Source organism: Pecten maximus, chromosome 18, assembly GCF_902652985.1.
Source record: "Pecten maximus chromosome 18, xPecMax1.1, whole genome shotgun sequence".
NCBI lineage: Eukaryota > Metazoa > Mollusca > Bivalvia > Pectinida > Pectinidae > Pecten > Pecten maximus.
The window spans coordinates 18,629,527-18,773,705 of record NC_047032.1 but is presented as its reverse complement, the minus strand read 5'-3'; the positions used below and the strand labels follow the sequence as shown (position 1 = coordinate 18,773,705).

General features: G+C 35.9%; 5 protein-coding genes across 10 annotated transcripts; 3 read left to right on the top strand and 2 right to left on the bottom strand.

Annotated features, from left to right (window-relative positions):
* The first annotated feature begins 20,295 nt into the window (after window positions 1-20,295).
* LOC117316604 (protein usf-like) lies at window positions 20,296-49,583 on the top strand. Of its 6 annotated transcripts, none has more exons than XM_033871266.1 (3): window positions 20,296-20,552; window positions 47,729-48,064; window positions 49,016-49,583. In XM_033871266.1, the coding sequence occupies exons 2-3, from the start codon at window positions 47,744-47,746 to the stop codon at window positions 49,376-49,378; spliced, it is 684 nt and encodes a 227-aa protein (XP_033727157.1). In that variant the 5' UTR covers window positions 20,296-20,552; window positions 47,729-47,743; the 3' UTR covers window positions 49,379-49,583. The 6 variants fall into 6 exon arrangements, with proteins under 6 accessions (XP_033727157.1, XP_033727160.1, XP_033727158.1 ...); XM_033871269.1 differs by having other exon boundaries at window positions 20,342-20,552; window positions 47,732-48,064; XM_033871267.1 differs by lacking the exon at window positions 20,296-20,552 and adding an exon at window positions 29,900-30,004.
* Window positions 49,584-62,031: 12,448 nt separating this feature from the next.
* On the top strand, window positions 62,032-65,408 carry LOC117316116. Its single transcript, XM_033870612.1, has 2 exons — window positions 62,032-62,692; window positions 64,430-65,408. Exons 1-2 carry the CDS (start codon window positions 62,147-62,149, stop codon window positions 64,457-64,459), a joined length of 576 nt encoding a protein of 191 aa, XP_033726503.1. The 5' UTR covers window positions 62,032-62,146; the 3' UTR covers window positions 64,460-65,408.
* A 4,322-nt stretch (window positions 65,409-69,730) lies between these two features.
* LOC117316115 (histone-lysine N-methyltransferase SETD1A-like) lies at window positions 69,731-114,554 on the top strand. Its single transcript, XM_033870610.1, has 5 exons — window positions 69,731-70,197; window positions 103,190-103,480; window positions 105,624-106,764; window positions 107,970-108,041; window positions 111,081-114,554. The coding sequence occupies exons 1-5, from the start codon at window positions 70,132-70,134 to the stop codon at window positions 111,275-111,277; spliced, it is 1,767 nt and encodes a 588-aa protein (XP_033726501.1). The 5' UTR covers window positions 69,731-70,131; the 3' UTR covers window positions 111,278-114,554.
* A 3,607-nt stretch (window positions 114,555-118,161) lies between these two features.
* LOC117316286 lies at window positions 118,162-122,610 on the bottom strand. The gene has a single exon (XM_033870823.1). It carries the CDS (start codon window positions 122,608-122,610, stop codon window positions 118,162-118,164), a length of 4,449 nt encoding a protein of 1,482 aa, XP_033726714.1.
* A 2,027-nt stretch (window positions 122,611-124,637) lies between these two features.
* On the bottom strand, window positions 124,638-128,685 carry LOC117316285. The gene has a single exon (XM_033870822.1). It carries the CDS (start codon window positions 128,523-128,525, stop codon window positions 124,638-124,640), a length of 3,888 nt encoding a protein of 1,295 aa, XP_033726713.1. The 5' UTR covers window positions 128,526-128,685.
* Between the last annotated feature and the right edge of the window lie 15,494 nt (window positions 128,686-144,179).

Here is a 144,179-nt window from a genome sequence, read left to right as displayed (position 1 = left end):
TATTTGGGTGATAGTATATGTCATGGTGAAGAGAACACTGATAAAAATGTTGATAATATACGTATATTAACGGTTGCTATGTAATATATCTACCTTACCTGGGAATGAGTCATCCTTGCTGCAAACCACCAGAGCGAAAGATTTCATTAGATTTAGATAATGTAAGTTCAAAGCTTTTGAAACTATCTGCTGTGCTGGATCTCATATTTGAAAAAGAGTCCAATGGCCTCGTAGGTCTCTGTCAACTTACTTTCTATCACTGGAGAAGACAAATCATATTTCTATAGCCTTTGTAATGTCAACATATAACTCACAAATGTTTGGTCAAATGTTATACCGTTCCACTAAATCCGAATCCTAAACATCAGAGATATATTGAGCACAACAATGCCACATGAATTTAAATCACATATTAATCAAATGAAAAATAAGAAATGAAATAAACAATATCCTTATTCATGTATGTTTTTTGTTTGTTTGTTTGCTTGTTTTTTTCTCTCGGCAATAAGCAATATCCTATAACTATACGGAGCATCGAACCTAGTATTGTGTGGAAACTTTCCCAGCAAAACTGTAACACATAGACTTATCTGTTTTGGCAAAATATAACAATGCGTGTGACTAAGTGCACGTTAACTTTTCGGGAATGCATTTCTAACCATAATAAGCTGATTAAAAATCTGTTACATACAGCTCGTATCATTTAAGTACTTTGTTGTACAGCCTGTTTTGTAGCTACATATACATTTGTAAATGTTTATCTATGACCGCTGAATTCAGATACCGAAACGTACACCATACAGTTCATTTACAGACACCTGTTAGTTGCCTGGTTGGAAAGTGAAAATTTAAGTATTTTTTGCCCCGGGTATACATAGGTTGGTTCTATAGCGATCCACCACAGAACATGGCTCTGTACATAGCACAGGGGCTTGGCACGATTTTCCAAATGATAGTCCATATATATATGTATATAGTATCAGGGGTAGTAACTACAAAGAGGGGGAAGACGAACGTATTTAAAAAAAAAAAATTTGTCGTATTCTGCGGGTCAAAAATCTTAGTGACACATACATTACATTAAAGAGAAATGTTTTATCTTTCCAATGAGTGTTCGATGAACAAAATTGGCCAAGTATTATCCAAGTTATGACCTGACGAATTCGGAAACAGATACTGAAATGGCTAGGTCGGAATCTCCCTGTCCGGTTGAATTAGTCGCCTCGCCTCTAATGGGTACCTCAATAACCATTCAGAAATCGAAAAATCGACGCTTGCAGCGGTATACAGTAACCATAACTATGTCAATATAGGATGTCGGTTGGTTATGTTATCCGTCATGTGCCGTAGCCAATTCCATATTACATCACCGAGCTTACCGTCAGCAAAAAGAACCACCATCTTTCCCTTCATTCGGAACGCTTCTTGGCTGTACGACCACTGTAACGACATAAACAAAGTCACGAAAGGTTAGGGAAAGATGGCGGTTCTTTTTGCTGACGGTAAGCTCGGTGATGTAATATGGAATTGGCTACGGCACATGACGGATAACATAACCAACCGACATCCTATATTGACATAGTTATGGTTACTGTATACCGCTGCAAGCGTCGATTTTTCGATTTCTGAATGGTTATTGAGGTACCAATTAGAGGCGAGGCGACTAATTCAACCGGACAGGGAGATTCCGACCTAGCCATTTCAGTATCTATTTCCGAATTCGTCAGGTCATAACTTGGATAATACTTGGCCAATTTTGTTCATCGAACACTCATTGGAAAGATAAAACATTTCTCTTTAATGTAATGTATGTGTCACTAAGATTTTTGACCCGCAGAATACGACAAATTATTTTTTTTTTTAAATACGTTCGTGTTCCCCCTCTTTGTAGTTAGTACCCTTGATACTATATACATATATATATGGACTATCATTTGGAAAATCGTGCCAAGCCCCTGTGGTACATAGTATGCTAGCCTCCGCCTTCAGCCCACGCCAGCCGTAGGGCTCGTGGTTGTTATTTACTGTCTAATACTGTTTATATATAATGTGATTATATTTGTATTCTCTGTATCTTGATAAAGAGGCGGATTGCCTCGAAAATTTGACATTTTTTATTGTCAAACTATTAGAATTACTTGTTTGTCCTATATATATTAACACTGACTGACAAATCGCCGAGATGCGACGAGAGCGCTAAAGACGTGATGTCGAGTTTTTACTTTTCTTTATGTATTACCTCGTCCGTAGGGTTCATACTTTAGAAAATAGAAATTTAAAAACACGACCGACCTTATTCATTTTAATATCGATACATAAAAGATCAAATGTCGTCAATCACATAAAGATGTATTTGTGACTGATCTAAGATAAAACTCATGTAGACAGAAAACGAAAACTGAAGCTTGACTCGTAATTCAGGTTTTCGGGGGTTGTATATTTTAAGAAAAATATGTTTTTTCTTATGAAAAAAGAATCAGAAATAAGAATAAATAAGAAATTATGGGAAGCCAGCTTTTTTTATTTATTCAAGAATCAATGCGGAATCTGAGACATTCACTTGGATTCGATACATGATACATGAATCTTAAACTTATTTCTTACATAGGATATCACGTCTGCTATACAAAATAATATAGTTTTCTATTTATTAAATATCGTATACAAGTCTCAGTTGACCTATAGCGATCACCTTTTCACCGGCCTCTTGCCTCGTGCCTCGTGCGTCGTGCGTCGTAAACAATTTACATTTTCAACTTACCAACATGCCCAAAGACCTGAATTTGGGTGTGTAGCTTGCTTGGATGGATGAAGGGCTACCAAGTTTGTTCAAATGGATGACCTTGCTATTCATTCAATGTCACAGGGGCCAAATATGCTAAAATATATCAATATTTCACACCCAATAGTATACAAGATAACTCATACATGAACTGTCTTATATATAGACTATTTATTGTTATTGTCAATCCCTGGTATTGTGAGATGTGATGCGCCGTGGCTGCCGTTTCTTGGATCTCGATGTTGTTGACAATCACGTGAAAAGGAAATTTTAAATTTTAGTCGTGCATTTAATGATACTTTACCCTAATAAGTCAGGAACGTTATGCTATCTTTTAGATTCAAATCCTTTTTCTCTTGTCTTTCACCTATCACCAAGTCACATTACACTCGCAACTCGCACTTTCCAACTCACAACTCGCACTTTTCAACTCACAATGAATGACGACATTTTCACGTGAGCGATGAACATCATCCCTAAATGTGCGGATCCAGTGTCAAAAGTTTCTGTAAACACTGTAATTGTGGAATATAAATGTTTTTAGTTTACTTTATATCAGTCGTATACACAGGATGTGACCTACATACACAATTTTGTAATAAAAAACCCAGTTCGTTCCATTCAATAAAGACGCAAGAAAAATATTAATGGGTTTTCTTATCAAGTTTATGAAAGTAGCATAATTTATGTTTGAAGATAAATGCATGCTTTTCATAAGGGTTTAAAAGGCAAGACGGATGCTTCGTTCACTTAAACTATATTGGTGAATTGTAATACCAAAATAATTTCATACACAACATATTTGACATTCTTTTCTTACTGCGACAGGGATCTTAGAAACGACCATGTCCCGCTGATTTGCTCGAGTTAATACAAAGCATACGCATACATGTATTTGTGAGGACGATTAATTATTCATTTATGCATATTGATAGTTCAACATCTCCATTAAATATATTACAGCATTATACTTTATTTCTATAAATAAAAATGGTTGGGATGAAATCTCAATTCAAATATCTAGGTCGCATATATAAGAGTTACTTTAATGTACCTCCATCAATAACTACGATACGCATAGATGATAACCATGGCTTGTCATAAACCCTGGCCGAAGTTACTTGTGAAACACAAAGACAAAATAGAAATACTCCCCAAATATAGTTCACATTATAATTAATAGCTACCTCTAAAATCTGTCAGTTGATGGAAATGTCTAGTATTCGGTATCAGCAACACGGAACGTATGTTGCTGGAAGTAACGTCATGACCCACCGGAAGTTGTGCAATAATTTTTAAAATTGCTACCAACGTAAAGACATAGGTACTTTGGTTGGTGCCAGTGAGTTTCATTGATACCAACGTAAAGGTAAAACGACTTTTGTTGGTATACATGAGCTTCATTGGTACACATCCCATAGAGTTTCATTGGTGCACAAACTTTCATTTGCACCAACGTAAAAAACATGCGAAATTTCGTTGATACCAGCGGCTTTCGTTAGTACCGATGTAAAACGACGTTCGTTAGTACAAATATAAAACGACTCTCGTGGGTACCAGCGAGTTCCATTGGTACACACACTTTCATCGGTTCATCTTAAAATGTTAATGTGTATAGTGTATAATTGTTTAGACATCGTTGCGTATACATAACGCGTCTCGCTCGAATGCATAGGGTAGTGCAGAGTAAACGTTTAAGCTGTATATAATAAAAAGTTGAAAACTTATAATATATATTTCGGAAGGTAGATTGTAAATCTTCACGCTACATAGTACATACATTTACATGTATATCGTGAACCATTCATGACAATTCATCGAGAAAGAGGGAAAAATTAGTTGACGTCAACTTCCGAGGATAAAACAAAAGGTGCAATAACTTGGCTGAAAATACATGACACATAATAAACAATTAACATAGTTTTCATTTACCTTTGTTCAAAATTATGTTTTAGACTGTTTAACACCATTAGTTCATATTTTAGCTTGAAATATTTTTAGTAATTTCCGGTCTTACACTACATGCAGTGATTTTTGTCAGGTGAAGGGATCCGCATCTAAATTCATCATTACTCCGCAGATGACCATGCTTAATTGATGGAGGTATTCTGCAATCACTGTTAATCAATAATACTGATAAACTGAAATCCCATGAACTTTATCAAATTCCTATTCGAACATTTTATTTGTCCACAACAGCACAAAATTAACGGAGCCATATTGAGTCGCCTGTTGCCGTTGCATATGTACGTAGCATACGTAAACATACACGTACGAGCGATAATATGTCAGACATGGCCCCTCCTGGGTTTATCATACACGTTAAGACAACTATAGACACACTAAGTGCAGTCTGTGATCAAAAGCAGGTAGACGAAAGTGTGTGACAACTTTTAAGTTATGACGCATACAAACCCTCTTTGCAGTATGCCCTAGGTGCTACGGATTTAAACAAATGAAGGGTAAAAGGCAAGAATACCGCATTGACAACATGGAGCAGTATTCCAGACGTACCTGTTTGGAGTTCAGGTGGTTACCATTTGTTTACCGGAGTGTAAGGGTAAAGACATTGATGGGCGTATACTTAATGCGTGTAATAATACCCTAGGTCTGATGGTTGACAGTGCTAACATTGGTCGTCCTCATTGGGTAGGAAAACCTATCTCCAATAATCCTCGATACATCATCATTCGGTTCATTTCCCTACAAAGTTCGTGCTCAAGTATATGAGGAACGGTTTGATCTTTTCAAACTTTGCAAAAAGCAAGATCATCACAATGAACAAGGTAACATTCCTTTCTTCTTAAACGAAGCACTTACAAAAATACAAAATCCGCATGGAAGTCTAAGGCGAGAAAACTTAAAAAAAAGAATATTATATCCGGCACTTGGACATAGGACGGAAGGATATTGATAAAAGTCAATGACAACCAAAAGACAGCAGGTACCTACAATGTACTTGCTGACCTCCGGGTTTATAAATCCGAATCCTCTTCCGAAACGAACTAGCATACCCGTACGCCTCAAGACTACCAGATCAATATGTAACCAGTGCAAACTCCAGGTAGCCAGCGAGAACATAAAAAACTCATATGTGTATGTGTGGAAAACATATTGATAAAATACATTTAAAGTAACATAGATTCCATGTAGGTTTATAATGAGGTGTTTTAATATGATGATGAAGCCAATCATTGATTCAATATTGATCAAGATATGTATATAAAAGAGGTATGGCGCATATTGGCCTGTTTCTACCTAACGGTGACCGTTTTCAAAATCAAAACAATAAATCGATATTTCATTAAATGACTTACACGAATGAGAAGTATAACATTCCTATTTAACATGTCAATTTAACTTTATTTCACATGGTATTGATTGACTACATAACCGTTCACGCGCCAATAGACCATGGCGATCTATTTTGGTACTGTAGGTATTGCTCGGGTTACATGATATGTTACCAGCCCAGACTATCTCTATACGTGGCCTAGGTCAGGATAAGCGGAAAACGACCATACTTCTTTCAGTAAAAGGCTATCAGCGTATTGAAATATAACTTTAATCAAATATAGTGACCTTCTATTGAAGGCGAGACTATGCATATATAATTACATATTTTGACTATTTTCATGTCTTGTTTTTTTCTCCGTATTGCATCCGTAATATATATTGTATTGGTTTTTTAAGTTTAACTATCAATGTAATACTGCATTTTAATAGGAAAATATAATGTTTGCAAAACCATCCCTTTTTACAGTTTCATTTTCTGAGGAATGTTTAAATTATATTCTGTGGGTTACACTAGTGCTCCGTTCTTTAGTGCTCAATTGCTGATTAGGTATAAAATTATCCAAATATAATTTATTGATAGATGACAAAAATAAAAATCATGTACATATGAATCGTATACCAATACAAAGGGAGGTGACTCCTATGGTCGTATAGGTATTCTGATTGCTACCTTGTCCTGAATTTGAAAAGTTTTCCCATGTCGTTCCAAATTGTCTAAATATATTATTTGTTAAAAATGATATGTAATTAATAGTTGCAATAATTGAAAATTCTTGAAAAACCGATGGTAATTTAGTTTATATCATTTAGCAATGATCTAGATCGCTGAAATGTTTAACACGTATTACGTATAACTTACTGTGTAATGAGCTCCTCAGCGACACTGAACAGTTTTTCCAAGAAATCGTCTCCACATGGCAAGTGAATCCCTGTCACAATCCACGTGTTATAATGGCATAGTATTTTGATCATGTTTAATAACGCACATTCCATTATCTGTCATGTCTCTACCCAAATGGTGGCCAGTGTTATATGAAGAGAATTGCATTGGATAGAGGAGAATGTGTCGATGCAACTTTTATGAAAGCATTCGATAAGTTCCTCATCCATGCCTTGCCCATGGACTTGCAAATCTATGGGACATTTTTTTTCAAAGTCTGAATGGAACCATGTAAAAATAACTTGCGAGTGTGAAATAAATTTCATATCCAAAAATCACAAGTCGTGTGATCTGTTTCTACCACAATAATATCGGGTTGCATCAAAGGGAAACATGGCCAATTCTTATTTCGCGTATACAAATAAGGTGTACAGGTGACGGCCGTGACCCTGTGATGTGATGTGATTCGATTATTGATGACGTCAATAACAATTGCAGCTCGGGTCAAAGTTCGAATTCTTGACCAATCAAAAGACCGGAAGGTCATATTCCACTAGTGGAATAGAACCTATATAACCGACAGTCGGCGCATTATACAATGGCTTGAGAGTGAAATAACACAGCTAGAAGCAGTACACCACAAGGATCGGTTTTAGGACAACTTTTATGTGTTATTAATATAAATGACATGCCGTAAGTCACAAGCCCCGGAACAGTATAAAACGTCACTAGCGGAGGTCACAAAGTACTTTACAGCGTAGTAGCGATGTAAAACAATGTCTGTACGTATATTTGACAGTAAACATGTTAGAATGGTTATGCTATGGCTAGGCGGATGATCATGTAATAAGACTGTACTAGTTATCTCCCTTCTGTAAATTTCCGGATTCTTAGGAAGCACGCTTTGTAAATTAGAGAGAAAAAAAGAAGAAGATGAATAAACAATACGGAAGCAGCAACGTGTTTTGTGGAACCTCCACAGCCACAGCGATATATAGCTATCATTTTATTCATTATAACAATACCAGCGTTATTTAGGGGATAGTACGTTGTTTTGAGTGGCTATAATCTCGATTAGAACATGAGATTTGGTTTGAATTCCCGAGTTTAAACCAAATTTCATGTTCTAATCGCCAATATAGTCTATGGAAAAAATTGGTTGGTTGGTCCTTAAAAACAACTGTAAATAAATAAGGTTTGGTTATAAATTATTTTCGTGATATTGGAGATATCCACATATCTTAAAACATTTGTTTCAATGATATACATAGAGTTTAGTCTATTTTTCATATTTGTTTGTGCGGCAAAAAACGAAATGTAAATACATATATGTATATTTATGAATATATATATATATCTATATACATGTATATGATATAATGTGATGTTAGGGGCCGCGGCGGCCGAGTGGTTAAGGTGTCCCGGCACTTTAACACTAGCCATCCACCTCTGGGTTGCGAGTTCGAAACCTACGTGGGGCAGTTGTCAGGTACTGACCATAGGCCGGTGGTTTTTCTCCGGGTACTCCGGCTTTCCTCCACCTCCGAAAACCTGGCACGTCCTTAAATGACCCTAGCTGTTAATAGGACGTTAAACAAAAACAAACAAACCAATAATGTGATGAAGTTAGAAAATAAAGCATAAATCATAAACCGATCAAACTTTAGGTATGGGTTGGAGACATGAACAATATCTTAATATATGTATATTATTTTAACCCGTATTCATTATTAATGGGTTTTTTTTTTCAAAATGATTAAATGTTTTTAGCTTCGAATCCGGCATCCTTGAAAGGATTCCCGCCACCCATTGGATACAGACTAAAAATGTCCATATTGACTTAACAGCCAGTAGTACCCAACTCATGAGTTTATGGACCAGTTATGGATACTGTGTTCCAATTATTCAGTAAGTTAACTAAGCAGAACTTATTTGGCAGGCTTGATTTCTTAGATGGGTTCAATTCAAAACGTTCATAAGTGTATTTGTATCAAGATTTCATATTCTTTTTAGAAAGTCAAATACTTTAAAGATTATTTGAACTAGAATAGATAAAAAATATTCAAACTGGGGTTCTGAATTGGTCAATCGTAATAATATGGACCATATTTATAAATCATTCTTATTAATTTTAGGTATTATCTTAACATTGTAATGCAATATCTGTTACGGACAACATAAAACGAACAAAACTTGTTCATCAGATCTGATGAGTAGCTATTTTTGGATAAGGGGTAATTTTGAGAATTGTCAATTCTTATATCAATTACGGACTTGTTAAGTTTGACGTGGAATGTCCTATTTGTTACAAGTGAGAAAATAATGGTCACTGTTCCATTGGCATTATCATCAAAGGCACAGACTGGTGATTCAAGATGGTCTCTATAAAGATCAAAATTAAGATTGCTTAAATCATTCCTAAGTTGACAAATCAAAATGTTGTATTTCTGTCATCTGCATAGATAAAAATCTTGTATCTGACGTAATGTCAATTACAGATTTTCTCAAAAAGTTCCTTAAATTAATATTATGATGTGATATTGGATTGATCAAACCTTGCTTCAAGTTAATGATGATCTTATAGTGTAGATGGCTTGGAACTTTCGGCAGATGTATTTGTTCTGCATACGGGAACCGTAAATATCCTTTCGTTTCTGAATAAGTATGGGTTCATCTTGATTTTGTTAAAAATAGTTCCACTAATTCAGTTAAATATGATGGGGGCATTTCCTATAAGTATTTATACAAAAGAATAAGTCTGGTTTTTTTGTTTTGTTTGTTTGTCTTGCAGCAAGAGTGGCCAAGTCAAGTTCACAATACAATTTGTAGTGTGAAGCTCCCCTGCTAATAGGACGTTAAACAAAACAAACCAAACCAAGGGAGGTTCCTTTACGCAGTCCAGTACTATTTCTAGCAGCCTCTTTTTGAATAGATTCAAGCATTGCTATATCCTTCTGTGTAGATTTATCAAAAATGATATCGTCATATTTTAGTATTGGCTTCTGTAATCAGTAAATATGGTGATTACTGTTTTACAACTAATTAGATATTTGATAGACTTTAATAAAAAAATCTTGCGTTTGATATGATGATGCCACTCACCATTTTCAGTGGAAAAAACGCCAAGATGCTAATGAGCTGAACATTTTCTAAAATTTCATTAATAATATTTTTTTTCAAATAAACATAGAGATTCAGTTTAAGCGGGCTTAAAATTTTCCCATTTCATAGACCAAACATTTGCATTATCAAGACCACTTGATAAACTAGAAGCTTCATCCATTTGATAATTTTTTTATAACTTTAAAAAAGAGATGTGTCATCAGCATATTCAGAAATAACATTTATACAGATCAGAAATAGAAATAGACCGAGGACTGATCCCTGGGGCACACCGGCACGTACAGTACCTGTGAATATGACGAGAGGACGCCTTCAGTAATCACTATATGTTTGCGAGTTAATGAGATTTCCTTTAATACCATATTTGCCAGGTGTGCATATAAATCCAAATTGCCAAACATCATCAAAATTCTTGAATTCAATATGACAAGTACGGTTTATAACAAAAGTTTAGGGTCTCATATAACACGTAATAAAAAAAAGTTTGGTCCTTCAGCTCAAATTCTTTCAAGTGTAGCCTCTTTGAAAAATAGTGAATTTCGCAGTAAACATTATTTATCATTACTTGAACTTTTGAAAAAGAATTCAATCGGACTTTATATCAATATTTCTTGTGGATATGTGTATACATCATGTATGTCGGACTATGTGTCGATCTGTCTTTCTGTTTGTGGTATGTATAAGTATTGTAAGAGTGTAAGCAAGTTTAAGGTAAGCAGATATGAAAATTCGCTGTATAATAAAGTTTGTCATTTTATAGTCTGCTAATGCAAAAAAGTCTTTGCTCTATGCTCTGAGTGCGAAAAAAAAAATTCTTGTGGATAGTTACCTATCAGGCTACATATCTATTTTGCAACTTCATAACATACTGGCCAATCAGCGGCGGCCAGACGTATACCATTGGGCTAAGACTAGTTTACTAGTACAAGTATCCAATATGTTGTCGACGTTGGCTATTTCTGCAATGACTTTTACTTCTATAAAGTTATGTCATTAATTAGGTGTGTTTCACTCCCGGTGTGATTTGATTTTAATATACGAAAAGATCACATGACATGATTCTGAACATGAGTGTGCCGAAATGTACAGGGACAAGGCGTTTGTTATACAAATAATGTATCTTTGCGGTAATTAGTGATACTTCGGGTCGAATTAAGAATTTTCAGGACTTAATACTCGAAGAACTTTGGTTTATCTTGAGAGTAAACCTACCGTATTAATGTAAAGATTATAACTTTCACTACTTGGAAAAAATACATATTTCCAGTAAGTTTAATTTCGACGACTTAAACTTTGCTCAAACGAAGGAATGCCCCTTATGTATTCTGAACTTGGTACTAAAAAAAAATCCCAGAAACCTAGTTATATAAGCTTGAACACTTCTGCAGTTATCCATCGTTTCATGTATAACCTTTAAATAATTCTGCGTTTTTATAACCATTCTACACAACTCCGATTTTAATTGCTACATTTTCACCAAGAGCACCGGCAGCAAATGCATAATACGCCCGCCTCCAATGTTCAGTGGATTTGAAGTTCATTGAACCACTGCCGTGCCTACTTATTAAAATTTCTTTTGTTAATATATGACATTACCTTTTAAAATTTAATAGTAAAGATGTTATTTTTTGCCTAGATAACGTTAACATGACTACCATAATTAATGAGTTGGGGAAAAAAAGATTGCATATTTCTAATGTTCTTTCAGTAATGTAAAAAAATAAAAATAAAAGTAAGTAATGAATGATCATATATAGAAGTAAAATCATCTCTCAACTGTTCATGTGTAATAAAAGTTATAAAAATGAGATGCCGTTTTTTTCAGTCATATGCAAAATAAATGAAAGTAAGTAGTAAATGACCATACATGTGTACAGAGGTGAAAACATACCTGGATATTACGTCACATAAGGCCATTGTGTGCAAACGGAGGTAGAAAACACATATGTAAGTCACATTCAGCATCCGCAACCATACCTCGCCTAGTACATTACTAACAGATCAGTCTGTTGTTTGTAAAAGTCTCGAACATGTTCAATAATAAGAGGCAATCAGATGTAACAGGGCAATATTCCTTCAAAAAAAGTCTATATAAAACGTAACACTTTAAATAAAAAAATCATCAATTAAGATTCTATTTGCAGTATAATTTCAACAGTTTTTTTTTCATTTCAGTTGTCCAACATGAAATGTCAAGAAGTTTTATAAAATTTCTTTGTTAAAAACCCAGAAGGCCAGTTGGTTTATGGTTTGTTGACTCCGTGTTTAATTCCAACCGACAAAATATTCATCGGTAAATATACAATTTGACATTAATCTTTTAGCAAAATGGCAGTGACCTTGAATTTTGACCTCGTTTGTACTTTTGTGATTTGAACATCTTCACAAAATTTCAAGTAAGTATGTCACTGAATATTAAATTGATAGCTAGGAACTAAATTTAGTTTAAGAGGAAAACTTCTTAATAGCAATATAGCAAACATCCCCTCTTTTGGCCAACTTCTTAAGCCCCCTGCGATGTCAGCCAAAGGACAATTCGTATAATTTTCAAAAATGTTAAATCCCCGCCACCTGGGGGTGCTTTTAATCATATATGAATGTTATCTGGTACATCGGTTTAGAGAAGAAAGTGTTTATCATACCGTAGCTGAATTGTCCCCTTCTGTCCACATCACCCAAACCTCATGGATAGTAAGTCAATACCATCAGTGTTTGACCTAAAAATAACATCAAAGATACTGATTTACATTCCTCAGCTTCATTATCCTGGAATATCTCTTCCTGTGTCTCCTTGGTGGTTTTGATGTTATTCTATGTGTATATCTACCAAAATATTTTGTAGGCCGTTGTCCAAAATGTATCTTATCAAGCCCGGCAATACTTTCCTCTGCTACGACCGACATATCTCTGTTTGTGATTGGTAAAAAAGTATCCCTGTTACTTTGTATATCCGAGGTTAACGACTTGCGATACTCACCTCCCGTGCAGGAATTGCCTGTCAGTCTTGAATTAATATTACATTTTGCCACGACCTGCCGGAGAGGTCACCACCAATCAGAAAACAGCAAAGACCCAGCATAACAGTAAGGATTTATTGAATATATATGTTTCTGTCGAAGGTTTTTTCTGTTATTGGTTATCCGTATGATTTAATTTACTAATCCCTGTGGAAATCCACGTTTTTGACGAACTTTTTCCAGTTAGAAGTTATTACGCCATTGTATCAGCCAGTCAAAAGCGATGTAACAAACGGTTGTGTCATCCTTTTTTTACTATTTAATGAAGTACTTATCGTGTTGTTTAAATTTGTCTATTGTGCATTGAACATACCTTCCAGTTTAAGTCGTTTCTTAAAATAAAAACTTTCTAGATCTTGTTATATGTATCTTGAAACAACATAACCCTTTTTAATATACAGTAGGAATACATACGCTCATGCCGATGCACCGATTTAGCCCGGAATCAACCAAACTGATCAACTTCAGCAGAGACCTATATAAATCAGTTTTTTAGTATATACGTCTCGGACTCCAGGGACAAGAAATTACGTGAAGCCTGGACAGCGTATTTAAATTGTTGGTTTATGTATATGCAAAGTATCCCAGACGTGATCACGAATGAACGGTTGAGGTTTTTGTCATGATAAATAAAATCAAAGACGTTAGGCCAAACAAGAATGTTTTGCTTCATGTTTGTTTCTCTATCTATTTGGGGGTTTTATAATTGTTTAGTTTTATCGCAATTATCAAAGAAGCACCATTAGAATTAGAACGTACCTTCTATTATACCTTTATAAGCTAAAACAAACAAAATTTTCATTTTGCCTAATGATATCCTCGGTAACAGAATACGGGATTGTGCAGGAAGGTTTATTGTCAAGATTTGATAATGCATATCTATTATATATATCTTATTTCACTTTGATACACCGAATATATTAGCATAGCAGGGTCTGAAAGGGAAAAAAACTATCAATGTAAAAACACTATATCAAATGTCATTGTAACTTTGCAAAATATGTGTACAATTTACAAACAATATTTGACAACTAATAAATTGCCAATATCCAGACAATGCTAAAACATTATTTGACAACGAATGCAATGTAATTTCAAGTTTTCAGTCATTAGTCAGTATTCCTGATCTCGCAACATTCCTGGTTGTAGTTTTCGGAGGATGGATAGGCAAATGTATGCCGTGCGTAGTAGGAGTAGAGTTCATATTTTACTCCTCTACGATCTAACTTTTCTTTTATAGTTCGGCCTGGGATTTCGGGGAGGAGAGCCCTTCTACAGCATCAGAAGCACCAAAATGACGCTAGAGGGTAATGGTGACTTTTGATATGTCTGCAAGTTCATCATCGGGGATTCCATAACTGGAGGGCCGCGGTGGTCGAGTGATTAGGGTGTCCCGACACGTTATCCCTAGTCCTCCACCTCTCAGCTGCGAGTTCGAAACCTACGTGGGGCAGTTGCCAGGTACTGACCGTAGGCCGGTGGTTTTTCTACGGGTACTCCGCCTTTCCTCCACCTCCAAACCTGGCACGTCCTTAAATGACCCTGGCTGTTAATAGGACGTTAAACAAAATAAACCAAAATCCATAAATGGAGCTGCCGTCTGTATTTCCGGTCAGAAAGGTTGCTGTTGACGACATAGATTCAGCTATGCAAAAGCCCGTCACATCAACATGCACACAATTAAAGAGTAGTAAATTGTTAAAACGTCATATAAATAAACAGTCTAGGATGGACAAACACTACTCTAGACAAAAATCTCACTATTCATGTCGGCAAGCGAAATGGCATAGTAGTATAGAAAGTAGAACACGGTTTTACTACATTCTTCCTACCTCTCATAATGGAAACGTGTAGGTAATCAATCTCTTGCTAACATACCCCACTGCACACATAACCACTTCCATGGCCGATCATGATTACTGGGAATTTCCTGCGATCTGTAGTAAAGGAGGAAATATATGTCTCTTTGCTACGAGGGTAATGTACATCATGAATATTGATGAGGGTAAACGAATTGCACGTGAAATGCATGGTGTGTGAGCAGGTAGTGTGGTGTACAGGTGAGATAACTCATTCTAGCCTGCGACCACAGAATGCAGATTGAATGCAAGCTGAATAAGTGGATGTATCTTTTCAAGTGACACATTAATGAAATTATATTCCTAATTCAAAAGGCGTCTTATTATCACCAAAAATGATTCAAACTTATAAAATTTTGTTATCCATGCTGAAACGCATTAGTTTGTTAATTTATTTCACCAGCAGTTTTACATTATAACCACCAGCATTAAAACTATGCCGTTTATCTTTTTTAAAGATATTTCTTGTTAATGTCTATTTTAGTAACAAAACACATGTATACCAATGTATGTACATGTATATATACACCGCAGCCAACACCATGTAAGCTATACCTCCGACAAGGCACCTGTACACATGTACACATGTCCTTACTATTTTTCCCTTATCAACCACAATTAGGAGTGTACGCAGTGCGCCAGATCAAATAGGGGTCGTTTTGACTGTTGTTCCATGCTATCTCAGCTTCTTCATTTTATAAACGTTATAAATATGAACGTATTTTGAATAATTTTAATTACCTCAAATGTAAGCATACAGATACTCAAAATATCCGTTATAACTATAGTTTATAACGTACAAACATTGACAACATTAACATCATTCGGACGACGACAGCTATAGAAATAAACAAGAAATATCTTTAAAAAAGATAAACGGCATAGTTTTAATGCTGGTGACTATAATGTAAACCTGCTGATGAAATAGATTAACGAACTAATGCGTTTCAGCACCGATAACAAAATTATATCAGTTTGAATATTTTTTGTAGATAATAAGACCGCATTTGAGTCAGGAATATAATTTAGTTAATGTGTCATTTGAAAAGATACATTCATGTAATCAGCTTTAATTGCATTCAATCTTAAATTTGTTTTGTTTTTAACTGCATATCTGCATTTTAAATTTACCGCTACATTGACCAATCACACACTTCATCTTGACCAGTAACGCCACCTGTCGCGTCATATCCGGGGCCAAAAGAATATTAGACGGCTATGCCGAACAAAAAATCATAAATGGTCATCGGAAACTAATTTTAGATTGTAATGTATGATACTGTGATACATCATAATTACCTTTTTAGTTATTGTTCAAAACAGATTATTCGTGGTGATCAATTATCGATTTTCTTCGATTTTTAATTGATGGTAATGTAAAATTTAATCGGTTACAGATTGATTGATGGTCGGTTGATTGCTGATTTACGGTTGCCGTAAATTGAAATTTTAACTGGAACAACTGAAAGAGCTGCACTGTAAAAGATCGTTTACAGTTCAGATGTTGGTTCTGACAAACAAATAACAATTACCAAATGCAAGAAAATTGACAACAGTAAATAGAATAATAATATCACACCCAGAGAACTACGTGGCACTTGGCCTCTTGTTTTTTAAGCTGTTAAGACAGTGCGCTTGTGGTCTTTTTATATTGTACCCATTCAGCCCATACGTATACGATTACGATTATAAGAACCGACCCTCCCTCAGGATACCTGTACTACTGGGAATCCTTCGCCCGTTGCTAATCAGCAGTCTGGGGGCGTGGAGGCGTTCGAGGCCTTTTCCTCGTTCAGACAACATTGGAAAATAAGTTAGATTCCTTTAGGGCGGATCTGGTAGAAGGAGAGACTAACCGAAACACATAAGTCGGACAAGTCCGTTAAATTCAAGTCCCAAGGGAACCGGATACAATTCCAGTTCAACGAGGAATTAGAGGCGGACGTTCCGAGGCTTATTTTAAAAAACTCGAGAAGCGTGACATTGGCAGTTGTGTTGATTTGGCTAATAATAACCTTAAACTTAAACTGTACAAGAAATTTGGCTTCAGACAGCGAGGACGGGAAACGCATTCGACAGGCGGAACAGAGGGCATTGAGGAGTATCAAACAAAGAAACTGACACACTGAAACGTACCTCTGCTGTTTTTAGTAACAGAAACAAACCCCCCGTTCCACGTAACACCCCTACTCCCGCAGCCGCAGTCTGCTTCGTTCGTTCTGGTGGCGCCAATGCCCCCCATAGCGCCGCCCCTTCCAACCAGTGTATCGGGTTTGGCGGGTTAGGTCACTGGAGGAGAAGCTGTGGTAAAATCAGGCAGGGAGGCTCCCGACAGCCCCAGCAGCAGACAAACGGACCAAAGTGAAGACATTCATGATAAATGTACATGTATTGCTCCGCATTGTTTGAATCTGACGAACTGTGCTCGCATAAACATGTTTTGAATATCAAGATAAGTGCCTGGAAATTCTATTAAAGGTAGATAAAGAAATCATGTCCAGTTCTGGAAGGCTATTGGTGCTTTAGAATTCATTGTAGACACGAGCAATGGTTGTCAAGTAACACCTTTCATTTTGACCCACCTAAAACATTTTCAATCAAATAACATGTCCACAGTAAGAAAGGCAGATTTTGTCACGCAAGCTATCGCTGATTTGGTTAATAACAAATGTGTTGTTCGAGTCCCATTTTCTTCCTCATAAAGTCAATCCTTTAAGTGGTACCGTATATGACCATAGAATTTAGGAAATATTTGATTTGTGTATTAGTTTATACCCGATTCCGGATAGTCCGGTCCGGAATCCGACTCTGTAATTGATCATGAGTGTAAGAATAAACGAATAGATGCTACAGAAGTTGAAGTATCGTTGTGAATATATTTACTTTCCCCACGAGCCAACACATCATACGATACAGAAGTTGAGAGAAAATATACACATATATTCATAACAAATAATCTTTAGTTTCTTCGCTGTCCCCACGATAAACAGAATCGTCCCAGGCCAGTCCAGATTGGTCATACCTTGACTTCTCATGTCCGTTGTCTATGATAACTTTCCATCGGTAAAGATCGGGATCAATTGCGACGAAGGTTCCTCTTGCTCCAATCACCGATGCCTCGTTCTGAATTTTATCGTTAAGTCCCATTTTAATTGCAAAGCAATAAGTCCTTTTTCTAGACGTCCCCTGCCGACAAATACTGACAATTTCCCAACTTGTTTTCTGATGGAAACGTTGGTCCCGTAAAAGTCATCATAACTAGCTTAAATGAAAGGGGAATGTTTCAGTTATGGTTATACAAACCAAATATATATTCTATCTCAAATCAAGAAGAGATCCAATGGACCAATAGCATTTGGCCCTCACCCATTTTTTTCAAATATTTACCTACAGAAATTATATTTCATGTTGATGAGGGGTTATATAACACTTAATATATAGAGGGTATCTAACAATGTCTTCAGTAATACAAAATATATTTCACGAGTGTGGCTAATATTTTGATATTCTTAACGAGTGCAAAATATAAAAATGTTAGCTTCACGATTGAAATATATCGGGTATTTCTTCCTTTATCAACTCAATGTAAGGGAGGAAACCAACATTTCCGTATGAGGCATATATTTGTTATATTCGTGTGATATCTTGTTGAACATTGTTATTAATAGTATATAAGTTATGCATACAGTTGATTATCCTAGGTAGAGTGAATAATAATGCAGAAACCGTCCTCGCTACTTGCTTAGCATATTTGGAGTGGAACGACTGGTTCGCCCGTTGTCAGTATAGTGTGACCGGGTGGGGTGTGCTGCTTGGTGTCTTTGGCAGTATGCTTCAGTGAGGTAGCACTATAAATCGGCAAAAGTTCCGGCCTATCACAAGGAGACTTAACACGAACATACCGCAGTCTCCCAAAACACACATACGCACTCACCACACGCTAGAACGAATATTCATACCCTGCCTACACTGCTCTCCGGCAGGGTATGAAGTCCCTCCCATTGCCGATAGTGTAGCAAGCCCCGATGTGATTCACATCGGGCAGTATTAGCAGTGGTAAAATTTTTCTCGGATAAAAAAAACCATGTAAATTGATGATTCTGGTATCTATGATGAATATTCAAGCAACAAACCTGCACATTACTTCAAATGTTTGACAATAAATAGTAAAATCCAAAACGAGCAAGACACACGGAGATATCAGTTCAAACATACCGCCATCTTTGATACAAGTGTAAAGGTCAATTTCCTTATAAGGAAATCAAAATAAATTGATGCTAATGAGGTTTCCCGCGAGATTTCAACAGAAAAACAGATTCGGAGTAATATATCTCGGTAAGGAAAGGTCAATTCATTCTGAAATTATTTAATTACGCAAAGTAAGATTCGCTTTCTTCACAAGAGTTACAAAAGAGTGGTTAAATATCTCTGATTATGTATTTATTTATCGTAGTAGCTTCATCCATATATGGATCACGGGTTCCATATTTGGGTTAGAATCCTCGCGAGAGTTCTTCGAGAAGTATCATGGCGGATCACGGAGACAACTCCGAGCAGTATGATATCAGAATATGCGAAGTAAAGATTTCTAGATTAGTCTAGACGGTAGGCTAATACATTGCAAAATTGTATTAGAAATGTTTAATTATACGAACTATTACTCCAAAGTTAAACGATATCCGCTATTTGTAGCATTTTCGAGGTTCACTGTTTTGCTACATTACGAGCAATGGGAGGGAATCGTAGCTCTGACGACGACCATCTGTCAAAAAGTATCCGTCCGTCGTCCAGAGCTACGTTATCGCAGCTAACCACACGCATGCATGTCGCACGCACGGGAGGCCGTCCTTAAATGACCTTAGCTGTTAGTAGGACGTTAAACCAGTAAAACAAAACAAAACCTCGCTACTTTATGTCTTACTGTAAATGGAGTGGATATCGTACTAAAAACCGTCCTCTCTACTTTATTTATTTATAGTGGAAGTGGAGTAAACATCCAACTAAAAATCAATCCTTCTCCTGTAAATCTGAAGACTTTTACGCTCGGCTAGGTAGTAACATGTATATATGAGTTCTCCATATCGATAAAAAGTAGAACGAACCTTACTTGTGTAGGAATTAATAGTATATCGTTATTTTATGTTAAAATGTATGGGTATCAAGTTATAATGACACAGTGTATTCCTTCTGGGATTTCATTATGATTTAACATGCATACATATTAAATATGTGACATTATGATATACATCAATAGTTATTGGAATCAGTTTGCGTTTGGTGTAATGCTATTACAAAAGTTGAGGGTATAAGGTCACCTTACTAGCTCCACCTAGCGGGAATTTTCTTTAAACTAATGGTACGATGATTTCCTTGTGACCGAAAGGTCGCTACATCTGTAGTTCGAGCCCCAGCGCGTGCAGGTTATCATTTCTCCTTCTTATTACACTATAACGTAACCAAACCAGTGACAACATACGTACCAACAACAAATTATATGCACTAACACTGCCGACGCATCTGGTGCACAGCATCGGCCCTGCAAGCTGAACGACACACTACACTCGAGCGCAGATACCCTGGCCGCGGCGATACTGGTGAGTACAATTTACGTTATTCAATAATTTGAATCAGTTCTAGAGATAATCATTACCGACACGGACATGAATTCTGAACTCTTTTTCTTCCTCTCTCTGTCTGTCTGTAATTTTGAAGAAAAAAAATTGAAACTAAATTTTAGTGTTTAAATGGCTCTGCGTGATAAATTCGATATCCTGTTCGATACACTGTATTACTTATTTAGATATTGTGTATATAAGCAGCCGTAGCTACATGTATATACATATACAATGTATATGTATGCAGATTTTTTTTATCTACTGTTATCCCTTTAACTGGGACGTCTTGTTATTTTGTAACATGCAGAAAACACTTCATCTTCCGGAAGTCACACTGTCCCGATCTCAATTACAAAACGCAATCGGAACACCTCGCCTCCATCTGACAATCGGAACCCCTCGTCATTTTCTCCGAAACTACGTTCGCAGACGGAGGCGAGGTGTTCCGATTGCTCCATCTGAGTCTACTTTCGGAGAAAATGACGAGAGGTTCCGATTGTTACAAAACGGATTTAAAAACAAAGTACATACTAAAAGTTTAAACGGACTGGATAACTTTCCGTAATGAATAATTATTTATTTCAGCATTCCCGACCAGTAATACAAATATATACAACACTTCTGCATCCTTAGCTAACGGCTATTGTTTTACAAAATTATATGTTAATAATTTACGTTGCACTGTTCATACATTGAAAAGTACACCAACTACTTTGGTTGAGTTCGGAACTGTTTAGGGGGCAATCTAAATGATCAAAATATTTTGCAAAATATATGTTTGCAATGGAAGTATGATGTGGAATTTTTTTAAAACTTGGCTGGTGCCACAGTAGTAGCCTGCTGTACCCACACTTGTTCTATTGTACCTTTTGCATGCATCCAACTGCCCCATCAAATTATTTCAGTTGTTTGGGTAATGCAATGATGATCGAGAACATACTTCAGAATCGACAGAAAAGGACATATTTTATTCTAAGCATTCTTTGAGCTTATAGCTATCGTGACCGCAGTTACTGTATTGGGTATAAGTGTAACAGAGCACATGATTAATTAAATTTAAATCACTGCCACCGCTAGGGATCGAACTCGGGACCTCTGGCTTACTAGTCTAACGCTCAACCGATCGAGCTAAGGAGAAGATCTCTCTAGCCGAGCGGTATATTGCGACTAGTATTTACCAGAGTTACATAAGTATTAATTACGTATCAATGAAACATTCGGGGTAAGCTCAGGTTTAGAGATAGATATGTACTTCGGTGAGCTCTCTGATAAATCAGTAAAGCAGTTTCATTATTAATGATAAATATCTTAAATATTCTATTTTGAAAAGCTCAAAAAAAAATACTTGTATAATGTGTTTAAATTATTATTTTACAAAAAAGAATTGCGTAATGTTTATGTGTTAATTGTAGTTAATTAAAAACAACTTGATCAAGATCTTTAGATATCATGAGTACACTTTTAATAAAATATATAATCTTAGATATACTATACTGTGAATTTTCCTTATCTTATAGAGAAGATCGGTTTACCTGTATCTACCTGAACTGTAAGTGTTGTAAGTACAAATGTAAATACCACCTATTCAACTCTAGCCAACGTTTTTCTTTGTACCCGTTTCTTGCTTAAAATCTTACAAGTTGGCTAAGCTTGAAGACACCTTTCCCTCACCCTGCTGCCTCGGGGAACATCACCTTTCTCGGGGTAACAATTCTCTGTATTAACCTAATCAAAGTCAATAATTAAATACATTGTATCATAAAACTGTTAAACTGTTATATCTGGTAGAAAAATACTGAGCTCGTGCTTTGTCCGTGATTCATATTTTCTACTAGGTTGATATATCACCATATTTACCTCATCAAAGGTCCATCATTGAGATGTGTCTTTAGGACCGTGAATTATATTCATTTTAAAAGTCCCTGTGTGAATCACATGTTGGTCGTAACAAGGAAACAAGCTATTCTTTGTTTGTACTGAGCGAAGTTAAATTTTTCTCACACAAATTGCACAAATGCGTTTTATAATCCGAAAAAAAGTAGAAAGGATGTACACATCCTCTTTTTAATCATCGGCGGCGGCGACGTCAACACGGGTAACAACGACAAAGTTTAAAAGTCATGCAAAATTCGATAGGACGAATGAGAAAACTAGACAATTACAGGTGTCATTTGGTTCTCTGGAGGACAAAAAGGAATTATTTAGAAAAATAAGGAATCTGAAAAAGGAGTATGAGGACTCTTATCATACATTCTTAGCCGCCCATCGGACGAACGATTGGGATGTAAAATTATTTGAGATATAACCAAAACAAAGCAACCATAAAACATGTGAAACACAGAAAGAAACTGATATCAAAATTTTGAACTGAAGAGATTGACAATATGAAGTATAGTTGACAAAGTTGCTATGATTAACCATATCATATAAAATATGACAGCTTTCAGGCAATAAATATTGTATTGGTCTTAACCTATATGTAATTGATATGAAAATTTTAAATTTTGTCGATTAAAAGTAATAATATGAAGAAATAAAGCGAAAAAATGTAACTTGTAGTGGCTGAAGTTCAACGTATTTCAATAATTAATATGTTGAATGTACGTCAATATATACAAATGATAATTCGGTATCAAATAAGAACTTCCTTATTCCACGCCTTTCCTCTATATAAAGGGCGCCAAATGTTATCTAAGGTTAAATTGGGTGTGACGGTTTTACCACTAGGAAGTAACCAATGCAAAAAAGTGAAATCAAGTTTTTGATAAGTTGGTCTTAATGATAAGGTTAGTTTGGCAGAAATAGCTTTTTCATCCTCTAAACTTCGACCCCAAAATTTCTACGAGCCCTCAAAAATCCTCTTTTTTATTATTTTTTTAAAAATAGCATACTATGATATGCAGCCAACTATAAAGTATCTCCCTGCAAAACATTATGTCAAAATTGACTCCCTTTAAAGAAGACCTGTTCAGTTTTTTTTCAGGGGATGGCCATCTTGTTCCTTAGTATTATGGATAAGAACAAATCTAAACATCATTTTTTTCAAAACGTAATTTGTATACCGGTACATATAACTACGCAAAATGTTGATATGCGTTAGTTTACTTGATGGGAACATTTTTATTCGGGTTCTCCAATCTGTTTTACAATTGCAGTATTTAGAAATCATTACATTGAGGTAACAGACCTTGTCCAAGGTTGTACTCCTAACTGTGCAGGACAGGTTTCGTTTTGTAATGTTTAACGTCCTATCAATAAGCTACGGTCTTTTTAGGACGGTATCTGTGTCCTGTGTGCGAGATGCATGCCTATTGTTTATGTGTGTGTGTGTTTTGGGAGGCTGCGGTATGTTCGTGTTTGTATAATTGTGATAGCGCGGAATTGATGTCGACTTTATATACAGTCACTAATTGTCCTGTTACCTGTAAGTTGCTGTAACAATGGGCAGTAATTACAAGAGAGTGACCGATCGCCATCGGCAGAGTGGCAGAGGTGTTTGTTTACTCAACCCCACCGGTGACAGCTAAGCTTAGTCATTCAACCATAGCCTAGACAACAAGAATAGTCAGGGGGTAATTAAATCATTAACAAGACCAACAAAAGAGGGACAAAGCAATAGTAATGCCTGTCATAATTGTTTTTACTTACAAAATCAACCGTATGCAAATCTGACAGGGCAGGCACATGGTTGTCAGCCGCCATTTTCTCACACTCGGAACTCCTCGGAATATGACTACGTAACATATCAAGAACAGCTGAAGAATTCCGAGTGTCTTTGTATACACTATACTAATTGACTGAACCAGAAAACGGTATTTTAATATTAAATTAAATCCCTACATGGATTTCAGAAAATATGTCTCAAAATAAATGCTTAGGGATTATAATTATCAGAGGAAAATGCACTTTCATTTATAAAGAGTTAATGTTGTAACAGAAAAGATATTTCAAACAAATTTATTTTCCAAAATATTGAGGATTAATGAAAATTGTTTTCATGATAAGAATTACCTTTACTTTTTTGACTATGTTGAGTATTTGTCTGAATAGATATTCAGTATAGTATGATATTGTGAAGATTTGTTTTGAAACTATAGGCTTATATAAATTATCAAAAATATCAACTTCAATTTTTGTGTCAGATGAATGATTGAAAATTAATTAATTAAGCATTTATCTTTAATTATTTGTCATTTATTCATGTGTTCAAATATAATAAATCAGGAGACATATAGTGTACTATAAACAGACTTTGGTTTGTTTCTTCATTTATAAGGGACATAACTCGTTGAACCTCTATATAAAGGACACCTCTCTATAAAGGACACTTTTGTCTTGTCCCTTAGGTGTCCTTTATAGACAGGTTCGACTGTATAGTGCCAACTCACTGAAACATTCTGCCGAAGACACCCAGCAGGACACCCCACCCGGTCACATTATACTGACGAGCTGACAAATCGTCCCTCTAGTACTTTGGTTTATTGTTTAAACAGCCATGGTCATTTAAGGACGCGGTAGGTTTTGAAGGTGAAGGAAAGCCGGAGTACCCGGAGAAAAACCACCGGCCTACGACCAGTACCAGGCAACTGCCCGACGTGAATTTCTAACTAGCAACCCACAAGTGGAGGGCTACATAAGTGATAAAGTGTCGGGACACCTTAACCACTCGACCACCGCGGCCTGCATCTGTCGTCGCACTCTCAAAACAGTAAAATAGACGACCAATCTATAGTAACTGCCATTTCGTCTTTTCGCTTTGTTGTCCGCGAAAAGACGCCTGGCGAAAACGCTCACCGAAGAATTAAGAGAACATACTAAACAAACTAACCGTAGCTTCATGGGTTTCTAAACTTTATATTCAGGATGTAACACTATAGTAACATAACAAACTAAATTGTTAATTATTGTATTGTGTAGAGAGTTTACTGTGAAGTTGTTAATATTCGCAAGGATTTATTTTCGCTATATTCCCTTTATAAAGCACGAAATAAATGCCCGACGCATACAATATTTATATATTAACGCATGTATAAAATTGTGTACGGCACAATGTTTGCAAGGAGGGGGTTGTGCGAAATTTAACATTTGTTAGCTAGGTCTAAGCGGGACAACTGCGAATCATTAGCCCCGCAAAACATAACTACAATGCAGTACGTATACCCTACTCTGGCCCCTGTAGTGTCCCTTACTTGTAAGTTGTTTCATATGTATTGACACATTTACGATGCCGTTGACCTACTTGTTGGGTACTCAAACTAAACACTTTATGTTTTATTTGCATAATTTACCTACCGTTCAGGAGTGTACATGTAAGTGTGTTATTCTGGGTGCTAAAGCTGCTGTAATTTATTGCCAATAGTTCTCGATCATTTCCAGCTGAACTTGGAGAGTCTACCTGAGAGTGACGTGTGGTTGTTAGTTGAGTTTATAGCCCCTGTGAACAGGTGTGGCCATTTTTTCGGCAAAGCCGTATAATATTCTTTTGGTCCCCGATATGACGCGACAGGTGGCGTTACTGGTCATGATGAAGTATGTGATTGGTCAATGTAGCAGTAAATGTAAAATGCAGATATACAGTTAAAAACGAAACAAAGTTAAGATTATATGCAAGCTGAATAAGTCGATGTATTTTTTTTTAAAATGACACATTAACAAAATTATATTCCTGATTCAATTGCAGTCTTTTTATCACCAAAAATGATTCAAACTGATATAATTTTGTTATCCGTGCTGAAACGCATAAGTACAATAATTCATTTAACCAGCAGCTTTACAGTATAACCACCCGCGTTAAAACTATGCCGTTTATCTTTTTTAAAGATTTTTCTTGTTAAGTGTTGCATTCGTAGATATAATAAGCAGCAAGTGGCTATCTCCCTGAGCAAAAATGCTGATACCGAAGTTTGTTCGTCACATACAAATGTACAGAGGGGTAGATACATACTTGAGTTAAAATGACGGGTGTGGAATGTTGTCAACAAGCGTCTACCCACAGGGGCTTGACACGAGCTCCTAACCCACGGTCCATATGTATCATATCTTGAATAATATTTCTTATTCGTGTTAAGTCCCTGTGTTTCCAACTATATACCTTAATAGAGGAGTATCATTTTTACGGAATATTAATCTAAACACATTCCCCAAAACGACTATGATAGTCAATGATATGTTGTTATAAACCAAGCAGTACCAAAGTCTCAGGTCCCTGTGGTACACACTATATAACATTCTCAGGTCCCTGTGGTACACACTATATAACATTCTCAGATCCCTGTGGTACACACTATATACCATTCTCAGGTCCCTGTGGTACACACTATATAACATTCTCAGGTCCCTGTGGTACACACTATATAACATTCTCAGGACCCTGTGGTACACACTATATAACATTCTCAGGTCCCTGTGGTACACACTATATAACATTCTCAGGTCCCTGTGGTACACACTATATAACATTCTCAGGTCCCTGTGGTACACACTATATTACATTCTCAGGTCCCTGTGGTACACACTATATACCATTCTCAGATCCCTGTGGTACACACTATATAACGTTCTCAGATCCCTGTGGTACACACTATATAACATTCTCAGGTCCCTGTGGTACACACTATATAACATTCTCAGGTCCCTGTGGTACACACTATATAACATTCTCAGATCCCTGTGGTACACACTATATAACATTCTCAGGTCCCTGTGGTACACACTATATAACATTCTCAGGTCCCTGTGGTACACACTATATAACATTCTCAGGTCCCTGTGGTACACACTATATAACATTCTCAGGTCCCTGTGGTACACACTATATAACATTCCCAGGTCCCTGTGTTACACACTATATACCATTCTCAGGTCCCTGTGGTACACACTATAAAACATTCTCAGATCCCTGTGGTACACACTATATAACATTCTCAGGTCCCTGTGGTACACACTATATACCATTCTCAGGTCCCTGTGGTACACACTATATAACATTCTCAGGTCCCTGTGGTACACACTATATAACATTCTCAGGTCCCTGTGGTACACACTATATAACATTCTCAGATCCCTGTGGTACACACTATATAACATTCTCAGGTCCCTGTGGTACACACTATATAACATTCTCAGGTCCCTGTGGTACACACTATATAACGTTCTCAGATCCCTGTGGTACACACTATATAACATTCTCAGGTCCCTGTGGTACACACTATATACCATTCTCAGGTCCGTGTGGTACACACTATATACCATTCTCAGGTCCCTGTGGTACACACTATATAACATTCTCAGGTCCCTGTGGTACACACTATATAACATTCTCAGGTCCCTGTGGTACACACTATAAAACATTCTCAGGTCCCTGTGGTACACACTATATAACATTCTCAGGTCCCTGTGGTACACACTATATAACATTCTCAGGTCCCTGTGGTACACACTATATTAGGTCCGAATAAACCAAGATTGTATAACATTCTCAGATCCCTGTGACTAAGATAGGTCGAAATAAACATGGACTGTAACAACTTATCAGGTCCCTGTGGCAGGGATATATCCAGACACACCTTGTGTATATAGAGAAAACATGGTCAGTGTCTAAAATATAAGCTGTATTTTGGCGAGAGTAATTTCAAGAAAGACAAAAGTGGCGAGTCTTTGCGAGCTACTTTTGTCTTTCTGTCCCGAGCCAAAAATACAGCTTATTTTTTAAGACACTGACCATGTATACTATTTATCCAACAACAGTCATCAAAAATAATCATTTTGAAGTGAAACGGTATCAACAATAGTCCAAATATGTTCGCCTTTTAAACGAGATTTCACTTGGAAGTAGCCTAGTCGAATTGACGCACATGCTAAGATTAAAAAACAGCTGTTTTCCGTCACTGTCGTATACAGCCAAAATACGGGTGTATTTCGACAATGCTTTGTTTGTTTGTTTATTTGTTTTTGTTTAACGTCCTTTAACAGCCAGGGTCATTTAAGGACGTGCCAGGTTTTGAAGGTGGAGGAAAGCCGGAGTACCCGGAGAAAACCCACCGGCCTACAGTCAGTACCTGGCAACTGCCCCACGTAGGTTTCGAACTCGCAACCCAGAGGTGGAGGGCTAGTGATAAAGTATCGGGACACCTTAACCACTCGGCCACCGCGGCCCCTTTTCGACAATGCAATGGCAGTTGCAGGATAAAACAAGGTATCAGGTCCCTGTGGCAGGGATATATCCAGACACACCTTGAGTATAACAAGTTATCAGGTCCCTGTGGCAGGGATATATCCAGACACACCTTGAGTATAACAAGGTATCAGGTCCCTGTGGCAGGGATATATCCAAACACACCTTGAGTATAACAAGTTACATGTATCATGTCCCTGTGGCAGGATTATATATCCAGACACACCTTGAGTATAACAACATATCAGGTCCCTGTGGCAGGAATCTATCCAGACACACCTTGAGTATAACAACATATCAGGTCCCTGTGATTAGTATAGGTTCGAATAAAAAGTAACAATTCCCTTGGCTCCTGTGATCGAGATTGGTCTTAATACATATACTAACACACCATCAGGTCCCTGTGAGCATTTATAATATTTCTTTGAAAGCAGTGCCCAGATATATTTTAGGGAACGTAAGATAGTTCACTTCGGACATACGAACAATGACTCAATAAGTTGAAGCCCCACGTGCAGGTGCAGACATGCTAAAGCAATCAGGAAGTTGTTACGGTTGTCTTGGACACAAATCAATATCCATATACCGACAGACACCTTACAGTAAACTAGAACCATTAGCACGATAATTTCTTCGTCGTGGATGGTGAACTTGGAATTCAGCATGAAAAACAAGAAACAAGCCCCTCCCCCCTACAAAACACCAAAAAACTGAACAAAAATCAATATCCATATACCGATAGATATCCTACAGAAACCTAAAACCATCAGTCCAATAATTTCTTCGTCGTCGGATTGTAAACGTGGAATTTAACATGAAAAAATAATTTTACTAAGCCAACAAACAAACCTAGATGATGTGTTATTTGATATAGTACGGCTTGAAATGTGTGTTGTTTTTCTCTTCAAAATGTAACACTGAAACAAGGACAGGAGATAAAAATCAGGGACAGTTTGAAAATATTTCCGTGCCAGGGACACCAGGGAAAGTGCCCCATATAATATGTATAAAATCGAAGTATACAGATTTTTTATCAAACATGCTAAAATCAATAACCTGTTTAAAATTTAGATGTTACATATTATTTATAATACATAATACTATCGAGCTTATCATGCCTCTAGAAATAGAACACCCGGAATTCCAATACAGATAAAGATTTGATCGGTGACGTCAGTGTTTGCTCACTAAGGGTCAGTCAGGGGTCAGACAGTTAGACAAACATAGAACTCGAGCTACATATACGACCAGTAAACAGGTATGTATAACATGTCAAACAATTCTGTATCTAAAACGGTTCACGTCAAATCTACTTCCTTTTTTATTAATGGTAGGGGCTTTCGTTTTCATAAACTGCCTGTCGGTACTCGCATAATCTGTGACATCTACACGTGTTTGTAAAGAACGATAACTCTGGGTGGAGATGAACGCCCACCATACAGGACATTTAATACGATTTATTGATCTGACCAATGCTCAGTGTAAAGAACGACTTGAAACTCCACGTAGACATTAGTCTGCTTAATAATCTAAGGGGTAGATAGCTTATATATATATATGTACAAGTACAGTATGTGTTACGGTATACTGATGTGAAATGCTTGGCAAATTGAATTATCTTTTTAGTGTTGTAAGTACCAACATAAAATAACCTTGTTTTTCTTGTGAAATATCATATTGTTTCATAGCCCGATGAAGTTTCCTCTGGCCTTGACACAAAACTCTCAGAAAATCCAAGTCTGGCGACAGGGCCAGAGGAAACTCGGTTATAATGTTATATCTACATATTTTCCTTTATCCGTGTTTGCCGTGAGAGATTAAAGTCGATGTGTAGAAGGACATTTATTAAATCAGTTCGATCACTTGATATTACACAAGCCTGTTTCATTGTTTGTTTGCTTGGTTTATTGTCCCGTGAACAGCCAGTGTCATTTTGAGGCAGGGTATCATTGTAGTAGTTGGTGGCTACCTCACTGAACAACATATTGGAGACCCGAATGTCGCATGTCATTCAAAGCAATAAGGATAAAGTTGCATGCCCATGACCACAATCACGACAGCACAGACGGGTCCGTTTCTCAGCTACGCGAGACACACAACCCGATACGGGTAGGCAGTGTCGAGCCACGCACCTCGGTTCTTCACCTGAGGTTACGTGACCAGCGCTTTAACCGAGCGGGAGTGATTGATTTAATTATCATATAACTCATATACATAATAAGTGAGATCTCAAATTAATTTGCTCAAAAGTCTACAAGAATACCTCCTCTCCTTAGGGTGACAAAGGGGAATCACACGAAGAAAAATATTCTAAACTTGACAACACGATCTAGAGGCTTGCCGAGTGTTTGGCAGCTAAAAAAGTTATCCCTAGACTTGAGATTGCCCTATCTCTGTCCCGATGTTCTTACTCTGGTTTTAACCATCTTCTGCATATACAAAATTAATTATCGACGTGATGTCATTTTGTAGTTTCAATGACGTCATTTCATTTATCGTATTCATAAGGCAGATATATTATAAATGACGTTAGAAATAAATGACGTCACATGGTTGTTTCGCTATTGTGTAACCTACTTCATGATTAGATGTTCATCAGTCTGATATAATTCAAACGCGCCGTGTAAAAGTGTAATGATATCATTGTATGCTACTGTATGTTATAAAGTGAAAATTACAATGTATTGTACTGTATGTGAACTATCGTTGCACACAACAAGGTGTCTTAGTTTAGAGCTAAACAATCTTGTGAAAAAGAAAACACATACATTATCAGTACAATAAGTACGTTTAAAACCTGACCTCGTAAGACGCTAACACAGACTATCGCAACCTGTAAATTTACCGATTTTAATGATACATTAACCCTCTTTGGAAACATTTTCCCTTTGAGCCATGACTTCATATTGGTTAAGTCTGTATACATTGTAGTATGCACTCTACAAAATAAACAAAATCTCAATGTGTAGAATCCAATCATCGGCTTTTTTACATGTTTAATTACATATATCCTGTCTGTTATCATCACAATATTTTTTTTTAAAGAGAAGGAATAAACAAAGTTGAAAGTCGACTGTACACATATATCCAAGTGTGAAGTTTTGTTAGAAAAAAAACAAGCTACAAATGGGTCTACCGCATCCTTCAATTAATAGCAAATATTTATATTTCCACTCAATTCAGACTCAATGAACCTACCACAGTTAACTCGAGTCATTTTTCAATGAACTATATCAAGTCCGGCGTAGGAATACATTTGTCGAGCTTGGACTATATTTTGTTTAATTCCTTTTCAAAAGTGATCATATTTATATGAAATAAATTCCTTTAAAACTAATATTTGTTTTAATTCGCTATTAAGTTTGTTCACGAAAGAAATCCTGAAAGTATTAACCATATGTAGACGAAGAGTGATGACGTACATTTTGGTAAGTTCTGTGGTAGACTTGCACAAGTCCCTATTTGTCAAAGACAAAATATTGTACAAAATATCAAAAAAATATAAATATAAGGATTGAATAAAGTTATGTTGAGGTGAATGGGGGTATAAACCTCAATAGGTCTTGAGACAAATAATAAATTTGTCTCAAGACCTATTGAGGTTTATACCCCCATACACCCTTCGCAGTTCATAATAAATTTGTCTCAAGACCTATTGAGGTTTATACCCCCATACACCTCAACATAACATTATTCAATCCTTAATTATCTAGTCTGACTCTGTCTGTGGCAGTGGTATAGAGTCCTAACAACCAGAATCTGGACAATATCTTTATACGATAAAAACTAATACTACTATCATGCATCACGTCGTAAAATTACATGTTCTGTTTGTTGGATTCCTGGACATTGGAAAGTACAATACCTCAGTGGTATGATACAGTCACATTGCACCGCAAGTGCAGCATTATCGGTTCCATGAATAGATTTTTAAGATTTTGTTGCGCTGATATTAAACTATTTATATTTACATTTGTCTGGCATTGTCACTATGTAGTCTGATTGAGAGCTCTGGCATTGATGTACGTTTAAATGCCATCCATCACGCGCTAAACATATCAGCGTATTAATGCAACACAAACCGGAACTACAATATCCAGGATAATTAAGTTTAACGACTTATTATTTGTCTACATTATTTGTTATAAAAATATGCCATTTGCGCATTACGTTGATAATAAAATGATAAACAAAATTGAGTTTTTTTGTTTTTTTTAATTTTCCATGTACTATTTTGTTTGCCAAAAAGCACGCGACCATGTTCCGGCTGTTCCAACGACTGACAAAAATCTTCTGACTGTCAGTAAGGCGGGAATTATACATTTTGAATATGAATTATAGCATTTAAAAAAAATAGAAAAGTAAAAGGAATGTAAATATAAGCGTTGAACTGTTTTTGTATGATATTTATATTCTGTTTGAATGCCAGAGCTTTGCAAGCAAACAACACAATGTGCTAACGTTGTTTGCTTGCAAAGCTCTGGCATTTAAATAGATTATAAATACCATACAAAAACAGTTCAATGCTTAAGTAAATATTTTTGATATCACAGTGGCAAAATGAATCGAGTCAATATGTAAACATTGAATTACACTTAATTAAAGGTGACAAGGTTTTCTCATGATCAGATGCCACCTATTGACGGGTAATCATTATTTTCAGTGCATGCAAAGCCTTGTCATATCAGCTGCTGTTTTGGATATTGTTGACATAGAACTGAATGTGGTTTTGTGTTGTTTCTCGCCATTTTTACCCAAAAACCTCGATAGGTTGACATAATACATAAGTACAGGTAAAGGTAAGAAAAGAATTTTTCTTTCATAAAACGAGAATATTGAAGCCCCGTGAACACCAACACGATATTCAATAACTTATAATGAAATATACAAATCACTTTTGCCAACATTTCCCCAATATTCCCAGATAACTGAAAATTTTAGTTGCACACATGTATTAACGGTAATCCAAGATGCTTATTCACGCTCTCCTAACATTAAAATGTCCATTGGACTGGACGCTTGACCGGGGGAATCCTTGCGACATCAGTGCTTAAAAATAACTCGCTGCATTTATTTTTTTATCGCGAGATTTGTCACGGAGCTTCCACGACGTTAACGTACACTACACATTAACTACACACATGGCCGTTGTTTATATACCGAGTATACGTGACCTTTGCCTAATAACGCTTTTGCACCTATTAGAAAAACATTCTCGTAATAACTGATCAATATAAATAAACATACAACTATAAATACTTGATTTTAAAATATAGCAACAATGAAAATTTAGATCGGTGAAGTTGAAAATGTCAGACAAAAGCTAACATGCAATCCTATAGACGTCGGGCAAAATCGGAATTCGAGCCTATTCCTATTTCTTCCCTTACTAAGTTTTAACAAATCAATTCTTTTCCTAAGGAAGTGCTAAGGTCTTGCCGGTTCCGGTCCCGTTAACGTTTCATTTTGCCAGAATCTGTCTGCGTTTTGGCAGCTCCACGCTTTCGGCATTCCTCCATTTTGTGTTGACTGATAACCCGCCCCGTTGCATTGTGAGAGTGGACCCAGTTATTATTTTGGGGAGTTTCCCTTATACTTTCATAAATACACATTTTCCTCCAGTTTTTGATTCGCGATAATTTGGTAGGTACAATGTATATATTAGGTATGAAAACTGTAAAGAGGTCAAAATATAAACATTTATATACATTTCTTTGGAAGTATGTGACTTCAACGTCAGTGAATAGCTTATGTTGTATGAAAACGTTTCTATGCATGTTTTCTGAATAACCTGTTTTCACCTGACGGTGTCGGCCATTGCACTCGGCAATACCCCTTTACTAATATGCCGAAGCTTTGAATACGCAAACCATTTCACAATGGCAAATTATTTTCGTCCGGGACTCTTTATGCTATTCTGTTTAGAAAAGCCTGAGGCGTTCCGAACGACACTGGATCGATTCGTTGAATTTCTTCCTGGTCTATTTTTGTTTTCGCCACTTCAGAAAACTATTATGGTACTCAAACACGACAAGCGAATTCGGGCCGTCGAGGATATCGTCATTATAGCCATTATATTAGAATAAAATAGATAGATAGTTAAAATAAAAATCAATAGGTAAAGAAATAAATGAAAAAATAAATAATTTAATTCAAATTTATATCATCATTATCTAAAATTTTGATACGTTAAGAAGTTAAATTTCGAATTAATTAACAAATAAATCAACAATAAAATGCTGGTTTCAAGATTACTATTGAAAGCTTAATCAGTATGCATTGACGAAAGTTTGATATGATAATAAAATGTATTTGGAAACTCGTGGCTTTTAAGCTCAAAATACTGTGAAAACGTATTATTTTTTTAGTTTCATCGTTGCACTCTGACAATCATATTGTACATGTATTTTGTGAAGAAAGTAGAGATATCTGGAACGGTAACTTCAGTGATGTTAGATGTAGGGTGCCGGAATCTGCCGAAATTTGCCGAATGGGATGCTACTTGAAAGATAATGGTGCTGTGATGATTTACGTGTTCTTTTTGTGCTCAACGTTACCAAATACCCAAGCCTAAATGATGTATACCAGATATTCAGTTTATCAAAACCAATATACATCCCATGTACTGACATGTATAACCGCTGGTTTTACCTGTTTGTTCTGGAACTTCGATTCTGGGAAAAGTCCTCAATTATTCATAATTGTAAGATACCCTTCCGGGATGTTATGTCAGTTTGATGTGATTGGTAAAACAAATATTCTCAGTGTAATCTGATTGGTCAACTGGCTAAGTAGTAAATTAAATATCCAGATATCACGCAAACCCCTTCACTTGTTCGACAGCAGTCACGTATAAAGTACGCACGGAGTACCCAGCCGGAGTTACCTTAGTTTACACCTGCACAGGTGAGTTGTATATACATGGATACTTATACGTTTAATTATTATTTTATTATTCCCTTTTTTGCCTCCAAAGATGAAGAGTACAAAGGAATGTAGAACATATATACAAAGCATTTGGTACAATTACATAATAGACATTACATATGCTTTATTTGCATGCATTTGAATATAAAGTGTAAAATCAATACAGGATATTTGTATACCAGATACATATTGCTGATACTTGACTTTGTACAAATATTCAATGTAGCTATGGATTTGTGAATACATTCAATAAAGGTAAGTCTATACGGTAAATGTACAAACTATAACACGAGGCTACATTTCTGGGTTGGATCACAGGTGCCTGACTCGTTTTATAAAATAATAACATATAGAGTACATATAAGTCTCATTTATATGTACTCTGTATGTTATTATATTATAAAACGAGTCATGCACCTGTGGTTGGATCACACACGGGTAGGGGAAATCTCCACTTGCGATGTTTTACCTGCCCACACAGGTATACTCCTATACATTAAATCTGTAATAGAGTTCACACTACAGGGACTTGTGAATTAGTTACAGTCTACATGTATTTGGACCTCCCCTAGTGTGTATAGCACAGGGACCTGAGAATTAGTTACAGTCTACATGTATTTGGACCTCCCCTAGTGTGTATAGCACAGGGACCTGATAATTAGTTACAGTCTACATGTATTTGGACCTCCCCTAGTGTGTATAGCACATGTACATTTTCAGATGAGGGTATGCGTGCTTGCTATCGTGACTACAAGGCTCGAATGGCGAGCCGGCCACGCGCACCTAAAAACACCTGTATAGGGCAACTAAAAGCACGTGTTCACGTGCGTCACTATGCATACAATTATTAACCCGTCGCTCACGCATATCCCCGTCCTCCCCTACACGTATACGTGTACACATGATACATACATGTATTAACACTACAACATGTTATAGAGACCAACCAACCAACTGTTTTCCCAGACTTTAGTGTTAACGTTTTGGAGTATTTCATTCAAATTCTTGAATTCAATATGACAATTATGGTTTATAACAAAAGTCTAGGGTCTTATATAACACCTAATCAAAACAAAAAAAGTTGGGTCCTTCAGCTCAAATTTTCTCCATGGTATCCATTTTGAAAATGGGTGAATTTTGCAGTAAAAATTCTCAAAAATCTTAAATGTTTACCTGTTAATTATTATTACCTGAAATTTTGGGGAAAAAATAAATCGGACTTACGAAATTTATATCAACATTTCTTATTGATAGTTACCTATCAGGCTACATATATATTTTCTAGCTTAATAACATACTGGCCAATCAGTGGCTGCCAGACATTTTATCATTGGCTCAACTTTCTATACACAGGGGCTGTTTGTTTCAAAAATCTATTTTTCAATTGGTTGGTTGGTCCCTATATCGCGATCGGTTTATACAGTACTGGGAGGGTGATTTGTTACCCTGCGGTAGCGACGAGCGGCGGTCGAGCGGAGGGGTACGCGTACCGATGTTTTTGACCACTAGAAGTCGAGACGATTGGTATATTTTGTAACATACATGAACTTTCTATCATAACTATTTTTTTACATTAAACAATGTACAGTTTACCAATCTTAGCCAATAAATGTTTGATTTTTGTTCTGAAATCATCCTTCTCGTCTTCAGTTATATGTGAAATTTTACACGAGAGGTTAGTATCATAGTATTGTTTGTATATATATGATGCATTATTGATGTTTATAAAAACATAGATTTTAGTCCAGAGAGCGAAATGATCGAATTTACCCATATTTGTTTTTACACTATAAAACTTACAATATGCAGTGGTATCTGTGAGATGTTCTACCATGCCTAGAGAAATGATCGAAGTTACATCTACATGTTCAGACACTCTCCTGATTACGTAGTTATTTACTTATGTTGGTGTGTGAAAGTGTGCAGTTAGACGTGAATAATTGTATTCTTTGTACATGTATTGGTGATGCGCCTATGAGCCGTAAGGCTCTCGGCAAAATAAAGAATCTGAATCTGAATCAGACATTTCGGCACGATTCGTTGACAGGTAATAATATATAATGGATTATTATAATGTAGATGTGACCCGGAGGTAAAAGAATGGGACAAGGTCCCCGGACTTTATTGACACCAACACAGGTCGAACAGATGACCTCATATTTTGTTTATGTCCGATCCGAAAATATAACCCAGGTGTATTTGGACGTACCCAACGGTGTATCACAGAAGCATTGAAGTTTAAGTTGTTAGTCTACTGTAAGTGTATTTAGAGTAGTGTGTATCACAGGGGTCTGATAATTTGTTACGGTCTATGTGTATCTGGAGCAACCCTAATGTGTATCACAGGGGCCCGAGAATTTGTCAGGTATATGTGAATTTAGACCTATCCTAGTGTGTATCACAGGGGCCCGAGAATTTGTCAGGTATATGTGAATTTAGACCTATCCTAGTGTGTATCACAGGGGCCTGAGCATTTGTTACAGATAGAAAGGTCTTAAGGTGCTTTACCAAGATTGTGAATTTCATGACCCTGGGGTTTCATGTTTGGCCTTGGGAGGGGGTAAACTTTACTATAGTTTTTATAGGAAAATCACATTTTTGACTATCATTTGTTTCATTTCTATTGGAATTCATTCTAACTTGGTTAACATTATCAGCATGGGATGACAGTTTGATGGTATCCAGGAGCTGATGGGTGAGGCCAAAAAAGGGTCAACTTAGCTGTTAATTCTGAAATCTTCTTCTCAAGACCCAAATAAGATAAAATCAAATATTTTTCATATGTGGAAGGGTCATAAGGTGCTTTACCAAGATTGTGAATATCATGGCCCTGGGGTCTCATGTTTGCCCCTTTGGAGGAGGTACCCTATTGTTGTTTATATAAGGAAATCACATTTTTGACTATCATTTGTGTCATTTCTATCGGAATTAGCAGTTTTGGAAGACAGTTTGCTAGTATGCAATTATTGGCTCCAGGGACTGGTGAGCAGGGTCAAAAAGGGTCAAATTTACAGAAATATTTCAAAACTCGGGTGACCGTTAAGGCCCAAGGGCCTCTTATTCTCAAATGTACTGGTTGTTTCCGTGAAGGTAAAGAAAAAGATTGGTTAAATTCAGAAAATCATCCACGACTTGCAGAATTACAACACGCACTTTTCTCTTTATCGTACCGGGATGTGTTCACCTTCTATTTTTTGATGATTATTATATATTTTACTTATTGTTAAAGAGGCTTACCCGCAGACGGACCGGTAAACGGCACATCTCCGATCACTAAATAAACTTCAGTACACGTTTCTATGTGACAAAATTAGAGGCTTTCCGACTTTATTTCTTGAAAACAATTACAGAATATGTATTTAAAAGAAGTTTTAAAACTCAACCTGAGAGGGAAATGTATGGAATATAACGGCAAATCTTCTTTGTAAATCGCCGCTGCCTTTGAAGTTATCACTGTGCGGCACTGTGCACGTGCTTGTTTCTTTGATGTGTCAATCAAATTAGACTCCACTTTATAGCGGGGACTTATTGCGGGTTGCGATTAAATAAATAATATTTAAAAAATGAGGTTTTAATATCACTTTTCAGCGTTTTATAAGGAACATAAAATGAAAAACTCAACAATTCCAACAATCTGTCATGTGTAAAAAAATCTTTTTCTATTAGCCAATTTTTCTGATCGCTCTGCGGGCAAGCCTCTTTAACGTAACGCAGCAGATTTGACAGAAATTTAATAAAGTAAAACCCATAGGAGACTATATGAAGTTTTATATTTATAAACAAAAATATTGACGTTTCAATGAATAGTAGGCCTTGACGACGGAAACGAACGAGAATCGGTAGAGGACTGTGTAGGTAAAATTGTGAAATTTGTCAGAGATTCCCTCGATGTTGAACTTAGTGATAAGGACATAGACATTGCTCATCGGCTTGGACGATTCAGCAGGGACAGACCAAGAACAGTTATCTGTAAGTTTACCCACCGGAGGAAAAAGGCAGAGATCATCAAAAATCGACGAAGACTCAGGGGAAAGAAACAGGTGATTTTCGAGGACCTCACGAAGAGAAACCAAGAAATTCTGAAGGAGGCTTACAGACTTAAAAGTGTCAAACATACCTACAGCATAGACGGAAAACTTTTTGTGATCTTAAACAACGACAAGAAACGCAGGCTACGGTATGACACAGAATTGACTGACCAGTATCTCGCTGACGATAACAATTTCAGGATGGGACTTTTTGATTAAGCCGTTTTACATGAACACATATAGATCTGTTTCTTCTCATATTTTTATCGTATACTTTTTTGTGCCGCATGATCGATAAGTAACTTTAGGTACACAAAGTACCACCAGGGATTGACTTCTCTGGTCTATCGATCGGACACCTGTCAACATTTAAGCGGGTCTAGTGTTTTCATAGTAAAGTTATTCTTATGTGTGTGTGTTTTCCCAGTACTGGATTAAAAGTGTGGATTGTGTATGGACAATTCGTGTGAACTGGTAAGTCATGATACATACAGTATACAATTGTATATATATATATTTTTATTATTATTATTATAATTATTTTTATACATATAATTTTCTCTACTACGAAAGTTATCCTCTCTTTCTAATGAATGTTCAAAAAATGTGAGTTGTTATCGTGCAACAGTTAAATTATATTTCAAATTGAACTCGTTTCTTTTCCTACGGCTGTAATTCCGGATAATTTACACTTTTGATCTCCCTTTCCAATACTAGTGTACTACTTCCGGTTTGTTTGTTGCTTCCGCTGATTCGCCTAGGTAAACTGTGCTCGACTGTGTGAATGCGTGAGTCTGCAGTGGTACCTAAATTTGACCATTCTTGGTATGTTTTATTTCTGTTATCTTCTACTCTCTCTTCTATATTCTATATCTGGGCTAGAGATCACCATATTGATAGTTAATTACGGTATAAGGTGATGGAGTGTTTATCGATCCTGTCGGCAAACTGCCAGGGGCTCGGGGATAAAATGAAAAGAAAAGACGTTTTTTCCTACTTGAAGACTAAAAATTGCAGTATATATTGTTTGCAAGACACCCATTTTACGGATGAATATCAAAGCATTATAAGAAGTGAATGGGGTCTTGACTGTTATTTTAGTTCATTTAAATCTAATTCGAGGGGGGTTGCAATTTTGCTTAACAATAATTTTGAAATTAAGGTTAAAAAAGAAAGAAAGGATCAGTCCGGAAATTTTTTAGCTCTTGACATTGTATTGGATGGCTCTGAAATGACATTAATTACACTGTATGGGCCAAACACTGACACGCCTTCTTTTTATGATATTATAACAAATACTTTAGAAGATTTTGGTAATAATAAGTACATTATATGTGGGGATTTTAATCTGGTCATTAACCCGGATCTAGACTACGATCATAACTATAAAAATGTTAATAACCCAAAGGCAAGAGATAAAGTGTTAGAAATAATTGAAAATTGTTCGCTAATTGATATTTATAGGGAGCTTCACCCAGATTCCAGACGCTACACTTGGAGAAAGAAAACCCCTTTAAAACAGGCTAGACTAGATTTTTATCTGATATCTGATAATTTGTTACCAAGTGTAGTTAATGCAACAATCGAATCAGGATATAGATCTGATCATTCTTTCCCTGTGCTTAATTTAAAGTTTAATGATTTCAAACGAGGAAAGGGGCTCTGGAAATTCAATTCTTCACTACTATATGATGAAGAGTACCTCAAGTTAATTAAAAAAGTCATTCTAGATATAAAATGTCAGTATTGTTTACCAATCTACAATAGGGATAATATTAGTAATATTCCAGATACAGATATTGAATTTGTCATTAATGACCAGCTTTTTCTTGAAACTGTGCTCATGGAAATTAGGGGTAAAACTATTTCTTATTCATCATTTAAAAAGAAACAACTAAATAAGAATGAGGATTATCTTATGAGGACCATTCAAAATTTGGAAGAACAAGAACAGGTAGACATTGAAAAATTAGAGGGTAAGAAAAAGGAATTAGAAAACATTAGAGTTAATAAAATTAAAGGCAGTGTTATTCGATCAAGGGCAAGATGGCTTTTAGAAGGCGAAAGGCCAACAAAATATTTTTTTAGTCTAGAGAATAGGAATTTTACATCTAAGATTATACCTAGGATTGAAAAAGACAATGACGTTACATTAACAGATCAGGGTGCTATTCTCAAGGAGGTTCACTCTTATTATGAAAAATTATATGATGATAACCATGATACAGAGGATATTGACTTAACAGATTATTTAGATATGTATGATGTTCCAAAATTAGATAACAATGAGGCTAGAAGTTTGGAAGGGATGATTTCTGTAGACGAGGCAGCTAAATCTTTGAAAAATATGAAAAATAATAAAAGTCCTGGCACAGATGGTTTCACAGCTGAATTTTTTAAATGTTTTTGGAAACAGTTAGGGGTTTTCATAGTCAGGTCTATAAATTTTGGATATATCAAGGGGATGTTGTCTGTAACCCAAAAACAAGGTGTAATAACATGTATTCCTAAGGGAGATAAGCCCAGACAATTTTTAAAAAATTGGCGACCCATTACCCTTCTAAATATAGTTTATAAAATAGCCTCAGGATGTATAGCAAGTAGGATTAAAAATGTTTTAGATAAATTAATATGTGAAGATCAGACAGGATTTCTTACTGGTCGCTATATTGGGGAGAATACAAGACTTGTTTATGATATTATGCAGTATGCTGAAGAAAAATATATTCCGGGTATGTTACTCATGTTAGATTTCGAAAAAGCCTTTGATTCTGTATCGTGGAAATTTGTAAATAAAGTTCTGAAATTTTTTAATTTTGGGCCAGGTATACAAAAATGGGTTAAATTGTTTAATAGTAATATTACTGCAACTGTGAACCAGGGGGGAAACTTGTCACCTTTTCTTCATATCAAAAGAGGCTGTCGTCAAGGGGACCCGATTTCCCCATATATTTTTATTCTGTGTGTTGAAATTCTAGGAATCAGGTTAAGAAATAACAAAAAGATTAAGGGCATAGATGTAGGCAATTTTCCCTATTCTAATTTCGCAGTATGCTGATGATACCACACTTATACTTAATGGCTCGGAATTATCTTTAAAGGAATCCATTACTGAGTTGAACACCTTTGCAAACATCTCTGGGTTAAAACTTAATGTTGATAAAACACAGGTTGTTTGGATAGGGAGCAAAAGTTACAGTGATGATACCTTCCTACCCGAATTAAATTTACAATGGGGAAGAACAAAATTCACATTGCTTGGAATTGAATTTGATGTGAACCTGCATGTAATTCCCAAACTAAATTTTGATAAAAAGTTAATTAAACTTAAAGCACTGATAAAGACATGGAGTAGAAGAATACTTACACCCATAGGGAGAATAGCCTTAATTAAGTCTCTTTTGTTATCTCAATTCAACCATCTATTTATTTCTCTACCTAATCCAAATGAACAATTTCTTCAAGAGCTCAACTCAATCCTTTTTAACTTTTTATGGAATAGTAAGGTAGATAAAGTAAAGAGAGATATTATAACACAAAATTATCATGAAGGGGGTCTGAAAATGGTAAATGTAAAACTATTTATTGATTCATTGAAACTTAGCTGGGTAAGGCGGTTGCTTAAAAAAACATGCAAATGGCAAATTATTTTTGAATCACACACTGATATACAAAAATTATCAACATGTGGTAGCGAGTTTATTGAGGAATGTCGAACAAATTGTAAGAATAAATTCTGGAAAGATGTTTTAAAAGCATGGAAACAATTTATTGATGCTGAGGGGGTGAAAGAAAAAATAAAAAGGCTGACAGGTACATTGACAATACCTCTTTGGTATAATAAAAGTATAACTATTGGAGGGAAGACAGTCTTTTACAAGTCCTGGCATAACAGAGGTGTAACAATAATTAATGATTTGGTAAAAGATCCTGGTACAAGTTCCTTCTATACATTTCAAGAATTTAAAGAGATATATCAGCTCAATACAAACTTTCTTCAATTTCAGGGTGTAATCTCAGCTGTCAAAGTACTTTTAACGAGGCTGAATGTTGAGAATCACACGAAAATAGTATATCCAGTTATTCCCAATAATATATTATTGTTCATGAAAAGTGTCAAAGGGACAAAGGATCTTTATAATATTATGGTAAAAAATGCTCTTATATCAACTGGTAGAAGAAAATGGGAAGAATCATTTGAAGATATTGAATTGAATTGGGTCAATATTTATAATAATCCTTTCAAGGTTACGAAAAGCACAAAATTACAATGGTTCCAGTATAGGATAGTTCAAAATATTTTAACGACAAATTCGTTTTTATTCAAAGTGGGATTAGTAAATAATCCAATATGTAATTTATGTAATCGTGAAAGAGAAACTATCGTTCATATTTTATGGGAATGTAGAGAAACTCAGAGATTTTTGCAAAGTATAGAGACACTTTTGGATGCGCTGTATATCCCATTTCAATACAATAAACAAAGTTTTCTTTTTGGTGTGTTTTTAAATAATAGATATTCTCCTTTAAATAGAATAGACAATGAAATTTTGATAATAATTAAGTTTTTTATATACAAAACAAGATGCTTGCATAAAGTCTTAAGTCCTCATGCCTTAATCAATTCAATTAAAGAACATTACATATTTCAAAAGTATATAGCCAATAGTAAAGGTGAAGGTGCACAGCTGAAATGTGAAAATGAATGGAAAAAATGGGAAAAACTTATTGAACTATCTGATAGTTAATTTTCTTTACAATTTTGATTTAGTGTGCCAATATATGATAATACATGTATTATTATGTATGTAAATATACATGCGTACCTTGTATATGCTTGTATGTAAACTACTTCTCCCTACTTGAGCTGCTGGATGCTGGAGTTTATATGTTTATGGTACCACTTGAATAAATAACAATTGAAATCAATGTTAATTATCAAAATGCTTTTGTGATCTCTTGTCTAGTCTCTCTATCTCTCTCTATCTCTATCTCTATCTCTCTCTCTCTCTGTCAGGTACATGTGGGTATGATATTGTTTTGAATGCGTATGTATGTTTTGTGTGTAAATGCTAGATGTAGTTGGTGTAATCAGTGTGGAGCCTGGTTAATCGTGCCGATGGCTCAGTTGACGTGGCAAGAGTTGATATGACCAACACAGAAGCTGAGCCCTCGACAGGATTGATCAGGCTACCAGGAAACTGAATATGTATGTGTGTGTGTGTGGGTGAATGTATGTTTATCAGAATATATATACAAGTATAGGAGTATGTATGGTTTTTTATGTATTTATCTCCTTGTTTAATTGATGATGATGATTAGTATGATGTTGAGTATGATGATAAGATTACAATGATGATGATTATGATGATGAGATTATGATGGTGATGAATATGATGATATGATGATGATGATGATGATGATTAGCATGATGATAAGAGTACAATGATGATGATTATGATGATGATGATGATGAAGATGATGAGATTTGGATGATTGCTATGATGATGATGAGATTATGATGATGAGTACTATGATGATGAGATTATGATGGTGATGAATATGATGAATATGATGATGCTATTTTGATGTTGATTACTATGATGATGATGATTACTATGATGATGATGAGGTTATGATGATGATTACTATGATGATGATGAGATTATGATGATGATTACTATGATGATGATGAGATTATGATGGTGATGAATATGATGAATATGATGATGATATGTTGATGTTGATAACTATGATGATGATGATTACTATGATGATGATGAGGTTATGATGGTGATGAATATGATGATGAATATGATGATGATGATGATGATGATAATGATATGTTGATGTTGATTTCTATGATGATGATGATTACTATGATGATGATGAGGTTATGATGGTGATGAATATGATGATTATGATGATGATGACAGGCAAACCATACCAATTGGAATTGATGTGTGTTTGTGTGTGTGTGGTTCTTATACATTTATGTATTGAAAATGTCTTAAAAAATAAAAAAAATATAAAAAAAAAAATAATGAAAACCAATTCAGAAATATGACATTGGCTTGGGCTAAATAGCTATCGATTGAAACTTACCACTTAAAGCTTATTTGGATATGAAGGTGATCTTTAAAGTAATTAAAAAGTAATGGATGAGATAAAAATATTCATATCTTATTTATTGGGTACAAAATCTGCATTGCTAATTTCAAAATCTGACTAGTTTTTGTCACGCGCGCGACGGAATCTCAGAGCAAAACGTACGTGATACTTTTCGGAAGTTGGCGTCGCCTATATTAGTGTTAAACTCAAAGTTGTTAAAAAATTACACATCTTATAATCTCCCCTGAAATTCACGGCCACGTGTGAGCAGATGTTGATCGTAGATGTTTTAAGGATGGGACAATTTATAAATTTATGATGATTATGTCCTCTATTCAGGTCAGGCTCTGACGAGCCGTAGAAACAAAGGTATTGGCATATTTCCAAAGTCGTCTTCTTCAGACACCGATATACTGATATAAATAAAAGCCCTCTAGACCTGAGGGTGATTTATCAGGAATTTGCATATCATGCCCCTCGGACTTTACGTTTCCTTTAGTTAAGGGGAGGGTGAAGTTTATAGTGGATATTGGCACTTTTGGGAGGTATATTATTGTATATATTTTAACGATTTTCAGTTCGAGATAAAGGTGAAGATTTGATGATATGACCATTTTGATACTTACCCGTTACTAGGGGCTGAAGGGCTGAAGGGGTTGAGGGGCATGTCGAAATAGAACAGATAGTAAAAAAGCCATTACAAATATTCGTCTACGATATTTGAAAGGGTGATTTGACTATATTCATTTTGTTTTTTGTTTTTGACATTTTACAATTAATATTGGCAAATTCGCAGTTTATGTATCAGCTTTACACGTACTAAAACATAGATAGTGGTTATATAGGTAACTGGTACGTATCAGAATTACGATTCCATTAAGAACTTTTCCTCTACAGGCCTCTTTAGACGGCGGCCTGTTCAAAACGCCTCTCGTCCGTGACCCTTCCTTCCGTTGTCTGTCTTTCGTCCGTAGAAAATTGTTATTTTTCTTTCATTAATTTTACTTATACAGGATAGGTTAGCTTTGGTGCCAACTTATGCACTTCTAATTTATTTTGAAAACAAAATGTCCGGCAGGCAACTGTTTTTAGTTTTAGTAAAGTTTGTTTTCGCTATTAATCACGTCTGTCGTTGATGTGAATTGCATTTCATGATAGATGTTTCCTTGGGCCCCTACTTTTGAATGATTAATTTTATGACTGATCAGAAAGGAAGGTAAGCCATCTTAGATGTTATTAGTTGAATCTTTGCATCGCTGTTTCTCAGAATATTATCCAATTTCATATTGATGAAGATGGCCATCTTGGATGTTATTTGTTGGTACTTTGCATCTCTATTTCTCAGAATATTATCCAATTTCATATTGATGAAGATGGCCATCTTGGATGTTATTTGTTGGTACTTTGCATCTCTATTTCTCAGAATATTATCCAATTTCATATTGATGAAGATGGCCATCTTGGATGTTATTTGTTGGTACTTTGCATCTCTATTTCTCAGAATATTATCCAATTTCATATTGATGAAGATGACCATCTTGGATGTTATTAGTTGGTACTTTGCATCGCTATTTCTCAGAATATTATCCAATTTCATATGAAGGTTACTATTTTATCAAAACATTTCTAGAAAGAAGAACAATTATAAAAGTAAATAAAAAAGGGTACCTCGATAGCTCATTCGGTTAGACGATTGCTCTGGATGGCATGCGAAAGGCCTCTCGTATGTTGTTCAGTGAGGTAGTCATCAACTACTACAAAGGTTCTCTGCCTCAAAATGACCCTGGCTGTTAACGGGGCGATAAACCCAACAAACAAACAAACAAACAAACAAACCACCTTCGATCGCTTTGTGTCTATTCATCATACCATTAGATTGTATAACCGTTATTAAAATATTTCCCTTTCATTTTTAGCAGATTTCAGTTACGATGGCTTCTACAAGACCAACGTTTCCGTCACAAAACAAGCTGGGAAGTTGTCCATATGTGATAACAGGGGACATTTCAAAAACCAAAAAAGGACTGATTGTTCTGCAAGAATGGTGGGGACTTAACGATCAAATCCAGAACGAGGCATCGATGATTGGAGGAAAAGGAAACTTCGTCACGATTGTTCCCGATCTTTACCGAGGGAAAGTTGCCATAGACAACGAACAAGCTGGTCATTATATGGGCGATCTGGACTGGCTTGGGGCGATTGATGACATTGCGGGAGCAGCAAGGGAACTAAAGACAATGGGCTGTGAAAAGGTGTGTACATTTTTCTTTTCAACTTAAGTTTGTTAGAAACAATACATTTATTAATAATTCTGGTAATTGTTTATGAAAAAGGCACTAACGTATGAAATAATGTGTATCCTCAACATCATGATCATCTAAAAAAGACATGATGTATTGGACCTTGTTTAATTCTTGGACTTGAATCTTTCAATATTTTGCGAATGGGAGTTTGCGCGAGTAGTAATCCTCAGTACAGTTTTCAACTCGGATAACCTTCATTTTGTATTTTGTATTTGTTTTTAATTCTATAGTTAATCACAAACTTTGTCGTTCAAATTTAATTGACTCCTTATTGATTATCTCCCCTTTCTTACAATATTTGCACAACTGCACAAACACAGCCTTTTCATGGCCATGTGAGGGGCCGAGGTGGCAGAGTGGTTAAGGTGTCCCAACACTTTATCACTAGCCCTCCACCTCTGGGTTGCGAGTTCAAAACCTACGTGGGGCAGTTGCCATGTACTGACTGTAGGCCGGTGGTTTTTCTCCGGGTACTCCGACTTTCCAACACCTCCAAAACATGCCACGTCCTTAAATGACCCTGGCTGTTAAGGTAATGTTTCACAAAATAAACAATTCATTGGCATCTAATCATTTTTTTCCATGAAAGGTGATTATGTGTGTATTGGGGTGTGGTAGTAAGTGATTTGTCACCTTTACTTTTTCATTGTGAGAGGTGTGACGTACATGTACACATGTATAAGTATGTAGTAAAACAGTGTTCTACTATATATACTCGAGTTCCACTTCGCTTGCCGATATACATGTACATGGTCAGATTCTAGTCTTGAGAAGTGTTGTTCAATCGCTGAACTACCTTGTCTTAGATACGGGCAAAGTTGTGTGATCGTCGTTTATACATTTCTTCTTTTTTTTTATATATGCCGCTGTAATAATCAACAACACTTAAATTATGTGCAGGTTGGTGTGACGGGCTTTTGCATGGGCGGAGCTTTGTCGTTGGCAGCGGCCGCTCTTGTACCAGAAATACAGGCGGCAGCTCCATTTTATGGAATCTCCGGTGATGGACTTGCAGACCTATCTAAAATCACCATTCCCCTCCAATGTCATTTCGGTGCTAATGATGCTGTGGAAGGTTTCTCCTGTCCGAAGTCCCAGGCCAAACTTAAAGAAAAGCTAGATCGTGGAGGAGTGAAATATGAATTCCATTCCTACCAAGCAGGGCACGCATTTACCAATCCAACCTCTGATAACTACAACAAGGAATGCTGCGATCTGGCCATAGGAAGGATGGTCGAATTTATGACGAAAAACTTGAAATGACATTGCAACAGTTGTCAAATACTGTGTTGGCATTGTCTGGTTACTGACATTGAATTAGTTGTCAAATATTGTTTGTAAAATGTAAATATATATCGCGAAGTTGTAACAGCATTTAACATTGTGTTTGACATTTAGAAGTATTTCCTTTCACTTACAGACCCTGTTATGCAAATTATGGGTATTAAAGTAAAATAATAAGAAAAAAGACTTTTCTTACTTTATTTTACTTAGCTATAAGGTTTGAAAAGGGACATTCTGATTATAATGGCGCTTCTTTGATAACTGCAATGACATATTTGAGTATGGTAGACAGGGGAAAACCTGAAACATAACAACATTTATTTGGCCTAATGTCTTTGATTTTATTTATGACGCTATATAATGTATGAAAACAACCTGACATGTTCATTCACGATCACGCCTTGGATACTTTGCATATAATTAACCAACAATTTTAATGCACTATCAAGGTTACACGTATTTTCTTGTCCCTGGCATCTATCAGTTTGATTAATCCCGGTAGGGAACTGATAAACTAAGGTGTGTGCTTCGATAAAACAGAGGCTGACGGGGAAGTAAATATTAACAAACAGAAGTCGTGAAACAACCTCCATTGATCAATAGGATTCCCCGAATTCAAATAAAAAAATCACTTACAAGTTACAGGTCCTGATGAAGTAATGTGGACATAAATCAATCTGTATGAACGTTGTTAAATTGTCCAAACACGTTTTAACTGTCGTAAGAAGTGGTGATGGTGGTGGTGTGGTGATGGTGGTGGTGTGGTGGTGTGGTGGTGATGGTGGTGGTAATGGTGGGGTGGTAGAGAGGGGTAATGGTGTGGTTGGCGGGGTGGGGTAAGAGTGGTGGGTGGGGAGGGGGGGAGGTGGTGGGAGGAGGGGGGGGTGGGGTGGGTGGGTGGGGTGGGTGGGGGGGGGGGGGGGGGTGGGGGGGGGGGGGGGGGGGGTGGGTGGTGGTAGTGGTGGGGGGGTAGGGGGGGTGGTGGTGAGTGAGTGGTGGGTGGTGGTTGGTGTGGTGGGGGGTAGTGTTGGTGGTATGTGGTGGGTGGTAGGGTAGTGGTGGGGTGGGGGGTAGTGGTGGTGGTGGTGGTGTGGTGGGTGTGGTAGTGGGGGGTAGATGGTGGGGTGGTGGTCGGGGTGGATGGGGGGGGGGGGGGGGTGGTGGTGGGTGCTGATGGTGGTAGTGGTGGTGGTTGTGGTGGTAGTAGTGGTGTGGTGGTAGTAGTGGTGTGTGGTATGGTGGTAATGGTGGTGGTGGTAGTAGCGGTATGGTAGTGGGGGGGGGGGGGTGGTAGTGATGTGGTGGTGGTAGTGGTGTTGTGGTGGTGGTGGTGGTGGTGGTGGTGGTAGTGGTGGTGGTAATGGTGGTGGTGGTGGTGATGGTGATGGTGGTGGTGGTGGTGGTGGTGGTAGTGGTGGTGGTGGTAATGGAGTGGTGGTGGTGGTGGTGGTGGAGAATGGGAGTTTTTGCCAACGATTTGAATTAAAAAAGTGTGAATTGCCAATAATTATTAAAAAGGACATTTTTGGGGGATTCTAATATATAGTATAGTTAATATGCTTAATTACTTCTGGTGAACAACAATCCGGTTATAAAATTATACAGAAAGGACAGCAAGAACCTATGAGGAAAAAAATAACCATCAAAAGAGAAAAGCAGTAATTAAGTAGTCAAAGAATTTACTTGCAATGCCCAAGATATATACGGGCCTAGAGGGCATATAGCGATAGTAGAAGAGCACCATAGACGATCAAAAAACCAAGAAACAAGTATAAAAAAAGAAACCTACTTTGAATGGTGGAGAGAGAGAGAGAGAGAGAGAGAGAGAGAGAGAGAGAGAGAGAGAGTACATGTCAGACAATTCGAAACAATGCGTTTACTTGCTACCAGGATGTCATTCGAGGGCAACAACTTAAAATATAACAACAAGAACTGACAGACATAATTTAGAAAGATAGGAAGATCTTAAAACAATATTCAAGTTCTAGAATCAAGCAGCCAGAATAACTACCTTTACAAAATAAGTTTCTAAGATGTCAGAACATTCCTCTAGAAATAGTGAATAAGCCAAAAGCCGTAAATCTCCTTTGATAGAAGTAATTTATCTGTAGATTGTAAAGTATTTCTCTGGAAACAGTATTATTATATAACTTTATAAGGGACTCTATAACAAATCAAATTGTTTTCATTAATACCTTTACATTGATTTTGTATGTTGGCTTTTCACATTTTTTTTTATCTTTGTTGTTTATACTCTCATTTTGATCTCATCACTGTGCATTCTACTTTATTTTATTTAGGTTTAATAAATATTTGATTAAAAGAATATAATTGTCTAGTGTAAGCATATAATTATTTTCTTGCCATAAGCAATGCGAACTTAAACACATTTGACATAATTTTGCGGTTACCTGATCAATTATACCAAAAGTCCAGTTTCCGTGTTGGTCATATCAACTCTTGCCACATCTACTGAACTATTGGTATAATTGACCAGGATCCGTGTCCCCTTTTTATATAATAAGATGCTCGTAGATTGTCATTTAGAGGTTAAATTTTAACGCAAAATGTTTAAGTTTCGTGGTGTTTTTAATGATAAGTAGCTCTTCTTTAAACAGCCTTTGCATATCAACAGTTTTACGCTTTTGTTCACTTATATGAAAGGCTCTATATATGGCGTAGCCTATTAATGTAAAGATAATATTAATTTCAATGTGATTTTCTTGACTGATTTTATATCCTATAATGATGTATTGTAAATTTTTCACATTTATTGTATATCCATATGTTTTGAATGTTTCTTCAATTCCCCTCCAAAATAAGTCTAGGAACTTACATTCTATAAAGTAGTGTACATAGTCTTCCTTAACATGACATACATTACAGAGGTTACTTTCTTCAATTTTCCATCGCTCTAAATGTTCTTTACTTGGTACGATATTATGAAACAATTTCCACCTAAATATTTTATGTTTATTATCTTTTAGTTGACTAAAGATAAAATACATTAAATCTGTGGCCGTTTGAGTATTCTCAATATTGAACTTCCGGTTCCAAATATCTTTACTATAAGACTGTTTAAATTTTCTGGTCACAGCTAGCCTGTACATTTGTTTATTATTCATGGTTTCGATATTAATATGAATATTGTATTTATGTTGATATAAGGAATAGTTTATCTGATGTTTTATTTCTGTCTTAATCGAATTTTCACTTCTTATTATTCGTTTCCATTCTGTTGGAATTGCTTTTTTAATTTGTGTTACTTCACTGATCCAGTTACGCTCATTTATTAATTTGTTGCGAATACTCATTTCGTCGATTATCCTTTCTTTGTTCGTGATGTCATCTATTGTGATCAGATTACTATCTGCCCAGTTCTTGTTTACTAATGTTTTGCCCTTTAGCTTGATATTTCTATTTCCCCATAGTATCTCTTTTCTAATATCAGCAAAGTTTGAACAGTGTGGTTTTAATCCTCCCCCCAATTTTAACCAAGAATCTAGAACTGATTTATAAAATTCTGGAATTTGGCTGATATTTTGTTTCGGAAGATTACTTAGTTTCTCAATATTCATCCTAAAAATGAGAAGGTTAGGCCCGAAAACATCAAAAATGTCCATAGGAATTACTTTCCAGTTTTCTTTGGAATCACTTATTAACATTTTAATCCAATTAATATTCAACATATCAATACAATGTATGTGATTCTATATCACGTATGTTTAATCCTCCTTGCTTGTAATAACCCATCATGGATGCACGTTTAATTTTTTCTGTTTTACCATCCCATATGAATTCAAATATTTGTTTTTCCACTTGTTTTACACATGCTTTGGTGGTGGTGGTTATAGTAGTGGTGGTGGTGGTGGGGATGGTGGTGGTGGTAATGGTGGTGGTGGTGGTGGTGGTTGTAGTAGCTGTGTGGTGGTGGTAGTGGTGGTGGTGGTGGGGGGGGGGGGGTAGTTGTGTGTGGTATGGTGGTAATGGTGGTGGTGGTGGTGGTTATAGTAATGGTGGTGGTGGTTGTAGTAGCTGGGTGGTGGTGGTTTGTTGGGGGGGGGGGGGGGTAGTTGTGGTGGTATGGTGGTAATGGTGGTGGTGGTGGGGGATGGTAGTGGTATGGTGGTAGTAGTGGTTGTGGTGGTTGTGGTGGTGGTGGTTATAGTAGTGGTGGGTGGGTGGTGGGGGGTGGGTGGTGGAATGGTGGGGGGTGGGTGTAGGAGAGATGTGTGGTGGGGGTGGGGGGGGGGGGGGGGGGGGGGGGGGGTGGGTGTGGTGTATGGTATGGTGGTAATGGTGGTGGGTGGTGGGGGATGGTAGTGGTATGGTGGTAGTAGTGGTGTAGTGGTAGTGGTGGTGGGGGGATGGTAGTGGTGTGGTGGTAATGTTGGTGGTGTTAGTGTTGGTAGTAGTGGTAGTTGGGTAGGTTGGTGGTAGTGGTGGGGTGAGATTGGGGGGGGGGGGGGGGTATTGTGGGTTGAGTGGGGGATAGGGGTGCGTTGTGCTGATGTCCAATGAAAGTTTATCTCGCCATATGTAAATTGAAAATAGCAAGACGTAGGATTCCAGGTATAAAAAATCGTTTGTTTAAGCTTCATTTGACCGGAGTCAATCTAAATACATTTGATAAGTAAAAATGTTTCCCCATTATATTCGGTAATCAAGCATCCTTTAGACAACAGTGAATCGTCATCACTGATTTTGTATGTCAAAGGAGTTAAGACATTCGGTGTGAGTCAATATGACAGATAGTTGGAGAAATATCCACATGAACACAAAGAACATTCAGCAATTTTCCATTTCATTTTAAATAATGAAACTAAAATAAAGACAAAGTATAGTCTGATATAGCTGCCATTTCCATTACAGGTTCATAAAAGAATCGATATTTATGTTTTTATAAATTCAAATCTGACAAAACAAACTCTCGCACTACCTGCTATAGACACAAGACAGACCTTTATCTATTTTATTAATCATTGGATATTCCGGTAAAACCGAATCATGAACACCACTTTTACAACATCCTTTCAGCTTATTATATTAAAATATATGAAATAGTCTCAGTATACTGGTGCTATGCTCATTATTGTACATTGTAGCTCATAACAAGTTCAAACAGTAAAAGTTAAATCAATTAATTTTATTGTCCGGTGGAATCTCTAGATAAGGCCATCTGGAAAGTATCGACATAGCAGAATGATACGATTCCTATTTCTTACTAAATGAAGTAACGCACGAATCATTCTGCCATTTCACATGTAAACTGTACCACAACAGATCACGTGTAAACTGTACCACAACAGATCACATGTAAACTGTACCACAACATATTACATGTAAACTGTACCACAACAGATCACGTGTAAACTGTACCACAACAGATCACGTGTAAACTGTACCACAACATAACATGTAAATTGTACCACAACAGATCACGTGTAAACTGTACCACAACGTAACAAGTAAACTGTACCACAACATATCACATGTAAACTGTACCACAACAGTAAACTGTACCACAGCATATCACATGTAAACTGTACCAACAGATCACATGTAAAATGTACCACAACAGATCACATGTAAACTGTACCACAACATAACATGTAAACTGTACCACAACAGATCACGTGTAAACTGTACCACAACAGATCACATGTAAACTGTACCACAACAGATCACGTGTAAACTGTACCACAACATAACACATGCAAAATGTACCACAACAGATCACATGTAAACTGTACCACAACATAACACATGCAAAATGTACCACAACAGATCACGTGTAAACTGTACCACAACATAACACATGCAAAATGTACCACAACAGATCACGTGTAAACTGTACCACAACATAACACATGCAAAATGTACCACAACAGATCACATGTAAAATGTACCACAACAGATCACATGTAAACTGTACCACAACATAACATGTAAACTGTACCACAACAGATCACATGTAAACTGTACCACAACAAAACATGTAAACTGTACCACAACAGATCACATGTAAACTGTACCACAACAGAACACATGTAAACTGTACCACAACAGATCACATGTAAACAGTACTACAGCAGATCACAGGTAAACTGTTCCACAACAGATCACATGTAAACTGTACCCCAACAGATCACGTGTAAACTGTACCACAACAGATCACATGTAAACTGTACCAACAGATCACATGTAAACTGTACCAACAGATCACGTGTTAACTGTACCAAAACAGATCACATGTAAACTGTACCACAACAGATCACATGTAAACGGTACCAACAGATCACATGTAAACTGTACCAACAGATCACGTGTAAACTGTACCAACAGATCACATGTAAACTGTACCAACAGATCACATGTAAACTGTACCACAACAGATCACATGTAAACTGTACCAAAACAGATCACGTGTTAACTGTACCAAAACAGATCACATGTAAACTGTACCACAACAGAACACATGTAAACTGTACCACAACAGATCACATGTAAACTGTACCAACACATCTCATATAAACTGTACCAACACATCTCATATAAACTGTACCACAACAGATCACATATAAACTGTACCAAAACAGATCACATGTAAACTGTACCACAACAGATCACATGTAAACTGTACCAACAGATCACATGTAAACTGTACCAACAGATCACATGTAAACTGTACCAAAACAGATCACATGTAAACTGTACCACAACAGATCACATGTAAACTGTACCAACAGATCACATGTAAACTGTACCCACAGATCAAATGTAAACTGTACCAACAGATCACATGTAAACTGTACCACAACAGATCACATGTAAACTGTACCAAAACAGATCACGTGTTAACTGTACCAAAACAGATCACATGTAAACTGTACCACAACAGAACACATGTAAACTGTACCACAACAGATCACATGTAAACTGTACCAACATATCACATGTAAACTGTACCAACAGATCACGTGTAAACTGTACCACAACAGATCACGTGTAAACTGTACCACAACAGTAAACTGTACCACAACAGTTCACATGTAAACTGTACCAACAGATCACATGTAAACTGTTCTAACAGATCACGTGTAAACTGTACCACAACAGATCACGTGTAAACTGTACCACAACAGTAAACTGTACCACAACAGATCACGTGTAAACTGTACCACAACAGTAAACTGTACCACAACAGATCACGTGTAAACTGTACCACAACAGTAAACTGTACCAACAGATCACATGTAAACTGTACCAACAGATCACGTGTAAACTGTACCACAACAGATCACGTGTAAACTGTACCACAACAGTAAACTGTACCACAACAGATCACGTGTAAACTGTACCACAACAGTAAATTGTACCACAACAGATCACATGTAAACTGTACCAACAGATCACGTGTAAACTGTACCACAACAGATCACGTGTAAACTGTACCACAACAGTAAACTGTACCACAACAGATCACGTGTAAACTGTACCACAACAGTAAACTGTACCACAACAGATCAAATGTAAACTGTACCAACAGATCACATGTAAACTGTACCAACAGATCACGTGTAAACTGTACCACAACAGATCACGTGTAAACTGTACCACAACAGATCACGTGTAAACTGTACCACAACATATTACATGTAACCTGTACCACAACAGTTACATTTTCTGCATTATCCTTGTTATCACATCCATTATGAAATATCTACTATGACCAGAGTGTCAACATGAACCAAGGAAAATCCTCTATGATATAAGTATCAAGTTGTCTAAAGGCATTACCATTACAAACTAGATAACATCTAACACGGATATATTGCGTGAAGCTAGATATAGGATATAAGATAATTAGTTATGGCTGTTAAATTCCTAGTCATGTGTGCAATGTGAAGACACCCCCGGAAATAAATTAGATTGGCCGACAAAAATATGCTCCGTGTGGTGTCAAGTACATGCGCCCCTTTATCATTTACCTGAGGGTTGAACTGGGTATCATATGGGCAGCTGGAATTATCTGTCTTTCAGAAACATCACTTCAGCACTTTGTAATATTGATTGTTTTTATGTTAGATACATTTTATCTTTACATCTTATGACTTTCAATAGATGAAGTCGATATCTGTGAGCAGACAGAAATGAAATAAAAATAAATCGAAAACAAACTGTCTGGTTAATTGTATCGTAATGCTAGTGAGGGTTGGATACATGCCTAGGAAATACGGGATAAAAGGGCAAAGAACAGGTTTCTGTATTAGGAAAGAAGGCAGTATTGTTGGATGTCCAATTTTATTTTTGAAAAAAAAGTTCCACTTTGGAACGGGGACCGAGAACAAAGATTTAAAAAATTCAGTGATGGGAGCCGTTTGGAATATTGGCTCTTTTCATTACACATGCATATTTGAGTATAAAGCTCATCCTGTGTTTTGTTTGAGTGTTCCTATCAACAGCTATGGCCAATGATCATCCAAAATCCAATATATTATATTTACAGAAAAGTTTCAATAAAACAAGAAGAGGGATTCAATCTCTAATATCATTATTAGAAATGACATGTCTATATACGCACTGTTTTGTTGAAATTAGGGAAAATACAAGATCGATAATATTTTCGTCGATTATCAGAGTCTAAAGTATGTTGTTTATCGATATATTTTGAAAAAAGTTAACATACATGTATATATATGATTCAGATTCAGAAAAAAACATTGCTTTGTTAAGTATACCTAGTATACCTAGGAATCTAAAATTGATTCTGAGAAACAAAAAGAGATGAAGCAATATATACAAAATATTAAGATCTACGGCTATTTCACGAGTGGGGCAAATATTTCATTTTTATATCTATTATTCATCACATGAGTAAAATATATTTGGTATTACTGACGATACTGTTATATATTCTGTTATTAGCAAAATATACAAGGCAAGATTTTAATTGTCCCTATTGTCGTTTGCAAGCTGTGTTTTGATTGGTGAAATCAATATAATAATAATATTTCACTAGTAAAAACTGTAAAGATGCATCTCCCTAATAGAAACTCAAAATATTAATGGTTAAATGTTACAATATTAATTATAACGTGTATTACTACCGTGTTAGTGGTGGTGGAGTCTCGTGTTTGTTACAATATTAATTATAACGTGTATTACTACCGTGTTAGTGGAGTCTCGTGTTTGTTACAATATTAATTATTACGTGTATTACTACCGTGTAAGTGGTGGTGTAGTCTCGTGTTTGTTACACTATTAATTATAACGTGTATTACTACCGTGTAAGTGGTGGAGTCTCGTGTTTGTTACAATATTAATTATAACGTGTATTACTACCGTGTTAGTGGTGGTGGAGTATCGTGTTTGTTACAATATTAATTATAACGTGTATTACTACCGTGTTAGTGGTGGAGTCTCGTGTTTGTTACAATATTAATTATAACGTGTATTACTACCGTGTTAATGGAGTCTCGTGTTTGTTACAATATTAATTATAACGTGTATTACTACCGTGTTGGTGGTGGAGTATCGTGTTTAATTTGTTACAATATTAATTATAACGTGTATTACTACCGTGTTGGTGGTGTAGTCTCGTGTTTGTTACAATATTAATTATAACGTGTATTACTACCGTGTAAGTGGTGGAGTCTCGTGTTTGTTACAATATTAATTATAACGTGTATTACTACCGTGTTAGTGGTGGTGGAGTATCGTGTTTGTTACAATATTAATTATAACGTGTATTACTACCGTGTTAGTGGAGTCTCGTGTTTGTTACAATATTAATTATTACGTGTATTACTACCGTGTAAGTGGTGGAGTCTCGTGTTTGTTACAATATTAATTGTAACGTGTATTACTACCGTGTTACTGGAGTCTCGTGCTTGTTACAATATTAATTATAACGTGTATTACTACCGTGTTAGTGGAGTCTCGTGTTTGTTACAATATTAATTATAACGTGTATTACTACCGTGTTAATGGAGTCTCGTGTTTGTTACAATATTAATTATAACGTGTATTACTACCGTGTTAGTGAAGTCTCGTGTTTGTTACAATATTAATTATAACGTGTATTACTACCGTGTTAGTGGTGGTGGAGTATCGTGTTTGTTACAATATTAATTATAACGTGTATTACTACCGTGTTAATGGAGTCTCGTGTTTGTTACAATATTAATTATAACGTGTATTACTACCGTGTTAGTGGTGGTGGAGTATCGTGTTTGTTGCAATATTAATTATAACGTGTATTACTACCGTGTTAGTGAAGTCTCGTGTTTGTTACAATATTAATTATAACGTGTATTACTACCGTGTTAGTGGTGGAGTCTCGTGTTTGTTACAATATTAATTATAACGTGTATTACTACCGTGTTAGTGGAGTCTCGTGTTTGTTACAATATTAATTATTACGTGTATTACTACCGTGTTAGTGGTGGAGTCTCGTGTTTGTTACAATATTAATTATAACGTGTATTACTACCGTGTTAGTGTAGTCTCGTGTTTGTTACAATATTAATTATAACGTGTATTACTACCGTGTTAGTGTAGTCTCGTGTTTGTTACAATATTAATTATAACGTGTATTACTACCGTGTTAGTGGTGGAGTCTCGTGTTTGTTACAATATTAATTATAACGTGTATTACTACCGTGTTAGTGATGGTGGAGTCTCGTGTTTGTTACAATATTAATTATAACGTGTATTACTACCGTGTTAGTGGTGGAGTCTCGTGTTTGTTACAATATTAATTATAACGTGTATTACTACCGTGTTAGTGGTGGAGTCTCGTGTTTGTTACAATATTAATTATAACGTGTATTACTACCGTGTTAGTGGAGTCTCGTGTTTGTTACAATATTAATTATAACGTGTATTACTACCGTGTTAGTGGAGTCTCGTGTTTGTTACAATATTAATTATAACGTGTATTACTACCGTGTTAGTGGTGGAGTCTCGTGTTTGTTACAATATTAATTATAACGTGTATTACTACCGTGTTAGTGAAGTCTCGTGTTTTGTTACAATATTAATTATAACGTGTATTACTACCGTGTTGGTGGTGGAGTCTCGTGTTTGTTACAATATTAATTATAACGTGTATTACTACCGTGTTAGGTGGTGGAGTCTCGTGTTTGTTACAATATTAATTATAACGTGTATTACTACCGTGTTAGTGGTGGAGTCTCGTGTTTGTTACAATATTAATTATAACGTGTATTACTACCGTGTTAGTGGTGGTGGAGTCTCGTGTTTGTTACAATATTAATTATAACGTGTATTACTACCGTGTTAGTGGAGTCTCGTGTTTGTTACAATATTAATTATAACGTGTATTACTACCGTGTTAGCGGTGGTGGAGTCTCGTGTTTGTTACAATATTAATTATAACGTGTATTACTACCGTGTTGGTGGTGGAGTCTCGTGTTTGTTACAATATTAATTATTATGTGTATTACTACCGTGTTAGTGGAGTCTCGTGTTTGTTTCAATATAAATTATTACGTGTATTACTTCCGTGTTAGTGGTGGTGGAGTCTCGTGTTTGTTACAATATTAATTCCACCTCGTCACGTGGTCAATCAGGGATCCAATGAGAAGACACTTCCGGTTCCAGCATCAGTGCGCTACGGTTCCTTTGTTTATAAAAGATCGATAGTAATTGATCAATCTTTGATGCAGTAATCTGCGAATATTTTAGTGTTTTCACTAAAATTAGTATTGACATAATTGTCAGTATTATCTTAGGAGTATTTTGATACTGTTTTTAGACGTTAGTGCATATTTTAAACACAGTAATCTGTGTGTTGTTGTTGGACTGACCACTGGTCAGCTCACGAGGCCACGATGGCTACAGGAGGCAATAAGGACGCCATCTTGAAAAAAGGGAAAGCCGATGACAAAAGAACACAATTGTACAGTAGCCTGCTTGATCTGATCGCGGATTCAGGTCCCAAAACGAGCGTTAATATGCCTACCAATAAGGTGCAACAGAAAGTTGACACGGAAGGCAAAAAACCCTCGGCTAAAGCTCAAAAACTTGCAAGCAGGTCCGCCGCCATCACAGCTGAGGAACGAGACACCTCGCTGGAGACTGTAGTAAATCTGGCACGACGCAATCGTCAGATAGCGGAAAGAAAGACGATCTTTCGTCAATTGAAAAATCATTGTGTTCACTGACTTTTCATTTGACACAAATGACACAGAATATGACGTGTTTCATGACGGAGTAGGTCAACAGGCAGCATTCTACGACTGCCTCGCTCAAAACAATGGTGAATACGAGGAAACGTATGATGAAAACGAAATAGAAATGATGGAAACAGATGTTCCGTGTGATCCTTGTGATAGCATTGGACCACAACAACAATTATCGATGTTGTTGGCGAATTCAGACAGTACTACTGGAGTAGGTCCGTCAACGACAACACGTGACCAAAATAACGTTACTGAAAGTGAAAGTGAACTGTTAATACAGCTACAGGACAAGTACAACAAAAATGAGAAGGTGTCGTCGGCTATAAATCAAGAGCTGGCTAAAATTGTGGCGACTATGGTTGATTAAGGACTTGATGAGAATCATATTACAGAACTTATGGGAAAATATAAACGCCAAAAAAATTGTGACAGTCTGACAGTCAGCAAAATTAACCAGGAGCTGTGGGACCAAATCCAACCTATGACGAGGTCACAAGACATAAAGCTTCAAAAGGTTTAGGCCACGCTGATCAAAAGCATGATCCCGGTGGTTAATATTGCAAACAATATTCTAGAAGCGAGGGCAGGACGAGCTCAAAAACTCAGTGACGATGAAATATTCAGACTGGTTACAGATAGCCTCAGTCTGGTTACATCAACAAACCAAAGCATAACGTCTCGTCGACGGGAGCTAATCAAGACAGATCTAAAAGATGAATACAAATCACTGTGTGCCAACAAGCTGGACGAGACTAAGTCTCTGCTTGGTGAAGATCTTCTGCAGAAGGTTCCAAATATAAACACAACAAATAAGGTCACAAACCAGCTGATCCAGCGTCCATATGGCAGGGGGCGATCATACTACTCCGGCTATGGCCGAGGCAACCGATGTAGATATACCCCTTACTACAACCATGGTGATGGATACTTTAAGAGGTGCTGGACCTGGACATATGGGTTTTTTAGGCCGAGGGGGGCGTGGCCGAGGGGGGCGTGGCCGAGGGGGGCGTGGCCGACGCCCTCCATATCAGCAATCCCGAGGCAAGACGACAGGGAAGAAAGCGCAACAATAAGTGTACAACAGGTGAGTGATCATAAGCATGTCACTAAATCTATTGATAGACCACAGGTTAGAGAAGACAGCCCACAGGCAAAACAGGACACTACAGGTGTAATTGCTGGCAGACTAAAACACTTGATTGAAAGTTGGAAAACTATCTCGCAAGATCCGTGGGTATTTAAACAAGTACAAGGTGCAGAAAAAGAGTTTGTTAGGCTACAATTGTACCTGTACAAGGGAAACCCTATAGTGAAATTTTCTTTAATGAAAAAGAACAAGCTATTTTTGATAATGAGGTTACAAAACTACTTAAAAAGGGTGTTATTGTGAAAACCCAGAGTGAGTCTGGGGATTTTGTGTCCCCTATTTTTGTAAGACCTAAAAAAAGATGGGACTTATAGAATGATTTTAAATCTTAAGGAGTTGAATGAAGTGGTTGAAAATCACCACTTTAAGATGGATAGTTTTCAGTCAGTAGTAGATCTCATTACTGATAATTGTTTTATGGGTTCAATAGATCTAAGGGATACTTATTATACTGTACCTATTGCATTCCATCATAGAAAATATCTAAAATTTTCATGGAAATGGCAGTTGTATCAATACACCTGCATACCTAATGGCTTGGCCTGTGCCCCTCGGTTTTTCACAAAGATTATGAAGCCAGTTTTTGCTGCCCTCCGCAGTAGGGGTTATATGTTTCAAGTAACTACATAGATGATGTGTTTTTGATAGGAGAGAGCTCTGAGATGTGCTTGAATAACATAACAGAAACATTAACACTTCTCAAATCACTAGGTTTCATTATTCATGATGAAAAATCGGTGATTCAGCCAACACAAAGACTTACACATTTAGGTTTTATCATTGATACCATTAACATGACAGTAGAATTGACCAGGGAAAAATTGAGCAGATTTATAGCTGAGGCAGAGATGGTGTTATCTGAAAAAAGTTAACTATTCATGGAGTGGCTCGGCTGCTAGGACTAATGATATCTGCCTTACCTGCTATAGACAGAGGAGCTCTTTATTACAGAGCCATTGAAAAAGAAAAAAAATAGAGGCACTGAAGTTATCCAAGGGAAACTTCTCTGCAAGTATTGAGTTATCTCCCCTAGCCCATCAGGAAATACAGTGATGGTCTCAGAATATAGCCACAAGTGTGCGCCCTATTTACAGAAATGTACCTGATCTTATTGTTCAAAGTGATGCTTCAAATCAAGGCTGGGGTGGTGTATTAGGAGAAAATGAAACTGGAGGTAGATGGAACAAAGATGAAGTAGAGCTACATATTGTCTTGAATTAAAAGCAGCATTTTTACCTTACAAGCATTTTGCAGCGAAATGGCTATAAGCATATAAAACTTGAAATGGATAACACTACCGCAGTAGCGTATGTGAACCATCAAGGGGGTAGTAGATCAGTGATGTGTACTGAAATAGCAAAAATGATGTGGGAATGGTGTTTTGTAAGAAACATCTGGTTAACGGCCACACATATATCTGGTGTGTCAAATGTAGACGCTGATAAAAAATCACGCTGTTTTGATGATCAAACTGAATGGATGTTGGATAAGAAAGTATTCCAAAAAATCATTGAGTTATTTGGTACACCAGATATTGACTTTGTTTGCCTCACGTTTAAATTATCAAGTAAAACCTTTTGTGTCATGGCAAGCAGATCCAGAAGCTTATACAGTAAATGCATTCTCCATTTCATGGAAACAATATGATTTATGTTACATGTTTCCTCCTTTCAGTCCTCATCAGCCAGTTCTTACAGAAGTTGAGTCAGGAGGAAGCAGAGGGGGTGATTGTAGTACCTGTGTGGACGACCCAATGCTGAAAAACTAAACCTCATGATAAGCCGTAAATCGGGCAAGACCTCCAAAGTAAAGGAATTTCAGAGGAGGCTGCCGGTGTCATCTTGGACTCCTGGAGAACTTGTGCAAAACAACCTTACAGAGATGGACTGTGTTTTGTGATAAAAGGAAGACTAATCCAATGTATCCATCGGTAGCTCTTGTGCTGGATTTCCTTATGTCATTATACAAAGATGGACTTACATGTAGCTATAGTGCCATAAATACGGCGAGATCTGCATTAGCAGCCGTACTCACTTTACCTGGAAATGTTATGTTGGGAACACACCTTCCTATTTGCCGTTTCCTCAAGGGTATATATCAACGAAAACCAGCAATACCAAGGTATGCAACTACCTGGGATGTAAATACAGTTATCCGGTATCTTAAGACATTATTTCCTGTGGAAACGCTAACCTTAAAACAGGTAACTTACAAATTAGTGACGCATCAAAGGCTACAATTTCCCGATGGGTGAAAGAAACATTACAATTAGCTGGGATTGACACCACAGTCTTCAAAGCTCATAGCACACGTGCAGCATCAACCAGTGCCGCAATGAAAGGAAATGTTCCATTAGACACTATTTTGAAAACAGCAGGTTGGAACAAGGATTGTGTGTTTAGAAAGTTTTATAACAAGCCTATCATGAGTGACAATTCGTTTGTTTTATCAGTGTTGGCTAGATCTGGAAAGGACATGGAATGATCAAACTTTTTTGGTGGTGCATTGGCAGAGAGACAGCAATAGCACTGTGATCAGGACTCTATGGACATGTATTTTATATATGACATTCGTGTACCGGTACATGGTTTTCTGTGCATTGTCAGTGTATATATGTTTTGAAGTTTAATAGAACATTTTTACTTGAGATTCTAGCTGGGTTATTTATTTATTGATAGTTATTATGCCCTGTTGGTACTAGTTTCTCATAGCTCATGCCACTTTAAAGTCTCATTGGATCCCTGATTGACCACGTGACGAGGTAGAATTTAAAAATTAAACGAGACTTACCTGTAAGTTTAAGTTTGATTGGAATTCTACCGAGTCACAGGGGTCAACCAAGGGATCAAATGCCCTCCCTTTATACTCCCTCCCAGTTAGGTAAGGGTTTATTTGAAACTTGATTTTGGGTCTATATATAAATTTATTTATATATATGAAAGTGTGCAAAGTTTGGCATGTCGCTATGCGTTGAATACTGATGCTGGAACCGGAAGTGTCTTCTCAATTGATCCCTTGATTGACCCCTGTGACTCGGTATAATTCCAATCAAACTTCAACTTACAGGTAAGTCTCGTTTAACTTTTAAATTATAACGTATATTACTACCGTGTTCGTGTAGTCTCGTGTTTGTTACAATATCAATTTTAACGTGTATTACTGCCGTAATAGTAGCTTGTTTAAACATTTTCGCCATAGTAGTTCATTATGCGTTCATTATTCGTATTTTCCCGGTACTCTTCATTACATAATAACATATGTTTGGACATTTTGGAGGTATTTGTTTGTGTTGGTACAAGTTAATTACATAAATGATTTATTGACAAACGATCTATATATAGTCATAATGATTAGGCTTTCTGTATCATACATGTACCTAGAGGCATCATGAAGAACCTAACACTGTGTATTTATCTACAGACTAATCTATATTCACATGTAGGCTTACACCTGTCTTTCTGGAACCTCCAGGCAAAATATGCATACTGTATACAATAGTCCTGTAAAAGAATAAAAATCAATAATATGTCTTCAGGCCAAATATTAACATATAGCTAAGGGAATATCTTATACTCTTCGTTGATACATCATTCTTGACGTTATAAATTAATTAAGAAGAATCAGACAACAATATATACTTTTAGATTGGAATTCGCCGTTATGAGTCACTTACATCTTGGATCTTAATGACTTTTCATTTCGTATGAAATTTTATGAAACGAGTCCTCTGAGCCTTGGTGAGATTTCTATTTCGCGAGACTTGGTGAGCAAAAATAAACATTTGAGACAAGTGTTCATAAATTCTCATATCATATGAAAACAAATTTAAGGTACGTGTTATCACATAAATCAGAAAGTCTATATTTTGACAAGCAATAAAACTTGGTTAACAAAACAAAGGGGATCTATGGTGGCATATTTATCTGTCATCGAGTTGCAGCGTTACGATTTAAATATGTCGACATATTTCTTAGATGTCGACATCATCAAAAGATATGCCGACATAAACCGAAATATGTGTCGACTTAATAGTTTACTTACCGAGATAATAAGGCTAAAGGTTTTTACATCACTATCAGCGAAAATCCTGTTTCTCATAAAAATGCTTAAAATGTACCTTTACAAGGGAAATATATATTTAAAAAAACACCAGGAAATCGAGAGAAAAAAAACAGTTTACTGAAACGGTCACTATCTAGACAAACAGTTACACATAACTAGCTAAATTGAGGCGGAGCATCATAGAATTTCTTCGAGATGAAAGTAATCAATAATTTTTTACTTGAAGTTTTAAAGATTAAAGAGAAGTACCTTTACAAGGGAAATATATATATAAAAAAAACACCAGGAAATCGAGAAAAAAAACAGTTCACTAAAACGGTCACTATCTAGACAAACAGTTACACATAACTAGCTAAATTGAGGCGGAGCATCATAGAATTTCTTCGAGATGAAAGTAATCAATAATTTTTTACTTGAAGTTTTAAAGATTAAAGAGAAGTACCTTTACAAGGGAAATATATATATAAAAAACACCAGGAAATCGAGAAAAAAAACCAGTTTACTAAAACGGTCACTATCTAGACAAACAGTTACACATAACTAGCTAAATTGAGGCGGAGCATCATAGAATTTCTTCGAGATGAAAGTAATCAATAATTTTTTACTTGAAGTTTTAAAGATTAAAGAGAAGTACCTTTACAAGGGAAATATATATATAAAAAAACACCAGGAAATCGAGAAAAAAAACAGTTTACTAAAACGGTCACTATCTAGACAAACAGTTACACATAACTAGCTAAATTGAGGCGGAGCATCATAGAATTTCTTCGAGATGAAAGTAATCAATATTTTTTTACTTGAAGTTTTAAAGATTAAAGAGAAGTACCTTTACAAGGGAAATATATATATAAAAAACACCAGGAAATCGAGAAAAAAAACAGTTTACTAAAACGGTCACTATCTAGACAAACAGTTACACATAACTAGCTAAATTGAGGCGGAGCATCATAGAATTTCTTCGAGATGAAAGTAATCAATAATTTTTTACTTAAAGTTTTAAAGATTAAAGAGAAGTACCTTTACAAGGGAAATATATATATAAAAAAAACACCAGGAAATCGAGAAAAATAAAACAGTTTACTAAAACGGTCACTATCTAGACAAACAGTTACACATAACTAGCTAAATTGAGGCGGAGCATCATAGAATTTCTTCGAGATGAAAGTAATCAATAATTTTTTACTTGAAGTTTTAAAGATTAAAGAGAAGTTCAAGTTTTTGGGAGAGTGGCTATAGCATACAGTATATCCCTGCTAAGTTTGGTCGGCGATATAGCACCAGGATTTTTTTTTCTGCTCCGCAGTGCATCGTAATTTTAACCGCGCTGTATAATGTTATGTTTGAACTGATTGATGTATGAAGTATCTAGTTGAGGGGGCCGCGGTGGTCGAGTGGTAAGGGTGTCCCGACACTTTATCACTAGCCCTCCACCTCTGGGTTGCGAAACCTACGTGGGACAGTTGCCAGGTACTGACTGTAGGCCGGTGGTTTTTCTCCGGGTACTCCGGCTTTCCTCCACCTCCAAAACCTGGCACGTCCTTGAATGACCCTGGCTGTTAATAGGACGTTAAACAAATAGACCTGAATAAACCAAACCAGTATCTAGTTGAAGTTCTACTTGATCAACATTATAACATATTTATTAGTATTGGTTTTAGTGTAAAACATATCGAAACACTGTATACACTATATCATCTCAGAATTTATCAATTTCACGTTAAAGATAAGGTTAAACTAGTTAAATATGATTCAAATGCCGTGAAAATATTTATATGATAACCTTTGGGCAACAGATCACTATCAACGGGAAGATATTCTAGACTTATACGAGACCTAATGAAGGAAATCGGATCAGTAACATTTTTACGTCTTCGAAATTTTTCTTTTGGCAAACTCGAAACTAACTGATTAATTTAAGTTTGCTACCCTAATATAACCAGGTTTGAGCTTTGATTTCTCATTTATGATCATGTATCCAGTGAAATAGCTACATGTACCTCACAATCGTACTAGCTGATTAAATGAAATTAATTGAGATGGAGGAATCGACACCTATCATGTTTGTTACTGACGTTTCGTTATTCTTATCGGGTCACGAAACCAGGGCGATTTAAGGACGTGTCAGGTGTTGGAGGTGGAGGAAAGCCGGAGTACCCAGCGGAGAACTGCCCCGTGTGGGTTTCCCAGAGGTGGAGGGCTAGTAATAAAGTGTCGGGACACCTTAACCACTCCTCAAGCGCGGCCCTTAATTCAAAAACGGAAGGTTATAAAATATTACTACAAATTAATTATATAGAAATAGTCGCGCATTGCTCTTTTATCTGGCAACTGATTTTGTAAATTCAAATGTTATTATATATGATATAGGTATGGGCAAATCATCCTTTACTCCTTTGAAATAGGGCTCCTAAGATGTCCCCATTCATTAACAAGTTCTTCCGGACAATTGTCATATACTTTGTCACCTGCATCATAATATTTTGCGCCATTGCTCTATTCTTTGCAGATAATTTAGAACATATCATTCTATTTATAGTTTATCACTAATATATTTACAAACAATGCATATGAAAGAGTTGTTATCTCAGATTTACTAAATGGAGGTCTTTTATGTTTTAGTTGCTTTAAAAAAAAAAATTATATGAACAACTTCATGCCGAAATGAAACATTTATGTATATGAATGATGTTTTCATTATCTTCTTAATGTAATTAACAACACTGCTTCCACCTCATTTACCATTCTTCGGTAACAAAAAATCAAAACATTACCCGAATGAAATCAAACATTGATAAACAGGTAAACAATTCACCAGTAGAAACACAGGTAAAACACACACACTCTAGTCTCCGCGACTTTGTACATATCACGGCCTCGCCAATACCACAATGGTCATAAACATACGTATGGTAATATGTGATTATGAATAGAATTGTTACACTTCCGGTTTATCGTGTTGTCCAGAAGTGTCCGAATTTAATCAAACACTTATAAAACGATATTGGTTATCTTATATCGTCCAAATATTCTGTGAGACTACTTTATAAGCTGACCAGCTGCTTATGACTTCACGCTACGTCGAACGTCCTATATACAAAGTTACTCAAGCAAAACGTATTATAGATGATGCATGACACACAGGAAACGACAGTTAAGATGCCTGCTACCTGAGATTTCAACGCTCAAATTAGCGTTTATACAGTGAGTTAAGGCGCTGGAATAACTTAATTGTTGAATTCAGGAAATCACAGGTGTAGAACAGACACCTGGACTGGAGAGGCGGATTACAAGTCGGAGGAAAACAATAGCCAAATATGGCTGTTAAGACTTTGATCTTCGGGATTCTGTTTCTAAGTCTGGTGTATGTTGTTTCTCCTCAGGTAAGTTAGATATTTTCTTATTAATTTAATCTTGATGTCATTTGTATTTATACATGTATATTCATGTAAAACATTCGCTTTCGCAAATTTAAAATTCCATTTTTGATAAATTTGCGTTGATAAGGTAACGAAACACGGTAATAATAATATTTAACATTTTGGAATATAACACATTATTTAAGGTATAAGAGAGTATTTGGTATAACACTTTTTGATATCATCACCCATGGTATATTTCTTTAGCATTACACCTGTTCCTATTATCGGTGCTGATTAATACATAAGATGCGCACAGATTCAAATCGTTTTATTGTGTGTATCTAAACTTCAACCATAGTAAATAGAACGGTGCTTACGTTATGAAGAAAAATGAAAACCAGAAATAGAAAAAATTACTACTCCAAAAGGATTATGCTTCTTACTTTTATGTCAAATGACCCACATTCTACAGTAAAATCATTGTTAATACAGATACAAATAAAAAGCAACAAATCGAAATCAAAAAGACAATCTTTCTTAGTAAAGACCATTAAAACGGTGTCACTGATTGGTATAAATCTTTTAATTATGACACTAACACGAATTAATTCCCTATCAAACCAGTATAATGTGAATTAGAGCGACACTAAGGCATGACTTTGAACTGAGGGCAATAAATCTTGCATAAATGTTAATGCCCATACGATACATGTCTGTATAAAATGTCAGAAATTATGAAATTAATTATTATTTTATTTGAGAATTTGCCATATTTCTAACTAAATAACAAGAATATTAATACAATGCTGTTAAGCCTTCCTACTACAACATGGAATTAGTCACATATTACCATTTTAGTGCACGAACGTGTTCAGACGATGCTAATAACCATGCATATGTAAAAGGCAATAAAAATGCCCTTGCCCTGTACAGAGATTGTCTATCGTAAACGTGCCACTGGTTCTAAGGTTTGTAGCTTATATAGGTACCATCGTTATATGAGGCGATGATATCTCCCTTTATATATAACGATAAAACGGTCATCCATTTGTTACCACAGACAGTCCTTGCGACCTATAGAGATGACAGGTAGGAATGCGATGGACATTAAAGAACCCACAGATCTGGTGTTTTACATCTAATTAACATCAAATGAAACAATGTTTATAAATAGCGCTATCAGTATTTGTGAAAAAACACTTTGCGTGCTATTATTTACATCTTCAACTTACTAGTAACTTTGATAAACAATATTATTTGCCCAAATTTCATCTAAATTGGGGATTATATCATAATATGCTAATACTCATCTAATCCCCGGTTTCTTAAACTTAAGAAATATCCTATTTTTCCGCAGTGTTGCAAAGGTCTATGTGTAAATGTAAGTTGGGTTCATATATTTCACGTTGTGTATCGAATTTGAGGTATAGTTACGTCTAAGTCTGCATGTCTGAATTCTGTTTGTTTATCAATATCTCAATATTTCCAATATTTCATAACATGCATCTAGCACGCAGGAGAGGGTATACTTAATGGTCATACATTAACTTAAACATAACCAAATTGTCTAAGAAATGTGTCCGTGTGGTAATTTCATATCTGAGGTTATAGTAACACCAACACTATATAAATACTGTATGATTGATTGCCGGGGCTAACCCTAACCCTAACGTCCTTGTTCAGGTTTTAACCACCGAGCCTTGATCACAAATGCTAGACATCAATTATCAGGAAATTGTATTCAATTGCAAATTGGAAAATGACAAGAAATACATGTAAGGGTTATCATTTTTGACATAGTATGATGCTATGATAAATGTTACCGTATACGATATGAAGGAAGATTTTCGTTCATATGCAACGTGACCTTTTCTCATTTCGATAATGTAACGTCGTCGTCGATGAAACAGAAGCACTTCCTCTTCCGTAAGAGGTTTCACTATTATATTGTTGAAATTTACTGATTTTTCTATAAATAAAACATTTCTTACTATTCTTTTATTCTTATTCAGTACTTTTCCATTAATCTGAAGTACATCTATAGGATTATTTCTCCTTTTTATTGTTGTCATTAAGCCACCGCCATTTTGTCATAAAAAACAGTTATTGTCGTAAAGGACATATGTCATCTGGCCTAGTTTATCATATGTTTTACCTACTCAAGGCAAATTTCATATCATATTGGACTCGGTGATGAGTTTACGTTGTAATTTGTCTATTTACAAGGACTTAGGTCCTATGAAGGCACATCTGCTTATCAGACTCTGGACGTTAGAGAGTAGACGTGCTTTCCTCATCATCTTTTTTAAATGCGGCATTTGATTTGCTGATTAAATTCACGTGAACGGCGACGTTTAACGTAAATTGAAACATATAGCATGAGGCTAAGGACTCATGTGGGAGGGATGTGAGTCAAGAGGAGGATAAAAGTAGTTAGTTAGGGATGGTAGGACGTTGCACGGAGCTGTATCTTATTGCCATATATGCACATATGTGTTAGACACATAGTATGACCCTGTTAATAGACTCTCTAATTAATTACTCAAGCCAATACAAGAGTATTTTGTATAATCATTGTTTGAAGGGGAAAAAAGGTCTCATAGCAGTTGAGATAATATATATAGTTTTTTTTAGGAATAATTACATTATTACATTAGCGAGACAAGCCATCAGTTTATGGTAGGTCGTCATTTGTATGTTCAGTGATTTTACATTAAAAACCGTTAAATATTCGTTTTTTGACATTTGACGTCATTGGAAATGCCTGAGACATGTAATGTCCTCAATCTAGGCTTGCCACATCAGCATTGCAGTGCTAATTATTTGCTATGCCATTTTTTTAAAATTTTTTTTTATATCCCGTCTGGAAAGCAACAAATCTCGCCTCCAGCATCATTGCTAATGACAATGCTTTTGTTAATCAAAATTGTCTTAAAATATCAGATGTTATAATTTCTGAATTAATGTATTAATCCTAAGGGCTGAATGGTAATCACTGAATGTATTGATGTAATACAACAGATATATATAAAGGTAACACTCGTATACATGTCAATTTGATATGATAACAACATAATACTACAATATTAAATCAACAACAATATTCATGAAATGTAGCAAAAAAGGGGGGTTAATTTTACATTTAAATGCGACATAACTAAACAATTGCAGATCACTTTGACATGGCATGATATAATGTAAAACATGTCAAGTTTATGATAGCTGTAAAACTATAAAAACAAAAATTGAGATTTGTTTCATCAAAATTCATGTGAAATGAAAGCTCATTTAGGATCTCTTTAATCACAATCATTCAGAGAAATACATTTGACAGGTTTTAAAGTCAAAATAAGAAAAAAAAAAAAAAACCAAATCGAAACAGACAGTTTGTTGCAACATGTTCGATTCACGCCATTGTCGTTTATAGTGACGTCACACTCGAAGTTTCACTTACGCCAACAATGAAAAATGATTCGGTGTCGATTACTATAGTGACGAACAATAGTGCATGGGCGATTTCACTGGGAAACAAGGCTGATTATGTGATAACATGTTATTTAAACATGTCAATGTGTAATGGTATCTCCATAGTGAATTGTTATCAGGACACGTTAATGTGATATAACTACATAATGAAATGTTATCAGTAACATTGTCAATGTGATATAACTAATTAATGAAATGTTATCAGTACATGTCAATGTGGTATAACTACATAATAAAATGTTATCAGTACATGTCAATGTGATATAACTACATATTGAAATGTTATCAGTACATGTCAATGTGATATAACTACATATTGAAATGTTATCAGTACATGTCAATGTTATATAACTTCATAATGAAATTTTATCAGTAAATGTCGATGTTATATAACTTCATAATGAAATGTTATCAGTACATGTCAATGTGATATAACTACATAATGAAATGTTATCAGTACATGTCAATGTGATATAACTAAATAATGAAATGTTATCAGTACATGTCAATGTGATATAACTACATAATGAAATGTTATCAGTACATGTCAATGTGATATAACTACATATTGAAATGTTATCAGTACATGTCAATGTGATATAACTACATATTGAAATGTTATCAGTACATGTCAATGTTATATAACTTCATAATGAAATGTTATCAGTAAATGTCGATGTTATATAACTTCACATAATGAAATGTTATCAGCACATGTCAATGTTATATAACTACATCATGAAATGTTATCAGTACATGTCAATGTGATATAACTAAATAATGAAATGTTATCAGTACATGTCAATGTGATATAACTACATAATGAAATGTTATCAGTACATGTCAATGTGATATAACTAAATAATGAAATGTTATCAGTACATGTCAATGTGATATAACTACATAATGAAATGTTATCAGTACATGTCAATGTGATATAACTACATATTGAAATGTTATCAGTACATGTCAATGTGATATAACTACATATTGAAATGTTATCAGTACATGTCAATGTTATATAACTTCATAATGAAATGTTATCAGTAAATGTCGATGTTATATAACTTCACATAATGAAATGTTATCAGCACATGTCAATGTTATATAACTACATCATGAAATGTTATCAGTACATGTCAATGTGATATAACTAAATAATGAAATGTTATCAGTACATGTCAATGTTATATAACTACATAATGAAATGTTATCAGTGCATGTCAATGTGATATAACTACATAATGAAATGTTATCAGTAAATGTCAATGTTATATAACTACATAATGAAATGTTATCAGTACATATCAATGTTATATAACTACATAATAAAATGTTATCAGTAACATTGTCAATGTGATATAACTACATAATGAAATGTTATCAGTACATGTCAATGTGGTATAACTAAATAATGAAATGTTATCAGTACATGTCAATGTGGTATAACGAAATAATGAAATGTTATCAGTAAATGTCAATGTGATATAACTACATAACGAAATGTTATCAGTAACATTGTCAATGTGATATAACTACATAATGAAATGTTATCAGTACATGTCAATGTGATATAACTACATAATGAAATGTTATCAGTACATGTCAATGTGATATAACTACATATTGAAATGTTATCAGTACATGTCAATGTGATATAAAAACATATTGAACGGTTATCAGTACATGTCAATGTTATATAACTTCATAATGAAATGTTATCAGTAAATGTCGATGTGATATAACTTCATAATGAAATGTTATTAGTACATGTCAATGTTATATAACTACATAATGAAATGTTATCAGTACATGTCAATGTGATATAACTACATAATGAAATGTTATCAGTACATGTCAATGTGGTATAACTACATAATAAAATGTTATCAGTACATGTCAATGTGATATAACTAAATAATGAAATGTTATCAGTACATGTCAATGTTATATAACTACATATTGAAATGTTATCAGTACATGTCAATGTGATATAACTAAATAATGAAATGTTATCAGTACATGTCAATGTGATATAACTACATAATGAAATGTTATCAGTACATGTCAATGTGATATAACTACATAATGAAATGTTATCAGTACATGTCAATGTGATATAACTACATAATGAAATGTTATCAGTACATGTCAATGTGATATAACTAAATAATGAAATGTTATCAGTACATTTTAATGTGGTATAACTAAATAATGAAATGTTATCAGTACATGTTAATGTAATATAACTAAATAATGAAATGTTATCAGTACATTTTAATGTGGTATAACTAAATAATGAAATGTTATCAGTACATGTCAATGTAATATAACTACATCATGAAATGTTATCAGTGCATGTCGATGTGATATAACTAAATAATGAAATGTTATCAGTTTTATGCGATATGATAACTACATAACTACTTGTCAATATGATATTCCGTCGATCATATATACTATATTTAGAATATGTAAATATGATATTACAAGGTCATATTACTACTTTAAAACATGCCAACTTTATGGTACCATAAAAAACGTTCTGTATAATAGTGTTAGATCATATAAATGTGATACATAACAGTATTATGTAATTATATAAATCTTACTTTGTAACTTCAAAATGTAATGTTATCAAAGGTTGGCAATATGATTAAGCGCCTTTAGGCAGTGTTATTTATACATACCTGTATTGATAAAAAAACACAATAAGTAATTATTCACAACACATGATCAACGATATTGCACCTTATTTTATTACGTTTTCAGAGATTGTGAAGACAGGTTCCTTTTTACTACATTAAAAATACCAACAATAAACACAATATATAACAATAAGGGCAATATAACAAAAATAGCGATACCGTAATGTAACAAGTTGATTATGAAACAGATTTGTCTTCTTTGAGTCGGACAGTCACGTCGTAATTTACATGTTTTGGTATGGAATTAGATTTTACTGCCATTAGATATGCAGTTTTACCATATGATTTTCATAACGAGTGAACATAATTACTATTAAGGCGACACAATGAACCATGATACTGGCGGAAGTATACATAATGACATTTATTACGATAAACTATTTATGGTATATTCCCCAAAGAAAGAGTATAGTGTGTGGATTTATATATTCATATATAATCCAACGTTCCGCAAGGCGCAACAAAATGAAATTCGAATTGCTAATTTGATTAAATTTATTATTGATTGGCTGGTGATTGAGTGGTATCATGTGTCGGCCAATGACAAGGAAACAAAATTCACATCCCTCCCCCCAACCGTCCCCCCCCCCCCCCACCCCAACCGCCCCCCCCCCCCCCCCCATCCCCCCTTCTCTCGCTAAAAAAAATCCAAAAAACAAAAACATTTGGCTGTATTACATTTCAAAATTAACTAATGGTATATTATACAGATATAACATTGTCTGTTTTACCTATATGAGCTGACATTTTGTTATCTATGTGAATCCTCACTGGCCATAGCAAAGGTCCTTACGACATACAAACCAGAACGTGAAAAAAAACAGAGAGTGTGCTGGTGTGCAATATAGAAATGATAACATTTATTTAAATCGTAGGTAAAGGTTAGAAGTCACTACAGCACACTATGCCGGAAAAAATGTCATTATCATTCCCATTTGCATATACAAATGGTGTACAAACGTAAATGAGTTACTGCTTAATTGAAACAATTATATAAGATTCTATATTAAAGGAAAATGGTTCATAAAATGTTCATATCATCCATTTGATAATATGAATTTCATAGTGTTGTCAACTTCTTGCTGAGTCCACAATTATCAAAAGAACGTAAATGTCGAATCTCGTTAACTCATAATTAGTCGGATCAGTGAAAAAAACGTTATTATCATCTATTTTATATATAATCTACAATGTATATTACATTCGAGTCAAAAATGCATGTCCTATATAGAATGTTAACTATCGAAATCGAATTTTTAACTTCGAGTAAAGCAGAGTCTTTGGTTATCAGAGTTCCAGCAAAAAATTCAAAGGCTACATCTTTCATAATTTTGTATTCTCTGAATTGATAAGTAAATATAACGGGTGATCGTATGGTTAATGATAAAGTTTCTGTGCAAAACATATTTTTGTTAAATTGCAAACAGCTATGACCATTTTAACCTCCGAAATATTGTTTACAGCACTTTCATAAGATTTTATGTTCTTTAAATGAATTTTGATAAAAAGCAATACAATATATCGAAACAATTATCCATGGACGAGGGAGAACGTATCACTTTAAAGTGATTTGACAGCGATGGTTTATAAGGACTTGAGATGTATATGAGGTCATAAATGTTCCCTAATTGAATATGGATAGTAAATTAAACATGAAGGTCACAGAGCTCAACTGTACAAAATATGTCATTAATCCCATCAGCATTGCTATGTGTATTACTAAAAATATGTTTTTGACATGATAGAAACCGTCATGACCCTAGCCTGTGAATGTATTAACAGGAACGAGTTTAAAACAGAAATTGTCTAATATGTTTGAATATTAATATGTTTATCTCCATCTCTTCATCAATAGTCAAACAAGGCCAACAGATGTTTCGGACTGTTAGCTGCTTAACATAATTTAAACAAAACACACACACAAATGTAAGATCGCGCAAAATGTAAATCCGCAAACTATGTCAGACGAGCAGACAACCGCGAAGTAATAGCCCCGTGAAATTTAACAACTATGCAGTAATAAACCTAAACAAAACCACATATTGATGTATAACATTAACATAAAGGTAAAACTCTTGATTTTTATTTCGTAGAAACGTCAACGCACCATCGGTTTGATATACATTAATATATTATTCATTAATATTCGTCCATTCTCAAACATTCTAATTTATTCACTGATTGATTGATTACTTCATTGTTTTTTACTTATTATATTACTCATTTATTTATTCTTTATTTATTGACTTGTTGATTGATACATTGGTTTATGTTTATATTTATTTATCAATCTATTTAATAATATTTTTCATTTAATGATATATATTCAACTAATAGGTGATGTTTCCGATGAAACAATCATCATCGATCTTGATCTTTACTGGATCAGTATGATGTGACGGTTATTAAGTACATTTCAATATGAATCAGTTAACGTTAAACACTAATTGTAATTTAAACAAGTAACCTGTCAAAGAAACAAGCGTCAAATTGACTAGGGCATGTTTATGTAAAAGCTTCCGGCTTGATACCAGTGTGATCTAATTAATAACGGATTTGACTTGTCCCAAGTGTAGGCTATATACAGAAACTATTTCAACAATGACATTTTCTTTATAAAAACAAAACCTTTTTTTATAAAACAAGAATTAATCATATATATATATCAGTTAAATAAACAAGGTATGACAATCTTGTTATGATAGGGGTCTTGGCTGTGGTTGTCACACAGTGCGATTTACAACTTTACATGATTCATTGATTTTGTACCACGTGACTTATGTGAACCTGTTGAAATATATAAGATGTGTGTCTGCTTTCTACAGTGAATAAATTATAAAGCCCAACTCAAATTAAAGTGTACCTATATAGGAGTGCGATTTTATAATGTATTCTTTGCTTATATATTCACATTCTGTTTTGCATTTGCCTATATGTCGTTAGTAAACCAAATTGTATTCATGAGACCGTATACTACAACTTACAGTGATTCGGTCAGTTTAGGAATACAGCTTCATGTGTTGTAGGTTAAAACAATGGTCCCCAGTTACATTCGACCTAGAGAGCTTTCGAATGCTAGCATTTATCTACATAAACCACCACAAAAAAATTAAGCAACGCAAGTTATCAGAGTAAAATTTAATAATAGAAAAAAATGAAAATTATTACAAGCTCTATTCCTCATCTTTAGGAAGTAATCAAATTGTCACTGTCGTCACACAGGGGCTCGTTGTCGAATTGTAGGAAAGGCTAGACACGACAACATTTAAAGTCCAGCATTTATTAAAAAAATCTTGCGACAAATCGGCAGTATCGACATTGTTTCTGGTTGTGTATGCATACTGAATTATGGTTATGTGGTTATTCACTGATGTCAAAGGCCTACCATACTCCAAAATCGAGCCCCTGTGAAGTTGAACATCGTCTGTTAGCGACACTGATGTGACGGGTTAGACTGGATTCTGTTTCGAACGAAATATCCTTGGAATCGTTTTCACCTACTGTCAAAACGACTTTCATTTAGAATTGAAGAAATGATATTCCTCTGAAAATAACGTAAATCCAGTCGATAGAAACATAAGTTTTTCCGAGGAATCGAGTCTGTCCTGTGCAGTACCCGTTGAACGCCGCATCACTTCTTAATGTTAACCGTATATCATTGCGCCGAAAAACGGCTTTATTTTTAAGCAATCAGAAATTATGCAATTTTGAACAATTGAGGATATCTACAAACGTTTTATAAATTATAATATAAAACCAAATGTGTGCAAAAACATTTCATGTGATTGCTATTAATAACGACATGATGGACTACAGTGTATATCATTCCTTCTGGAAATTTCGGCTGTTCCGATATTTGAACTTGATGACGTCAGTGATAGGGGAAGCGGCAAATTTAAATGTGTCTTAAGCTGCAGTAAATAAAATAAAATTATGAATGTAAATTTAAGCATTGAACTGTTACCAAATGGTAATATACAGTCGATATGAATACAATTTGGGTGACAGATAAATATTTCATGTAGCCGTAACGGGCGACATTCTATTTATCTGTCACCCAAATTGTGTTCATATTGACTGTATACTACCATTTGGTAACAGTTCAATGCTTAAATGAAAGCAGTGCAAATAAATGCGATATTATGAAGACCGTTCATTTATCATATCTGCATAACATTGGATATCTCTCTCTCTCTCTCTCTCTCTCTCTCTCTCTCTCTCTCTCTCTCTCTCTCTCTCTCTCTGTTGCGGGCTTTGCTAAGTGTCTCATTTTCCTCACAAAAATAGATAACAATTAAATACAAAATGTTGTTAACAATCCATGTTTTGGTACATAAATCTGCCATGCAATAGTAATTATTTTCCAATTTAACACAATTAGCGTAGCGATGAATACAAAATAGACACAGCCGATGCAAAGTACATGGAATACACAGATAAGGCAACCAGTACAATACGCATATTAAAGATAAAAGAAGAAAACTCGTGCTCAAACCACTGGGATTTCTAGATTATACCGAAATTTGTATAAAATGTATATTAATAAATGCTCAACTGGGTCATTAGAATGGAAAGGAAGCAGCAATCCAAACATAATTAAAGCCATATATCACAATTTTACGTCTGCACCAACAGTTTTAGTTGAAAATGTACAGGGAAAAAAAATAGAGAAGTACAATGATATATATTATTTAAATTATAATGTAATATTACAACAAGTGAAAGAGATGCTTAGGAATTGTTTAAATGACAATTAACTACTTACATATCATTTGACATATTTAGCATGACAATGGATGTCTAACAATGTTCTGTTAATCATTGTCGACTGTCTTGACATTCGTAAAACGACATTAACGACTTGTAGACTTATAAGAACCAACCATCGCTACGTCTGTATGGAGGCCACATACCGCAGCTGATTCGCCGTTTATGAGTAAAAATATACAGCAAATACCGAAATGTAAACGAAATTGTAATGTAACGTCAAGTTACTGTAAAACTGGTTTTATTAGCGGAGGATTTTTATTTCCTTGTATTCCCAGAACTAACAAATAAATGGACATGTTTTGTCTTCATTTTTATTACTTTTATGCTGTAAAGCTAGGGAAATGTATATTTTTTCGATCGCCCTGTTATCTCAATATCATATAGTTTTCCTCTCAAATAAATCTTGTATATGTTACTCTTCCACCCAAGACAAAATATGACCTTCGTCTTGACCTTGTTGTTAACAGTCTCCAGACATCAAATCGTATTCGAAGTCTTTAGAGTGACTGTCAAAAAAGTGTAATGATGTGTGTGGGGTGAACCTAATGAAGTGTTATGTTGTTTGTAATCACTCTATGGAGTTGCTCGTACTGATATATTTTGTGGAATCTCCAAACATATTTCTGTGCAATCAATGATGTGCCTTACATACCTATATTTCAAGTTCTGAAATGATGAAGGTAAATTTTGCCTCAGAAAATCTTTTGGTGGATCGAATACTAGAGTTCCAAGAAATTTGGCAAACAGTTTGGTCAAAAAAGTAAATCTATTTGACACAGTCTGCTTTGAAATCAAAAATGTCAATGCAAGTTCCTGATTCAGTGTACCCAATCGAACTTTCATCAGCGTCGTGAACATTTCATCCTTCGATGATAGACACCGTTTTAGGGCTTCGTTTTATACCTAAGATGATTACAGACAAACTTTACAATTGTGCCACTATGCAAGTATTTTATGTGAGTTATACTGGACTTTATGACATTAAAGATGGCATCTAAAGCTTTAACTGTTGGTATTCTTGTATGGAAGTTCATGTCTTTGTCATTTAAGACACTGTTGTATCCAAAAGGCTTCTTCACATTTTTATCATGAATACTGTTCATTTTTACCAGTTCTTGACCTAGCGTTTGGACTTACTTTTTCAGATCTTTTATCTGAGAATATTTGCCTAAAAATAATAAGCAGCCTTTCTTTACATCAACATATATATGATCCTGATGGACATTAATGCTGTCTTTAGATTCATTGTCAGGTTGAGGTATCATGTTGTTGACTGTAGTTTTGTAATTATTTTGTTTTTGTGTTTGTGGTGAATCTAAATCGTCCATTTTTGAAGGCTTACTGTGCGTTTTTAATGGTCTCAAACCCTAAATATTGGAAATTGATTTTCCTCTGATGGTAAACCATTCTCAAAATGAGAGGAACGGATCCTAGAGTCTGTATTGGGTTCCCATATTTTTGTTGGATTTCTTGGGTTTCTGGGGTTGGCAGCTTTTGTCCAAACCATGCAAAGGGAAGATTCACTGGGGAAAGGGAAAAGTTTAAAGGGAGGCTTGGATATACATGGGTCAGTACGATAGCTACTTGAATGAATAACGCACAAACTATTTTTCCAAAAGTTTAGTTTGTATCCACCATTGCAACACCTACTAATGCAACACAGACTTTTTTTACATTGTTAGATATGATAATGAAATACAGGAAAAGAAAAACAAAGACAAAATAAGCATACTGTACATTTACACGAACGGGATAATGTCACAAACTTTAATTTTCATAAACATTTACTCTATATATTGTATGCATGCATTTTGTCTGAAAAATATTGCAACAAAGGAATGTCAAAATGAACATTTCTATTTTTAGTAAAATATGTCAACATTTCAAGGCAATTCATAAACACAGTTTATCACACCAATAACCTGTATTTGTTCATTATCACGGCAAAGTTAAAGCAAACAATTTGTTTGCAAAGTTTGTGTTATCAAGGACTGTAGATATAACAGCGAGCAGTTAAAGAATGTTGAGCAAAATGCAGTGCAATGATGCAGGAAAGAAGGGGGTTAAAGCTGGCACGTTGACAAGATGAGACGTTTGAGCATGGTTCAAAGTTGAATAGCAAAACATTTAAGCAAACTGGCACAATAAGCATGTTTTAACACATGGATGACATGTTGCATAGGTTAGGTGAGCTGACCTGGTTAGTTGTTGACACAATAAGCATGTTTTAACACATGGATGACATGTTGCATAGGCTAGGTGATGCTGACATGGTTAGTAATTGACACAATAAGCATGTTTAACACATGGATGACATGTTGCATAGGTTAGGTGAGCTGACCTGGTTAGTTGTTGACACAATAAGCATGTTTTAACACATGGATGACATGTTGCATAGGCTAGGTGATGCTGACATGGTTAGTTATTGACAAAATAAGCATGTTTAACACATGAATGACATGGTGCATAAGTTAGGTGATGCTGATATAGTTACAGGTTTACTTGTAGGAAGAACAAGTCAATCAAGCATGCATGTTTGTATCTGTATCTGATACATTGCAGTATGCAGTCTAAAATCCATCACCACAAATATCTTCAAGTCAATATAATATATTGTCAATATGATACATTATATGATATTGTTAGTAGTTATAAGACATACCATGTATTGTAGATAATGACAAATGGTTTATTGAAGCAATCTTATATTCAAATAAAAAAACAAGAAAGTTTTAACAGTACAACTCACTTATTATAGGATAGATGAAATTATTATGAATAGTAAAAGTCTGTGCTTAAAGATTCCATTTAACTTGTGTACTAAACTTAGATTTATACCTAAAAGTGTATTAAACTTTGTTACAATTTTGAAAAGTTAAACATTTTCTTTTTATTCAACTGGTGACAATTCATTTCAATATTCCAATTAGTAAGGAGGAATGAATATGTTGTTTGTGCTTGATTAACTTGCGATATATTAGGTAAGACCCATAAACCAACGCACTTGTCAAAACATAAACAAAACCATACATAAGTGATGTGACCCTCTGCTTGAGATCGGCAGGCCGCCAAGCGGGTCAGGCCAACCGACGAGCGTAATTTGTCATGATCATTGTAATATATTTTTGGTGGCATAAACAAAACAGAAAACTCATTAAGTAAGTGTTATGAACAACGAACAATCTATACCTTTCGATTGTCAAAAAAAACTGCGTCTCTAATTGGTAAACTATCGATCATCATGTGTATGAATGGAATTCGGAAATGTCTTTACTCCGATTCAAGGCACGTAACACTAAAAGTCCAATATGGCGGCTTTGTGTGGATACGGTCTATTTACACTGGGTGTGCCTTAGTGTATGAATTAAAGAATAACTCCAACGGTTACTGTTATAAAGTTGCACTTGTTCTGATACATGTGCCTTAACCTTTTGATGCAGATATACTCATTGTGCATAGTTAAATTAAATAAATGAATCATTACGGTGAGTTGACAGTTTTGTACTTTGAAAATATAAAGCCAGACGCTGTACCCCTATTAGCTTAGGCGGGCCCCAAAGAAATCCAATTGGATTAAATGTGTTCGGCAACTTAAGAATCTGATCCCGAAGGTTAAGACCCCCCTGTCTCACTCCCAAGCGAGACTGATGTTTGTTTACCCTGTGTACCCTGGTATGTTTCTAATGTTGACAGTACTTCAATGTAACACAATATTGATGTGACGTGATTGAATTGTCGGCGTGATGTCATTGTACTGTCGTCGTGACGTCATGGTATTGTTAATGTGACGTATTTGAATTGCCAATATGACATCATGGAATTGTTCAGCAAAGACCAGATGTAGCTTGTCTCAACCCTAGGGTAGGATAAGACAACCTCGCACAGGTAAAATTGTGGATATATCTGTCATTGGTAAGATATAAAACATAATTGTCTAGGTTTACCTGACCTGTACTGTCGTCACGTACTATATCTGATCTGCCAACGCAGGTACGTAGAAATGTATTGGTCATGCGAGAAATCGAAGGTATATCCAAAATAAGTGAACAATTATTGTAAATGTCCATGTATGATTAATGTTTGTAAGCAAAATAATTTATGTGATATGAACATATATTTGTGTGCATGCTACTTTCAATTTAATATATTGATTAACGTAGTTAACAAGTTTCAAAGCCATGTTTCAGTATTAGAAGGGAATTATCGAGGTTAAATATAGCATGCATGTATGTTATTGTCAGATTTATTTTTTATTCAAAGAAACACTGTTTTAGCTGGCCATTTACCAGATAGAACTTGAGTTAGGACATGATGAATGTTAAAGGTCACTGGATGTGGCAAAACGGCTGTGTATGATTTTATTGACGGTATAAATGCGTATATTCTTATGCCATGTTTCCAGTGTAGACCACCAGGTTTCCTCAACAGGTCAACAACACTAGACATATTTCGGTCCCTGACATAACGAGCAAACCATTGTAGTGACACTTCTTACGGATGATGGATGCTGTTCTTGCTATAGAGGTCCTAAACCGAGCATGTACATTCCAGTTATTGTCTGAAGATTGTACAAAAACCACACAAGGTATTACCACTATTTAAAACAAATCGAGACTTGGACACCGTAGAGTCAAAATGACGTGCATCATACAGCTGGTTCGTCCATTAAGGGCCCGTGAGTGATGTGAAAGGTCTAACGTGATGGTAGGAACGAACAAGACTGACTAAGGCTTGGTATACACATATGTACACTGTACATTTTCTGTAGGAAATACGCGGCCTATTTTTAGGCTTCCTTAATGGTCTTTGACCTCATTCTCTAATTATATGAAAAACCGCATCAGATTAGACAGGATATTGAATCCGAAATATGCGACTGAATAAGCAAGATTGCCATCCTCAAAACCTTGATTATGATTTTCTTCTGCAGTAATAGTGTCGCAGATAAAGACCTACAGACGTATATTAGTGTATAGGGAATTTTAGCTGTTTCAGCTCTTGCATTTCATCTTCAACTACAGTACTTTTAAGTCATTTGAAGAATTTAAGAATCGGCTACTTTATTATTAGTTGTCAGCTGTACGTTTTCACTGAGGAAAATGAATGTTAAATGCTGGAGTCATCTGTGAAATCTCGCTGCCAACCGTTATTTCAGTTTTGCCTGTATTATTTCAGTATCAGCTGTAGTATTACAGTATGAACGGTGGTATTTCAGCACCAGCTTTGGCATTTAAGTATCAGTGGTATTATTTTAGTATGAGCTGTGTTATTTCAGTATCAGTTGTGTTATGCTACTATCAGCGGTTGTATTTCATTATCGGTTGTTGTGTTTCAGAATCAGTTGTGGTATTTCAGCATCATTTCTGGGATTCTACTGTCAGCGGTGGTATTTCAGTATCAGTTGTTGTATATCAATATTAGTGATGGTATTTCAGCATCAGTTGTGGTATTTTAGTATCAGTTGTGGTATTTTAGTATCAGTTGTGGTATTCCACTGCCAGCTTTTGGATATCATTGGATTCACTGTTTCCGAATAAGCCGATGAATTGAACAGCCAGCTTAAAGTATGATTGCACTGTTGATTGCTGGATAATTGTATTATTTCAGTGATTGCAGTAACTGCTTCGGGATTTTGATGCTAGCTGTTAGATTTATGAGATTCTCTCTACAATCACTGGTATCTCTGACAGTTATATGGTTTTACAGCAAATTTTCAGTGTCTACTGTATGAGTGTGATTTCGAAAAAGTTAACAGCAGATGTTGTCCACCGAGCGATTGTACAAAAGACGATGATATAGGTTAAAACAAGTTACACAATACATTGCATGTGCCGCATAACAAGTATGAAACTATACATCTATATTGTGATGCTTATATCAAATGGGATGCTATATTGCATTACTTATGTATACATGTATCCTCCATCCATGCTGTTGTCTATGGCATGTGTCGCTTTTTGATGAGTGAGGTGGGGAGTTGAGATTTGGGACCTTCATATCTCTACCACAAACGACAAATGTGGCTTTTTGATAAACCATAACAGTGGAAAGATAATGTATATGCGGTTTTTAGGCGTGGTTATATCTCATGACTTCAATGTTCATTTTTGTAATTTGTGTAGTACTTGTTGTAGCTGAAACATCATTCATCAATATCATACACCGTTCTTTATAAACAACATAAAACATTTTGTTCTGTGTTTACTCATCAGGATTCATCAACTTAATCATGAAAGACATCAATAGCATTCAATCATGATAATCAGTCTTAATTCCATTGAAATTAAATTTGTCGAAGTTGATTAACAAACAATTCCCTGTGGGGTCTCAGGGAGAGGAAATTATTGCTGTACCCGCCGAAATGTCGTTACAGACAATACTGCTTTGCCTCCCGACACCCGCTCTCATATAAACTTGGCTGTTGGTGTCTCCATGACATCCGCCGACGTCATCATTCTTGTCTCCATGTCTCCGTTTGATTGCCCGAACCAGCCGGAATAATGCTTTTATCAATCAAAGTCTGTAGGTAGCCCGCCCTGGTACACTGACCGCGAATTTTCTGCCACCTAATAGAGTACAAATTCTCACTATCAGGGAAATCCCCCTCTGTATGTTTTTAGTTCTCACTATTAGAAGAATCCCCCTTTGTATGTGTTTAGATCTTACTAGCAAACATTACGGCATGTCTCCCTTACCTACTGTACGGTCGATAATTAACAGTTGATATTTAACTCCTTGAATGGAGTTTTGCTTATGTAACGGTCACTAAGGTAATACATAATATTTGAAAAGTTAAAAGTTCAATTTAATTACTTGTTAAATTAAATATCTAATTATGGTATAACAATGTCCCGCTATGGTATCTAAAATAGTTATAACTGACATAGCTGTGTAGACACTATGTTACCCGATGAGCTTATATCCAATTCAATACACATTAAAGTAAATTATTCTATGATTAAAATATTTTTCCAAGAGCGTCTGATCCTTAAGAGCAAACATAGTTTGGAGATGAACTTTCGCAATCCCCATGTCTCCAATTATAACGCTGTAACGTAGCGAACACTCTATGAGTGTCATTCATAGTCATCTCAATCACACTTATGATAATAAGTTATATAGCAGCATTGCCATAAACATGTAAATAAACGGAAATAAGGCTGATATAAGTCAACAGGTGTCAGAGGTGGTGAACAATCTTCACCACACAAATGAAATATAGTATTTTGTATTAGCCTATAAACAGGGAATATACGTTCCATTACAATGTTTCTATATAAAGAGTTTTCGTAAACAAATGGTCCATCGCCTGTCAAAATGTCAAGGAAAAATGAATGGATGCTGTATTATTATATTATTATAAGAAATTGTCAAGACATATTCGACGTCACAATGCTTTTATTTTCTCTTGTTTTATGCTGGATTATACAAGAGTTGACCTAGAATTAGAATAAGAAAATGCACTATCCTTTGCAATAAAAATGTCAACATAAAGTCACTTTCTTTGTTAAACCTTATTTTCAATGGTATATGTGCACAAAAATATACTCATATGACCACAGGTTATACTTGAAAAAACATACTAAAGTCATACCTTTGTCTGCTGATCTTTCCTGGCAGAGTTTGCGATAAAATATTAAAGTTTTATAACAAAAGATATATAATGTATACCTCGACAAATTATTTTATCGGATCTAGCAAATCAACATATCTAGAAAATGAATATTTCACTGTTATTAAAGAAACAGAAAATATGAATATTTCATATTGAATCAGCTAAATGATTTATATCCTGGAGGATGACATGCACTCAAGACGTGCTATCGGTTTTTTACAGTAATATATCATAAAGGAATGAAATTAGAAAATGTCTAGTGATCCATAAATCCATTTGATAGTCATTCATATATTTAGATATATGCATGTTTGAATTTGAATTAAATAAATGTTACATGTTATCATTTTAAAAAAAAACATATAAAATGGATGAATTGGTTTGTAAGATTTCAATAATTTCAAAAAAAGGAGAAAGTATTTACAGAAATGAAATAAATATATGAAATAGCCTTAATTATAGTTTACCTTTTACTCACATAATCGGACTGTTTTCAACTAAATAAAATCCTGTTATATTTTTGTATTAGTCACTAGTATAATATATGTTTGAATTTTCATTGATTGTACATATCTGAGATCATTTATGACGTCATTATAAACCCGTTTATGTTACGTCATGAATGAAATGGCACACTGGTATGGCTGACTCAGTTTGATGGTGCTATCCACACTTTGACTTAAAATTTTAAATTATAGTCTCATTGGTAATGTGATAAAACATACATATCATATGAGGTTCTTAGAAAACAAGTCGGAGAAGTTTTTAATTCTGCTCGCAAAGCCTCTCTTTCTAGGCTATATATGTATCACGTTTAAATATAATATTATGTAAACTTAATCTTATATTCATTGTATGCATTTGTACTTAAATCCAAGAAACACGTTTAATTATGCATATATTTGCGTAAATAGATTAAAACAAATAACGTAACAATATATCATAGAGTACGTGTATATCCTTGACAGAACAGAAAGTAAAAACACATTTAATTTTACACATGTTTCATGCAGGAAATGTTAATTAACCATGGGCTACCTACATGGAGTGAAGCCAACGCCTGGAATCTAGGATAAAGCAAGGGAATCTATCCTTGTCAAGAGAAATATAATTTCTGCACTGACCTCTTCACTTGGTATAATATTCGGTATAAATAGACAGTGCTATTGTAAAGGGTGCAATAAATGTACTAAACGCTAGTGATCAAATAAGAATAACGCAAGTCAATAAATGGAAACAGCAGGGAAACAAATGTTAATTTCCCTCCTCGAATTGGATACTTTGAAGCACATATCTGAAGAGTTCTAAAAATGTTAGATACCTTTTTTTATTAAACAGTTATACTGTATGTCTGTTTACATTAATTCATGCATAGAAGTTTTTCTTCTTGTGAAAAGTTCATGTACAGTATTTTTGGACGATTACGTTTTATGGCCGATATCTTGATCTCATATTTATTTGGAAATATCATATTTACATATGCGATATCCAGATGATACGTTAGTGGTCTTAACTCTCAGTAGAGATTGTGACCTATATTTGACCTATATTTGACCTTTATATGTAAAGCGGGTGTCGTCGGTGAAACCGGAGACGCTTACTCTCCGGACCACTTGGTCTTAGTTTCCTTTTTCGCATTCCAAATCTATACTTGTTTAACCTTCGTGTTATCTCCTTTGACTTGGTGTGATGCTTTCGTTATTATGTCGGTATTCTTAGTTATCAATAGATGCACATATCACAAACAATTTAAATTTGGATTTATGGTCACAGCTTTATTGCCAAGATATGGCGGCCGGTCTGTCAATAGACCATAATGGCACGCCAACAATAAATTCAATTTCAATCAAACAAATTAATCGATTGATTCTGGGAAACAGTTCTCAACCAATTAAACAATACAATTCAAATCAATTAATCAGCTGATCCTGGGAAACAGTTCTCAACCAATTCAACAACAATTCAAATCAATAATCAGCTGATCCTGGGAAACAGATTTCAGCTGACTACAAATCAATCAGATGACAATACTGATTAGTAGATACTGGGAAACAGATATCACTGATTCGCATCAATATGCGCAATATACATCAATCAATATCAATCAATAACTCAATAATCACCAATAAATGCTTGTACCGCGAAATCTGCCGTTCCGCGAAATCTGAACAAGTCAAATTGACTTCTGAAAGTTTATAACGCGAAATCCGCCATTTGAAGCAGGTCACAATAATCGTCAATAAGGAATAGAAGTTCGTCACAATACTCGTCACTAAGGAATAGATTTCAATTGGGGCTGTGAATCCGTCGTCGAAAAGGGGTCAGGAGCTGTGACTATCCTGCCTTCTCACACCACCGCTATAACAAAAAGAAAAAACAACAGCAGAACACAGATCCTATCCTAAAGGGGAGGGATTATGGGAGGGTGAAGAAATAAAGTATTTAAGCAAGTAAATTTTTGATAAACTTAGCCTGATAACTCTCTGGCTGATCTTCACAAAGTTGTCTTCCTTTAACAAGGGAGATAACTCGATTATCACTTTCGCCAAATAGGCGTCAGGTTGCACAACACCAATAATTCATGTGCCCTCTGATAACGGCACTATATGGTTTATTGCCATAAGTGCTATTATCAATAGATGCACATATCACAAACAATTTAAATTTGGATTTATGGTCACAGCTTTATTGCCAAGATATGGCGGCCGGTCTGTCAATAGACCATAATGGCACGCCAACAATAAATTCAATTTCAATCAAACAAATTAATCGATTGATTCTGGGAAACAGTTCTCAACCAATTAAACAATACAATTCAAATCAATTAATCAGCTGATCCTGGGAAACAGTTCTCAACCAATTCAACAACAATTCAAATCAATTAATCAGCTGATCCTGGGAAACAGATTTCAGCTGACTACAAATCAATCAGATGACAATACTGATTAGTAGATACTGGGAAACAGATATCACTGATTCGCATCAATATGCGCAATATACATCAATCAATATCAATCAATAACTCAATAATCACCAATAAATGCTTGTACCGCGAAATCTGCCATATGAATGAGTTATCCACATGAAACTCATTCACAGCCAAACGAAGACAGAAGAGGAGGCGACACATTTCCCGGTACAAGGCTGTGACCAAAATCCTAACATGTCATTATTGTTCCATGTTACTTGTAACTGTGAACTAGTAACTGTTAGGGAAGAACCTGTTTTTTTTTTTTTTGTTTTTTTTTAAGGTGTTAAGAAAGAGGTCATTACCCAAAGGAGACACGTGGACCCCATCTTTCAGAAAAAAAATGGTTATCTAATTTCAAGTCTGTATAAAGTACAACAGCTCCACTATGCTATAAAACATGATCAGAAATTGTATTGTTCAATCTCTTTCAGACTTGTTTAAGTGCTTAATGACTTATGGCTTCGGGGTAATATTTACAAGCATATCAATAATGTCCCAGGGAACTCAGACATCAGGAAATACATGATCTTCTTTAATTATATTCAATGCACCCAACCCAAGTGTTACCTATGTCATTACCCCAACAGTGTATGACAAGCCTTGCTGGTTGATCAGTTTCAAATTTCCCAAGTGACAAATTTTACTTTTGATGTCCGAAATGACCATACATGTACCTCCTTTAAACTGCCACCACACTGTAATCCAATGCGAGACAGCCCAAGGTGTACCCCTCCTGGGCAAACCCGACTGTGAACAAAGTCATATTTAATGATTGATGACAAGAATCCAGACCTTCCCTCAGGTACCTACAAATCTTAAAATGCGTACTAACACTTTACAATTATTTTTGGGGTTGGAATTATGATGTATCTTTTGTAAACACTGGATTTCCACCTACCACATTCCATAATATCTTCAGTAGACATACCACATGGGGAGGTCGATGTAGTTACCCCAATTCTGAATGAATGGGACTTGTAAAGAAAATTAATGTTACAGCCAAAGCTAGTGCATGCTTTGGTGAGGACACTACTTTAGCAGCACTTCCCTGAAGTGATACTTGTGCAACAGTTACAACCCTGTAAGCCATGTCCCTACTACTACTGACAGTAATTTTTCCAACACGAAAACAATCCATAGAAAGCCAATGAACAGGCACAACTAAACAAAGCTAACCTCATATTGGGAACTGCATATTTTACATTTTTGTCAAGACTGATATAATGCCTGCTAACAGATCAACAGTAATAGGTAATCTGGCATGTCTAATCCCAACACTAAATCCACATTACTATTCCAAGACTTTTCCCTAAAAATAACAGCATTTGCCATTGAATTGACTTAACAATTGCAACCACATCTCTAGGTCAGCTCTAATATACCAATAGCTAGAGTATTTATTCAACTTTTTTTTTTTTTTTTTTTTTTTATGTCCTGTTAGGCATACAAAAACCTTACTACAGAGTAAGAATATTTCAAGAATTAGTACGAAATGACATTATCCCTGCTACAGACTGTAAATCCTGTAATCTAACCTTTACCCCCTACCTAAAACTTCCCAAATCTCTGCCCTTAATACCACAACTTTTTCCTGTGGGACCCTAATTGCCATGTCCACTGTGTCAATTTCAAGACCTAAGGATATCAGTTGTAGTTGGACCCTCAGATTTCTACTCAGCGATAGGTATACCAATGTCTCGACATGTTTCAAGCCTAGGAGGCTAGCACATGTATCCTTTTGTCCTTCCCAGCAATATGAAGTCATCTATATAATGATCTAAACTTTGTTCACCAGACTTCTCTCCAACAATCCACTCAATAAAAGATGAAAACTTTTCAATAAACTACCCCACACTGAGCAACCCATAGGTAAACATTTGTCCAAGTATTTGTCTTGAAACTTAAAACCTAACAATGGAAAATCAGCTGGATGGTCTCTATCTTCCCCAATAATGCACCTTCGCCCAACTCAGCTATCATCTCAACAACTTTATCCAATGATGAGCATTGGGCTGAAACCATATCAGGGTCAATATTGCTATCCATGCTATCCCCTAATTGCAACGAGAGATGTGTTATTAGGCACGACTTTCCATCCTGTTTGAGAACTATTCCACTGTGCGATGGGTTTGTTATCAAAATAACCTGCCACCCTACCTAATTCTACTTCCTGCATATTTTTTTTTTTTTTTTTTTTTCCCCTTGGGGCAAAAATAATGAAGTTTAGAAACTCTTTAAACCCTTGGAGAAGAAGCCTCCCTACAGACATGTTTGTATATTTAGTAACCCAGTGCTTATGAGCTGGACATTTTTAAAGCCATAACTGTTTGTGTTCCTTATCTTGCTTGTTTTGTTCTGGGACCGTAGACTGAGTGTATGAAGTTTGGTTTTGACTGAAAGGAATTGGAATTTCTATTGTTTGCCTTAAAGCAATAGAGAGTGGCATACCCTCCATTACACCGAATACATTTATGAGAGTAAGTACAATGTGACCGAGCACAACTGCCCTTGTAATTGAAATCAAAGCATTTTTGTAAGTTATGATTCAGTGTCTGTGGCAACGCCTGCTTCTGTGGCTGCATATATATCAAGTACATTTCATTGTCAATAATGTCCCATGTTCATGTGGTTTTTTTTTTGTTTTTTTTTTAACTTTCTAAGCCAGTACTGCTCATCATACTTCAACCATCCAGTACCACCACATCATTGTGCCCCAAGGCAAACAATCTGCATATATTTCAATAGCCCATGCAGTTGCCCTGAATGAACAGAGGTGTAGATACTTATATATATTATAAATGCATCCATCCATTTACTTATATCAGATATTTTGTGGGTTCACTACTTACTTCCCATCAATCAAAGAAATTTTGTGGGTATTTTCATATACCCCCATGGAGTGTGACAACAAGTGGGCAAGCTCAATATATTCCACATTGATTATTTTTTTGCTTAACATTAGCTGCTACATGCAAGCCTAAATTGAACAGGGGTGTAGATACTTATATATTATAAATGCATCAGTCCATTTACTTATATCAGATATTTTAGGGGTTTGTGTTTTGGGCTTCACTACTATAACTCCCCATCAATCAAAGAAATTTTGTGGGTACCGTCAGATATCCCCATGGAGTGTGACAACATATGGGCAAGCTCAATATATTCACCATTGATATTTTTTTGTTTTGTTTGTTTAACATTAGCTGCTATATGCAAGCCTAAATTATCATTTACACTTGTCATATATGTGTTAGTATTGTCATACCCATTGTATATGTACTCAGGTTCCCTTGATGTCTGTTAATTGCCAGCTGTGATCTGTTCCTGTTGAACCGACTGTGGCCTCACATTCTCAGCTGACACCAACGGTTGCTCTACTGTAGCCTCCTCCGGTTGACTAACAGCTGGCTCCATGGTACCCCCTGTCCTACATTTTCTGCTCCAATACATGATCACTGTTTTGATATATTATTAGCAGATGAATAGTAGAGTATACGGGTAATTTCATATATTATTAAAGTATCAACTTTTATGAATTGCTTCCAAGTTCCATAATCAATATACATTAACATACTTTGACCTAATTTCAATAAAAGACAACTCGACCCTATATACGTGATGCCATCGGTTAAGTCCGACAAAGACCCAATTTGAATAAAAGACAACTCGACCCAACGTGGTGCGATTGGGTCGAGTCGACCATTGGCGTTTGATTTAAACATAAGCACGGTGCGACAAAATATGCTACAATTGGACTGAATCTCAAAATTGTTGAGCCAGATATTTCAATCCGATGGCTTGAAGATTTGTTTGACTATCATCAGCGGTCTCAAATATATCATATACGAGATATGAAGAAATATGGACGACCACGCCATTTCATATATTGAACAACGATCCGGTGCCATCAACCGGTACACATTATTAATATAAGCAATTTTTACACTGACAATATATCATCAAATATCATTGAAATGTATTACATCTGAATATTGAAGAAATAAAGTATTTAAGCAAGTAAATTTTTGATAAACTTAGCCTGATAACTCTCTGGCTGATCTTCACAAAGTTGTCTTCCTTTAACAAGGGAGATAACTCGATTATCACTTTCGCCAAATAGGCGTCAGGTTGCACAACACCAATAATTCATGTGCCCTCTGATAACGGCACTATATGGTTTATTGCCATAAGTGCTATTATTTTTTCTGATATAGCTGCAATGCTCAAATCGAAAATTTAATGTTGTAACTTGTTGATAAAAGCCACAGAACAGCTCACGATATCATACCAGATATGTTGACCTCAAACAGTTTTTTAGTTATTGTTTAAATGTTGATAAACAAAAAGAACCATATTCTTTCAGTGTCCAAAGTCGTTCTCTTTATAACCATATAAATGCATGCTTAATTTATATGTCAACGTTATTTAAAATTCCGGTAAATAAACACACACTTGAATACAGCTTTTGGAAAAGAACAAAGGTACAAATGAAGTTAATGACGAAAAATGAATACATCGTATAAAGCTGCAAAATTCCGTCGTATCGTTCTGATGAAACACGTAAATGAAGCTAGGGACTAAAGCAACACGAATAACCGACATTATAACGAAATTCCAATCTAAAATTGATAAATGCCCCAAGATTTGAAAAAAAAAGAAGATTTTTAGAGAAAAACATTTGAATAAATCAGGAATAATAAGACAACGTCCTCTGCAAGAGTAAGCATCTTCTGCTTCATCAACGTCAGCCGGCACACAAATTTAGGACAATGAAGTATAAAAACGTTGGAAACTTAGGATAATAAAAATAATACCTGGTGAAACTTGATCTCTTAATGTGGCAATAATTTGTTCCATGTGTTTCCAAAATGTTTTTTCAACACACTGTGAATTCATGAGTTTTAAAGACAACAATAATTAGTATTGTCAAGGCGTTGGTATTGACAGGGCTTTCTCTAAATCTTGTCTAGCTGGTCAACAGTTGAAATAATTTTCCTGGTAAGGGGTTACAGAAATTCTGGTTAACCCGCTCAATAGAAGGACAATGATGATGACATATTTTTAAAAATGACGTGCACATTATGACTGCAAAAACATTCCGAAACATTCATCCCATCACTATGAATATTCCAGTTCATCACATCCATTTATTATTTTTGATATATTTTCCGTCGCAAAAATCACCTTTGTCGCCGCTATAAAAATTAAAGAGTTTTGTGCTGTCGAAACTACGCCTATCTACCATAAATTGAATGGTTGATGTATTTAGATATCTAGCAAACGTGTCAGCTCCATTTCACATAATGATTTGTGAGCCAAGGACCTATAAAAGTGCATATTATTCAATAGATAATTACATTATTCACGGGTTCATGGCGACAGGAACTCATGTAAGCAATTTATTACGACAATGCTACAACGGTAATATAATGTGATAGACTACTGTAGACATGAAACAGATGTTGTAATATGAATGTATGGGGATATGTATCATACGCATTATGTAAAAATATATATTTCATATACAATTAATGAGTATCAATATACATAAAGTTGTCGAAAATAAAGACATCATTAATTTTTGTTCACTCTAATTGAGATGATGTACTGCTGTATGAGTTTATGACTGACAACAGGTAAGGTTTCTTTTACAGATGTTTCATTATGACGCGACTAAACATTTTCCTTTCACAATGTGACATAATTATGAGGATTCAAATTGATCTGAGCCATTTATTAAAATCCTGATCAAATAGATGAATTTATATAAGCAAAACCGACTACGGATTCAGTATGAATGACAATTCTTAATTTATATACTTCAGAAATGAAAAAAGTACACAAAGGCACATGACCACAAAACAATTACTCAAAGTGGAAACAATGACAGTACCAATGAAAACAACAAAATATCACTATCTGCAATGACAAGGCTTTCATAAAAAGATGGAGAATCCTAACCGATTAAAAAGAATATATATATGATGTGAAGTCGAAACGTGATCAGTTAGTTCAAGGATACATCCTTTCTTTATCTATGTCTTTCTTATTTTAGAAGTTTGTTTTGTCATTTTCGTATCCGTATTCTTTATTAGGAAAAGTGAACAACATAACAAATAGCGTTTATCAGCATTCTCCATTACATGTTATGATATTATATAAATAGTCCAATCCTTAGAAGACCAAAACACTTTTTTTGACTTGGTGAAATAGTATAAATGAATCAGAAACTTTATTTTGCAATCTTTTGAAGATTATTCATTTGCAAATTTTCATGAAAATAACCCATCCGAAATATTCCAAAAATGCAGAAAATATCGTTGTTTAACGATGTATCATGACACTTCACTCTGTGAATTATCCCTTCAAAAGTTAATATGATTCTGTAAAAGTATGTGATTATTAAAATATTAAATTATATGGGGACTTTTTATGGCCGTGTATATAGTAAGATGCAGTAAAGGAGACGAAAATCAGAGAGCAAATCTTGACATGCGTAGAATGATGTGTGGATCGCACTGTCTCTCAAGCCTTACGAACTTATTAATGAATAGTGCATTTACTCTTTGTTTTGGGATCTATTATCGATCTATTGAATAAAAATGATTGAACAATAGAATTTGACATTCAAATACAATTTTCTTTAGAAAAGAACCCTGCGATCATCGCAAAGTAAGTGATAGTTATATCGATATGTCTAGGTCGAGAGAAACTCTCCATCGTCTCTGGTTATATATCTAGAGTGAGAGTTAGGGGTCTAGGTCGAGAGAAACTCTCCATCGTTTCTGGTTATATATCTAGAGTGAGAGTTAGGGTTAGGGTAGCCCGAGTCCTAACGCAACAGACTGTATGTAATTTACATTTCATTAATTTTCGGAGCATATCGTATTGGATTAATTTATAGTTTTTTCCTGGATGGGATGTCATTTCAGTTCGGTACAAGGCATTACATAACATGATATATGTAGCTATGTCACATGGAGTAGAATAAATCAATTTTCTATACGGATGTAGTTACGTTGGCAACTAAAGGGCCTGTTTCCAAAATGGCCCCTTCTCTGATTCAAATTTCTTGTTGGTGGTGCATGCCCATGCCGTTGTGGTCACAAATCTAAAAAGTATAAAGATTTAGGTCACTTGGTTTGTTTTTTATGGCTCCTCAAAGTTGTACCTTTCAGAAGCTGTCTAAGTGTTGATACAATGTGCATGTTATGTAAAATATTAATGAAAATATAATCAAATGATGGTCACCGTAAAGAATACATTCCTGGCATGATTGTGACAAAAAAATCATGTTTCCATCGCGCCATTGGGCTGTTTTATGGAAGAAACAATCTCAAAAATGCCATTTTCGATGATAACATTTTAGACACAAAAACTGTGTTTTTTAGAGAATACACCCTTTTATGGGCGTTGGATGCAAACCAATTTTTATCCTATTAAACAGTACGTAATATGCTATTGATGAGAGGAAAAATCATCAACATGTAAGTGGTTGAACTTTTTCAAATCTTGGGTTGAATTAGCCTATGGTTGAATTGCCGATTTTCGACTTTCTTTAGATAATTAACAAAAACACGAGAGTATTTGCTCGGTATGTTGAGAATATGTACACAGATATGAAAAAAAGTGAGAGAAACAATTTTTCATAAAAAAAATCCAAGATGGCTACTTCACAAGTCCCCGTGGTTGAAGACATTAGCTGACAAATAGACAGAACAACAAACAAAACGTGTTCCTTATGATTTTGGTTGGTTTTCGCATTTACGGGAGTGTTCATAGCTACGGGCGATTGTATAATACCTATATTTATAAGTTTGGTTAGTCACATGGTAACGGGGATCTTTCATGTCGAGCCCCAAACATACCTTCGACATATGCACTCCGTTGCCGCATGGAAAACTAGTTCAAGTTTTGTCGGAATTTCTTCACATGTGGTTGTAATGGTCGAGGGTTTTCCAGCGCCCTGTAATACCCAAGGTAGTACAAGATACTGGAGATGTGCGCACACATTCACATCGTTCTCTCTCCAACTGAGCACTGGCAGTAGTAGTCCTTTATTGGGGCCTCATCATCGGGTGAAACAGTGAACCGTATCGAAACGTTATATTTCGTTTGGCTTTTGTGTCGAGAATGTATTTGACATCGGAGAAGGTCTGGGGAGTGCTGGTAAAGCCACACCTCATAGTCTCATAGTGGGACACCACAGTTTGTGTGAATAGATCAGGTGATGTCTTACACGTTTTGGTAAGACTGATGATTTTGTTCTATTTATTGCAAAGGTAACAAGACAGAGACAGCATTTTTTGTGTGAAGATCATCCATTCAAAAGATCATGAAGGGTCAGCAACGGCAGGATATGGGACGGGGAGTCGTCTTCTTCCTCTATTTCCTGATTCTGCTTGGGTTCAGGTTCAGGCTGATTTTTGTTCCGAAGATACTTCATGTAGTACTTCTGGCAAATAAGTGCTTGTTCCTTTGCTGACATCAATCCTTGTTGCACCAGCGTATCTAGGAGCCATTTATATTGTGGACTATTTACATTGCGTGCACTTCTGTTCTTATTGCCACTACGTTTCTTGAAGTATAGTTGACAGCCTTTTCCAACACATTTACCCTCCATCTTGAAACAATAACGATTGGTTTATGAAGCGTCGATAAAGTAACAAAATAGCAAGCCATCGATGATTGCTGTAAACAGCTAATGCTTAGTAGTTTGGTACAATTATGCGAAAATGTGTGATAAATAACGGACAACTAACTACACAAAATAACAAGACAATATAATAAATCACATTCAATACCTCCAAGAAGCGCAGAATTGATTGATTACTTAGAACAAAATAAAGTATTTCATATGGATAATCTAACTATTCGATATGGCGTGGTCGGCAGGCACAAAGAAAGTGAGACAAGTTAGGGTCCCAACCCTGACAGAGCCACAACGCTTTGGAGATGGGAGAATAGCTAGCGTCGTGTCAATGATTCCGTAAACGTATAGACAAAGACAAGAAGATACGGATAAATGTACAAGGCCACACGATCAGAAAATTCAAAAGAGGACAACTTGAGATAGAACAGTATTCATGTATCAGGGTGTCCTCAGTGTAAATCTTTATATCGATACTGTTTATTTAGTCGTTAGATATCATAAAACTGTCATGAAAATATCCGCTCTGATATTCAATATAAAATTTTGTATATAATAAGCTATATAATAGGGTTTCAGACAAGGTTGTTACTCATTTCTCCTTTTCTTTCAATTTACAACCACATTCAGGCGGCGATATGAGAACGTTCCACCACATGGAATAAGCTGATTTTTGGTACGCATATGAAACAAGTAAAGCTCTATCCGATTTTGTGATGGAAATTTGCATCCAAAACTATATAACGGGAGAAAATTGCAATTTTATGGCATTTTTCTTCATAATTGTGTCTCTGCAAGTGCATTTTCATCCGAGAAAATTTTTGTTTTATGAATAAACACGATGTTTTGGAAATATTTATCAAAAGAAATGTATACTATGTTGCGAATTACAATTCGAGATAACCTTCTTTTATTTACAACCTTATGTCTTTGATGCTCAAAATGACAACTTTATAAAAATACATTTTCACTGACATTATGAAATCTGGGTGTCGGAAAGGTGTAAAATTATTCTTCGGAAAAGAAAAAAACTGTAGTTGAGCTAGATAAGAAATTATACGGGGGCAGGCTCCTATGGAGAATTAACATTACTGGAAACAGGCCTTTAAATTAATGTCCAAAAATCAGGTGTCTTCTGCTAAAATATTGATGTACTTTGATAGTTAGCTGTCCGTAACCCATATACCTAAGCACGATTGTTAAACATAAGATTTATAAAATGAATTGAGAATTAAGTTTGATATATTTACATGCTATGGAGCCATATCAGAAATAATGGAGTGATCTCGAGATAGACTTCGGGAAATTCATCAATTGTACCGGAAATTTGTACATTTCCCGTTAAGTCATATGTACGGTAATGTCCTTCTATAAATTAAAAGTGTAACTCGAATAAATCAATAGCGTGTAGCCTATTAGCGAAACGTTACACCTTGATTGATGTGTAAAATGTCACCAGGTTAATTAATTAAATATGTTGATGAGAGAAGTTCCTATAAGTAGACCTACGAATGTCATTATCATAACATATGCTAACGGTGAAATGATTTATATGTATTATCCAATTCATTTGAATTAGTGTTAACAAAGATATTAAACAACAATTACGATAAACAAAGAATGATATCGTGTTTTTTTAAACATGTAGACAGGTCTTAAGTAGTAAACATGGTTGTTGAAGTGTACACTTAATATGTGTATATTGCGAATATGTAGTGAAATATAGGAATCGTCTGGCAAGACATGCTAGCTTAAAACGGTTGATATAAGAAGCACATATCAAATACATTGTATATTGCATGTCATGCAATTAAATCTCCTACCATCCACGCTAAAAATAGTAACAGTGAGATTAATTTTGACCCTAAAGCGAACTTTCTATTCCATTAGACATAGCTTCTTGGGGTCGCGGTGGACGAGTGGTTAAGGTGTCCCGACACTTTATCACTAGCCATCCACCTCTGGTTTGCGAGTGTGAAACCAGCATCGGGAAGTTGCCTGGTACTGACCATACATGTAGGTCGGTGGTTTTTCTTCGGGTACTCCGGCTTTCCTCCGCCTCCCAAACCTGGCTTGTCCTTAAATGACCCTGGTTGTTAATAGAACGTTAAACTAAACAAACCAAACCAAATGTCCGAGACATGATGATCCTTAATCATTGTGTGAAGATTGATGAAGAAAAAATTCTGAAGAAATAAAGCCGCTGGATCGCTGACAAAATTTGGTATTACGTACACAAGTAACTAAATGATGGACTGGAAGCATATAGTTCCCCCCGTTTTCATCAGCAGGGAACTAATAAAATTATAAATATCAAAAATAGCTATTAATAAACGGTGGAAAACAATAGGAATATAATCCTCAAATATGATTCTATTATATAGCATAAACAATACCATGCAATCATTACATTAAAACTACATTAAATTATTTACATTTAAACAACGCTATACAATAAATTCCAAACTCAAATCATGATATAAGCAAGCCTTGGGTTTTATTACATATTTTGAACCCTCGGTTGAATATTCCTATCCCACACACACACACACACATATATAAACCTTCGTAGAAGCAAACTTTACATTTGCATGCATTGCATTGTACACAATACATAATTTATCATATTATTCAGTTTAATTACTCGCATACATGTACAATGTATATACCAGTTAACTTTTACATTGTTTAATGCAAATATGCATATACATATAATATATGTTCTTTGATTTCCATTGCAGATTGTAATTCTACATACATTTGTATATATAAACGATGAACAGTTTGATAATATGCACGTCTTTCATTTGCAGAACTTACGTGCAAGCTTCTCAAACAAAAACAATGGAAATGCAAATGCACGGTTTTCTGGGAAGCCAACCAGACAAGTATTTTCCGCAAAAAATTCAAAAAGATTTACCCGACCAGCCTCGTTCGGAACTTCCAGGCCTCAGATGGGACAAGGATTTCATAGAACTCAGGCGACGGTTACAAGTGCACCCTTTCGACGTCAGTTTCCGTCTAATGGTAGGAATCCGTTCTTTGGTCGTCGGCAACAAATGGTGACTGATGCCCCATTCACTAACCGTCAGCAACAACCAAAGGTATAGTGTTACATTATGATATTTAAATGTGTTTCTTTCTGATTGTCTCATAAGTTGGTTATTCATTTTTAAAGTCACGTGGGCATTGGTTTATAGTCATGTTTTTACTGTTTTACTGTTGAATTGGTTTATTTCGAGTAGCTGATTTTTTTCCTGGTCGGAACAGGTGCTCAATAATAATGTGCACACCACATGCCGTTTTCAAGAACTTGAAGTACACGTAAAAACACACAATGCATTGATATATGCAAACTAAAATGTAATGTTCATGTACAAGGATGTAATCAAGGATGCTACAAATACAACTAATATTAGTAAAATTTAGTGACAGATAATACATAAAAACAGATACCCCAAAATATTACTAAATATACAGTATGGTACTACTGTTGTCGCATAAGAGTTGATATAAAAAGTGTTTGATTATTTTAAAACTTAATTCAGTGTTATGTGGCATTGTCCGTGTGTTCCTTTATCGGGTTCGTACCACTTGTACCAAATAGATATGCTATCATATAATGGAACGCGATTGAATATCAAGCGAGTCCCCAAGATCCGCCATCCTGGTAAGTGGTACGTTTGAACAATCGATCAACAACAACCGGCTCGGTTCTACTGCTACAGTGCGTTCCATTAGAAGGTTCGTACCGGTACGAACACGATAAAGGAACGCACGGCTGACATTGTGTATGTAACCTTTTGTAATTAACGTAATATGAGAAATCTGAAATTCAGAGTACGTCAGTACATACATAATGATGAATGCGTAAATTTTAATTTGTTATTGTAATTTGTCAAACACCAAAGTAACCCATAACCCTGCATGTTAATAATTATCTGTTTACTACAATTCAAGATATCAAAAGAGATCAAGCATTTGAAGGGCTGTAGTAACGTAACGGTTTTAACATTTGGCATGACATTAATATACTACCTCTTTTATTGTCAATCGATCATTCTGTTTGTCGGATATGTGGTAATCGTAAAGTGTATATATTAAGATGCAGTAAAGTAATCGTAAGGTAAGTTTAAGGTAAGGTTAGTGGATTAAGGTAAATTCAAATAAAATGCAACCATTTTTAATGGAAATCTAAGAAGATCAGGACTATTGTATGGAAATCTAACATTTTAGGGTTTCTCTACATTAAAATCTAGCATTGATTAGGATTAATGGAAAATTAATGTAGATCATGGTTACTTTTGATAAAAATCTAACACCAAACGAAGATTTTAGGGTAATCTTAAATTGCAATCTTACATAGATTAGGATAAATCGAAATATAATGAAGATCAGGGTTACTTTTGATAAAAATCTAACACCCAACGAAGATTTTAGGGTAATCTTAAATTGCAATCTTACATAGATTAGGATAAATGGAAATCTAATGTAGATCAGGGTTAATCTTAATGGAAATCTAAAACCCGACGTAGATTTATGGTTACTTTAAATTGAAATCTAACATAGATTAAAATCAATGGTAATCTAACATATATTTCACTAATGGTAATCTAACATAGATTAAGATGTACGGTAATCTAACGTAGATTAGAATTTATGGTAATCTAACAGATTAGAGTAACTTTTATTTGACATCCTATGAAATTTTTAATTGATATATAATGTAGATCAGGGTTACATTTGATTGATATCTAACATAGGCCAGGATTACTTGCAATTGACATCTAACGTAAATTAAGGAAAAGTTTAATTGAAATCAAGCACAGATTGTTGTTACTTCTTACTCGAATCTAAAGTAGATAAGGCTTACTTTTCTTGAAAATAAAACGCAGATAAGGGTTACTTTTGATGAAATCTAAGGACGTCTAATATACCATTTTATCTCGGGATTAATGTAAATAAGGTAATTTTCAATGTTAATCTTGGATATAAATGAAAATATGATGAGGGATTAACAATCTTTCCGTGCAGGGCTGCAGCAAAATAAGGCATTTGTTAAAATGGAACATGAAATAAAATTTCAAAATACAATTCAATTTGAAAACGTATAGCCCGCGGGCAGTACTGAAATAGAATACATTTTACAATCTCGAGCTATAGGAGGCCGAAATAAGGTTTTTTTCTGAATGGTTTTAAAATTAACAAAAAGGTTGATAAATAAGGTTTTACATGTTTACATTACAGAATTCTTGGATCAGTCCGAACAACAACCAAAGATCGAACAATGGTCCTTTTCGTTCAAACATGAAACAGCAGTCGCATCCATTGGAGCAGAACTCTATACAACCCCACAAGAATACGAGGACGAATGGTTTTCCAACATACCGCCCTGAATTACGACAGTTTGCTCAACCTTTTCAATTTCAGAAAGAGGCAATAACTACACAAGCTCCATCTGTCGCGGGTATCCAGAGTTTTGTCCCTTCTGGGTTTAATTTCGGTAACGCAAACCCGTCGCCATCCTACAAGTTTGAACCATCGGTACAACCACAAAGGCCAAATCAAAATTCGCATCCAATGGCTGACAGTTTGATCAATATGAAACCCCCACTACCACCATCACAACATATTCGAAGGGCTCAGGGAGGAGGGATCGGAGGAGGAGGGGGAGGGAAAAGAAAGTCTGTGGAAAAAAATAAACCACTCATCAAAGTCAGCGTAAACAACAAGATAATGAACAACCCTCCGCCTCAATTGTTGGCAAACAAAATACCATTGTTTCAAAAACCTCCGAAACAGAACAGAAACTGGAGGAACAATCCAAACCCCAGGCGGCAAGGCGGCAACCGACGAATCAACAGGCAAGGCAAAAACTCAAACTGGATGAAAAGGAAACGGGGCAGGCAACCTGGAAAGCCACGTCAGAGGCCCATACATGAAAGGACAACCCAGCAACCCTTCCACCAGCAACCATTTGAGCCCCAAGCTCCTTTTCCGGGACAGCCACGGTTTCCCTTCCCGGGTCCTGCTCTGTTCAACAATCAAGGTCAAGGGCCTACACCACCAACTATACCGCCAACTATGCCACCAACCGCGCCTACCAATCCACCAATGTTTCCACCCACGGCACCATCCCCGTACGCCCCTACCTTCCCCCCTCCGACTGATCCCTTCTACATGCCTACATCGCTAAACCCAACTTCAAGACTTACGCCCTCGACGCCTGCGCCAACTAGGCTCCCTCCTCCACCCAAAACGACAATTGATGGTATAGGCCTTAAATGTCACCATACAGCGGAATGCAGCGCTGGGTGTTGTTTTGACCAATCAGGAACCATGTTGGATACTGATACTTACGGACCAAACGCGCTCAAAAATGGACTCGGTAGGTCGAAAATCAGCAATGTTGTTAAACTGAACGGCACCACGCTAAATTATATTTCACACAAATGATATTTAATTTCAGTATAGGTATTCATATATATTTACAAAATCTTCAAAATATTAAGGACAAGCAAATAAGCTATTTTCTATTATACACATCATATTGTTCCTTATACATTGTCAAAGCTATACAACTATTAATTGATAAATTATGTATCATTTCTCTATTAATTATCATCTGCAAAGTATTATACTTTAACAATCCATGCATGATTAAACATTGTTAAATGTGTGTGTTGTAAAGTGTGTATATAAGTATAGATCAGGTTTTTATTGAAATATTGTCAAATCGTCGTGTACAATGTACACTATTTACCACGTCTAGTGTATAGTTTTTTCCCTTGTTAGTGTTCTTATTGAATTGTAACCCTTAAGGTTCATAGAAATAATCTAAATAATTCAATGCAATTCAAACATACAATATAATTTGTCTATATCAAGTTTGGTCGCTGGTTTTCTGATCTATCAGAGTTACTTCCCTTTGTTTCACGATAAATCGGGGATGGAAAAGGACAAAGGATGCGCTGTATATTACTGCGCAAATGCACACTGACCCCTCACTGGCCTCTATCTTATAATTAGTAACATTGGGTTCCAAATGTCAGTCATTAACAATTATAATTAAAATAAGTTAATTTGGTTTTGATCAAACAACATTATTAATTGACTGAAATCCCCTTGAAGTGTTAGAGCCTGTTTGACGGTATCAGCGGAGATGTTTTCCCTAACTGTCCTCTTTAACTTGACGGCTACGTCACATACATAATACCACCGACGCCAAGACAATATATGTTTACTTCTTTATTTTCATGCAGTTTTAATGTTCATGTCATTAAACCTATTGTGCCATGTATAAAATTAATACCAATAACATGCTCTGTGTTTCATTAATCTTTACAGAGGGGTAAATACATCATTTCGATATTCGAGTTTTTTTGTTCGGGTATTAGCCAAAGACAAATATTAAGCCTGGTGGAAAAAGAACATGAGTAAAGAAAAACAAAATCCTCTTAAATTACAAGCTACATACTCTTAAAAATAAACACAGTCTTCTTATAAACCAAATATTTTTCAAACTTATAGCTTGAGAATGAACTTAAACAATTTATCTCTCAGTTAGAAAAGTACCTTTTCCTTTTACTTCAGCTTCCGGTACTTGCCAGATGAAACAACCTGGACTGGGGGAGACTTGTGATGATCTCTGTGCGTGCAAGACAGGTAATTTGATGTTAATTTCTACATTATCTGATAAGTAATTGAGAATTACGCCAAAGGACATACAAGTGAATGATCTTTCACTGTAAGTAATAGATATTTCCTTCATTCTCATTGGCTAAAACGTGGTCACGTGTAGGACAGTATTTTGAGACACTTTATTAATCTGACGTTTCTATATTGAGGAACGCAGGGTCTATATGGCGTTGATGACGTCATTATAATTGTAAGATGTAACGTCGCAGTGCCCCAATCAAATTTCTCCTGTTAACAAGATACATTTTATGCATTTACATCCTTTTGTAAATAAGTTTCATACACTACCTAACATAAAAAAATAAGAACCCTTGATTCGATATTACAGTTTTATACCGACCTGGTATATGTAATGTAAACTATTGATATCAGGCTTCACCTTCGGTTGATATTTGATTCTACCGGGTCTTTATAAAACTATATTTCTACCACAATACCATTTGTTATTCAACTCTCAGACCATCAGTTAATCGTTACAGCTGTTGATTAACAATCTGTTTATACCACCATGTTGGCTAATACCTCTGTACGCATTTGATTGGCTAACACGGTGACTTTGACCAAGCTGCAATTGTTATTGACGTCATCAATAATCTAATGATGTCACATCACCAGGTCCCGGCCGTTCACCGGTACACTTTATTTGCATACGCGAAATTATACTTGGCAACGTTTTCCTTTGATTCAAGCCGATATTATTGTGGTCGAAAACAGGTCCACACGACTCGAAATTGTTGGATATGGAACTTATTTTCACACTCGTAAGTTATTTTTTAAAAGGTTGCCAAACAAACACTCGCTAAAGCTCGTGTCTTTTGTAACTTTTAAAAAATAACTTACTCGTGTAAAATAAATTCCATATCCAACAACCACCCGTTGTGTAACCTCTATTTATCTCACCTTTAAGCAATACCTGATAAGCGACGGATGAACCGTTTCATATAGCTATATTCTTCTATAACTCGTCAATGATGCTTCGGATCAAAGAATGACAATCTAGAAAGGGAGTCATACAAAATGGAAAGGTCCTAATGAATTGTTCAGATATAGAAGAGGAGTCACAGTTGTGAATACATAAACTTTAAATCTGTATTGGACTTTGAAGAGATTAAAAACATGTTTGTGTATACCTCAGAATGTAAATCTAGCATATAGGATAAGGACGAATCTCAAAGTCTTAAAAAGGCACGAATACCTGCGAGATGATCATTATTTCATGTTTTCATTCGGACTCGGTAATATGTTAAATGACCTACATGTTTAATTGTACTTACTTTTACGGAGTTTAACGTTGTTGCTATAGACATTCCGATTTTAAGAAAAAAAGGAATCACTTTTATTTTGTGCCCTAGATCTATCCCGGTATCTGAAATGTCCCTTCAACTGCGCAACGATATTAGCTTTCTTTAATCTTAGGCTCTCTAATGTTTATGCTTAAGGATCTGCTCTTCTGAGGTTTCAGTCACGTTGAAGTCTCGTTTCGATCTTGCATAAAATGCATTTGTAATATATATATGAAAAAAAACAGACTTCTGAAGTTAGCAGATTTATTTGCTTTTAAACGAATTTTTTCTTGCATTTTGTTTATGGCTCAGGTTTCATATTTTTGGACTGTTTTTACTTAAAACATAATTGCTATGGCAGTTATGAATATTTCTAATTAATCTTTACTTTAAAAATGTACAATATTTAATACATGGAAAATAATCCACAACAAATAGCCTTTTGGCATTTCATTTTCTCTTTTATTTTAACTTCAGCACTTTAAAATTTATACCCAAAAAGCTGAAAAGTAAATATCAGTTCGGTACAAAAATTAAAGCACACCGACCCCCCGATCTGCAGAATATCTTAAAATGCTAGTCAGCAGAACTTTTTATATGAAGCGTTAAATGTAGGAAAAATGGTGAAAATTGGGTATTTTATACTTCAAAATTTAGGGGAATGGGTTACATAATTTGCTGTTCTGATTAGAGATAATTGATTTGGTCAATCTAGCTTCTAATCTAAAAAAGAATATAGACGGTTTATCAATTCTAAAAACATTCCATGTCCGATAACACATTGTAACAGCGATTCTTTTTTATATCTCGGTATTCTCCCCTTGGAAATGAGGTATAACATTTTAAAAGTTTGTCATCAGAAAATTTCGACTTTTCACAAGAGCAGATCCTTAACAGAAGACATTGGAGAAATATGCTCTTTTCTAAAGTGTATGGGCAAATGGTGTGCAAAAGAAACACAAGATAATAGCACCTTTCAAACCAAATTGATGGTTATATTTGAGCCAAAGTTAATTATACTGCATCCTGCGAATGTTTTGTCATTCTTTGACTTTTCGGTAGTACAATGACCTAGAGTGGTGATGATTAGAAGCGAACAAAAAACAAAACCCGATAAAAAAAACAGATAAAAGAAAAGTGAATAGGGAGTTGGAATAGACTATTAATTCGAATGATTTAAAGCGGTTATAACTGTAAAAGAAGTCAGTTGGAAACTATTATCTGGCGAAATATATTAAAATATTGTTTAAAAAACCTAGACTTTCCCTTAATTTCGATATTTCAATTGTCCGCATTCCTAGTTAATATTAAATACAGAAATCAGTGCAAAAGAATAGTATTTCAATTCGGTAGATCCTACAAGAATGCAATTTTACCGTTCGTAAGCAGAATACTGCATAGACTCATTACTCGCACCCGACTTCATTCGGCCTATTTCCAGTAGCATGGTTTACAAATATCGATCGATATAAAACGTGTTTTGAACAAAATATGTATTTACAGAACATGTTTTACGATAAAAGCTGGTGCATTGCTTTATCTTAAACCCATTTCCCTATTTAAAAGAATTAATCATCTTCCAATGAGTATGGAAACCAAAGTTACATTCGCTTTAAACAAAACAAGTCGTTGTATATTCCACATTAAAAGGTAATTGCTCCTTTTTTTCCTGTACAGGTTGAGAATATGCGTAAATCAAAATTTGTGTTTGCCTATTTTGCAGGCTTCGAATGTTACCGCCGATATAAGCCTAACTACAAGCAAGGAAAGGTTATGGCAAAGAATCCCCTGTATGAACCACCGACCCCACCTTCTAAGCCAAAGCGGACTTGTATGCGTAAGGCCGTCACTTTGGCTGAGCGCTGGGCGTTCTGGAAATGTTACTTTGACACAGCATGTTCTGGACCACTGTTAAAATAACTCCGTAATTGAACTAGTATTTTTACAAGTGCCAATATCCAAGGAGAGTCAGCTTGTAATGTTTTTTTTACATGTGACTAGCATACAACTTAAACATCCTTTTTTTTATCTAGTATAAAAAATTCTATATGATATTTAATGTGATTGTTGTAACTTCATGATATATTCCCTTAAACTAAATATTCAGAAAACCATTATCATATTCTGAAATGCTTTAAAGATATGTTTTCCATGAATTGTTTATCAAAATTTTCAATCTCACGTTGTTACTGTTGATTAATTTCGCGGCGATAATACTACGCAGTTGTCCCCGAGGGAAATGGATAGCAGGTACGACATTCAATAATCTACAATAAAAGATAAACTCATCCTGCTATTTATGTGTATGTAGACAGGCATATAATATAAATCCGCAGATGATATGACTCACGGTAAAAAGGGTCTTTATCTTCGCTCTTTTAACATGGTCCGTGATTATATCAGAATGAATTCTTCGCGTTTCATGTATTAACCGTGATTATATCAAAACTTAATCTTCGCGTTTCATGCATTAACCGTGATTATATCAAAACTTAATCTTCGCGTTTCATGCATTAACCGTGATTATATCAAAACTTAATCTTCGCGTTTCATGTATTAACTGTGATTATATCAAAACTTAATCTTCGCGTTTCATGCATTAACCGTGATTATATCAAAACTTAATCTTCGCGTTTCATGTATTAACTGTGATTATATCAAAACTTAATCTTCGCGTTTCATGCATTAACCGTGATTATATCAAAACTTAATCTTCGCGTTTCATGTATTAACCGTGATTATATCAAAACTTAATCTTCGCGTTTCATGTATTACCCGTGATTATATCAAAACTTAATCTTCGCGTTTCATGTATTACCCGTGATTATATCAAAACCTAATCTTCGAGTTTCATGCATTAACCGTGAGTATACGAAAATTAGATAATTGCATTCAGTTCACTCGTTTGTACTACTAACTAGGTTTTCTATTCAATAGAGTATTTTGTGACTGATATAAACACCAGTGATTTCAGTATGACTTCGAATAATCATACATTATTGGATTGATTCAAGTTAGTTTCGAGTATGCATTTGATTTCAATTGTTTTATAGTTAAAGAAATATATCATGAAGTTATGGACAACTTTTTGAATGATTATTAAAAAATTGAACTGTGGTATACAAAATGACAATAATTTTGTGTTAGTTATAATATATTGAGAAGTGTCACATGCTAGTTAAGTTATAATTAAAGTTAGAAATTGTGACGTTTGTTACAGGTTACTAAAATGATAAAACATCTTATTGAACTTCTTGAACAATTTCACGTTATTTGTTACAGCTTACTAGAATTGTTAGAACATCTTATTGAACATTTTGAACAATCTCACGTTATATGTTACAGCTTACTAGAATTGTTAGAACATCTTATTGAACATCTTGAACAATTTTACGTTATATGTTACAGCTTACTAGAATTGTTAGAACATCTTATTGAACATCTTGAACAATTTTACGTTATTTTTTACAGCTTACTAGAATTGTTAGAACATCTTATTGAACATCTTGAACAATTTTACGTTATATGTTACAGCTTACTAGAATTGTTCGAACATCTTATTGAACATCTTGAACAATGTCACGTTATTTGTTACAGCTTACTAGAATTGTTAGAACATCTCATTGAACATTTTGAACAATGTCACGTTATATGTTACAGCTTACTAGAATTGTTAGAACATCTTATTGGACATTTTGAACAATGTCACGTTTTTTGTTGCAGCTTTCTAAAAATATAAGAACATCTTATTGAACATCTAGAGCAATGTCACGATATTTGTACAGCTTACTAAACATATATCAATTAATCTCATTATACATCAAAGTTGTAAAGTAAAGTTATTTAACATATATTATAGCTTACTAAAGATATTAGCATAACTTTGTGAACAGTAAGAACGATGTCAGGGTATTATTTCATGTCACAATTTAAGGTAATCGATATGGAACAGTTATTAACAATAACACAAATTACGCCTTGTGATGCTTCTTTAAAAAACAATACAATATGCATTCATAAATTTGGAATTTTAGAACAATTAAAACAAACGCAGCACAATGTGAGATATAATTTTCTGAACAATCAAAACAAAACTACGTTACCAGTTGTATACTATTGACTGGTTTAAATATTATTGAACAGTAAGAAAATATACATGGTAGCCTTTAATAATAATTACTTAATGGTTCTAGAGATCTGTTCTGATGACATTCGAGAGTTAACTCCCGTTGTAAAGTACGTGAACCATTTTAATATCTTTACAGAATTTTGAATCTGTAAAATAATTCACAGATTCTAAAAACATCACATTAGGTCAAGTCTGGAAGTAATTTATAAATAAACACCAAAGAGGAATTAAGTAAAAACGACGTTTTGTTGTTTCAGTATAATTATGAATTGTAACGGGAAGACATATAAAACGTTAATATGGGGCAATAACTTACCCTAAAAACTCGAAGTTCAAACGACCTCAATATAGGCCGAATAAGTCGAAATAAGGTTGTGGTTTCTTACAAGCAATATATTAACTTAGAAATTTGCCTTTTCTGAAAATATGTAATATAATTCTCAGCCCATGTAGTATCCGACATTTTCCAGATATTATAACAGATATCGTGTGCCCCTACATGTCTTTATGCTCTGTTGCATGTTGATTATACATTTTTCAACGGTCCGTTTATAGGCAAAGAATACTTCACACACTGTGGAATTTCTGGATTTGTCATATTTCATCATATTAAAAGAAAATAGCTGGTCGTTTGCATCAAATTGTAATCTCATAAGCAAATACAATGTGAGTCTTTCTTCCAAATAAGCCTGTATTTGCTTACTGTGAAAGAAAATGAGCCACATCTTATCTTCTAGATTTTATGGTATTTTAGCTTATACATGCTTGTTACAAATGAGGCAATTTCCTTTGTTATCACGTTAGGTTTCAAGGATTGTAAAATACATCGCTCGAAATAAGTGTTTTGGGTGAATTTTTGTTTGCTTTTTCGGCGGAGGGATACTTTGCAGTAGATATGTACTTCATGTGTGATATTGTGTTTTAGGTAAATTTGAAAACAGTTATTTTGATATTGACTAATAATTCTTTATTCACACATGAAATGCAGTATGTAAAAACATGGTGTAGCATTGAACTTTTGCTTTGCTGTTTGTCTATACCAATAAACGACACAAAGAATTTAAATCATTTCTTTGTTAGTTGTGTGTTCCAAAAACATCTAAATCTAGACGGATGTTACTACTAAACTTTTACTCCGAGTTAAGCAAGGTCTGCAGTTATCAGAGTTCGAGTAAACGAAGTCTCACTGAAAAGGACAAAGTTATTTTTTGGCCAATGTGAACTTGTTTCAATCTCAATTATATAAGATTAATGATATGAATTGAGTGGCTACGACGTTTGACTGTTTCCGATAAAATCCTACGCGCTGCATCGGGGCGATACCTAGGAATGTAAATGTTAGATGATAGCAAATTTTCAAACAAAAATGAATATTTATCTGAAGAAAATTAACTGAAATGAATGCATTAGAGAAATTAAGTGAATACGACATTTACTTGAACTCAATAAGAATACTTCCCTGTTGTTTTGAAAAAGACGGCCGTACTTCCACGTAGACCTAAAGTTTATAAAACAAGGTTCCACTTCAGTGATTTAAGCATAGTTAATCGTAAGACACAATGTGGATGTAAAAGCCCTCTTCACAAATACATCTTACAAAGATTGTGATAATGACACAGTATACTGATAATGATTACAAAGAAAGAAAAGCAAAGAAGAATGACATAATGAGTTAAGGATGCTTCAGATCAAACTTGGTCAAAAACGGTTATGTTCTTTACGATATAAGGATTATTTTCTTTTTGGGATCCTCCCCCTGTTGCGCCACGGGAGAATGGGGTTTGGGGCAATGTATATAAAGCATATAAATTATACAAAAAGGAATCAGAATCAAGTGTCAGGACACTTACATAAATCTGACAACTATATATACAATGTATAGAATGAAGTCATATAACAGCATAGACATGATACAAATAATATATTGTCATAAGCAGTTCCCACTCATTTAATCGAGGCATATATATTGTTTGAAAAAACATCCAATCATTTATAAAAACAAAAATTAACTAATCTTCAAAAATAACACAATAATGTAATAGAGCTATTGTCTTATGTCAAAATAAGTTTTATTGGTGATCAATATAATACATAATATATTGACTGTATATCAAAAGTAATATTGGGGAAAATATTTCGGTCACACGAATATTCATTTCAGTGCAAGGGATGATTTCACCAACAATGGGATACCCCCTTCCGACAGAATCCCCATAAACTGCCAGGACCCAACAAAGTATTGGATACCCACCAGTGGGGCCCCTAGCAACTGCCGGACCCCAACAAAGTATTAGATATCCACCAGTGGGGCCCCTAAAAACTGCAGTACCGAACAAAGTATTGGATACTCACCATTGGGGCCCCTAAAAACTGACGGACCCAACAAAGCATTGGATACCCACCAGTGGGGCCCCTAAAAACTGCCGTACCGAACAAAGTATTGGATACTCACCATTGGGGCCCCTAAAAACTGACGGACCCAACAAAGCATTGGATACCCACCAGTGGGGCCCCTAAAAACTGACGGACCCAACGAAGTATTGGATACCCACCAGTGGGGCCCCTAAACACTGCCGGACCCAACGAAGTATTGGATACCCACCAGTGGGGCCCCTAAAAACTGCCGGACCCACACAAAGTAATATATACCTACCAGCAGGATCCCGAAAAACTGCCGAATCCCAAAAAAGCATTTGATTTCCACCAGCAGGACCCCCATAAAGTATTGGATACCCATCAGCAGGGTACCAAGAATTTTCTAGGAACTAACAAAAATGAAGGACGGGCACAATCTATTGATTACCCACCCGCAGAACCCTAAACAATTTCGGAACCTCCACAAATAGGATACATGCCTTCAGATCTGATCCCCCATACATTTTGTATAATATCGGATACCTACCAGCAACAGGACCCAAGCAAGGGATTCAGTGTGTAACCTGGACGAGCACGACTAGCAGCGTTGATGTAAAGAATGGCACAAATACCCAATATACACTATATACATGAGTTTATTACAATAATGTACATATTTAACAGTCACATATGCAATAATAGCAATATATACAACTTTCTCCCAACTAACATACACATACATACACTCTGAATCAGGTGGTCTGCAATCCACAAATACCTCCAATGACGGCTGACGTATAGTGTCTGATGTACAGTCCACATAGAAAGTTGTTACACTCCAGACAAAGATTGTCAAGACAAGTTTATGTATCTGCTCAACGTTGCCACATAAATGTAGATATAATATGCCCACACAGGACATATGGGAATAAAGTTGTCCACAAAGGTCTGTATACAGTTATATCCGCCCACACAGGACATATGGAAATATGGTTGACCACAAAGGTCGGTATACAGTTATATCCGTCCACACAGGACATATGGAAATATGGTTGACCACAAAGGTCTGTATAAAGTTATATCCGTCCACACAGGACATATGGAAATATGGTTGACCACAAAGGTCTGTATAAAGTTATATCCGTCCACACAGGACATATGGAAATATGGAGATATGGTTGCCCACAAAGGACATAACATTTAAAATCTGCCCACACAGGACTTCTTACGATGCATATAGCTGCCCACACAGGATAGCTCACCAATAGTTGTCAACTTAACATCTCACCAACAGCTACCCACACAGGACTGCAATCAGTTGGTGATAATGGTGTTTGTATTGCCCACATAGGACTGGAAACTATGGTTACTGGATACCATATCAGTCTGAATTGACATCTGCCCTCACACCATCATAGGTTAAAACTGTAACGACATATATATGAATGTCTAACCAAAGGTTTTACTACACTATGCAAATACCATAATGATATAGTATTTATCTACATCATAGTTCTATCAACATGCACTTATTTATATAAACGACACATTATGTAATACTTATTCAATTGTACTCTTATAAAAGACTGATATAAAGAAAGTAAACTAGCGATATACCCGCTATATATATAGTTATACATATTATATAAGAGCTAATACGATAACTAAACACATACACGTTTAATACTCGTAAGACTTGCTAATTCTACCAAATAAGTTATGAATTACCGCAAATGCAACAATTCTAAACATATATTATACTTTACATCAAAAATCATAGCTCAGTTACTTTAAATATTAGCCTCATAAACATTACATTCACAGACCTATGAACTGTACTCATCGGTACGCATTACGATTAGAAAATAACATGTTATACTTCGGATATAAACGCAACAGATTTCGGGGTTTAAAAACCAACACATTGGTGTATAAGAAATATAATATAACTTACCGCAAACTGTATTTTGCGCTTGTTTAACCCATGTATACCTTCCAAGGTCACACAACCGGTTCGCCCGTTTACCCGTGCGAATATCTCTCTCACACTAATTTACTCGCTATGAACCCGGGTCCGAGAATCCGTATTTATAGCAAATAACAAATAATTACCAAAACTAAATATAAATTACACAATAAAATAAATAGAAATTCTACCGTATTATAATTGTACAAGCAACATAGAAAATATCCACTTCCTGGAATATAATGGATATGTATATAGCAAAATATGGTTGGGACTGTGACATACGCCCCCACTTTCAGAAATAAACATACTTTTATTTCTCAAACGCACATCACAACCATGCCAATCAAATGCTTACACTCTGCTAAGAAAGTCTGCTCCGACATTATCCATTCCCTTGATAGCTCGGATTCGGAAACGATGTGGTTGCAGCTGCAATGCCCATCTCATTAGTCGAGAGTTTGTGCCCTTCAGTCTGTTGAGGTACAACAACGGCTGATGATCCGTTTCCAAGATGAACTGTCGACCGTACAGATATTTCTGAAATTTGCATATTCCCCATACAACTGCTAGACATTCTTTTTCAATCACCGAATAAGCAAGTTCGCCACCTTTGAGCTTCCTGCTCATGTATGCCACTGGATGTAGCACTCCATCCTCCTCTTGTAACAAAATGGCACCGACACCATAGTCCGATGCATCCGTTCTGAGGATAAATTCGGCGTTCAAATCCGGCAACTTCAAAACTGGTCCTGTCGATAAGATCTTCTTCAATGTGTTGAAAGCCAAGTCTTGGGGTTCATTCCAAATGACTTTATTCGGTTGGCCTTTCTTGGTGAGGTCTGTCAAAGGCACTGCAATCGTGGCGAAATTTGGAACGAATTTCCTGTAAAAGCCCGCCAAACCGATAAAAGATCGCACTTGTTTCTTGGTTTCAGGAATCTTCGCATCAAGAATGGCTTTGACTTTATCCGGGTTGGGTTGTAAATGTTGTTCTCCAATCATGTGCCCCAAGCACTCCAAACTCTGGAATCCTAAAGCACACTTAGTTGGTCTGGCTGTTATGTTGGCGTTCCGTAACCGTACGAACAACTCCCGCAATATGTCAAGATGTTCTTCCCAAGTCTTGGTATAAATTAGAATGTCATCGATGAAACTTTCTATCTTCTTCATTCCATCCAACAAGATCCTCATCAGTCGGCAAAAACTAGCCGGTGCGTTCACCAATCCGAATGGCATGACGGAAAACTGAAACAAACCAACAGGTGTGGTAAACGCTGTCTTCTGTTTCGAATTTTCTTCCATAGGAACTTGCCAATATCCTTTGCTCAGGTCTAACCGAGAAAAGAACTTGTTTCCTGAGAGCCGCGAAAATATATCGTCCGCGTTGGGCATTGGTTCTGCGTCGAATATGGTTACACGATTCAATTGTCTGTAATCGATGCAAAACCTGTTTGTACCGTCCTTCTTCCTGACAATTACAACTGGTGCTGAATAAGGCGAATCAGACTTCTCTATCACTCCCATCTTCAGCATTTTCTCGACTTCCTCTCGGATAGTGTCTTTCATACTGTATGGAATAGGATAGTTCTTTGCCCTTACTGGTTCATCAGTTGTTGTTCGAATCTCATGAGCAGAAATATGAGTTCTACCAGGAACATCTGATAACACATCCGCGAACTCATCCAACAAAGCTGACACATCTTCCTTCTGTTTAGTAGTCAGTAAGTCCGATACCTGAACATCATTTACGGTTTCTGTCCTGACAGGAGTTGGTACGTTGAAACAATCAGTACTCGGTAACTCGTCTTCAACATCTCCGTCATCTTCCTCAACCACAGATGAACATACACTATTCAAAACGCCACTCACACTCGACCCGGACATTTCACGTTGTACGTACAAGCGTAGCAAATTTGCATGTAGAACCTTCTGTTTACCATCAATGCATACCACATAATCCATAGGACCTTTCCGTTCCGTGATAATATACGGTCCTCGCCATTGCATTTCGAGTTTATTCCGTTTCGTTGGCAATAGGACAAGCACCTTTTCTCCTGGTTTCATCTCTCGATCTTTCGCCTTCTTGTTGTAGAACTTGGCCTGCCTGATCTTTGCCTTCTTAAGCTGCTCCTGTGCTAACTTACATGTTTCCTCTAGTCGTTCACGTAGATCAAGGACATATTGGTAAGTGCTCTTTACTTCAGGATCTGCAACTTCCTTCTCACACAGCTCACGAAGTATCATCATCGGGCCGCGTACAACACGTCCATACAACAATTCAAAAGGGGAAAACCCTAAGCTCTCCTGTGGTACTTCCCTATATGAAAACAACAACGCGTTCAAATATTTATCCCAGTCCTTTGGTCGCTCGGAGCACATCCTTCTCAACATCTGCTTAAGAGTTCCGTTGTAGCGCTCAACAAGTCCATTGCACATAGGATGATAGGGCGTCGTCGTTAGCTGACGAACAGAAAGTAGTCTACTCACTTCTCGCATCACACATGATGTAAACTGACTTCCTTGGTCTGTCAATACCTCCTTGGGAACTCCTACCCGACTATAGACATCGACAAGTGCCTCTGCTACTCTTTCAGTTTCGATTCCCTTCAGCGCTACTGCTTCTGGATACCGTGTAGCATAGTCAACAATCGTGAGGATGAATCGATTTCCCCGATCTGTAGCAGGTTGTAAAGGTCCTACTATGTCGATAGCTACTCGCTGAAATGGAGCATCGATCAATGGCATCATTCCAAGTGGTACTTTCGTTACTCTGCCTTTTGGAAACGTTCTTTGGCACACATCGCACGAGCGACAATACCTTGTTACGTCGGATTGCATTCCTGGCCAGTAGAACTCAGCCATAATCCTATCACTGGTGCGCTTGGCTCCCAAGTGCCCTGCCATCATCGAGTCATGAGCAAGTTCCATAACCTTTCCACGATACTTGACTGGAACGATCAACTGTTTGAATATCCGTCCTTGTTGGGTAGAGGGGCTTTTGTACTCTCTATAGACAAGTCCACTACGCATGAAGAAATGCGATTTTCCACCATCTCGTCTGTCCTTGACATCTCCTGAATTCGCCATCTCACGTATCTTCGCCAAAGTCTCATCCGACTTCTGAGCATCTTTGAATTCGTTTGGATCGATGTCCTCGAACACCTTTGGGACTTTCAGCGGTCTATATGGTCTCTCCTCTAACTTCTTCTGTGCCCTGGTCTGTACTGCATTAACATGATCCTCTAGGTTCCACTCAAGATTAGGATCTCCTGGGGGTCTAACACCATCAATATTTCCCAATATAAGGTCATAAATTGGAGTATCCATACACCAGGCTACAACCGGTCCTTGATAGTACGGTGTATCAACGACGACATTAGCCGTAGCAACGTTCAGCTTACTACCATCAGCTAAAGTACATGTCCTCGTGTCTCCAGTTAGATCATCAGTGTCCACAAGACTTCGTCTTATGACCACACCACTACAACCAGTGTCCCGCAAAACCGTTACGACATGAGTGCCAATCAATCCTTTCACAGGCATACCTACCTCCAAAACAGGTGCACTACAAGAAATACTTAGCTGTTCCTGATCATCATCGTCATCATCACTCGAACTTAATGCTCCACAAGAAGATTGACTGTTATACTTTTTCTTACCTTTAGATCGACCAGTAGAACTTTCCTTACGGTGTTCGTCTGTCTCTGTCGAGTGCTGGTCTGATACTAATCCTACACGAGACTGCTTCTTCTTAGAGTTGTCTGGGCAGTTGTAAGATAGATGATCTGTCTTCTTACAGATGTAGCACGATTTGCCTCCTAAGTTACTGCTACCACCGCTGCTGAACTTTCCCTTCGGTTCCTCCTTCTTACCAAATGACTTAGAAGAGTCTATATGAGAACGATTACCCTGATACTGCTGTTTATGTCCAGGATGCCTCGCTTTCACCAGCCCTGAAGGATTACCCCTTGCGTCTGCGTATTGATCTGCAAGTTTCGCCATATCAGCTATAGATTGTGGAATACGCTCCTTCAAGAAGAGTTTAAGCTCACTTCCACAAACCTGCAAAAACTGGTCCCGAAGTATCAAATCCTTCAAACCCTCATAGGTCTTCTCAGTCTTTGCCAATTCCAGCCATCTGACTATGTAATTGTCCAGCCTTACAGCGAACTGGGCAAATGTTTCCCCTGCATCAGGTCTACCATTCCGGAACCGCTGTCGGAAACCTTCCTCAGTCATTTCAAACCGTCTCAGCAAAGCTTCTTTCAGGATATCATAATCCAGTGCCTTCTCAACTGGTAGTCGACTAAAAACATCCAAAGCGTTGCCTTTTAGAAGTGCGCTTAGGTGTGTTGCCCACTGTCGATCCCTATCCCAATGCTGAGTAGCAGCGTAAAGCTCAAACCGTTGTAAATAACTGTCAATGTTGTCCTCCCCTTCTTCATAAGGCGGCAGTTTAGGACCTTTTACTAAACTGTGTGACGATCTCTGATCCTGATTCCCACTAGTATTTAATCCCTGAGTTTTCTGAAACTCCCATCCCTCCATCTTCCTTGCATGCTCTCTCGAAGAACGCTCCTCACGCTCCTTTTCAAGAGTTAACTGTAAAGCCATCTCTTCCTTCTTCTCTTTCAATATCAACAGCTGGTGTTGTCTTTCAGCTTCTTCCCGTCTTTCCTCACGCTCCTGTTGCCTTTCCTCTCTCTCCTTGACATGCTCAGCAAGAATGAACTCTCGCAGGTCCGAACTCTCAAACCCCATTGCTTTTCCTGCTTTCATTAAATCCTGAAGCGACGACATTATGCAAAGTTATAAAGTGAAAATGAAAATAATCATATATGTACATACACAACAACATATGACACTGCACAGACGATATCAATATTTCTACCGTGCTAGCAACTCACAGTCCTGTCTCTCATCTTCAATAAATAAGCGCAAATACAGGTAGGGTAATTTACGAGTTACAACCGACGGCAAAGATGAAATCTGTTGAGTTTCAACCAAACATAATATATGAGAAGGTGAAATGGTCCATTCACATCAATCCTGCAAAGTCAGTCATCCCACCGCTGCCACCAAAACTGTAACCTGGACGAGCACGACTAGCAGCGTTGATGTAAAGAATGGCACAAATACCCAATATACACTATATACATGAGTTTATTACAATAATGTACATATTTAACAGTCACATATGCAATAATAGCAATATATACAACTTTCTCCCAACTAACATACACATACATACACTCTGAATCAGGTGGTCTGCAATCCACAAATACTTCCAATGACGGCTGACGTATAGTGTCTGATGTACAGTCCACATAGAAAGTTGTTACACTCCAGACAAAGATTGTCAAGACAAGTTTATGTATCTGCTCAACGTTGCCACATAAATGTAGATATAATATGCCCACACAGGACATATGGGAATAAAGTTGTCCACAAAGGTCTGTATACAGTTATATCCGCCCACACAGGACATATGGAAATATGGTTGACCACAAAGGTCGGTATACAGTTATATCCGTCCACACAGGACATATGGAAATATGGTTGACCACAAAGGTCTGTATAAAGTTATATCCGTCCACACAGGACATATGGAAATATGGTTGACCACAAAGGTCTGTATAAAGTTATATCCGTCCACACAGGACATATGGAAATATGGAGATATGGTTGCCCACAAAGGACATAACATTTAAAATCTGCCCACACAGGACTTCTTACGATGCATATAGCTGCCCACACAGGATAGCTCACCAATAGTTGTCAACTTAACATCTCACCAACAGCTACCCACACAGGACTGCAATCAGTTGGTGATAATGGTGTTTGTATTGCCCACATAGGACTGGAAACTATGGTTACTGGATACCATATCAGTCTGAATTGACATCTGCCCTCACACCATCATAGGTTAAAACTGTAACGACATATATATGAATGTCTAACCAAAGGTTTTACTACACTATGCAAATACCATAATGATATAGTATTTATCTACATCATAGTTCTATCAACATGCACTTATTTATGTAAACGACACATTATGTAATACTTATTCAATTGTACTCTTATAAAAGACTGATATAAAGAAAGTAAACTAGCGATATACCCGCTATATATATAGTTATACATATTATATAAGAGCTAATACGATAACTAAACACATACACGTTTAATACTCGTAAGACTTGCTAATTCTACCAAATAAGTTATGAATTACCGCAAATGCAACAATTCTAAACATATATTATACTTTACATCAAAAATCATAGCTCAGTTACTTTAAATATTAGCCTCATAAACATTACATTCACAGACCTATGAACTGTACTCATCGGTACGCATTACGATTAGAAAATAACATGTTATACTTCGGATATAAACGCAACAGATTTCGGGGTTTAAAAACCAACACATTGGTGTATAAGAAATATAATATAACTTACCGCAAACTGTATTTTGCGCTTGTTTAACCCATGTATACCTTCCAAGGTCACACAACCGGTTCGCCCGTTTACCCGTGCGAATATCTCTCTCACACTAATTTACTCGCTATGAACCCGGGTCCGAGAATCCGTATTTATAGCAAATAACAAATAATTACCAAAACTAAATATAAATTACACAATAAAATAAATAGAAATTCTACCGTATTATAATTGTACAAGCAACATAGAAAATATCCACTTCCTGGAATATAATGGATATGTATATAGCAAAATATGGTTGGGACTGTGACATACGCCCCCACTTTCAGAAATAAACATACTTTTATTTCTCAAACGCACATCACAACCATGCCAATCAAATGCTTACACTCTGCTAAGAAAGTCTGCTCCGACATTATCCATTCCCTTGATAGCTCGGATTCGGAAACGATGTGGTTGCAGCTGCAATGCCCATCTCATTAGTCGAGAGTTTGTGCCCTTCAGTCTGTTGAGGTACAACAACGGCTGATGATCCGTTTCCAAGATGAACTGTCGACCGTACAGATATTTCTGAAATTTGCATATTCCCCATACAACTGCTAGACATTCTTTTTCAATCACCGAATAAGCAAGTTCGCCACCTTTGAGCTTCCTGCTCATGTATGCCACTGGATGTAGCACTCCATCCTCCTCTTGTAACAAAATGGCACCGACACCATAGTCCGATGCATCCGTTCTGAGGATAAATTCGGCGTTCAAATCCGGCAACTTCAAAACTGGTCCTGTCGATAAGATCTTCTTCAATGTGTTGAAAGCCAAGTCTTGGGGTTCATTCCAAATGACTTTATTCGGTTGGCCTTTCTTGGTGAGGTCTGTCAAAGGCACTGCAATCGTGGCGAAATTTGGAACGAATTTCCTGTAAAAGCCCGCCAAACCGATAAAAGATCGCACTTGTTTCTTGGTTTCAGGAATCTTCGCATCAAGAATGGCTTTGACTTTATCCGGGTTGGGTTGTAAATGTTGTTCTCCAATCATGTGCCCCAAGCACTCCAAACTCTGGAATCCTAAAGCACACTTAGTTGGTCTGGCTGTTATGTTGGCGTTCCGTAACCGTACGAACAACTCCCGCAATATGTCAAGATGTTCTTCCCAAGTCTTGGTATAAATTAGAATGTCATCGATGAAACTTTCTATCTTCTTCATTCCATCCAACAAGATCCTCATCAGTCGGCAAAAACTAGCCGGTGCGTTCACCAATCCGAATGGCATGACGGAAAACTGAAACAAACCAACAGGTGTGGTAAACGCTGTCTTCTGTTTCGAATTTTCTTCCATAGGAACTTGCCAATATCCTTTGCTCAGGTCTAACCGAGAAAAGAACTTGTTTCCTGAGAGCCGCGAAAATATATCGTCCGCGTTGGGCATTGGTTCTGCGTCGAATATGGTTACACGATTCAATTGTCTGTAATCGATGCAAAACCTGTTTGTACCGTCCTTCTTCCTGACAATTACAACTGGTGCTGAATAAGGCGAATCAGACTTCTCTATCACTCCCATCTTCAGCATTTTCTCGACTTCCTCTCGGATAGTGTCTTTCATACTGTATGGAATAGGATAGTTCTTTGCCCTTACTGGTTCATCAGTTGTTGTTCGAATCTCATGAGCAGAAATATGAGTTCTACCAGGAACATCTGATAACACATCCGCGAACTCATCCAACAAAGCTGACACATCTTCCTTCTGTTTAGTAGTCAGTAAGTCCGATACCTGAACATCATTTACGGTTTCTGTCCTGACAGGAGTTGGTACGTTGAAACAATCAGTACTCGGTAACTCGTCTTCAACATCTCCGTCATCTTCCTCAACCACAGATGAACATACACTATTCAAAACGCCACTCACACTCGACCCGGACATTTCACGTTGTACGTACAAGCGTAGCAAATTTGCATGTAGAACCTTCTGTTTACCATCAATGCATACCACATAATCCATAGGACCTTTCCGTTCCGTGATAATATACGGTCCTCGCCATTGCATTTCGAGTTTATTCCGTTTCGTTGGCAATAGGACAAGCACCTTTTCTCCTGGTTTCATCTCTCGATCTTTCGCCTTCTTGTTGTAGAACTTGGCCTGCCTGATCTTTGCCTTCTTAAGCTGCTCCTGTGCTAACTTACATGTTTCCTCTAGTCGTTCACGTAGATCAAGGACATATTGGTAAGTGCTCTTTACTTCAGGATCTGCAACTTCCTTCTCACACAGCTCACGAAGTATCATCATCGGGCCGCGTACAACACGTCCATACAACAATTCAAAAGGGGAAAACCCTAAGCTCTCCTGTGGTACTTCCCTATATGAAAACAACAACGCGTTCAAATATTTATCCCAGTCCTTTGGTCGCTCGGAGCACATCCTTCTCAACATCTGCTTAAGAGTTCCGTTGTAGCGCTCAACAAGTCCATTGCACATAGGATGATAGGGCGTCGTCGTTAGCTGACGAACAGAAAGTAGTCTACTCACTTCTCGCATCACACATGATGTAAACTGACTTCCTTGGTCTGTCAATACCTCCTTGGGAACTCCTACCCGACTATAGACATCGACAAGTGCCTCTGCTACTCTTTCAGTTTCGATTCCCTTCAGCGCTACTGCTTCTGGATACCGTGTAGCATAGTCAACAATCGTGAGGATGAATCGATTTCCCCGATCTGTAGCAGGTTGTAAAGGTCCTACTATGTCGATAGCTACTCGCTGAAATGGAGCATCGATCAATGGCATCATTCCAAGTGGTACTTTCGTTACTCTGCCTTTTGGAAACGTTCTTTGGCACACATCGCACGAGCGACAATACCTTGTTACGTCGGATTGCATTCCTGGCCAGTAGAACTCAGCCATAATCCTATCACTGGTGCGCTTGGCTCCCAAGTGCCCTGCCATCATCGAGTCATGAGCAAGTTCCATAACCTTTCCACGATACTTGACTGGAACGATCAACTGTTTGAATATCCGTCCTTGTTGGGTAGAGGGGCTTTTGTACTCTCTATAGACAAGTCCACTACGCATGAAGAAATGCGATTTTCCACCATCTCGTCTGTCCTTGACATCTCCTGAATTCGCCATCTCACGTATCTTCGCCAAAGTCTCATCCGACTTCTGAGCATCTTTGAATTCGTTTGGATCGATGTCCTCGAACACCTTTGGGACTTTCAGCGGTCTATATGGTCTCTCCTCTAACTTCTTCTGTGCCCTGGTCTGTACTGCATTAACATGATCCTCTAGGTTCCACTCAAGATTAGGATCTCCTGGGGGTCTAACACCATCAATATTTCCCAATATAAGGTCATAAATTGGAGTATCCATACACCAGGCTACAACCGGTCCTTGATAGTACGGTGTATCAACGACGACATTAGCCGTAGCAACGTTCAGCTTACTACCATCAGCTAAAGTACATGTCCTCGTGTCTCCAGTTAGATCATCAGTGTCCACAAGACTTCGTCTTATGACCACACCACTACAACCAGTGTCCCGCAAAACCGTTACGACATGAGTGCCAATCAATCCTTTCACAGGCATACCTACCTCCAAAACAGGTGCACTACAAGAAATACTTAGCTGTTCCTGATCATCATCGTCATCATCACTCGAACTTAATGCTCCACAAGAAGATTGACTGTTATACTTTTTCTTACCTTTAGATCGACCAGTAGAACTTTCCTTACGGTGTTCGTCTGTCTCTGTCGAGTGCTGGTCTGATACTAATCCTACACGAGACTGCTTCTTCTTAGAGTTGTCTGGGCAGTTGTAAGATAGATGATCTGTCTTCTTACAGATGTAGCACGATTTGCCTCCTAAGTTACTGCTACCACCGCTGCTGAACTTTCCCTTCGGTTCCTCCTTCTTACCAAATGACTTAGAAGAGTCTATATGAGAACGATTACCCTGATACTGCTGTTTATGTCCAGGATGCCTCGCTTTCACCAGCCCTGAAGGATTACCCCTTGCGTCTGCGTATTGATCTGCAAGTTTCGCCATATCAGCTATAGATTGTGGAATACGCTCCTTCAAGAAGAGTTTAAGCTCACTTCCACAAACCTGCAAAAACTGGTCCCGAAGTATCAAATCCTTCAAACCCTCATAGGTCTTCTCAGTCTTTGCCAATTCCAGCCATCTGACTATGTAATTGTCCAGCCTTACAGCGAACTGGGCAAATGTTTCCCCTGCATCAGGTCTACCATTCCGGAACCGCTGTCGGAAACCTTCCTCAGTCATTTCAAACCGTCTCAGCAAAGCTTCTTTCAGGATATCATAATCCAGTGCCTTCTCAACTGGTAGTCGACTAAAAACATCCAAAGCGTTGCCTTTTAGAAGTGCGCTTAGGTGTGTTGCCCACTGTCGATCCCTATCCCAATGCTGAGTAGCAGCGTAAAGCTCAAACCGTTGTAAATAACTGTCAATGTTGTCCTCCCCTTCTTCATAAGGCGGCAGTTTAGGACCTTTTACTAAACTGTGTGACGATCTCTGATCCTGATTCCCACTAGTATTTAATCCCTGAGTTTTCTGAAACTCCCATTCCTCCATCTTCCTTGCATGCTCTCTCGAAGAACGCTCCTCACGCTCCTTTTCAAGAGTTAACTGTAAAGCCATCTCTTCCTTCTTCTCTTTCAATATCAACAGCTGGTGTTGTCTTTCAGCTTCTTCCCGTCTTTCCTCACGCTCCTGTTGCCTTTCCTCTCTCTCCTTGACATGCTCAGCAAGAATGAACTCTCGCAGGTCCGAACTCTCAAACCCCATTGCTTTTCCTGCTTTCATTAAATCCTGAAGCGACGACATTATGCAAAGTTGTAAAGTGAAAATGAAAATAATCATATATGTACATACACAACAACATATGACACTGCACAGACGATATCAATATTTCTACCGTGCTAGCAACTCACAGTCCTGTCTCTCATCTTCAATAAATAAGCGCAAATACAGGTAGGGTAATTTACGAGTTACAACCGACGGCAAAGATGAAATCTGTTGAGTTTCAACCAAACATAATATATGAGAAGGTGAAATGGTCCATTCACATCAATCCTGCAAAGTCAGTCATCCCACCGCTGCCACCAAAACTGTAACCTGGACGAGCACGACTAGCAGCGTTGATGTAAAGAATGGCACAAATACCCAATATACACTATATACATGAGTTTATTACAATAATGTACATATTTAACAGTCACATATGCAATAATAGCAATATATACAACTTTCTCCCAACTAACATACACATACATACACTCTGAATCAGGTGGTCTGCAATCCACAAATACTTCCAATGACGGCTGACGTATAGTGTCTGATGTACAGTCCACATAGAAAGTTGTTACACTCCAGACAAAGATTGTCAAGACAAGTTTATGTATCTGCTCAACGTTGCCACATAAATGTAGATATAATATGCCCACACAGGACATATGGGAATAAAGTTGTCCACAAAGGTCTGTATACAGTTATATCCGCCCACACAGGACATATGGAAATATGGTTGACCACAAAGGTCGGTATACAGTTATATCCGTCCACACAGGACATATGGAAATATGGTTGACCACAAAGGTCTGTATAAAGTTATATCCGTCCACACAGGACATATGGAAATATGGTTGACCACAAAGGTCTGTATAAAGTTATATCCGTCCACACAGGACATATGGAAATATGGAGATATGGTTGCCCACAAAGGACATAACATTTAAAATCTGCCCACACAGGACTTCTTACGATGCATATAGCTGCCCACACAGGATAGCTCACCAATAGTTGTCAACTTAACATCTCACCAACAGCTACCCACACAGGACTGCAATCAGTTGGTGATAATGGTGTTTGTATTGCCCACATAGGACTGGAAACTATGGTTACTGGATACCATATCAGTCTGAATTGACATCTGCCCTCACACCATCATAGGTTAAAACTGTAACGACATATATATGAATGTCTAACCAAAGGTTTTACTACACTATGCAAATACCATAATGATATAGTATTTATCTACATCATAGTTCTATCAACATGCACTTATTTATGTAAACGACACATTATGTAATACTTATTCAATTGTACTCTTATAAAAGACTGATATAAAGAAAGTAAACTAGCGATATACCCGCTATATATATAGTTATACATATTATATAAGAGCTAATACGATAACTAAACACATACACGTTTAATACTCGTAAGACTTGCTAATTCTACCAAATAAGTTATGAATTACCGCAAATGCAACAATTCTAAACATATATTATACTTTACATCAAAAATCATAGCTCAGTTACTTTAAATATTAGCCTCATAAACATTACATTCACAGACCTATGAACTGTACTCATCGGTACGCATTACGATTAGAAAATAACATGTTATACTTCGGATATAAACGCAACAGATTTCGGGGTTTAAAAACCAACACATTGGTGTATAAGAAATATAATATAACTTACCGCAAACTGTATTTTGCGCTTGTTTAACCCATGTATACCTTCCAAGGTCACACAACCGGTTCGCCCGTTTACCCGTGCGAATATCTCTCTCACACTAATTTACTCGCTATGAACCCGGGTCCGAGAATCCGTATTTATAGCAAATAACAAATAATTACCAAAACTAAATATAAATTACACAATAAAATAAATAGAAATTCTACCGTATTATAATTGTACAAGCAACATAGAAAATATCCACTTCCTGGAATATAATGGATATGTATATAGCAAAATATGGTTGGGACTGTGACACAGTGATACGCCCAAACTACTGAACAATGGACATATAGCTCCTACCCCGTACGCACACCATATTGACCTGTAATCAAAACCCCTCCTGCATCCTTTTGAAATAAAAACGCCCCCGCAGCAGCTTCGGAGGTTGACAGTAAACAACAGCCTAAAGACAAAAAGTAGGTCATCTTCATTTTTATGTTGACAATTTTCATTTTAAAATGGGATTGCTTTCATAACGAGAGCAAAATACTTTCCTTTTACTAATTTTATAAATTCATTTATGAAATATAAAAATTGCAACTAAAGCAAAACACACGAAACTGCAACATCATTTAAAACCAGCGTATCCATTTCGGGTGGGTAATAAGAAATTTACGATGAAAAATATTCGTTTAAATTACTTAAATCAAATGTCAAATCTACCATACTAGACTTGTTAATGTTAACATCCAAACAGGTCATGAGACGTATGCCATCGCTTGTTCCCACAGGGACTTGACGCTCCTTCCTTAGTTGCGGTTCATAGAACGTGGCTGGTGAGGCGTACCCATTCCCTTTACAGAATATATATGTATATATGTATGAAAATGATGAAAGCCTTCTTCTTATAGAGTATATCGGCAAAAGAAGATTTTTAGCAACGCAATCAAAAATGTAATCAACTAAAGAGGGGTGTTGTATTGAATTACCTGGTTTCACTGGTCTTGTAGGTGAGGGAAGCTAAGGATATGTATTTGAAGTGTGACCAAAGAAGGATTACGAGCGGTTTTGGAAAAGGCATGGTATTTTTATCGACATCTATTCAACAACGCTAAAACATCTAGGAAGACGAAACAAAATGTATGCTGTCATGGTTTGCCGACCGCAGGGACTTCCAAACCATTACTGAATAAATTACATGTAACAATGTAGCTGTGCATCAACATATATTTCGAAGGTAAAGATTTAAATTTCCTGTCGTAGTTGTACTATGATGAATATTTATAATTACAATTATCACCAGATCAAACATTACTTCATGAAAAGCTGTCAGCAAGGGAAACTTTGTGTGTTCGTATTTGATTTAACATTTCGCATCTGTCTATTTGTCCGGCACTTACTCATAAAGGTAATCAAACATATTCCTATGCCCTCCATCGCAAAGTCGTTGTTAAGCAGACCACAAATTTACTTGACGAGAAAGCAGATACAACATACATTGTCGAAGATAAAAACACCGAAGGTCGATTTATTTCATTTTATAGATATATTTCTCATTTGATGGTACCTTGTAAATCATTATATTTGGCATACTGGCATCAGTTAATGTGATATACATTTTCGTTGATATGTATATCCTATATTTACTGCTCATTTTATGATCGTCGCATGTGGCTTCTTCAGCCATAGCATGTCAGCTATTCAAATACTAGTTTAGGGAAAGTGAATATAAATACGGGAAGAAACATTTCTTATCACTTACAACTACAATAGTGGTATCAGTATACATATATTATAGTCGTTGCTCATTCTACAGTGGAGACCAATATCGTTCGTACCGAAGAAAAAAGTTACAATCAGATAGCTTTGTAAATCTGACTTTGCCAAAATGGGATCGTTATTGCTTAATTGCTTTGTTTTTGGATTATTTGCATGACAAAGACATTTTGTGTGTATGCAGACACCGACTATTTTCTACATAAACTTGACATTTGTCGGCGAACATTTCAATCGTGTAAAAGTGGATCAAGCAATGTCTACTGTAGTTGTGACCGGAAATGTGTTTACTATGATAACTGTTGTTTTGATGCTGAAACAATTAAAGAGGGTTGGGAAGAAAAGAGCGATGAAGATCCGCACCGACAATACCTTCAAATGACAACATGTGAATTAACAGCCATCAGAAAAAAAAGATTTGTTAACACAGGGGGTGTTTATGATATCACCCTGCCCTGTGTCATGGGAGAATGGCATGGAAACCAGGCAACCCTGTGAACTGTATACGGACACTGATGTCCGTGACATATTACCTGTTGTTAAAAACCGGCATTGTGCTGTATGTCACGGTATCCAAAATTATGTACCATGGGTATTAGAGATCGATTGCTTATCGGAAATGCTGCCTCCATCACTCTCTATTACTGCGTAAGTGATGACTTAACTCCACAGCGACCGCTGTAGTTACCGCTATATACCACCTAATGGTGTACATTAGTGCTGTCAAGAATTCGAGTACAACATAATCCCAAACATTTCTGAAAGAGGCACCAACTCAACCTGCCGGAACCGCGTGTTTAGTCCAGTTTTGATTGTACAAGCTCAGTTATTTCAGAACTTTACAATGTCTTATTGCTATTGAAGGCCCCAAGTATACAGATGTTTTGAATAGCACATTCTGTGATTCAGTTTTGTCTACCCTAAATGAAGTACGGTTAACATTAACCCTGAGCAATCTTATTGATTTCTCTGCCGTGTTTCAAAAAAGAGTGACGAAATGTAAAGACGAAGAAATACAATTATTTGACGAGGTAAGTATTTTGCTTATTAGATGAGCATCAAACAATTATTTATAGACTATATATAAGTATTATGTTGGTGCATGGGAAATGTATCAGCACATTGAGAGACGCGTTGACTTTTGTAACGAATATTCATCATATTGTGTTTCCAGTAGGTTAATTGTTCAGTTTGATATCCAAAAGACGTTCAAGTCCTGAGTAGTACAACGTCCTCAAAAAACCTTTTGGTCTTTCCACACCATATACAGGACTGTTAGTTAACACATTTTGCTTGTTTTCATTTTCATTCTGTTTTCATTTCGTTTATAAATCAGTTCCATTCTATTTCATTTCAGATATAGACTTCGTTCCGTGTTGGTTATATATAGTTTTTCCATTTTCGTTACATTTAGTTCTGTTCCGACAATCCTCTGTGAAGTTCGTATGGTTTGGTTTCTTTCATTTCGTTTCGTGCCGCTACGTTTCACAGTGAGGGCTTCCGATCGCAAACGTTGTTTACAGAAATGGCGGCGACGAGAGCCGAGTTGATTTGTTCAACTCTGCAGTATAATTTCTGTCATCAATATACTTGCTTTTTATTTGGTCAAACATTGGGCTCGATTCTGAGTTATCGATTTTAAATGTTCAAATACTAAAGATTTTCTTATAATGATGCTTCTTAGCGGAAAATTGGATAAGAGTGGGTTTGATTTTTCGTTGATGTTACTTTCTTACATTTGAATATACTGAAATTCCACATTTGCACCAAGGTCCTCACATATGGAATAATTTACACATTATATTGGATTGTCAATATTAAATAGAAAAATAAACAAGACAAGAATCAATGATACAATAAATATGATAAGTCACACCACAAACGTACATATCAATACACATCAAATTATATAGTAAATTAGCCCACATTTATATATAGCAAAGTAGATGTTAATGATACATATATACAACAAAAAGTGATGATGTAAATATTAATTGTGTTGAGTTTACGTCACTTATGGTACTCCAATACAAGTAAGCGCACAGTGACTTACGTACAAAGAAATTTAAAGGACAGATCATTATTATTATTATTATTATTATTATGTACATGCATGATAAAACAACGATGTTGAAAACACATGTCTGTCAAAGTGTCTAATGTGTGGAAATATTGCTGACCTTTCGCTAGGAACATATTATTTTCTTCTTTTTTTATCGTCAGACAGACTGAATGCATTGACTATAAAAAGGTAAAAAAAAAAAAGCAGATATATTCAAACGACAAGTACACTCTGCCTACAAAAGCAGCTTTCCATGGTTGATTGATCTAAACTTCTTTGTGTTCAAACAACGCCTCTAGTCTACACTAGTAAATAACACTTACAGGTACTGTCATGTCCATAATTGTAGATCTATATGCATATCTGTATCTATATTAGAATCATTTAGTTCCACATACCAGTACAAATTCCGGCAATGCATCTTATCGATGGATTCAATCGGACAAAAAGGGATCTGTGTGGCACATTCATATCCTATTCCATATATTATTTTTGTGCACAGTATTTCAAGGCAATATTCAGTATGGCTTCTCTATGCGACACACGATGTTTCACACCTGGATGTCAAGTGATATTAAATAAGGACACGGACCGGAGCCCTGTTTGAATTAGTAAATTACAAGTATATATCTCGCTATGTTTTAAGTAATATGAGATACGAAATCGAATCAGCGCTTTGACAATTACGCCGAGCTAGACGTTTTGTTTTTCCTACTCGTAAAATTCGTTAGAATAGTTTGTCGTCTGAGATTTTACTGCAAACAACTGTTACTGGATATTTTCTCTTTTTACTAGGTATAGCCTACAAAAGAAACGCAACTAGAAAGAGAGACGTTTTGAAATAGGTACATGATAAGAATATATCATAATACGTGATTTAAGATATATATTACTGTTCTTTCCATTTCCAACAGGATGACTGTCGTCGTTTGTACTGCCCCGCCCATTCAGAACCAGCTGGTGGAGAATGTGTTGACATGAATTATACAAGGGAAGGCTTCATACTAGATCTGTTGTTTGAAGCTAATAACGATTTTGAAAATGATAGAACTGTTCGTCAACATTTTCAGCATACAATAGATACATTGATGACAGATTTAGGTAATTATATTGGATCATTCTTAGAATATAATGATTTATATATCACAAAGTAATTATATATGCAGAATTACTATTGAATTCAGAGGAACAATGTTCTGTCATACCTATATACATTAATGTCAAAGGAAAAACACTCACTGGTGGTACACTTGAATCTGAAAGACCTTGGGTGGCGGGATATTTCAACAACTACACCGTAAGGAACACATATGGCACTGTTATACGACATACAGCGGATGTAGGAGATATGTTGTGTAAGACAAATGTTTCCGTTCGTAATCCGATATATATACAACATATGATTCAAGTCGACAATGATTTACCCTGCCCTGCAGTTAAACGAATCTGACAGTATCTCCGAGGTATTATTATTTCACATTTGGATGTTGTCTTCGCGAACGGAGACTGCTTTTTGTGTATCGATACATGTTTATCGAAATATCAACTGAATTATCAACAGTACGATATCATGGACAGCTACAGAAGATATATCAACACAGTATGCGCGTCTATATTAATGGTTTGTATGGTGTATTGTCTGATTCAATATTGTGCCATTCCAATTTTCCGAGACGGAAAGTCTGATATGTTAATTATCCTGATATTGTTCTTACTTCTGGCCCAAACATGCTTCTTCATTTTGTTTCATTTTGAAATCCCAGGCTATCTTTGTGAATGGGTTGGGCTAATTCATCATTTTACATGGTTATGTGCATTTTTTTCATGTTTCTCTGTCCATATCGCTTAAATGTTGTGATAAGAGATTTACAAACATACAGCAGTTTGTAAAAAACGATGGCTACAGTTAAATACATGTTGGTTGGCATTTCTTTACCATTAGTTGTCATTATATGCATCAGAACTGCAAATTTACTTCTGGCACCTACAGAGAAATGGTATGGTGGACGTCTCTGTTTTATTTCACAAACTGTCGTCATGTTATTTGGTTTCGTTGTCCCAGTATTTTTGATATTGTGTGGAAACGCCATTTTGCTGATTTTCATTATTCATTATATGACCTCTACATCTATTGCCGCCGATTCCAGTAGGTCTAACGTTATGGTCTTCATCAAAATATCAACAATCATGGGATTTAGCTGGATTATCGGCATTGTGGCAATACTGTCTCAGTCCGATGTCCTTCATTTAGTTTTCCTTGCTAATTTGGAGGGAACTTTTTATTACAATTTCTTTTTTGTGCTCAAGTCGTGTTAAGACATTTTACACTGGTTGTTTCCAGCAGATCAAATTCAAGTCTTCAGCAAAACATGCCACGTCTTAAACAAACTCGTTGTTTCGTGTGAATGCTGATGGACACCATGTCCTATCACATGGAACCGATGTTTTATCCGCATCGGGGAAGGTTTAGGACATTCAAAGCCATAACTATAAATCACTGTAAAATTACAGAAATACTGAGGTCATTTAAGTTATCAGACTTGTGTGATGCAATCATTTGTGGTCATAATTAGTAGACACTGCTGTGACATGTAGTCATCAAACATGCATGTCACGTTTTTAGTTAATTTTTATAATGATAAGTTTTATTCTATTGAAATACAATAATGAAAATCACGACATGAATCGAGCTCGTGCACCTCTTTTTCTGTGTTTTGTCGATATTTTGGTCTACTTTTGTTTTCGTCCATATGTTCATTTCCATCAATACTTTAGCCATTTCACATAATTGAAGATATTTTAACCAGTATCTTGCATGTGGTGGTGAATAAAAGATCCAGTTATTCGGTGATAACTAGTAACATCAAACCAGCGTTAATGGTCAGGAACAGCAACAAGTAACTTTTATGGGAAGATATTCCAATGAGATTGTAAACCCCTCAATTATCTTAGCTGCAGACAGAATCGCAATATTAAAATAAATATAGGATTTGACTATAACGTTAGAAATGAGAAGATGAGGACAGTCAAACCAAAATAGGAACAAGACGACATATTTGAAAGAGAGACACAAACATCATAATGAAAATACATCTACGTGAAAATAAAATAGGCTAATGAGATAATCTAAAACTTAAATGGAAATAGGGATTTTGAAAATTATATATATTAAAATATGAAGGAAGCCAATCGTGTTATAGTGTTAAAACTTTAGTTTAAGTCCAAAAAGCGATATAAATAATTAAATCATCAGTAGGTAAGAGCTATACCCCTGACTACGCCCTCACTAAGCTTTATTCTTCCGGATACTTCCTGTTTCCAATGTTTGTGATATGAACACAATTTTCAAGTATATGATCGTTAGTAGCAATCAGAAATAGTTACTTGTGTTTCCCTTATGCCTTCCATACATCTTAACTTTTATACTCGAGTACTTGAAGTGAATTCATGCACTCACACGAGTGCTGTGTTAGAGACGTATTAACACCTGGACTAGTTACCATCACCGCCTTACTAATAGAAACCACACCCCTGCCTATTATTACCAGCCATCAACTATTCTATTCTCATTATCTGGCCAGTCCCTCCTTCCACTTTTATTAACATTTTAATCCTCGTTGGTCCATTTACTGTTGCTGTTATGAGTGTAGTCTCTTTTACACGACCTAGTGTATCTACTTACTCGGATTTACATAAGGTCCTGTTTTAAATCATCACCATATCGTTTTCTCATCAAAATTATCAAAATGTATAATTTGAAATTGCTTTCTCCATAGACCAATCAATAATTAGCACTTTATTTTATTTGATGAAGGTATTTTGTAAACGTTGTTTTAAGGTCAACATATTGTAATAACAAGTAATAAAAGTGACATCACCAAGTTATGAATTTTGCAGCATGAATATATGTTATTTTTATTTATATAAGTCTAAAGTCCAGTTGCATTTTAGCAATAATTTCTATCATAGACCATCTTGTTAGGATATGAAATTGACAGTGTTGGAAAGGGACCAACACATGAATCCTTGCCATTCTATACGGATATTGTGAGCTATGTATTGTTGTATACAGATAATGTGTGATATAAATAACTATTACTATTTATACGGATATTGTGAGCTATGTATTTTGGTATACAGATAAGGTGTGATATAAATAACTACATTTATTACTATTTATACGGATATTGTGAGCTATGTATTGTTGTATACAGATATTGTGTGATATGAATAACTATTACTATTTATACGGATATTGTGAGCTATGTATTGTTGTACACAAACAAGGTGTGATATAAATAACTACATTTATTACTATTTATACGGATATTGTGAGCTATGTATTGTTGTATACAGATATTGTGTGATATGAATAACTATTACTATTGTATATGGATATTGTGAGATATGTATTGTTGTATACAGATAATCTGTGATGTTTTATTGTTTCCTGACTCTCTATATAAATGTAAATGAAGTATTTTAGTCTGTTGACTGGCGAGGAACATCCGCACTCGCATAAACATCTAAACGATTACGACATAGCGTTTTTTCTTATTGTGATTGTAAACAGTTCCCCTAGCAACGCTTAGTCTTGGCTGACAAGTTAGAAGAAATCTCCGATCAGAGTTTGTTGTATCTAATTGAAAACAGACAGGGATTCGGATATCACATAAAATTATGATTATGTACGAATTCCTACAGCGTACTGCGAGGCGAATGGAAAGTCAACTTTGGAGTTCAAAAATGCACCAAAGCCGGAATTAACAGTTTACTGAAGAATTTCGACGCGTTCCTCAGCCTAATATCAGCGAATATGTGAATCATATGGATTATTCAGGTTCAACACTGAACACTTTTCCCCGAGGTATTCGGACCAACCCGATGACCTGTCTGTCGCTTATCAGTCAAAAGTCAAAACTCTCCTCCTCGGTGTTGGGACCAACCCGATGGACAGCTCGGGGAAGAGTTTTGACTGTTGATTGATAAGGCATGAAACAACGTTATACTAATGTATACGGGTATTTTGTTATATCATATGAATATATCATGAGTGTCTGTACAATAGTCCAGAATATTTGTCCCTCAGAACTGGTAATCGACCGCTGTTCTATTGCAGTCCGCGGTCCGATTACCAGTACCGAGGGTCAAATATTCTTGACTATTGCACAGACACCCATGATATACCTATTTTATTACACAATCACTAAATCACGCTTAGAATCACTGAAATCTCGACTTTCCTGCAGGCATAAGCGTCACCATGAATGTCGCCTGGCAGTGTTGACATATGAGTGACTTAGACGCTTGAAAGGGTAGGAAGAAATTTCGAAACCTCATAGGTGTTCAATAGTTTGCACGTGACCGTGCAATAGTCATTTTGGTCGTGCAATATTTCAAAATATAGATTATGCGTATAGTTAAGGAAAATCAAACGCATTAATTAATACATATTGATATTCATTACGGATATTTTGTTATACAATTTTGATAATAGATTACTGTACTTACAAGTATGTATAACAAGTGATAGTGGATATTGTGTTATTGTTTTACCATAGTTAAACCGATATTGTATAGGTTTTATACATTGTATACATTGTATGTACGCTAATAGTACTTAAGGCTACATGGTTATTTTTGAAAGGATGTAAAAATATAAAAGTTAAAAGTAACAATGTTAAGTGAGAAGTTTCCACGTGTCTGTATGTGTCTTAAAGTGTTTCGTGACAGTGGCAGATCCTCGTAACTACGGCAAAAGGCTATTGTCGGTCAAGGACGAAGGTCAGCCTTGTGAAGTTCTGTTGGATCGCCAGCTTTAGAGATACTGGTATATCTTAAATAATTTAACATGCGGGAAAGTATATGAAGAGGGAGATCAATTTGTGGTGTTTGTGACATGTGCGAGGTATTAACAACATCTGTTTATGTTCTTTTTCATGTCGAAATATAAAAAAAAAAAAAATTTAAAAAAAAATGAAAGAATAAAATAGCACAAAACCAAAATAAAAGCAGAAAAATAATGATATATTCACTTTTGCAACTTCCCGTCGCAAGCGACAAAAAAAAAATCTATGTTCGTCGAGATTCAATTATCTTTTATAGCATTTACCAGCACGTTATCATATCAGACGTGTTTGTTTCTTGTTTTGTTTTGACAACTCTTTGATTGAGTATGACTTACAGTTTCGTTATTTTGTCGACTCTCTTTTGTTTAAATAATACTGAATACATTTTATGAAAAAAAACATATTGTGAGTGGAGGGGAAAGGGAAAAGTAACCTTGGAGCATTCGACATCAGAGCGTTGATTGTATCAGCAGCCCAATAGCTTTAAGTGTATCGGTCTGTCAGTCGGGTGTGTGGAGTTTCATCTGCGCGCCGCCGAGTTAAAAAGAGGCAGAGCTACAGATCAAGACGTATATATCCTACAATGAACGGATACATCCGACAGAAAGTTTACTAATGTACGCGACTGATAAACAAATACACCCGACAGAAAGTTTACTAATGTGCGCGACTGATAAACCAATACACCCTGGCGAATTAGGCGACCTGACTGATAAACCAATAAACCCTGGCGAATTAGGCGACCTGACTGATAAACCAATGCAACCTAGCGAATTAGGCGACCTGAGTGACAAACCAATGCACCCTAGCGAATTAGGCGACCTGACCGACAAACCAATGCACCCTAGCGAATTAGGCGACCTGACCGACAAACCAATGCACCCTAGCGAATTAGGCGACCTGACCGACAAACCAATGCACCCTAGCGAATTAGGCGACCTGACTGACAAATCAGTACACACAAGCGAATTAGACGATCTAACTACCTATTAGGCTGCTGATACCGTCAACGGTCTTATATCCATTACTGGTAAACAAAATAGTTATTCTAAACACTAAACACATTTACAATATCCACAATTATATTTCCAAACCATATCTTTCTCCACGTCATGATATTAAACTTCATTAAACAAGCCAGATTGGTCTCAACAAAACAAATTGCCGTCCTGCTTAAGAGGACTTGATCCAGCAATCAATGTTTACTGATAGGGTCAAACAAGGGTTGCCTATAAAGTTGTATTTGTCTCAAGCACAAATATTTCATTGGTATCCTCTAGGTCGTTTGCATGGAATGAATAGCATGTTTGGTCGGTAATAAGATAGTATTGTGGTTTTGTGTAATGTGTATATTTATATCAATCGTGTGTACAATAGGGCATTTAATGTCTACATAAATTAGAAGTCTGCGATCACGCCATCCATATATGGTCAATGTTATTGCTTTCCATCCATTTAGTATCACAGATAGATGTTAAATCACGATATGGTTCCGAGGTATGTTTGATTATAAGGCAAAGACCTCTCTTTATACTTGTAATAAGAAGTATTAGAACTGACGATCTTATATGATAAGTTATATGAATCTGTGAACCATTTGTCAAATTATTAGTTGTTGTACAATTCACAATAAAAAAGTAACCGTTATGATATTGCTTGTTCTCTTTTGTTTATCGTTTTTAGTTTGCATTGCATTTAGAGTTTGAAAAATGCGAATATACCCACATTCATTAAGTATTATGGAAGACAATTGTAATCTTGAATCGCAGCGGTGACGACCTGCGACACTGAAACATATATGTGATACAAACACACAACCAGATGATTCCAATAACTTCAACACAATTCCTGTCAACGTTATCTTCTTCCACAGACCCATCCTAACAAGGTTTATTTCTAGAAAAAAAAAAAAAATGAAAAAAAAAAACACTTCAAAAGTTGTCGACTTGAAAAAGCCATTCGTTATGATTTAAAGATGTAAACCTCTGAGAAGCCATACGAATCCGATGTTAAACTTTTTTTAATACATTCTAGAGGAGCTTTTGGCAAATATATATGTCAATGTTGGTAGTGTATTGCATACTAAACTTAAAATAGCCTCTGCAGTCAAACTCAACTTTTTTTATCCATAATCATATTCAACCATTTTTTTTTTTTTTTTTGGGCTACAGAAACTGAGAAAGCAAATAAGGGTGGAAATAATTTGGTATCAAGAAATACTATGTATGCTATACCTGTATATTAATTATTTTCAGGTATATCAATGCAAACAAGATACATGATCAAATTCCAAAAGTCAATTATGACATAAAATTTCTAATGAATTGTCTGTGCCAATAACAAAATTTATCAACTACTATTTATAACTGAAATTCTGCAAACGGCATCATGCAAGACCAATACGAACAGGGAAGTGTTCATAATTAAATGTTGTTTTATAAAGTGATTTGATTTCAGAACAAAATGTTTGGGGACAGCCTGAGTCAATCTGACTCGGTCACTTGGGAAAAAAATTACTACACGAAGATGCAATTTACGTTTTGTACATGTCCTGCAATGATAGACATCGGCCATTTTTCTCCATTGAACTTAATCCAAAATTATATATGATACTGAAATTGTATCCACTGTTTTTCAATGGTGTTTTCCAATTCCTCAAAATGATGACGAAAACATTGTTTATGTGTAGTTATTGATAGTGTCAGAAAGGTAACCATAAACTAGTTTTTTATGCTAATTTCGCTAATAATTGTGATACATTTGACTTCTATCAGTTTCAAAATTCGATGATATATTTTAAAACATAAATTCTCCTTTGAAAAAATATTAGTATATCAATGTGATCACATTATAACCACGTCGATAGTTATAAGATATATCAAGAATATTCTACTGCTCCAACCATTCAATTTTTTAAGCTCTGTCTTTTTAATGGCAATTAAACAGCGCTAACGTGTGTACATTTGCAGAACAATGCACAATTATCATGTTTGAACATTCGGATCTCTTTGATTTAATATATAAGACAGGATTACTATACGGTCAGCATTTGGACATAAGCATATGGGATTAGTTCAAAACACAAAGAAAACACAGATCATGAAGTATTAAAGTAAAACACAAAGAATTCAAACAGATATGATAACAGGAAGGTCAAACGGTCATATTCACGGAGAGGTCACAGTACAAAGGTCATAATCAAGCAGCGATCAGGGTAGTTAAATTGTAAAAGCTTTGGTAGTTTTATCTTAGGACTGTACAGCACAGATGGAGATATGTAAAGTATTTTGTGTATATGGCTAAAGAGACGTAACTCTATTATGATATTTGATATTGAGAGTTCGTATATATATATATATGTCCGTTGCTAATCGTTCAGCCAACAGTATCCTCGCACACCAATAGATAAATATTAGGCATCCTGGGATATGCTTAAGTCAGTGTTTATAACGCGTTCTTGTGTAAAATCAAAGTCAAAACAGTTAAATTGTTTTGATACATGTAGCTATTTTAGTGCTACATATGTAACTGTGCCCAATTCAAATTACATGGTAAAAAATCGATAAGGATAACTCTTTCTTCAATCTCTTTTGCATATATATATATTTATTGTTGAACCATTATTCGCAATGTTAGCTCATTAGGCTGACTGGAAATTGATTTTTAAAGCAGAAAGGTCAATACATATCAAATGAAGCAATAAAGAGTGTCACTCAATCTTATAAGATGGTTAACATATATGACAAAATCAAACAAATCCTTTAAA

Coding starts and splice junctions, on each gene's coding strand:
- LOC117316116 (XM_033870612.1), top strand. CDS start 62,147: ATGATCCCGGTGGTTAATATTGCAAACAATATTCTAGAAGCGAGGGCA. Junction 62,693..64,429: donor CAACAATAAGTGTACAACAG/GTGAGTGATCAT, acceptor TCCTCCTTTCAG/TCCTCATCAGCCAGTTCTTA.
- LOC117316115 (XM_033870610.1), top strand. CDS start 70,132: ATGGCTGTTAAGACTTTGATCTTCGGGATTCTGTTTCTAAGTCTGGTG. Junction 103,481..105,623: donor ACCGTCAGCAACAACCAAAG/GTATAGTGTTAC, acceptor TTTACATTACAG/AATTCTTGGATCAGTCCGAA. Junction 108,042..111,080: donor TCTCTGTGCGTGCAAGACAG/GTAATTTGATGT, acceptor CCTATTTTGCAG/GCTTCGAATGTTACCGCCGA.
- LOC117316286 (XM_033870823.1), bottom strand. CDS start 122,610: ATGTCGTCGCTTCAGGATTTAATGAAAGCAGGAAAAGCAATGGGGTTT.
- LOC117316285 (XM_033870822.1), bottom strand. CDS start 128,525: ATGACTGAGGAAGGTTTCCGACAGCGGTTCCGGAATGGTAGACCTGAT.
- LOC117316604 (XM_033871266.1), top strand. CDS start 47,744: ATGGCTTCTACAAGACCAACGTTTCCGTCACAAAACAAGCTGGGAAGT. Junction 48,065..49,015: donor AGACAATGGGCTGTGAAAAG/GTGTGTACATTT, acceptor AATTATGTGCAG/GTTGGTGTGACGGGCTTTTG.